Source organism: Colias philodice, chromosome 21 (genome assembly GCF_061535455.1).
Source record: "Colias philodice isolate Cphi_HAF_F1 chromosome 21, ilColPhil1 Martin Lab GWU primary, whole genome shotgun sequence".
NCBI lineage: Eukaryota > Metazoa > Arthropoda > Insecta > Lepidoptera > Pieridae > Colias > Colias philodice.
Genome location: NC_143106.1, coordinates 7,458,710 through 7,602,888, shown reverse-complemented (window position 1 = coordinate 7,602,888; position 144,179 = coordinate 7,458,710). Strand labels below are relative to the sequence as shown.

Sequence of the window (144,179 nt, the reverse complement as noted above, 5' to 3'; positions counted from 1 at the left end):
GTTATTCATGCACCAATACCGCTAAAAAATATTACACACAGTATAGGTTTAGGCACGTCCTTATAGTTAAATTATTCTCAAGCTAACTAGTTTAATAAACATCAATGTATCAAAAACGAAACATCATGACTCCCCTAGACATGCATCCAGAATTTCAGAGTACCGTGGCGATAGCTAGCTACCATAAGTCATGCTATTTGCCTATTTATAGGTATCTAAATGAAAGGCAAATTACTCTTATCTATAATTCATACAAGCGCATACAAGAACATAATGATCGTTTTAGAATAATTGTATGTTGAATCCCAGATGCAAGCCATGAAGTTACAAGTGGGTCGCATCGCCACAACGGACTACGTAACCGACTCCATTCCAGTGCCACTTGAAATGCTCTACGACGAGTTATCCACTATGGAGATGGCGTTTTCTCCGCTCGGCGTCTTCACTTTGAATCGGTTTTTATTGGCTAAGGTAATTTACTACAGTCCATGAGGCTTAAGCTGTGCGTTTGTGTGAGAGAACATAGATATTAGATAGTGTAGATGACTGACGGCTTTAATCGTGGAGCATTCTTTGCTTGACTTTGTTGTTAGCCTGAATAGTGGTGCAAAAATTCAGTGGTTTCTGGCTGTACTTATGGCGGAAAAATATAACACTGCAATACTCAACAATTGGTCCCGAGAAATGTGTGTATATTTTTAATATATCAATAAGAATATAATCTTTTTTTAAATTGTTTCAGACCCTTGGCGCTGTCCTTGCTAATCTCATTATTGTTGTTCAATTTGTGTCCACAAAGTGAACTAATGGACAAATTCAATAGACGAAATTAAAATATATTTCGTTCTGGCTGCATCTATATTTTTTTCTTGCTAATAAATTTTCTGATGAATTTGAAATTTCAAGCTTGGAAAAATGAATAAACGAATGCAAGAAATAAATGGAAAAATTAATAAACATGCGATCATTGTTTCCCCGTTTAATAGAGTTCAATAAGATGTGGCTTTTGATCTTATAGAAATTTTTTGTGCCATTGATTAAAAATGTTTCCTATCTCAACAGACAACAAGTAAATTAGAAGACGGTAAGAAAGGCGCCATATAAACGTTCTGATCATTTTTATGAAATGATTACCTATTGTACCTTTTACAAGTTTTATTTTATTTTGTCAAGTAGTTTTATAAAAAAAAAAATAAACGTTTGTACCCTTCTTCTATTGTTTTAATTTATGAACATAAAAATATTGCAAAATTATAGCGAAATGAGAGTAATTTATTGCTTACCTAAAATTTGTAAAGTAAACTGTTAAATTCGACGCTACGTATTCATATCCATAAACAAATGATTTCCAAACAATCCAAGAACATTATAGTATGTCCTATGATTTGTTTTGGCGTTTGCCTGTCTGTGAATAGTTCACGGAAAATAAATTCTTTTTCACATGTAATGTGGACAAGTCACATTTTTATACGTACATTTTAAGGAGCTGGAAAAGAAAATCATATTTTCGTCAATACATTCACATTTTTGAAGTGAAAACTTCTTTAGCGGCGTTGGGTACCTATAAAATCTTAAAATCGCGTCAGGACACGTGACCTGATCGAAAAAGCGTAAGACGGATGGATATCAAACATGCTCAACGTTAATAATCAAGTTTTCACTTCTGCCAGCACTCCCGGAGTGCAACCCGTCTTTTTTTTTCTGATGCAGAATATACAATATACATAAACATAATTGACTTTACGTTAAGATATATAAAAATAAGAAATTGATTTATTACGTAGTAGTCGCGGCACGTAAGTCTATCGGTGAAATGTTTTACGGCAAGTTCGCCTTTATTTCGTTCAAATAGATCCCCTCCGCTTCAAGGTGAGCGCTAAACTTACGTGCCGTGAGTTTTACGTAATAATCATGACGCATCTATTTCTTGAACGCTAAGATTATATTATTACCTAACATGAATCTCTGTCTATGGGTTTATCTCTAGATTTATACAAATAGTGAATAAAAACTCGAAAAAATAACGAACGAAATTCTCGTGCGGTGCATTTGTACATAATTATACGAAGAAGTAAGTAATGCTGAATAGATAGACATCACATATTTATACTAATGTGATGTTAATGATTTACCTTCATGTGACGTACCTCTATATTTTCTGTTGATAAGAATTAGTTTAGAGAGATACCTACGACAGTAATTACTATTTCTAAAATATATTAGTAATGCTTTTACTGTTTTGGTTTACATTGTCATATTATGTTATTAAACATCAACAAAGACTACACTAATCAACAACATCAACTTTACTGTTGATAATAATATTAAGGTATGATTGTACACTCCTCTCGCTATACATATTACTTACGTTATTTTAATAACTTAATCAATATATAAATCCTAAATCTGACTTAAACATGCCAATATACGCAGGCCTATATATAAACATTATATAATTAGCAAATATTACAGAGATCATGCGTCCCCAAAGCTGCACAGTGGGCGAGCCGCTAGCGCTAGTGCTGCGCATCATGCGAGTGCTCTCACTAGCGCCGCTTACCATCGCACGGGAGCGCGCCGGGTACCGCATTCGAGTCTGCACACTTTATGCGTATGTGGGATACTTTTGCGTTATTTTATTGAGTAAGTGTCGTTAAAGCTTTAAATATCGCAAATAGCCTAACAAGGATTACATTTTGGACCTCTTTATTTGTTTTATCAATGTCGTGCTACTTAAACATTTATTTGTATACCTACTTCTAATTTAGTTGTAATAAATGTACTATTCTTTCAGATTTTTTGCGTGGTCTCTTCATTTGGATTGATATGTATTCAAATATAAAAAATTGGAGTGCAATTTTTACAAAAAGTCCTTTATTCTTATTTGTGGACCTTTTAAATACGTCACTTGTGACAATCATCACCTTGCACGGTTCATTGTTTAGTGTATCAAGAATGAACAATGTGATTGAACAAGTTTTCTATACAGAAAAGGTTAAAATTTTAATTTTAATTTCACTTTTTGCTAATGTATCCAAACAAATATACGTAGAAATTACATTATCAGCATTTTACAGACTATTTCTGCGAACGAGAAAAAAGATATTGATATTAAAGACAGAAAAATAATCATATTTATGATTATTTCTAGAGTTTTTCAAGATGTAGTAAGTTTTATACGCTACATTTACATTGTAGGATATTCTGGTAAGTTATCTTAGTTATCTAACCAGTCTTATTACGAGCGAATGAAACTTTTTTCATTTGCCTAGCCCAAAACGTCTCAATTTTACGAATATTGTGAAACTACTTACTTATGTAAAATTAGTACTTATGTTACGTTAAATATTATGATCCAAGTAAGCAGAGCCTGCAACATTTCTATACAATCACAAATATGGTGCTTTCAATATCTGTTCAATGGTAGTACGCTTTTAATATAAAATCCCTCATAAGATTTATTACGTAGTTATGAAATTTTAAATTCAATTTTTGAGTTTAAAAGTATTCCTTTAGAGTCTAAATAAATAAAAGATGTTTCACAGCATTCACAGGAATAGTCTTATATAACATTATTATACGACAAATGAACTATATACTAGTGTGTTCAGTGCAGTGTGTTCTCAACTTATTTTATGACATGTATTTTTGGAAATTATTTTACTTGATCTATGAATTGTGCTAATTAATGTAATTTTTAATAATTTTTTTTCCCTCAACTATGCTGTGTGCATACAATTAATTGGTTGGCATTTCACCGCAACATGTAATTAAATTTGTGTTTATCGAGGCAAAATTGTCAGCTGTGGTGTGCACCTTATTAAATAAATAAAAAAAATAAAGACGTATGTATTCATTGTATACGAGGAAATTATGTCCAAAATACGTATCGTTCGAGAAGAGCTACAGGACACGGCTGACTTGCTGGAATTCGGTATGGAACTTCTTTACATTATGATATCAAGCAATTTTAAATTTGTCTGAAGAAAGTAAAATACCATTCATTTTAATATTTGACTGATTAATGAAAAGGAATATTTAAATATCTACCTATTAGTTTCCAGGGGGTTTACGATGATGTTTTAAATCAGTAACAATTCCAATGTGGAAAAAGGACAGAGCTATAGATCATCTAGTGCCATCACTTTCCCACACTGGAAATAATACTGTTTTATGAAATCATGGTAACTCCTCTGATCTCCAAAACTGGCAGGTCTATTAATGATAGTAGGTACCTAATACCATATGTTCCTATTTTAGAATATATCCCATCATTGGCCGCGGCGTTTACTCAATCAGCCAATAAGAGGCTACAAGATATTGAGCAAAAATTGTTTTTTTTACGAAAAATGTTTACGACGATGAACCGACGCAACGAATATACAGTTTTCTTTATATACATATGCCTTACAGCTCGCATAACAGAAATTGCATTCGAATTTGTTTCGCGTAAGTATGTAGGTACCTTTACCCGACTACGGCAAAGGAAAAGGAGGGTTATTATTTTGACAGGCTATGTAATTATGTATGTATGTATGTTCATCTGTTCCCTCGTAACTTCTAAACTCATCAGAATTCGACAAATGTATATACATATATATATATATATATATATATATATATTATAGACTACAAGCCGGTATAGGAAAAAAATATGGGTCAATTGAACCACCAGGGGACATATCAAGAACGATAGAAGAGCAACTATTATGACTTTTTTTGGTTTTGGTGTGCAAAGTAACAAATGCCACTATTTATGTGTAGTACCCATAGAAATCTAAATAACAAGACACTAGAAGTCGTAAGCCTGCGTGACCTTGTCGCCACTCAGGTGATTTTCATATCACCAGTGCATTCGTCACTGTTCAGTTGCTCTGGAGACGTATGAGTGTATACATGGTGTGTTTCAGCAATTCCCATTGCGGAAATTCTTCCACAAGTTGTAATTATACTTATAAAGGAATAATATTTCATCGGAAAATATTTTTTTTTAGAAATATGACCGTTTTTCCTTAAAATTATAGAATATTTACAAGTATTACGAGTGTCACCAGTAATCGAAATAACAATGAATGACACAGTCGACCATTCTTATTATCACGTTTGTTCGTATTGGAGCAAAAAGTCTCATATACTTAGGGATGTTATTCTAAAATAAACCGTAAATTCGTGCGTTAGGATACATATTCAAAAGCTTAATTTAATAGTTAAGTTAGTTTTCACTAAAATCAAGCTGTCCAATAAAAGGCATAGTTTACTTGTGTGTACTGTTTAGCTTTCGGTTTGAATGTGTTGATTTTGGCGACAGCGGTTTTCATACGAATTATGACATTATAGCACTTCTATGTGTCTTGTTATTTAGATTTCTATGGGCGTATTCAGAAAGAAAGCTTGAAACTTATAAGAGCTTATCGGCGCTTGTCATGTTCATATATTTTCCTGCGCGGGTTACCAGCACTGACAGGAAAATATATGAACATGACAAGCGCCGATAAGCGCTTATAAGTTTCAAGCTTTCTTTCTGAATACGCCCTATGGTAGTACCTGGTTTCAGTTCTATTCAAATTATTTAAATACATCAATTTATTTAAATAGATATTAAATCTAAGCAACACCTAATTTTTACTTAATATTACAGTTGAGCGTGAAGATTTTTGAAGTAAAACTTCTTTAGGCGCGACTAGGGAGTAACTCAGATTTTTTTTCTGACGGAAGTAACGCTGTGTAGTTTCCGCCATTTAAAAATAATAATTCTGATTGGTTGTAAGTATATTATGTCATATACTACACGCTTCTTGACTTATACGCCAGCTAGTGGCAAATATCATAATCAATTAGGATTATTTATTTTCAAATTTTCAAACGGATCAATTGTGAATAGCAAAGTGAATGAAAAATTCAACAGTTTTAAAAACATTATTTTAAATTGCAAAATTTTTTGAAAATCTCTAAATATACTTGTATATTTATTACTTTTAAAATAAGTAAATTAAAAATAAATTTTCTGACAATTGCGACATTTTATAATATTCAATAACAAGGTTATATTGACATGTGCGTTTTACTTCAATCGCGCGTAAAGGTTACACGCACACACTTTTTTTTGTGAATATTTTGTATATCACAAGTTTGTCGTACTATACTCTTGTCCTTATAGTAATTATAGAACCTTTCCGAGGTATAGATCTTGAGGTAAGTTTCAAATAAGCAAGCAAATAGTTTTTATTTATGCACTAAAATTGATTCGGGAAACATCATTACACGTCATAGTATTAGGTTTAGGCTTGGGTTTAGGCAAGAAGCTTATGGTTTAGGTCCCGTCTTTAATAAAATTATTCTCGAGATAAACAGTTTATTAATAAAGCTTCTTGCTGGGTGGTTACCATGATGTCTGAAATAAGTATTATTTCCATTGTGGGAGAGTGATGGTGCTTGCTGCCTGGAAGAGCGTCCAATGATACATTTACAGTCATTTTATGTTGAATTCCAGATGCAAGCTATTAAGTTGCAAGTGGGTCGTATCGCCACAACGGACTACGTAACCGACTCCATTCCAGTTCCACTTGAAATGCTCTACGACGAGTTATCCACTATGGAGATGGCGTTTTCTCCGCTCGGCGTCTTCACTATGAATCGGTTTTTATTAGCTAAGGTAATTTACTACACTTCATGAGGCATAAGCTGAGCTTTGCCGATATGAGAGTACGTAGATAGTGTAGATAAGATGACGGCGTAGATAGATAGAGCGCGGAGGATTCTTTGCTTGGCTTATAACAGTTTATACTCTTTTCTGTCTAAGAAAAGTCACCAGTTTCTTGCTGTACTTTTGACGGTTAGTGGTCACTCACTCATATGCAAAGCTCAGCACGTGTTGCGGATTGTATTTAAATATCACTGCAATACTCAACAAATGGTTCCGAGAACTATGTTTTCAAAAGGTATATGATATATCAATAATAATATGAACTTTTGAAATTGTTTCAGACCCTTGGTGCCGTCCTTGCTCATCTCATTATTGTTGTCCAGTTCAAAGTGAACTAATGGATCAATAGATTAAATATAAAATATTTGGCTGTATCACACTGTTTTCTTGATAATTTGAAATTTTAAGAATTTATTTCGTTCTTTTTAATTTATGGATAAATGAATACTGTTTTATATGTGGTTAAAGCTGTGGTAAAGGTACCTACCTATAGTAGTAAGATACGAAATATAAATAAATATTGGTAAACAAAAACATTTTCCAAGTATCTAAACTATAAAATTCCTTGCATGCATGTAGCATTAGTATCCATGTAAGTTTATCCAAAAAAAATATGTCATACTTTTCTAAAATAGAAAATTCTATACTACGTTTTACATCGGGAAACTCATGGTTCATTTGTAATGACCTGAAATCCGTCTGAACAAAGTAGTTACTGAGTATTTTTGAAAGATAAAAAATAATATCAATATTTGTATGCCAATTTGTTGGCGAATCGTGCGGATGTGAAATTTATCATAAAAACTTTGTAACCACAATTCTGACAAATAAATTATCATTTAATTTCAATAAATGGATTTCTGTGTGGCGGAGTGTATTATTTCAGTAGGAAAAATAAAGTCTAAAGTCCCATACAAACATAATAACCTTTACATTAAGCTGAAGCAAATAAAGTTTGTTTGATCGATAACGTAACAATCATGAAGATTGCGGTCTTATAATGCTTGTCAATGGGATTATCTATACTAATATTATAAAGCTGGAGAGTTTGTTTGTTTGAACGGGCTAATCTCAGGCACTACTGGTCCGATTTGAAAAATTATTTCAGCGTTAGAAAGCCCATTGATCGAGGAAGGCTACAGGCTATAATATATCATGACGCTAAGACCAACAGGAGCGGAGACACGCGGGTGAAACCGCGGGGCGCATCTTATTCTTTAGATAATATAATGAATAATAACTCTAAAAAATAAGGAACGAAATTCTCCTGTGGTGCATTTGTACATAATTATACAAATACGTAAGTAATGCTGAATAGATAGTCATCACATACTAATGTGAATATATGTATATATATGTATATAGAATACTAATGTGATGGTAATGATTTACCTTCATGTGACGTAGGTACCTCTATATTTTATGTTCATAGGAATTAGTTTACAGAGACATGAAAGTGTAAGATATTAGTAATTCTTTTACTGTTTTGGTTTACATCGCCATTGCATCAACATAGACGTGAGTTGAGTAGTTATTAACATTCTGTAGTGTTGATTAGGTATGATTATATACATATACATTTATTATATTTATAAATTCTTCATTATAATATAAAGAATCCTGAATTTGAATCAGAATACGCTAGTGCTTATAAACATTTTTCAACTAACTTACGAACCACTTGGTGTGTACTAAAAAAATATGTTTATTAGCATGTACCATTAACAACTAAAACATACACTACCAAGATATAAATATAATACAGGGTGTCCCAAAAAGTAGTGATATACTGAAGCTGGGAGGTAGAGGACCTAGAGGACTATCCGAATCACCCCCATGTATGTTATGCGATTTTTCGTATTTTCGGAGTTATGACGTTTTTTTCAATTTTTCACCTATCGCCGAGTACGATGAGATTTTCACTCATGGTGACGTCAATTATTGCGGAAGATACTTGATTTTTTTTGTGTGCTAAGCTGAAAGATAGGCCAATTTAGTATGGTAACATTTACTATCGTTAGATCTTTGAATGGAATAAAAAAAAGAATTAAATGCCATGAAAGATAAAATTACCCAGTATGTTGACCACTTCAAGGGCCCGTAAAAAAATAAAATCACCAAAAAAAAGTTTTCAGTTTGGCTTTTAAAAACTTGCTCTATTTATCAGGTAGCTACCCTGAAAATTTCATTTTAATATTCAGAAGGCTTCAATCGAAAAATTTAAATCTCAATTTGGTAAGTGCAAAAATTTAATTAACATGATGATTAATAAAAACAAATTAAAACCAATAACAAGGTGTTTAATTACCAGAAATTTTTAAAATGACCCCGCTGTTGCTCTGTGCAAGTGCGACATCACCGTAAAAAGTTGTCTTTTAAATGTCTGAATGCCCTTTTATCATTTTTAATGATGTCTTCTGCTACTATGAATTTCCGGGTTATTTCGTCAAAATTGTGGCAGTTTTATTTTATTTTATTTTTTTACGGGCCCTTGAAGTGGTCAACATTCTGGGTAATTTTATCTTTCTTGGCATTTAATTCTTTTTTTTTATTACATTCAAAGATCTAACGATAGTAAATGTTACCATACTGAATTGGCCTATCTTTCAGCTTAGCACACAAAAAAAAATCAAGCATCTTCCGCAATAATTGACGTCACCATGAGTGAAAATCTCATCGTACTCGGCGATAGGTGAAAAATTGAAAAAATACGTCATAACTCCGAAAATACGAAAAATCGCATAACATACATGGGGGTGATTCGGATAGTCCTCTAGGTCCTCTACCTCCCAGCTTCCGTTCATCACTACTTTTTGGGACACCCTGTATAATAAGCAAATATTACAGAGATCATGCGTCCCCAAAGCTGCACAGTCGGCGAGCCGCTGGCGCTAGTGCTGCGCATCATGCGAGTGCTCTCACTAGCGCCGCTCACCATCGCACGGGAGCGCGCTGGGTACCGCATTCGAGTCTCCAAACTTTATGCTATTATCGGATACGTCGGCGTTATTATGCTTAGTATGTGTTGTAAAAAGGCCTCATTATGATAGGGTTGCACAAGGTTCACATTTGGGACCTCTTCTTTATGTCCTATTATAAATTTTTATATAACTAAATTTTTATTTTTATTTTTGCTCCTTTCAGATGGCTTGCATGGTCTGTGCGTTTGGTTTGAATTAAATGTAATCAATGGATACTATAGTGAACTTCGCACACAGATACCTTTATTGCTTTTTGTTATAATGTTGAGTATGTTCGCAGTAACAATCATCACCTTTTATGGATCATTTTTTAGTGTATCCAGAATGAATAATGTAATAGAGCAGGTGTTCTGTATGGAAAAGGTTGAAATACTATTTAAAATTTTTAGCATTCTTCTGTCCAAACCTATAGAAAGCATGACATTTTTAATATTTCACAGGCAGTTCCTGGGAATAATAAGAAAGAAGTTGATAATAAAAACAAAAGAGTAATCATACTTCTGATCTTTTGTAGAATTTTCATGGATGTGACAAATATTATACGTTTTGGTTATATTGTAGGATTTGCTAGTAAGTTGTTACTATTTTACTAAGCTACTAGCTGAAAATTTTTGTGCCAGTAGAAAATACACAGCTTGTTTATGCCCGACTGATAGACACACATTTAAGTTTTATAAAGATTAAATTTAGAGAGAAACGAGACGAACGATTAGTTCACTACTAATCGTTCGTAAATCGAGCTTAACTCATTCTAATATTTTGAAGAATGAATTATTAACACAATGAACTATTACAAATTTATAATTATTATTTTTTTGACAGAATTTAGAATGATCGACTACATTATACGCCGCATTAAATATCACTTGATGTGTTCAGTGCAAATATATGTATTCATTATGTACGAAGAAGTTTTGTGCAAAATTCGTATCGTTCGAGAAGAACTTCAGGGTCTGGCTGACTTGCTGGAATTTAGTATGAAACTGCTTTATATTGTTTTGTCAATATACAGGGTGCCCACCGTCGGTATACTAAGCTCAAAGGAAGTTCTAGTTTTACATAATCTGAGTACGTAAAAAATACTTATAAAATTCCGGCCGCATTTTTTTTTTCAAATAGATTAATTCTTAAAACACTATGTATATACCCCTAACAAGCAACCCGCCTAACTTTGCCTACCGCACGTGAAATATCGTTTAAGATTATGTTTTCTAGACAAAATGCTCACATTAGCGAAGCGGTATATGCCGGCTGCGCGAAGCTAGAGAAGATAACATGGATTTCAAGGAAAAATTTTTAGCAAAAAGTTGTTGACGTAATGTTGTTGCTTAAGTATTTTATACGTGATCAGTGTATGCAAAACTAAGAGCCCCTTCGCGCTTAGTATACCGATAGTGAGACACCCTGTATATTATTTTTTACTTGTGATTTATTAAAGTCTTAAGAAAAAAAGAATAATAATACTTTTTTTTATTTAAGGATACGATCCATTACCAGAGTTTACCCAATCGGCCGATACAAGGCTACAAAAGATTGGAGAAAAGTTGGAGTTTTTAATAGATATATTTAAGCGGGTGAACCAAAGCAACGAATATGCAGTTGTTTTTGTTTACATAGGCATTATTTCCCGCATAATAAATACGTTATTCGAATTTATTTCATGTAAGTGTATCCTTTCTCATATGTTGTACCTCTTATTCATGTTATCCGATGAGTACCTAATAGTTTAACAAAGATTAAAACTAATATTATATTGTTGAAGTGAACCTCAAAGAGCCCTCTGCGATCGTGAATATTATGTCCATCTTAGTTGTTGTGTCATATACGCTTCTCCTCATAATATTAATTGATCCGTTCCAAGAAATAGAGATTGAGGTAAGAGTTGTTTGTATAAGTAAGTAGAAGAACAGGATGATTATAAATTCACCAAATTAACTCGTACCACGTAATAAGATACTCGACATGTACTAAGAGACCACCTCTTAGGTAGAAGTTGACGCGTGAGCGTAGAACCGAGTGGTCCTGGGTTCGATTCCCGGTGGAGACGAAGAAAAACAAACAGATGTATGCATTTATGCATCCGCCTCTTACCCCACTTGGGGACACGGGACTTCACTTTAATCGTTATAAGATACTGCTTTTTATGCTCTATACGCGACTTTAAGATAACACTAATATATGTGACTCAAAGACGATAGCTCGCTCTGCTTGTTATTTTCTGGTGCTAACGTAGCTGTAGCATATACCAAAATGTCAATTATATTGTGAAATAAGCATTAAGCAAGTACGATATAAAAAAATGTGCTTCTCCCGTGCAACGTTTCATATTTTATCAGGGAGCATATTATATTATAATTTTATGTTGAATTTCAGATGCAGACTATGAAGTTGCAGGTGGGCCGCATCGCCACAACGGACTACGTAGCCGACTCCATTCCAGCGCCACTTGAAATCCTCTACGACGTGTTATCCGCTATAGATTTGTCGTTTTCTCCCCTCGGTGTCTTCACTGTGAATCGTTCTTTATTGGCTAAGGTAGTTTAGTATATGATTTTTTCGTGACTGCTTTTATTATTTTTTTTTAATTACATCTTTACAAATCATCTCTTTTTGTTTCAGACACTAGGTGTTACGGTGTCCTATCTCACTATTGTTATCCAATTCAACGATAACTAATGGAATAAATGAATAGATATACCTTTTCTGTATAAGCGTGGTATAAGCTTAGTGTATAAGTATAAAAAAATATTTCCTTCCTTATTTTTTCTTATCAAAAATTAATAAATGTCTTAAGATCTGTCAATTTTGTTTTATTCACTGAATAGAAAAATTAAAGAAATATGTAAATTAAAGTTTTCTATGACATCCCTTTTAGTCAGAGAGCCTTTAGCCTTATGCATATTCTCTATATTAACCATTTGTTGTTTGGTAAACCTAAAACTAAAGGTGATGAAAACAAAATTTATTTATACCTAGTATAAAATTAATTTAATTAAAAACGACCATAAAACCTATTCGATAGGCAAGTAATCACAGGCATATTTTAATCAAAGCTATTTAAAAAAATGGGTGTGACTCAAGGTCTCCTGCACCAATATATTTTAAATGGTTGTACCATAACCAAGTATACAAAAAAAAAAAAAAAAAAAATTGTCAAAATCATGCCAAATTATTTCCTTTCTTTTCTATATTAGTTCATTCAAATATCACAGTCTAATTAGAAATTTATTCACTTATCTAAATCCTTGAAAAAGGGTTCTTCGATAATAAATATAAATGCCTCTCTAAGATTCTAGTATCGATTCTTTTTTATTATTGTATAGTAATTTGTAACTGGTGATAAAAAAACATTCAAAGGATTTTCTTTCATATACAAAAACATATTTAAGTTTACTTGGTTTACATTAAGTACTGATTTATATCAAGTTTACCTAATGCATACGAAATTTGATTGATTATGTGCCGTGATGAGGATATTAGTCTATTAATGCTTTTATGCATTATGTATTACATGTTGGGTAATAATAGCATTAATATATTTTTGTGTTTCAATAGGATTTTGGATTGCACCCTAAGTCATTTCAGTAATTATATTCAATGCAATAAGCAGCGTAATCCCCAAATAAATTTATTAAAAAATTACTCGGAATACAAATAACGTAGGTATGTTTAAGGACACAAAACAAGTCTAGAAATTTATTAACCAAGTGGCAAGTATAATTGAATAGATACTCATATGCATTTGCATAATGTGACAGTAATTATTTACTTTCATGTGATGGCTTACTTCTAAATTTTCTGTTGATAAGAATTAAGTACTTTTTAGATAGATATGAAACGTGACTATTATTGCACGCCTCATAAGCGAAGCGTTGAGGTGGGTAAGTACTACTGTCACTTCGCGCAAAACATCTGTTATTGCACGCCTCATAAGCGAAGCGTTGAGGTGGGTACTACTGTCACTTCGCGCAAAACATCTGATTTTTCAAACTTAAAATGTCTTTATGTATCATACATTGCACTTGTAAGATAATACATACACACACATATTAAGAAAAAACACTATTTTTAACGTTCATGATATTTTTGATGTCATTTTTGTTATTTAAACTAGTTAAAAAACAGTTTAAAAAAGTTCTGTCTTGGACGTCCGTGTGTCTGTATGTGCGGATCCTTTTTCTTGTTAACACGATAGCGACCGAAATACTTTACTAATCGAGTCTTTTTTTAGGGTTCCGTAGCCAAAATGGCAAAAACGGAACCCTTATAGTTTCGTCATGTCCGTCTGTCCGTCTGTCCGTCTGTCCGTCTGTCACAGCCGATTTACTCGGAAACTATAAGTACTACAGTGATGAAATTTGATGGGAATATGTGTTGTATGAACCGCTACAAAAATATGACACTAAATAGTAAAAAAAAGAATTGGGGGTGGGGCCCCCCATACATGTAACTGAGGGATGAAATTTTTTTTTTCGATGTACATACCCGTGTGGGGTATCAATGGAAAGGTCTTTTAAAATGATATAAAGTTTTCTAAAAAACATTTTTCTTAAAGTGAACGGTTTTTGAGATATCAGCTCTCAAAGTCGTAAAAAGTATGTCCCCCCCCCTCTATTTTTATAACTACGGGGTATAAAATTCTAAAAAAAATAGAGGTGATGCATGCTAATTAACTCTTTCAACGATTTTTGGTTTGATCAAAGTATCTCTTATAGTTTTTGAGATAGGTTGATTTAACTGTAATTTATTATATTTGCTGCTACGGAACCCTTTGTGCGCGAGCCCGACTCGCACTTGGCCGGTTTTTTTTCTCTTACGCTTGAGTATGCTCAGGAATAGAACCCTTTCATTTTTCAGGGTCTGATTCGATGTGGTTTAATTGTTATTAAATAAACAAAAATAATAATTAATAAATATTTATTAAAAAAAAAATTATGAGGCGTGCACTTTTGGATTTTCCAAATTATTTTTTTCTCTTACGCTTGAGTATGCTCAGGAATAGAACCCTTTCATTTTTCAGGGTCTGATTCGATGTAGTTTAATTGTTATTAAAAATAAACAAAAATAATAATTAATAAATATTTATTAAAAAAAAAATTATGAGGCGTGCACTTTTGGATTTTCCAAATTATTTATACTTTATAGTCAATACACAAATTGTGATATTTATAATTATAACAATTTCTCCTTAAAAAAAAGGGAATTTTCAGAGTGCATTTAGACTTTACAAAATTACGAATGATTTGTAGTTATAAAAAAATACATGTTTGATTAATAACTAAAACCTAAAAAAATATACGAGAGCAGTGGTGGCTCAGTGGTGAGACCTCGGACTTCGAATCGATAAGTCCGGGGTTCGAGACCGGGCGAGCGCGCAGGAAATAAATTGATTTTTCAATTTATCTGCGCATGTTGTAACATCACCACTGCTCGAACGGTGAAGGAAAACATCGTGAGGAAACCGACATGTCGAAGAATCAAAAGTTCGACGATATGTGTCATCCGCCAACCCGCACTTGGCCAGCGTGGTGGATTATGGCCTGCACCCTCATAGGAGGCCCGTGTCCCAGCAGTGGGAACATATATGGGCTGATGATGATGATGATGATGATGAAAAAAATATGCTACTCACTTCCTTTAGATCATTCTTGGTATAACAAAGACAAGAAGGAAACGAAGATATGTATAATAAACATAATATTATAGCAGATCATGCGACCCCAAAGCTGCACAGTGGGCGAGCCGCTGGCGCTAGTGCTGCGCATCATGCGAGTGCTCTCACTAGCGCCGCTCACCATCGCACGGGAGCGCGTCGGGTACCGCATTCGAGTGTACAAACGTTATGCCTACGCGGGATATTTCTTTATGATTTTAATAAGTAAGTATCGTTAAAAAAAAGTATCTCATTATAATCGGGTTACACAAGGTTCGTATTTGGGGCCCATTCATTTTGTCTTATATAACAATCACTTCGAATTCATTACTTCGTAATATTATGTGGTAGGTACATTTATCGAGCTACATCTAATAGTGTTTATAATTTCTTTCAGATGTTTTTCACAGTATGTGCATGTGGTTTGAATTGAATTTAAACAAAAAATATTATACAGAAATTTCCACACAGATACCTTTATTGATTTTTGTTATGCTGTTGAATATATCGGTAGTGGCAATCATCACCTTGCAAGGATCATTGTTTAGTGTATCAAGGATGAAGAATGTTATAGAACAGGTGTACTATATGGAAAAGGTAAACTGAAATGTTATTTTCACCCTTTGAATATTTTCAACGTCATTTTGTAGGACGTACGGAACTATGCAAAACTATAAGTTCCGTTGAGCCTAGTACACCGTTGTAAGGACACCCTATAATTAACAAAAAAAAAAAACACAGACCATATTCAAAGAAATAACATTTTATCATTTTACAGGTAATCCCTGCAAACAAAGACAGAGAAAGGTCTAATAAATCCAAAAAAAGGATCATATTTATCTTTACTTGTAAATTTGTAATAGATGGAATAAATTTTTTTCACTACGTATTTAATATGCAGTATCCTGGTATGTTTCTCCATATTAATACTATTATTTACTACCTGTAAAAAGCACGGTGCTTAAGGAGGCTTGATAAAATATGTATATTTGTTAATTATTAAAAGATTTTTTTAATAATTAACTAAAAATATCCTGTCCAGGATTTTTTCAGTCAACCCATCTTTAATAGATTTTTTAATAGACTACATTTATTATAAAATTGGTCTCATTCTATTATCACGCCGGTGAAGGTCTAAAGGAAAAGGAAATAAAAATACACAATTTTTAACACAACAGGCGGTCTTATCGCAAATACTGATTTTTGGGAACCTATTATACATACTCTGTGTTTACTCACGGAAATTTTTGCACATAGTCTTCAATTCATATGAATCATAGAAAATATACCAATGAAGCAATTACATAATACATAGTATATCATAAACAATTAATATAGCAGACAATGCGTCCCCAAAGCTGCACAGTGGGCGAGCCGCTGGCGCTAGTGCTGCGCATCATGCGAGTGCTCTCACTAGCGCCGCTCACCATCGCACGGGAGCGCGCCGGGTACCGCATTCGAGTCTGCACACTTTATGCGTATGTAGGATACTTCTGCGCTATTTTATTGGGTAAGTATCGTCAAATTCCATTTTTAACCGACTTCAAAAAAAGGAGGAGGTTATCAAATCGGCCGGTATATTTTTTTTATGTATGTACACCGATAACTCCGAGGTTTCTCAACCGATTTACGTGATTCTTTTTTTGTTTGATGCGGGATGGTGTCGAATTGGTCCCATAAAAATTTTATTCGGATAGGCCCGCGAGTTTTTATTTTACGAGCATTTTCGTCTGTACTCGATGACTTAATTGAAATGTAGCAAGTAACTTTGATTCACTTCCCGGGAACCGATTGAGCTGAAATTTTGTATACGTATGTAAATTGGATAGCGATGAAACATTATCATGACATGAAGCTGATTTGATGATGGAATCGGAATGTGGCCATAGGAACTCAGTAATATCGCACGCTGAGAACGAAAGTGACCTAATACGAAATTCGTGTTTTTTGGGAATCATCAAAAAAGTGTTCGTAATTTACAGAACTATTTACAAATCATGTCATAATTTGTTCGCATGCAAAGTTATATAAGATATTAAAGTCTGATATCATTTTAGAGGATATTGTCCACCCATACAATCCATAAAAAATAAATTAAATTAAATTTAAATATTTTTTATCTTTTTTTAAAAATTACCATTAGATATTGCGTCACTTTAGTACTGAAAACTTGTATATCATCTTTGACTAGTTTGGGAATGAGTCACTTTAGTATTTTTGTTCTATGCATGCATTTGGACGTAACCTGAATTATGTCAACTTAGTATTAAAATATTAATGGGAAGTAGTCTAATGAAACCAAATGTTAACTAAGAAATTATATTTATTGTTTGTTTCAAGACTCATTTTTACTATTTACTTAATACCTATGGGCCATCAACTCTAATATTGGTATTATTAATCAACAAAAAATTATACTTCAGTATAATTAATTAAAAAAAGTAATACAAAAGCACAGAATACATAATAGTAGCTAAACGCTACAGAACGGACACTCTCCGCCTCCCGCCAAAATTAAACTTACCTCACCCCCGCGCGATCAGACATAAAATGGGCCATATTTTTCTGCAAGGACGATACGCAACGAAAATTGACAACATTAATCAAATTGACTTAAAGTAATTTTATTATTTTGGATTTGTGATTATCGTTTTTCGTAGAAAATGGTTAGATATTGTGCTGTTTACGGATGTATTTCATCAGAAAAACGCGAATTTTTTTTTACGCTAGTCACAAATGTGCCAACCATAAAGCGTTAACACACACATTTGCAGTCTCTACAGTGTGACTGTCAAAACGATCATTTTGTATGGAGTGTCCGGGGTGTGACAAAAGTGCAGTTTTAGTTAGGAACTAGCGGTCCGCCTCGGCTCCGCCCGTAGTACATATTTCGCATTAAAAGGTAGTCTATATTCTTTCTCAATGTCTAAAGATTATCTGTGCCAAATTTCATCAAAATCGGTTCAGTAGTTTATGCGTGAAAACCATACATACATATAAACCTTTCCTCTTTATAATATTACTAGCTTACCGCCCGCGGCTTCGCCTACTTTGTTTCAAACCTAATAAATTATGCACTAAAACCTTCCTATTTAATCACTCTATGTATTAAAAAAAACCGCATCAAAATCCGTTCCGTAGTTTTAAAGATTTAAGCATACAAAGGGACATAGGAACAGAAAAAGCGACTTTGTTTTATACTATGTAGTATAGATTTATTTCGCACCTATTAAAGTGAAAGTTTATTTAAAAATTTTGGCTCAGAGCAGATAGATAAATAGCGAACAAAACGCAAGTAAGATCCTGGGAAGTACTAAGTAAAATTCTACTAACAGCTGCGAGTGAAAATCTAGGTAATGAGATACGATGCAGAAACAAGTGGCCGAATGCCAAAAGGTTACTAACGAAAAAAATGAAGCATACCTATCGTTACAGCAGACCTACACTTGCAGACGAGAGAGAGCATAAAGCGCGACGAAGGAAAAAAAATAACTACACAAGAGAAAGAAGAAGAAATGTGTTGATGTCAACTAACTTGAAGAGATTGCTAAAAGTTTCTCAACGAAGGACTCGAGAAACTTTTACAGCCAAACTAATAGAGTAGAGGTAGGAAAGATTTCAAACCTAGAACCTCAGCTTGTAAAAGTAAAGATAGTGAGCTACTAAATAGTAAGAACGATATTATTAACAGATGGAATTAGTACTTCCAAGAACTGCTAAATAGCACAGAAACTGCTGAAACACCTTCTGCCATACAAAATTATACTAACATCCCAGATATCTCGCTGCCTACAAATAGACGAAGTTAGATTGGCCATTAGGAAACTCAAAAATCATAAGCCACCAGGAACTGATTACATCTCTGTGGAATTGCTTAAATATGCTGAAACTAGCTTTAAGGAGAAATTTTATGGGCTGATAGTCCAGGTGTGGTAGTCTGAAACGACGCCCTGTTAACTTTTCTTTATTCTTTCTAAAAGCACATTGCCTTACACATTGCATAGGTACATGAACCACAGACTAAGTACAGGGTTGCCAGTGTTGCCACAACAATGACACAAGAAAAATTATAGTTAACTTTTTCTAATATAATCTAATACGCCCGATGAGTGGAACATCGCAGTAACATAGGGTACATTACAGCGGTGGGTATATTACAGCGGTGTGTACAGCACAAGAAAGGTGACATATTTGATTGCCAGAATTATCACGGTATATCTCTTTTAAATACGGCATATAAAATCTTCGCCTATGTCCTTTTCAATAGAATATCTCCATACACAGAAGACAAACTAGGCGACTACCAGTACGCTTGGGGCCCTAACCGTTCGACTACTGATCAGATTTTGAAACACTTGAGTTCAATGTCATAACACACCATATTATTTTCGTGAATTTTAAGGCTGCATACGACAATGTTCACCGAAATTTCTTGTACCAAGCGTTGACTGAGATCGGCATTCCACCACAATTGGTGTCACTTACAGCAATGACGTTAAAAAAATAAAAAAGCGTCGTTCGGATCCATTCAGTATCTTGCAACCTTTTAGGGCAATGGAAGGCCTTAGGCAGGGTGATGCACTCTCCAGCCTTCTGATTAACATAGCCTTAGAAAAATGCATCCGAGATTCCAGAAATTGAGACATCGGGCACTTTATTTTTCGAATAGATACAAATACTGAGATACGCGGATGATATAGACCTGGATCGGGAGGACGCTACCAGCAGTGATCCTCTACTGCTGTTAACGCATATCTTGCTATAGACCAAACTGCCCAAAAGCTCGGTCTACAAGTCAAGTTCGTGGCTGTACGTGACTTTGTGTACCTGGCATAATTAATAACAAACCAGAACGAAATATCTGCAGAAATATGTAAACGAATTATGGCTGATTCGGCCTTCTAAGATATTTTTGATCGAAACTGCTATGCCGAAACATAAAGGTACTGCTATAAAAGACCCTACTAAGACCAGTACTAACATACGGGTCCGAAAGTTGGGTCCTGAGCAAAAAATGAGGATTGCTTGCTGGTGTTCTAGCGAAAAATCCTTAGACGGATTTTCGGTGCTGTGCTGGAAAATAGACATTGGAGAACGCGGTATAACCATGAGCTTTATGAAATGTACGAGGAGCCGAATGTCTTATAGACCATAAAACTAGGCCGTGTACGCTGGGCCGGATACGAGGCACATATGGACGACAAGAAGGCACCTCTGCGTCTTCTCTATGGAAAACCAGATGGGCTGAAGCTCCGATGGTTGGATGGCATCTAATGATTGCTGTGAAAATCTGGGATTCTGAGATAATGAGATCTGGAAGAAAATACTGGACCAGGCCAAGGCCCACAAGCAGCTGTAGAGCCTCAGATGATGATGATCACTCAGCGAGGAAACTCTTGTATTTCATGATAACTTTTTGGGTATGAATTTTTCGTTTTCTTTTTCATTTTCTTGAACCATTTGTAATATAAAATCATCTTTAATCTCTTCATATAATGAGCTAAACATAAATATTTAAACAAATTATTATTGAAACAACGACATAAACTTTAATACGCCATAAAATTAACTTATCAAAATATTATTATTATAAAACGGCCTATATATACATAATACACTTAAACAAAGAAAGCATTTAATAAAGTACAGGCATAACGAGAAATATGTCGTTACCTTTAGAATAGTTGATAATACAAAAATGACTTAATATGATTTAAGTCACAATTCAAAAACTGCATTTTAGTACAAAAGTGACCTAATACGAATAACGGTCTTGTTAGGATTAGAACATTGACAAAATATTTACTTACCTTTCGGTAAATAAACGCCGCAATCAGGATTAAATCACTTTAAAACTAAGAAATGTAATCACCGTGCCGACATAATACTAAAACGGTCACTATTTTAGCGGAGGGACGTTTAAAATACGCAAATTATAAAGAGACGCAACATACGTGTTTTTCGGTTTCTAGGTGACATAGGATAGTTTTTGATTTTTTAAATGATAGAATACCTTATTCTGAGTCATTTTATGAGTATTTAACTCATTTTTGCAAAATTTTGAGTTAGGTCACTTTCGTTCTCAGCGTGCGATATATTGACTCAACTTTATAGAGTTTGGGCTCGTTTGATTCGTGTTGAAAAATACACTAAAAAAGTATTAAATAAAAATAACTACGTTAAAAATAATCGACTTCAAAAACGGAAAAGTAAAAAATAAAAAAGATTTGATATTATTAGTTACTTCATATTATTTAGATGTGCTATTTATTAAATAGGTTTGAAGTCGGTGCCAAACACTAAGCACTTAGTATTAAACCCGTGCACCGACATCAAACCTTTTTAGTAAATAACACATCTAAATAATATGTAGTAATTAATAATATCAAATCTTTTTTATTTTTTACTTTTCCGTTTTTGAAGTCGGTTGTTTTTAACGTAGTTATTTTTATATTTTATAATATAACGTTCATATTTGGAAACATTTAATTATGTCGTATATTTCAATCTCTTGTTATTGAAATATTTCACTCCTATCTCTTAGGACTTCATTGTCTTCATTGCATGCATTATTTTATTCTAAACCAAATTTTATTTACTGTATTTAATCATGTTTTTTTAGATATATTGTTTGTCTACTGCAAATGGATGAATATAAATTATGGGCAAATATATTTCCCAATAAGCGGTCGAATACCTTTAGTGTTGTGGTTGTGGCTACTAAAGACATCGCTTGTGACGATCATCTCCACGCATGGATCATTGTTTAGTGTATCAAGAATGAACAATGTAATAGAAAAGGTGTTCTGTATGGAAAATGTAAAGTATTTATTTTAACTTGAGTATTTTCAATGTCATTCTCATCAAATTACTTACTGTTTTCTTCCTAGCTAACAAATCATTAATAAATAAGATATTAGAATATTTTTCAGGTGATTCCGGTGAATATTAGTAAAGAAGTAGGTAAAAAAACCAGAAAGCTAATCATATTTATGATGGTTTGCAGATTTATTCTGGACACGTTTTTTGTTATGTACGGATTAATTTTAAAACTACCTGGTAAGATAACATCAATCCTAAATCAAATAATGAGCTAATATTAAAAAATAGCAATAGCAAAAATTTCAATAATCAATAACAATATAATTATATTCTAGTCCATTAAAATGTTACATTTTAAAGGTCTTAGCGTGTGTTTCTCAGAGGACGCAATTTTATTAAATCTTTATGTAGGGGGAGGTCTCAAGTTTCTGGGGTCGGCATTCTTATCCCACGACCGGCATCTTGAAACAAGGTTTTCATGCTTTATCTCCTACATCCATCTATAAATATAAAAAGTAATAAGTAGCAACAAAGTTGCACACAACTCAGTTACGGATAACGTTTTTTCCTTATAATATAACTTTAAATAAATATATAAAAAGTAATAAGTAGCAACAAAGTTGCACACAACTCAGTTACGGATAACGTTTTTTCCTTATAACTTTAAATAAATATATAATGAAATAGGTTAAGATTAAAATAATTTATTGACAGACGCAATCATTTATATGTTCGTTATAAGCAACATAAAATGCACAATGGTGTATTCAGTTGAAATGTTTGTATTCATACTATACGATGAAATGTTGTCCAAAATACGTATCGTTCGAGAAGAGATACAAGATCTGGCTGACTTGCTGGAATTTGGTATGAAACATCTTTTTTAATCAATATGTTATTTATTAATATTTTACTTATAAAAATTTCAATTTCTATTGTCCTCTAATTCTTGGGAGAATAATGAGATCAATAAATAAAAAGATTAGAATAATAAAATGTTATGATTGTAGAATATATTCCATCATCTGCGTTTTATCAATCGGCCAATACTAGACTGGAGAAGGTTGGAGAAACTTTGAATTTTTTAAGAGAAATATATACAAAGATGAACCAATACAATGAATATACAGTTTTTTTTAATTACATGTGCATTGTTAGTTGGATAATAGAAGCCGCATTCCACTTTCTTGCGCGTGAGTCCTTTTCTTTAATTAAATTATTATCAGCTGCTTGTGCGTGGCCTACATATTCCATCACACCGCGTGTAAACTAGGCGTAATAGCTAATATTCCTAACTTAATAAATTATAATGACCGGGTCAAAACGTAGTCTGTGTTATTTTTGCTCCCTTTGATATTCCATTTAATTTTGTAATAAGTTGGCTAAATTGGTTCATAAGCCGGGTCCCCAGAGAGCAAACACCATCGCGAAGCAATTGCTGCACGAAGCAGCTCGTTCAGCGTGGACTTGGCTCGGCCGAGGAAATCGCATGTGCTACCATTCGGAAAAGCAGTTCACACTGTGGAGACCGGGCTATTCAATAAAGTTAGCGTAAATGTATGAAACAGCAGTATCATTTCGTTTTCTTAAAATTATTGCTTTTTAAGGTCTTTAATATGATTATTTTATTTTATTTCTATGTTTGGTGGACACAATTCTACTGTTCTTTTTCTTTTAGTTGCAACCGGGACTCAATCTGTAGTCGATATTGCAGTCACTGGTGTGATAATTCTATTTCTGATGCATAATATGGTTACCTTGGTATTGTTAATTGAGCCTTTCCGGGGAATAGAGCTTGAGGTGAGTCTCATGCATAACACATAATTTAGTACAGAACTATTGACTACTTTCTCGTTGTCTTAATAACACTACTATTAATCAAATTACTAACACCTGTAATATTTATTTAGATAGATAGTTTAAGGATAGTTTATATATATACTATCTTAGTCTGATAAAACCTACTAAACCAAAAATATAATATTTCCATTGAAAATGCGTCGAATATTTTGGATCGGACAGATTTTGCAAATAATAATTGAAGTGAAAACTTCTTCTGTCGATAGGAAAATATGATTTTTTTGTTTTTTATAGGCAAATATACTTGTAAAATAATGTTATATTGGTTTTCAGATGCAAACAATAAAATTGCAAGTGGGCCGCATCGCCACAACGGACTACGTAACCGACTCCATTCCAGCGCCACTTGAAATGCTCTACGACGAGTTGTCCACTATGGATATGACATTTTCTCCTCTCGGCGTCATCACTATGAATCGGTCTTTGTTAGTCAAGGTACCTATATTAAAACCATCAAATTTTGAAGACCACTAAGTGTCTTCAGGAGATGAGCTTTATTTCACCCTCCCAGGCATATTTGAATTATTAACAACCATTTTCGAATTGTTTCAGACCCTGAGTGCTGCGCTATCCTATCTCGTTATTGTTGTTCAGTTCAAACTTGACTAACGAAAGGACTTCATATTTATATATATCTAATTCTAGCTGTAACCTTTTATCTACCTTTATCTACGTGCTGGGTTGTGTAAAATCGTATAATATTTAGTCTAACGAAGCACTGTTTCATTATTTTGTCTGTAGTATTGTTATGAAAGTAGGTAACCACACAGCCTAAAATTAATAATTCCCAATTTTAGGTCACTGAAGAGTGAAGATATTATGCTTGCTGTATCCATAAGGATATTAGTTTTCATATTATGCTTTTGTTAATAAAAAAAAACTCTATATTTGTTATGTAAATTGTGATGCTGATACTTGTATTAAATGCACTTATCCAACGAACATTAAAAGTTTTAGAATTATTCACAAATATTCTTGCGTGTTGGAGATTAAAAAGGATTAGGAGTGAACTGATGAAGGCGACTAACAAAAGAGAATTGTGGAGGAAGGAAGGTGGAATTCCTCCATCGAAAAAGGGAGGATCCTCGACCAGTCTACTCGACTGGCCGGCCGTGAAGGCCCCGATGGATGATGTCGGAAAGTTGTATATATAACTCTGTAGCGAAAACATTTCGCTTGCGCGATTCAGAGCGAGGTGTCGCTACAGAATAATATATTATTTAGTGTTTCAAAATACAGGGTGTCCCAAAAAGTAGTGATGAACGGAAGCTGGGAGGTAGAGGACCTAGAGGGCTATCCGAATCACCCCCATGTATGTTATGCGATTTTTCGTATTTTCAGAGTTATGACGTTTTTTTCAATTTTTCACCTATCGCCGAGTACGATGATATTTTCACTCACGGTGACGTCAATTATTGCGCTAGATGCTTGATTTTTTTTTTGCTAAGCTGAAAGATAGGCCAATTCAGTATAGTAACATTTACTATCGTTAGATCTTTGAATGGAATAAAAAAAAAGAATTAAATGCCAAGAAAGTTAAATCTACCCAGTATGTTCACAACTTCAAGGGCCCATAAAAAAATAAAATCACATAAAAAAAGTTTTCCGTTTGGCTTTTAAAAACTTGCTCTATCTATCAGGGAGCTACCCTGAAAATTTCATTTTATTATTCAGAAGGCTTTAATTGAAAAATTGAAATCTAAATGTGGTAAGTGCAAAAATTGAATTAACATGATGATTAATAAAAACAAATTTAAACCAATAACAAGGTGTTTAATTACCAGAAATTTTTAAAATGACCCCGCTGTTGCTCAGTGCAAGTGCAACATCACCGTAAAAAGTTGTCTGAATGCTCTTTTATCATTTTTAATGGTTTCTTTTGCTACTATGAATTTCCGGGTTATTTCGTCCAAATTGTGGCAGTCTCAGCTTAGCACACAAAAAAAATTAAGCATCTAGCGCAATAATTCACGTCACCATAAATAAAAATCTCATCGTACTCAGCGATAGATGAAAAATTGAAAAAAATGTCATAACTCCGAAAATACGAAAAATCGTATTACATATATGGGGGTGATTCGGATAGCCCTCTAGGTCCTCTACCTTCCAGCTTCCGTTCATCACTACTTTTTGGGACACCCTGTATATTGTTATGAAGAATAAATTGATGTTTCAACCATTCCTACACTGTTTTCATTTTTGTGAATAAAAAGTTTAAAGTCATGTAAATACATTTTTTGACCCATGTTTTTAAAACTGCAAAGAATATTGAGAATTGCAAAAATTGATCCCTTTTACCGAAAATTAAATACTACGTAGCATTTAAATACGACATTACGAAGATTTTATTGGATTAAATTACATTAGAAAAATACCTTAATTTACTTAAAGTATGCCAAATTTCATAATCCTCCGTCACCGCAATTTTCGTAAACTGTGTACCTTTTTGTGACAATGTATTGGTCATTATTTACTTTAATGAAAGCTAAAAGTATATTATATTGATGGGAATTCGTTTTAGACAGATATGACAATAATTACTATTTAAACAGGTTAAATAGTAGATTCAGCGTAGATATTGACATATTTCTAGAAGCATTACTGTCTGTGTATTGTAATACGTGATTATTATTTGATTCAGTGAAGTTGAACAAGAACAGGTGACTTTTAATTTACATAAAATAATAAATTTTGGGATAAAAATAAAATAAAATAAAGAATTTTTAAATCCGTTCAGTACTTTTTGAGTTACACCGTTGCAAACAAACAACTAAATCTCTCCTTTTATTGTGATTTTATTGACGACTAGCTGCGCTCCGCGGTTTCACTTGCGTGGCCCCCTTCCTGTTGGTCTTAGCGTGATGATATATAGCCTTCCTCGATGCATGGGCTATCTAACACCGAAAGAATTTTTCAAATCGGACCTAAGTAGTTCCTAAGATTAGCGCGTTCAAACAAACAAACAAACAAACTCTTCAGCTTTATAATATTAGTAAAGATTCCTTTGAGGTAGAAACGATTTCTAATACGGTAGATTACAAATTGTTCTAGTCAATCTATCGCACATTTAAACAATTGTAATATAAAGCTAATATTACAGATAATATAATAAAAAAAATGCGTCCCCAAAGCTGCATAGTGAGCGGGTCGCTGGCGCTAGTGCTGCGCATCATGCGAGTGCTCTCACTAGCGCCGCTCACCATCGCACGGGAGCGCGCTGGGTACCGCATTCGAGTCTCCAAACGTTATGCATACGCGGGATACATCTGCATTATTTTATTGAGTAATTTCCGTATTTGGTTCATTATTATTATAGGGTTACACAAGGTTCACATTTAGGGCCTCTTCATTTTGTCCTTCTTATAATTCACTTGTTAGTAAAAAAGTCATATTTACTTAATTTTTCAAACTTATGAAAAAGTTATGAATTTTCATCTGATATTTGATCTATAAAATTAATCGTGTATGTTGCTAATGTGATCTTCCAGATATTTCGCATGCTATATACTTCTGGTTGGAGGTAAATTTAAAAAGCAAATATACCAGAATTACCGAACCCTTACCGTTATTATGGCTTTTGAAACTGTTAGATGTGTCGTTGGGGGCAATAATCTCCGGACTTGGAGCATTGTTCAGTATATCAAGAATGAACAATGTAATAGAACAGGTCTATTATATGGAACAGGTAATGTTGGTTATTGCAATTGATCTTTCCATTTTATCATCGTCGCGTCTTCAAGATCTTAATTGTGGTGTAAAATTAAGCATGATGGTTTTCTAAAATTATCGAAATTCATAGTAAATACAGTTCCTTTGTATTCATAACAATTGGACATATTACAGGAAATACCTGCGCACAGACGAAAAGAAATGGACAGTAAAAACAAAGCAATTATATTATTTATGATTATCTTCAGATTGTTGTTAGATGTGTTCAATTTTATACGTAATCTATTAAGCATCCAATTAGGTCAGAATAAAGACATTTATGTTATTTATGAGTAATCTGCCTTAAAAACATCTTAATTGCTTCCAATGCCTTAATTTTCTTATGGAGAAAATGGATTTTGACCTACCTTCTTTGAGGCAAACATTGAATTCCAATCATTTAAACAAGAAATTAAATTTTCAATAAGAAAAGTAGTACTTTTAAAATCATTCACGGATGAACTCTTCACGCGGCAATATAACCATTTAAATAATTTTCCCAGATATAGGCATTTATGGCTTCTTATTTAGTCGGACAAAATATGTACTAATATGTGCGGTGCTAACATATGTATTTGCAATATACGAAGAAATTTTGTCAAAAATACGTATCGTTCGAGAAGAGTTACAGGATCTGGCAGACCTATTGCAATTTGGTAAGGGAATTCTTTATTTATATCTCCGGTAGGCAAATCTTATTTTTCAATCAAAACGTTATGAAAAATAAAAGGCGGATATAGTAATAAAATAATCTGATTCTAGAAAACATTTCAACATCGACAGCATTTACGGATTCAGCAAATATAAGGATACGAAAAATTGGAGAAAAAATGGTATTTTTACATAAAATGTTCGGGAAGATGAATACGTGCAATCAGTTTACTGCGTTTTTTATTTATGTCAGCATTGTTACCCGTTCAATACAATCTGCGTACGATGTTTCTCGGAGTAAGTGTTTGGCTTGAAATCTAGTATGGCGAAACCTACGTAAAATTGCCTTTAAATGTACCATATGTGTATCCTTTACCACATGTATTATGTACCGCGGATATAGCGACAGCAAAGTAATCATATAAGGGTCATTGTTTCCTTTTGAGCTACGGAACCCTAAACACGTCCGTATTTAAAATGTAATCTAAAAATTAGGTACTTAGGTTATTAACAGATAGCGCTGATTTACACTGCTCTAATCAAGAGAAGTAAAAGTTTTCTTATTTGGGTTAGAAATATTTTTATCCTTAGTTGCATATATTCTTAATTATATTACAAAGAGTGTAATTTTATTCATGTTACAGTTGGTAACGAAGGTTTAACTGCAGCGATTATTTTTCGCTTATTTTTCGTCTTGCATCATGTACTTTCCCTATTGCTGTTTATTCAGCCTTTCCATGGAATAGAACTCGAGGTGAGTATCTTCTATGATAATATTAATAATAATTGCTATAATTATTAAACAAACTAAAGTCTGCATACTCATTTTGTCCGCTGACTTCTTCCTGTTGCCTTAATCGTAACATTTTAAGGACCACTTCTGAATAGCGTAGCTTTCTGTTAGTGAAAGATTTTTCATGGAAGTATCAGTACTTAAAAGATTTCAACAAACATACAAAAACAGAAACTTGACATGTTTTTAATATATTTTATGGAAAAGTATTTTTTTTTCCAGATGCAAATAATAAAGTTGCAAGTGGGCCGCATCGCCACAACGGACTACGTAACCGACTCCATTCCGGCGCCCCTTGAAATGCTCTACGAGTTATCCACTATGGATATGACATTATCTCCGCTCGGCGTCTTCATTATACGCCGATCTCTATTAGACAAGGTTTCCTTTACGTACTATCTAAATAAGTACTAAATTAAATAATTCTTTAATGATAATATTTATATATTTTTTAGTCCCTAGCCTGTTTTTACATAAGTATCAAATGCTATCTAAACCGTGGGGAACAGCTAGAATGTGTCTATAATGCTGTCTCATATGAAAGTGCAGTCCATGAAAACATACTCTTTGTGATTGCTCATCGTTAATTCTTACACATTGCAATGATCTCTTTTTTGCACGCCTCATAAGCGAAGCGTTGAGGTGGGTACTACTGTCACTTCGCGCAAAACATCTGATTTTTCAAACTTAAAATGTCTTTATGTATCATACATTGCACTTGTAAGATAATACATACACACACATATTAAGAAAAAATACTATTTTTAACGTTCATGATATTTTTGATGTCATTTTTGTTATTTAAACTATATAAAAAACAGTTTAAAAAAGTTCTGTCTTGGACGTCCGTGTGTCTGTATGTGCGGATCCTTTTTCTTGTTAACACGATAGCGACCGAAATACTTTACTAATCGAGTCTTTTTTTTTCTCTTACGCTTGAGTATGCTCTGGAATAGAACCCTTTCATTTTTCAGGGTCTGATTCGATGTGGTTTAATTGTTATTAAATAAACAAAAATAATAATTAATAAATATTTATTAAAAAAAAATTATGAGGCGTGCACTTTTGGATTTTCCAAATATTTTTGAACTATAGTAGTAAAAAAAAAATCAATTTAAAATACGAATTATTACATAGATTTCATTTTTTTCAGACTCTGGGTGCAGCACTTTCCTATCTCGCTATTGTTCTTCAATTTAAAATACCTAATTTACTACCTGGAAAAAAAGGACCTATGTAGTTTTATGTGCTGAAAGTAAATAAGCCTTCAATGATGATCAACAAAAGTTGTCCCTACAGGAATAAATAAATATTTGATCTCTTTTATATCGTTTTAATTTTTGCCATGTCGAGACGTGGTTGAGACTCAAATTCTATGACTTAAAATATAAAATTTATTTCAATCTGTGAAGACAAAAACTAAGACTAATTTCTTCAAAACTATCGTGAAGACAAAAGATGTCAAAGAAGTAATTAAACAGTGTTAATATGAATAATATTATCGAATATTATGAATAATATTATTCATGATATTCGATAATCTGCCATGATTATCGAATATCATGAATAATATTATTTCAACCATAGTACATATTTTCTCTATGATTTCAACACCATTTTTAAAAGTTGAGAAAGAATGTGAACTTTATAATTGGTATTCATAGTACAACATTTCAATTGTTGCACTTTCTTTGATATCATTTAATTTTTCAGACGTGTAAAAAATTAGTGTTTATATTATTTATTCATTCTTCGAAACTACTTATACAAACATTTAAAAGACGATAAGAATATGGAATTATTTTCTTGTTTCGTTTCCTTTTATCTTCCCACTAATTTCCTTGTGGTTTCTTCCTCTTTGTGTACCTATAATTCCTTCAAAAGAAATGACATCAAGAAATACGTGTGGCACTCGGGGACTGCCGCGGTAAAGCTATAATGCATGCTATGCCTTCAAGCCACACCTACGTGCCCGTCGGAGTGGGGAGCGTGAGGTTTTTTCGTTACGGAATTTCTGGATTCGGTCCCGCGATAGAAGCTATGCAATAGCTTAAAAACAAGTCACCTTTAGGAAATGTACTCGTATTTTAATAACAATATTACATGAGACTTTAATATACCTTACAGAACTTACAGAACTAAAATTCATCTAGTTAGGTAGGTATATAAAAGATTACACAAAGCCAGAATGAAAAGTTGTATTTTGTTATTTTATTAAGTAACTTTGAATTGAACAATAATAATAAGATAAGTAACAACAGCTCCAAAAGTCTGAAACAATGGGAAATTGTTTATTTATAAAATTATTAAAAAATGGTTCTTTACAGTATTCCTTTGCAGAATTAGGAATTTGATGGTATTCAAATAAACCTACCTTAGTTAACAAAGATCGATTCATAGAGAAGACACCAAGCGGCGAAAACGTCATATCCATAGTAGATAACTCGTCGTAGAGCATTTCAAGTGGCGCTGGAATGGAGTCGGTTACGTAGTCCGTTGTGGCGATGCGACCCACTTGCAACTTTATGGCTTGCATCTGAAATTCAACATATTATAAACATATTAATAATAATTAACACGTACAGTAAAAAACATATTTAATTTTTCTTCATAGTAATGCAATTATTACTTACTAGATTTCCGCACGCGGCTTCGCCCGCGTTTTCAAAGGAAAACCCGCATAGTTCCTGTTCCCGTGGGATTTCCGGGATAAAACTTATCCTATGTGTTAATCCAAGTTACCCTCTATATGTGTGCTAAATTTCATTGTAATCGGTTCAGTAGTTTTTACGTGAAAGAGTAACAAACATCCATACATCCATACTTACAAACTTTCGCCTTTATAATAGTATTAAGTTAAGATTATTACTTATCTACCATAAAGAAAAAAAATCAGAATGTTATTAAGCACTCTAGAATCTTCGGAACAACTACATTACTAACCTCTAGTTCAATTCCTCGGAAGGGCTCAATTAATACTACTAGGGTAAACGAAATATGCATAACAACTAAGACGTCCAAAGAACTGCTTGCAGATGCATATCCCGGTTCAACTAGAACGTGAAGTTATGGATTATTGATTTTTTAATCTGAAGTTAATGGATGATTAATGCCTGACAAGGCCAGATAAACCTTTCATAGCGTTAAAAGTTCTGTGTGGTCAATAATATGCTATTCTGGATATGCAAATACCACCTAAAAGCTAAGATGGAGGCCCCAATAATATTATGCTGACCATATTTTCATACAACTATGTAAGGAAAATATAGGGAGAAAAAAGGTTAAAACTACATTTGGTCGCGCCAATGAAATTTTTATAGTTGTAGTTGAAAATATTATAATATACAGATACTAGCGGTCCGCCCCGGCTTCGCCCGTGGTACCTACATGTTTAAACTAACCTATCTCTCAAGTTGGATCGAACTGCGCATGGTGTGCGAATTTTATTATAATCGGTTAAGTGGTTTAGGAGTCCATTGAGGACAAACATTGTGACACGAGATTTATATATTATACATATATTAAGATATCGCAATTGTAGTAATTTAGTATCTATTAAGTTGATGAATGGTTAAAGAGGCAGAACTTACTCGAAACTAAACCAAATGCCGTTTGAATTATCCAGGAAACAATGCATATGTAAACGAAAAAAGCTGTATGTTCATTGCATTGGTTCATTTTTTTAAACATTTCACTTACAAAATCCAATTTTTCTCCGATCTTTCGAAGACTCACATCGACTGATTGAGTAAATGCCGATGTTGGGACAAATTCTACAATCATAATTATAATAATTATTTTGCTGGTCTTATTATCTGACACCTTATTCTAAGTAATATATTCACTCAGAGAGTAATACCACAGTATTACCATTATTTCCTACAGTAGTGCGACGAATGTACTTGTGCAGAGAAACGGAGGGGAACTGGCGGGGGTCGGGCGACGCGGGCCGCGTAAAGCAAACACGCTTAGTTTGCTTTACCTAGCGCGAAAGGATGACGCAGTCGTATTTTTTGTGTAATAATTTTATTATACATAGGTACTTACATATTCTATTATGGCGCGCACAAACTGTTCGGTTTACGGATGTAAATCTACATTGAAATCCCAGAAGGAAACAATATTTCAGAAAGATTGTATTAATTGTATCTGTTGAATTAAAATCAAAGCTATGTATATATGTTGTCCTCATTATTTTCTAATCAGATTGTACATCCCAATGCGAATGCATTACTTAGTTAAATGTTATAATATATAATTAAGAACATCCAAAAATAAAGTGTCCACGTAAATAATATTTAGCAGTGCAATATCTGTAATTATATATTTATGAACAAATAATTACATCAGATTGAATAATCGCAATTATTTTGAATGTACATATGAATAAAGATTTCATCATAATATTAATAATCACAATTGTTTTATTTCCCATTTGTTGCAACCCTAGCGTATTTTCGTGTGGCAGCGTCATTACCTACGCTGGCGGCGGCATCGCGCGACATCAAAGGCGATTCCTTACTGTAGGAAATAATGGTAATACTGTGGTAATACGTTTAATTTTTTTATACAGGGTTACTTGTAAAACACCAGCAACCTCGCAGGACAAGATAGCTTACATCATAAGTAACAACATTAATAATTGTTCTACGACTTTTGGCATAACGCAATAAATTATTTTTAAATATTTTTTTTAAGCTTTTATTGTACTCTCCTAACATTTGTAAGTCTATGTTCTATTCATTATCGAAAGGACGACGCGACGCCCCCTTCCCCCTCTCGTTCGCTTCTTGTTTACATAATTTTTGGGATGCGCGTAGAGTTTATAATATTCAAACGGAAAATTAAATGAATATTTATTTTTGTATGAAAATAAAATCTAACAAATTATCAAAAGTCAAGTTTTGAAATAACCTATTGTACATAATGTAAAGGTTGTTTCATACCAAATTCCAGCAAGTCAGCCAAATCCTGTATCTCTTCTCGAACGATACGTATTTTGGACAACATTTCTTCGTATATTATAAATACATACACTTGTATCAAACGCACGATTGTGTATTTTATGCGGGTTAAAACTAAGCGGTAAATGATTATGTCTGGCAAGAAATTATTTCAGTTATTATTTCGCTAGTGAATGGATACCTACACTGCTGCGGGTTTGTGCCCGAGTTGAACCATTTTAAAGATTAAAATAATTTGGAAAATCCAAAAGTGCACGCCTCATAATTTTTTTTTAATAAATATTTATTAATTATTATTTTTGTTTATTTAATAACAATTAAACCACATCGAATCAGACCCTGAAAAATGAAAGGATTCTATTCCTGAGCATACTCAAGCGTAAGAGAAAAAAAAAGACTCGATTAGTAAAGTATTTCGGTCGCTATCGTGTTAACAAGAAAAAGGATCCGCACATACAGACACACGGACGTCCAAGACAGAACTTTTTTAAACTGTTTTTTAACTAGTTTAAATAACAAAAATGACATCAAAAATATCATGAACGTTAAAAATAGTGTTTTTTCTTAATATGTGTGTGTATGTATTATCTTACAAGTGCAATGAATGATACATAAAGACATTTTAAGTTTGAAAAATCAGATGTTTTGCGCGAAGTGACAGTAGTACCCACCTCAACGCTTCGCTTATGAGGCGTGCAATACATTCTAGAATTTTAAGATACATTTTTTTTAATCTTAGCTCATAATGTAGTATTGAAATGAATAAACATACCAGAATATCTTATAATATAAACATAATAGATATAATTTGCTACATCTATTAACACTGTGGGAAAGATCATAAACAAAAATACGATTAGCTTTTTGGATTTATTTGTGTCTTCGTTTGATTTCTTTGCAGGAATTACCTGTAAATTGTTGAAAATGATAATAAAATTACTGTGATAAATCAATAAATAAGGTATGTAAATATTTTCACCTTTTCCATATAGAACACCTGTTCTATTAGTTTGTTCATTCTTGATACACTAAACAATGATCCATATAAGGTGGATAGTGCAACTACGGATGCATTTACTAGAACTACAAATAAGAATAAAGGTATCTGTGCAGTCTTTTCGATGTAATATTTTCTATGTATATTCGTTTCAATCCACATGCACACAACGTGTAAAACATCTGGAATAAAAATAACTGCGTTAAAAACAACCGACTTCATAAACAGAAAAGTAAAAAATAAAAAAGATTTGATATTATTAATTACTACATATTATTTACATGTGCTATTTACTAAAAAGGTTTGATGTCGGTGCACGGGCTTAACGCCCGTAGCACACCTCCGCTGCAGAACTGTAACAGCGGAACCGCAGTAGTTTCGCTCTGTCTTGTCCCGTGTACGAGAAGCGGAACAGTAGCGAAACTGCCTGTTCTAACACATACATCTAACTATTTTTTATCTCTTTCTTCGCGCGGTTTCGCCGATCTCTTCTAACGCCAGCCACACTACCGCGCTCACGCCGCTATTTGTTTGCGGTGCCGCAATGTTTTCACGCGTGTTTGTCAAAACCGACAAAAATAAAACGCGGAACTACATTGTTTTTGTAAAAGAGTATGTAAATCATCAAAACTCTGAGGGGTCATTCTAAAAATACATATGTATATGTATAGAAACGATCTTCATGGGACTCGAGTTCTTTACATAGTAGGTTTTCTCCTGATTTCTTTCTTTTTTTATTAATCTCATGCACCCAAATTCTACGAGTTTTATGTCTTTTCAAAGTTAAAGTCCACAATAATATTTCTTCTTCCTCTGACTCCGATAACGACGACATTTCGCTTCGATCGTTGCTTCTTGACTGACTCGCATGAGGTTTCGCCGATGCCGGTTCCACTAATCAAACTACACTTGATCACAGCGGAATTCATCTAGCGGTTCCGCGGTCATGGTATCGCAGCGGAGGTGTGCTACGGGCGTACTAGTGTTTGGCACCGACTTCAAACCTATTTAATAAATAGCACATCTAAATAATATGTAGTAATTAATAATATCAAATCTTTTTTATTTTTTACTTTTCTGTTTATGAAGTCGGTTGTTTTTAACGCAGTTATTTTTATTTAATACTTTTTAGTGTATTTATCAACACGAATCAAACGAGCCCAATCTCGATATAATTGAGTCAATATATTACTGAGTTCCTAAGGCCACCTTCCGATTCCATCATCAAATCAGCTCTATGTCATGATAATGTTTCATCGCTATCCAATTTACATAAGTATACAAAATTTCAGCTCAATCGGTTACCGGGAAGTGAATCAAAGTTACTTGCTACATTTCAATGAAGTCATCGAGTACAGACAAAAATGCTCATAAAATGAAAACTACTGGGTTTATCCGAATAAAATTTTTATGGGACCAATTCGACACCATCCCGCATCGAACAAAAAAAGAATCACGTAAATCGGTTAAGAAACCTAGGAGTAATCGGTGTACATACATCCAAAAAAAAAAAAAAAAATTATACCGGCCGAATTGATAACCTCCTCGTTTTTTTGGAAGTCGGTTAAAAATTAAGAAATACTATGTTTAACATTCATTCAAATCATATTTTATATATATTAAGAAGAAAAGAATTAAATATCATCGATATATAGGAGAAAGTGTAGGGGTCCCAAGTGTGAACCTTGTGTAACCCTTTTATAATAATCAAATTTTACGAAACTTACTCAACAATATAATGCAGAAATATCCCACGTATGCATAACGTTTGGAGACCCGAATGCGGTATCCGGCGCGCTCCCGTGCGATGGTGAGCGGCGCTAGTGAGAGCACTCGCATGATGCGCAGCACTAGCGCCAGCGGCCCGCCCACTGTGCAGTTTTGGGGACGCATGATCTCTGTAATACCGCCCGCAGCTTCGCCAGCTTTGTCTAAAACCTAATAATTTATATACTAAAACCTTCCTTTATAATCACTCGTTCTATTAAAAAAAGACGGGTTGCACTCCGGGAGTGCCGACAGAAGTGAAAACTTGATTATTAACGTTGTTTGATATCCATCCGTCTTACGCTTTTGCGATCAGGTCACGTGTCCTGACGCGAGTTTAAGATTTTATACCCAACGCCGCTAAAGAAGTTTTCACTTCAAAAACCGCATCAAAATCCGTTGCGTAGTTTTAAAGATTTAAGCATACATAGGGACAAAGGGACAGAGAAAGTGACTTTGTTTTATACTATGTAGTGATAAAATAACGTTATAATCAAGCTATTCCTCTTGTAAAACAAGGTCACAAACTTTAAGCAGTAAGGACATTAGTCATACCTTTGGAAATCGTAATTATAGTCATATCTATCTAAACATAATTTCCATCGGCTGATAATTTGTAAGTAGGTACGTCACATGCAAGTAAATAATTACCATAGCATTAGTAGAACTTATTGATGAGTATTTTTTTCATATTATAACGTATTTCTTGAAACAAGTAATTATTATATTATGTAAAAATAGTAAGAATATAATAATTATATCAACGCATCAATCTATTTTGGTCTATATTTTTAACATAACTTATCAATCTACAAATTAAAACAAAGATTCATGGTTTTCAGGAATTTATTTATCTTTGATAACAATTTGTGACAATTAATACTAACGATATTTATTTATCCCTTAAATAAAGACAATACAATGTTTTTCGACTAAAAAGGAAGCTCGATGCTATAACTCTTTTTACGTCGGTTAAATATACCACATTTCATTTGAAGGTAAAGCGGTAAGAAAGAATATATTTTAACACTTATAAATAAATAATTACTGATTATAAATTTATCACCGTATTCAAGTTCTGAATTGAAAAATAATAGTGATATAGGATATCGCCGCACCAAAGGTCTGTAACAATTGAAATGTTTTTGTTAAATGGACGTACCTTATAAAAAAGAGTGTGTGTGCCGAGCACACGTAAAAAGTGAAACTTCTTTGACAAGATTGAAAGATACCAAAATCGTCGTGTCTCCATTACATGACGGTACTGCCATGACGCGACCTTGAAATTTTACTACGCACCTAAAGAAGTTTTCTTTCGGCTGCTTTTTAAACTTATTTACATATTACAAAACTACAATCAGGTTCGGTCGGTAGATAACCGGAAAAAGGTTATTTAAAGGTTATTAGGGATATTATCGATAAGTATTTTTTTATCCGGAATCATGTAGGAAGATTATCTATGGTCATAGACCATAGTAATTAGCGTTACGTTACGTCTGCATGCACATAGTAATTAGTAAGCTACCTTGGCTAATAAAGACCGATTTAAAGTGAAGACGCCAAGTGGAGAAAACGTCATATCCATATTGGATATCTCGTCGTAGATCATTTCAAGTGGCGCTGGAATGGAGTCGGTTAAATAGTCCGTTGTGGCGATGCGACCCACATGCAACTGCATAGCTTGCATCTGGAATCCAACATAAAATCAAACCCTCCCATACGTTTAGTACGAGATATGACTATCCCAAACATGAAATATGATTAGAAACTGTAAATAGAGCTTGATATGCAATACAATGGTATCCCAAAACGAGGACGTCACTTCGAACATTTGCTTAGAATACAAAATATTTGGGAAGTGGAAGGAGTGTTTAACGTATTTTTTTTTTTATATATCCCGTTTTATTTTTAAAGTTTATTATTGTCATTTTACTCATTCGGTAATGTACTTTCGATATCAGTTTAAAGTTTTTTGATATCTGTAATAGTTACGAAATAATCGCCTTTTCACACTTAACGATTACACCCGGTATACGACACTTACCTCAAGCTCTATACCTCTGAAGGGCTCAATTAATATTATCAGGAGAAATATATAGTACGTAATTATAAATAAGTACATAATCGTATTCAGCGCTGATGATTTATGAAGAACTGCAACATTAATTATTACAATTAAGGTTTGAATTTTTGTAATATATCATTAAATAAAACATGACTCATTGGAACTAAACTAAACATACTCATTGGATAAAATGTACAGTAACTATTTAGTGCTATTTAGTAAGTAAGTATAAGTGAAGTTCCCAGCAGTGGGAACATAATTAAATAACTGATGATTTCTGTAATAAAAATTCTTTCAACTCGGGAATCGAGTCTGGGATCTCTTGTTCTGCAGTCGAATATGCAAACATATAGACACTATTTTCCGCTGGGTCTGGGCGGCAGTTGATATGAAGGGATACTCTTACAGGAAACAAATTCGAATGTCATTTCTATCAAGCGGGAAACAAGGCATATGTAAAGGAAGAAAACAATATATTCGTTGCATTGGTTCATCTTCGTAAATATTTTTCTCATGAAATCCAATTTCTCTCCAATCTTTTGTAGTTTTGTATCGGCCGATTGTGTAAACGCTGGCGATGGGACGTATTCTAAAAAATATTTTTTACGTTTACATTACCTAAGAGTTATTTAAATTAATAAGAAAAAGCTTATTTTGGAAGACTAGAGAAACACCATTAAATAAATATAGTTTTAAAAATAAAACACTTGTGCTTTTGGAATTATTGTATTATCACCGATCAATATATGTAAACGATACATGTATTTATTTTGAATTAAATCGGTCTGTTTTGAGTGGCTCAATATTGACTCTAGTGACTCTACAAACATATACACACTTGTATAATGTAATAAGCGTGTTAAAAATAACCTATTTATATGTACAATATGAAGAAGTTACATACCAAATTCTAAGAAGTTTGCTAGATCCTGTAACTCTTCTCGAACTACACGAATTTTGAACAAAATTTCTTCGTATATAATGAATACATACATTTGCATCGAACATACTAATAAATATTTTATGCGGCGTAAAATGTAGTTATAATTTTTAAATTCTGTCAAAATACAAATTTATGTCTCAATTCTAGGTATATCTATTTAATTCTAACTATTAACTAACACTTAACTTGATAAACTTACCAGGTAATCCCCGTATATGAAATATGCGTATATAATTGACTGTGTCTATAAAAACTCTAAAAATTATCATAAATATTAATAGTCTTTTGTGTTTATTAGACACTTCTTTTGTATTCGTAGGGATTGCCTGTAAAATTAGAAAATAACTTTCTTTGATTGATTTTTATAATAATTGGTTAGTTAGTACACACACAATACATATTATATTGTCTCTATGAGATGAGAAAAATGCCGTTGAAAATAATCAAGAAATTAAAACTAATATTTCAAACTTTACCTTTTCCATATAGATCACATGTTCTATTAGTTTGTTCATTCTTGATACACTAAACAATGATCCTTGCAAAGTTATGAGTGCCACTACCAACATGTGACCAACATATTTGATAGCACTAAAAACAACAATAAAGGTATATGTGCATGCAGTGCGCTATAATAGTCTGAATATATATTCATATCAACGAAAACCCATACACCATGGAAAACATCTGAAAAAATATAACTACAATTAAAATTTAGTTTGGAATAAACGTACCTTATATTATTAGAAGGTAAGAGTAAGTGATCGATATCACTATTTTGATGTGGTTTTTAATAGATAGATTAATAAAATTCAAGAGGAAGGTTTTGGCACGTTATAGTAGGTATATAATTTATTAGGTTATAGACCGAGCGAGAGAGAATTTTACGACACTTACTCAATAATATGATGCAGAAATATCCCACGTACGCATAACGTTTGCAGACCCGAATGCGGTATCCGGCGCGCTCCCTTGCGATGGTGAGCGGCGCTAGTGAGAGCACTCGCATGATGAGCAGCACTAGCGCCAGCGACCCGCCCACTGTGCAGCTTTGGGGACGCATGATCTCTGCAAAATATAACTGACTTTTGTCTTAGGTATCTACACTCATGAAGGGAAACAATAAAACGGAATAAACCCAAATACATTTATTTTGGTACCTATATGAGGAATGCTTTGAATCTTTTATTAAACAATAACAAACATTATTCTACCATCACCCTATTATAGATTATTTATAGAAATATTATTATTGATTATTTATTTAATACGAATATGATGGAAAGTAATTCAGTGATATTTTAACAGTATGGAATCCAAAATTAAAGTATCAGCAGTAATAATATTCAACATTACCGACATACTACACTAAACCTATTATTCAACCTGTGTAAATAGTAATTACCGCCATATCTCTGTAAAAGGAATTCACATCAATGGAAAACGTTGAATTACTTCACGTAATCATTGACCTCCAATTTATATCCATACGTCAGTTATTAATGATTTATAAAGTAACTTTTAAATACGGCTTGAGTCCATAAATTATGCGAATACATCACTAAAAAAAAACAGGCGTAGTAAAGCACAGAATAATAACTAGTATGCGTAAAGTAAAAAATTAAAGCAAGCATGAATAGAGCAATATCATACCTCTCATAATAATTAGGTACTAAAGCCTTCTCATTGTATTCCAAAGAATGTACTTATCGAATTACTAAAATAATAATTTTTATTAAAGCAACATTCTAATACTTTAATAATTTTCGGTAATTAAGTCTTTAAAAATTTAAAAACCATACAATCCATACTAATATTATAAATGCGAAAGTAACTCTGTCTGTCTGTCTGTTACTCAATCACGCCTAAACTACTGAACCAATTTGCATGAAATTTGGTATAGAGATATTTTGATACCCGAGAAAGGACATAGGATAGGTTTTATCCCGGAAATCCTACGGGAACGGGTTTTTCTCTAAAAACGCGGGCGAAGCCGCGGGCGGAAAGCTAGTTCAAAATAAATTAACTTGTTGTTGTTACTCCTACCCTACATAATATCATTCTAGCTTATTTACTTTTTTATCTCCATCATACCGTACTATGACGTTCAATCACTAACCCTTTGGGATCTGACGCACAACCACGTAGGCTTCATAGATTGGAACATGGCTCTAGACTCCAATGGAGGTCCCAATTGGAACATCAATGACGTGGACTTCACAATTATTCTCAACACCACCAGTGGGAAGTTCTACAAGCAGCTAGGGTTGCCAACTATACTGTTTTAAACAGTATTCTACTGTTTTTCACTAAATTATACTTTTTACTGTTTAACAAAAAAAAAAGTATACAAAATACTGTTTTCAGCATCAAAGTGCAGACACATTATTATGTGTTATATTTAGACGCTCACAAATTTTTTAAAGTGAAACTTTTATTACATCGTCTCAAACTTTTTGGTCTGTGTAGCGCATGCATAGATGTAAAGCCGGTTATTAACTATTTTAACCGTGCGGTTAAAAACGCATTTTTCGTTATTAACGGTTAATTAACCGTTTTTTTTTGCTTTTTACGGTTAATAAGCTCCATTAGATGGCGCTAGTGGCTTGAAATGCGCGTTGCATGTTACGCGGTGATGCCAATTGCCAGCTAGCCGATTTCAATCTATAGTGATTAAAAGTTAACTCAAAAATGGAGCATTTTCGTAAATTTTCTAAAAAATTTTAGAGAAAGTGTAAGAAATGTTATAGTATGCTATATATTCGTGATCTACTCAATAAGATCTTTCATTTGATATCCCACACGGCATGTTTTGGAAATTTTTATTTTTTTATTTGTATGCCATATTTACCTAATTACCGGGGTGGGGGGATGGGGACCACAAAACTGGTTGGCAACATCTGTCTATAGGATGTCTGGGATCTATACAATATATATCAGAAGTCAGATTTAGGTCCGCTATTTTTGCAAACGAAACTCCACTGAGTCCGGTCTATTATTATAGGTATAGGTTTGTAGTATGAATATTTTTGATACTTAAATTGTGTTTAGTTTACGTTAAGTGACTTACAAAAAAACAAAACACAGTACCATTTTTATAGGTCGCAGTCGGATAACTAACCGTTATTTACCGCACTTTATTGGTAGCTAACCAAAAATTTAGTTAAATAACGGTAGCTAATGGGTTTTTTACAACTATAACTGCGCATGTCGCGTGTATCGCGGCTGCCGAGTAGGTATACCTACTCGGCAGCCGACCGACACTCGACATGCGCTACACAAAGCAGTGTTCGGAACCGTTCGAACAGTTTCACTTTTACCGTGGTTTCATAAAACCACACAACATTTTTTTATTTAGTCAGAGGGCGCACACTACAATAAATACTGTTTGTTTTGCTAAAATACTGTTTAATAATAATCTTCATAGACCTGAATAATGAATATACTTTATTTCTTGTAAAAAAAGTTGGCAACCCTACAAGCAGCCCATGTACTGTGTGATGAGACACTTCCCCAAACTCGTACCTCGTGGGTCCAGGAGAATCAGTAGTTTCAGACCGTATATCGTAGAGAGGGGTATTAAAAAAGATGTTAATAATATGTGGGTAGATTGATAAAATAGTCAATGAGTTGGATGAGATGGTCTGTTCATTGGTTGGATGGATGGTCTTTTCAATATAAACTTTGATGATGATTTTATTTTTTTTATTTATTTATTTATTAAGGCTCATTAGCAGCTGTACATCGATGAAATTACATAAAAAATACACAAAAAATAAAGAACATGATGGACAACCAATAAAAAATGAGCACTGCATGCACTATAAAAAATACGTTACAACACATTCAATACATTCCAAAATTATTAGTTAATAAATTATAAACAAGTACATACTTAAAAATTAATTCAATTCAAATTATCCACAATCTTAATTCATAAAAAATAATAATCAACTTAGATAATAATTATAATTTAAAATAAGTAAAAAGCGAAACGTTACTTTAAAATACATCATAAAACAGTCAAGTAAATTCATTTAAAACACAGAATTAATTCATTTTTTTAAACTTAGATAAACTTAAAATTATGCGGTAGTATTAATTAAACACTGACATGGTTGATCGTAAGTAAGGTTTTTTTAAATTTCCCAAATTTGTCAAAATGTATATCCAGTGTGTGATTTATTATTATTCGATTGTAATTTCTACATATTCGCGGTAAGGGAGAGAAGGAACCCAACTTGGTCCTCATGACGGGCACCGATAACAGAGGGATCGGTTTCCGTGGGAATTTACTAGGCGTTCGGAAGCCAATCAAGGAAAGCAGTTGAGGGCAGTCAATATTATTTCTAAGTAATTTGTATAAAAATAAAATATCAAAATTATCGCGCCTTCTCTCTAAAGATACCAATTTAAAATAATCCAGACGCTTCGAGTACGAAATTAGACTTTTACTTAATTTTTGACTATAGGCAAGGTGCCATATAAACCTTTTTTGAACCCGTTCTAATCTAAGTGAATGTGTAGCAAAGTGAGGGCGCCACACTACTGAGCAGTATTCTAAGACATTACGTACAAAGGTATTATAAAGAATAATTTTAGTCTTAGGACATTTGAATAATCTTGCGTTTCTGATTACGAACCCAAGCATTTGGTTGGCCTTTTTTACAACATTTTCAATGTGGATTTTAGTTATAAACATTTTTTAAATTTATAAAAAAAAAACTATTTTTCGATTTGGCTTATGGATTGTAGTTAATGTTTGAATATGTTTACACTAACACTTTGTGACTAACACTTTGTGATCTTAAAGGAATTACAAATCTTTGAAAAAGTTGTGAATACAAAATCGGTACAAAAACAGATTCCACTTGACACATCTGCGATCTGCGACTAAAACTCCGTATTTTCCGTATACTTTTTCATAACATTCTAATTTATGTTCAAATTTCTTCACAGATATCCAAATGACAAAGAGGCCTACGACCATGTGGTACTTATTTATAACTCTCAGAGACACAATAGTAGCCATCATAGTTAACTAATACATAACAATTTAATTCAACTTGTTAAATAATACTTTGGTATTTTAAATGGTACCGAATTAACTGTTAAAATCTCGCCTACATCGTGAAAGAATTGTTTCTTTTAAATAGATACGCAACTTTGCGTATAATCATATGTGTGTAGAAAGGGTTATTATAGAGAAATACTTGGATGGCTTCATTACAATTTGTTATCAGATTTTAATGAAGGAATATTGTGTTACTTCATTCATCTGTTTCATTGCTCTATACATTTATGATTTAAGGTTTTCGTTTTTAAGTTTTATAAGATGTTAAATAAAAATCTGTTTCTTATGTGCCACTCTTTTATTCAAAGAATTCCTTTAATAATAATTAAAAACTATAGCTACAATTCAATTTTTTAAAATATTTTTTTGCTAAAAAGCAGCAAGATTTTTGATATGATTGTATCATATTGATAAGTATGTTTTTATTTATTTTATTGAAGAAAAATTACGTTTTATTTGGAAAAGATTAATGATTCAACAAACTAAAACAATACATATACTTGCTTCATTATTGATCTTTTTCCATAGTTTCTTCAGAACATTAAAATGTTCTGTTTTCACCAATCCTTATTTCCTGCACGAAATTGAACAAGGATTACTAAATAAGTCGTCACAGCACCTAAAATCTGTAAACAAATAAAAATGTAAATTGTTATTTTCGAGAAATTAAAAAAAATGCACATTAAGTTAATTATTTTTATTTATTTATTTTTATTTATTTATAACACTACTATGCTAGTTATACAAATTACTTAAAACTAAAAATTATAGCTAAACTAGCACAGAGGGCGGCCTTATCACTAAAGAGTGATCTCTTAGCATATTAATTACTGAAAGACTTATTATATTCCTAACTAGCTATGCCGCGCGGTTTCACCCGCATTGCTCCGCTCCCGTTGGTCTTAGCGTGATGATATAATATAGCCTATAGCCTTCCTCGATAAATAGGCTATCTAACACCGAATGAATTTTTCAATTCGGACTAGTAGTTCCTGAGATTAGCGCGTTCAAACAAACAAATTCTTTAGCTTTATAATATTAGCACACCCCGGACACTCCATACAAAATGATCGTTTTGACAGTCACCCTGTAGAGACTGCAAATGTGTGTGTTAACGCTTTATGGTTGGCACATTTGTGACTAGCGTAAAAAAAATTCGCGTTTTTCTGATGAAATACATCCATAAACAGCACAATATCTAACCATTTTCTACGAAAAACGATAATCACAAATTCAAAATAATAAAATTACTTTAAGTCAATTTGATTAATGTTGTCAATCTTCGTCGCGTATCGTCCTTGCAGAAAAATATGGCCCATTTTATGTCTGATCGCGCGGGGGTGAGGTAAGTTTAATTTTGGCGGGAGGCGGAGAGTGTCCGTTCTGTAGCGTTTATCTACTATTATGTATTCTGTGATATTAGTATAGATGTTTGAAAGATGACTTACCTTAGTAATAAGTGGTCGCTCAAGAACGCACATGCCAATAGGGGCATAATTAAATTTATTTATTAACAAAACCTGGCTAAAAACACGAAGATCTTCATAAAGACTGTCACTAAAGAAACATGATCGATGCAGTAGTTTGCTCACTATAACACGAGTCCTGTATACCTAAAAATATTAGTTAACTTATTAAAAATTAATATTACTTAAGTATATTTATTCTTCTCTAGTTTAAATTAAGTTAGATATTTTCAACCCATTTTGACGATTCTTCTTTATTCGGAAGTAGGTAGGCTCCGGTAGGTTTCTTTTAAAAATTGTGTCCAACTCTGACTATTTGTTGGTTTAGTTACTTGTTAAAAAAACAATTAATAAATCCTATTTAAACCAATTATCTAATTTCAGTAGAATTCAATAATATTATTAATTAATTATTTATAATTATATATTATACAAGTCTACATTCCTTACCAATCAGGGTTGCCTGGAAGAGATGACTTTTGAGGCCGCCTTTTTGTACGTATTTGTAGTGTGTTTTGATTTTATCTAATTATAGTTTAGTATATCTCCGATTCGTTTTATGTACAGTAAAGAATCTATATTTATAAAAACTCAAAGGTGACTGATATAGTGATCTATCAACGCACAGCCCAAACCACTGGAGGTATCGGGCTGAAATTTGGCATGCAGGTAGATGTTAGGACGTAGGCATCCGCTAAGAAAGGATTTCCCGAAATTCTTGCGGGAAAGGGGGAAAACGGGGATGCACGTACAAAGTCGTGGGCGGAAGCTAGTAAATAAATAAAACTTCAATATTAACTCACCTCTAATTGCATGAAGTGACACGGTTCTGTTATTAGCAGTAAATTAAATGCATGGAAGGAAAGCCATGCTGTTTGGAATAAAATAGTCGCTGCTTGATCTATTGAGTAATCTAGTAAAAATAAACATTTAATAAGTTAGATTTAGCTTTAAATTTAAATTTATTACATTAATTTTATTTTGTCTATTTTCCTAACGATAACAGCAAAAGCCGAAAACCTCAATTAATTTCATGAAAGAGAAACTGGCTTAAAGTATTTGAAAAAGACCAGGTGGTTTTTTTGAAGTGAAAACTTCTTTAGCGGCGTTGGGTATAAAATCTTAAACTCGCGTCAGATTACAAGCGCGGATCCAGGGGGGGGGGGTCACGGGGTCATGACCCCCCCCTGGGCTAGGACCACGACCTAAGTGGACCACTAATTTAATATTAACTTTTTTAAACTAACAAATAAATACTGTTCAATATGATGTTTTTATTGAATTTTGAGACATAAAAGTAATAAAGAACAATGAAATCAATAATTACAAACGGTAACGGAAGAGAATATAACAAAAATTATAGAAAAAGTTTATTAGGGTCGACCTGTGGTCGTAATTTAAGGACAAATAACAGGTTTTTCGATTTAAAAAAAAACCATAACTGCGGAATAAAGTGTAATGGTAGTTTTATGTAATTAATTTTTTTTCTACAACTTTTGCTGTTACACTTTTCACACAAAACCTCAAATATCGAAATATCCCAGTTCGTGGATAAGACATAAAAAAAGCAAAATTTTTTTTCAAATGAACACTATAAAATACAGTCGAATTACAACTAAAAATCGGCCAAGTGCGCGTCGGACTCGCGCACCGAGGACTCCGAGCAAACATATTTTTTCATTATGTTGAGTCTTACAATTTTGATTAAAGGATTTTTTTCTTTATCTGTGCTTGTAAGTGCTTAAGTCGTTGCTTTTAACCAAATTTCAAGACTGTGTTCACGGGAAGTACCTTGTAGGTTTTGACTGATGATTCCCTTGCAAGTAGTTGCGAATTACAGAATATGCGGGCTCTAATTGCTTTTTATTCAGATTGCGTTGACATCGAATTTGAATTAAATAACAGATTTAAGTTATTATGGATCTGAATTCTGATGTGAATATCAATTAAATACATGTAGACGTTCATGAGTAAAGGGATTGTAAGTTTAAAATTATTTATTTATTATTTTATTCATTTATTTATTTATTTAATTAAATAATTAGGGTTTTCGCAGTTATTACTACATCTGTGCTATAACACGATACTTTTTACTCAATTTCAAGACTGTGTTTACGGGACAGGGTGCTCCCTGCAGGTATTGATTCCCTTGCTAATGTCGAATCCTACGGTCTACGGTTCCTTGATGCTGTGAAAAATTCAAACGTTTTAGCCAACGCAATCAAAAGATGCAGCTGTAATTGCTGAAATTTTTCGACACTCCCTAAGAAATCAAAACCTACAGGGTAGTTCCCGAGTACACAGAGTCATGAAATTTAGTACAATCAAACGTCTTATAACGCAGACTAGCTTACCTTATAAATTATATATCTACTAGGCACAGAGACAACTTTGTTTACTAATTGCGAAAAGCATGAATTTTTCCTTAGATTATAATATAAAAAAATATTAAAAAAAAATTTTAACTTACAACTCATGAACGCTGACATGTATTAACTTGTTATTCGTACCAAAAACTCGAGTCTAAAATACCTTTACGCTATAATAAAATCAAATTTCTATGTCAACGAATCAGAAGATACAGCCGTAAATGCCGAAAAATTTCACAAATTTCGACATTCGCAAGGGAATCAAAACTCAAAACCTACAGGGTACGGTTCCTTATAGCTGTGAATCAAAAGATACAGCCATTTATGCCGTAAATTATCGCAAATTTCGACATTATCGCAAGGGAATCAAAATCTATAGGTATTGTACTACTTCCTGTGAATACAGAGTTCTGAAATTTGGTTAAAAGCAATGTCAGCACAGATGGAGGAAAAATTGCTAAAACATACATTTCATGCTTAATATCAACATTCGCAAGTGTTGCCAGGAATCAAAACCTACAGGGTTCCCGTGAACACAGAATCTTGATATTTAATCTTTATTTAATAGAAACTTACGTCTTATAGCACAGATAAAGTAAAAATCGCAAAAAGCATAAATTTAATATTAAAACATATAAAAATGTTTGTACGGAACTCTTGGTTCGCCAATCCGACTCGCACTTGACCATTTTTTTTTAAATCTACGTATCAATTAAATTACCAAAATATAGCTTTTGAAAATTGACCATGTCTATGTGACCCCCCCTGGCACTAAAGCTGGATCCGCCCTTGCGTCAGAACACGTGACCTGATCGAAAAAGCGTAAGACGGATGGATATCAAACATGCTCAACGTTAATAATCAAGTTTTCACTTCTGCCGGCACTCCCGGAGTGCAACCCGTCTTTTTTTTCTTTAGATACTTACAGGAAATACCTAACATTAGGAACGAAATAAAACTGACTCCAGAAATTATCATCTATACTAAAAATTATAGTCTTTATCCAAGGGACCATATTTAGTAATAATCTATATTACTCATATTTTAGTATCCCTTAAAAACTTACGTAAATAAGTGATTATATAATAAGGAGTGATGATCAAGTACAACAATAAAGAAAAAAGTACAACAATGAGGAGGCTTCCAAAAACTCTGTTGAGATCTTGTTCGTCTTTACAAATATCCTCATATATTTGTGCTATAGCACGTATTGTTTTCTTGTGATCTTCTGTATCTGTAACAGATAATTTATTCATTATGGTATAATATTTTACAGTTTTTTTTTATCTATACTTTAATATTATAAAGCTGAAGAGTTTGTTTGTTTGAACGCGCTAATCTCCTGAGATTCAATTCGGACTAGTAGTTCCTGTGAAAAATATTTTCGGTGTTAGCATATTTATCGAGGATGGCTATAAATAGGCTAATTATCATCACGATAAGACCAACAGGAGCGGAGCAATGCGGATGAAACCGCGGAGCATAGCTAGTATATTATGAATATATATATCTTATTTTTCTTCATTAGTATTCAAACAAAAATTTCAAACCAGAAATAAATATTATTTAGCGCTATTTGGAAAAAGTATTAGAGTTCTAATTGAAATTGTTTTATTTTTATATCCACAAGTATTTAATAACGAATGATATAAGTAAAAATTTTAGATTCACCTGATTTTTTAAAATTTGCGTATAAGGTATCGATAGCCTTGTTAATATGTCTCACAGGTAGCTTTTTGTTTGCGTTATTTATTTTTTCATTCCGTTCTGCCTTTGAAGCTGAAACAGAATAACACTCAAGTAACTTGTGATAATGATAAATCTCCATAGAGACTTACAAATCATAGTAAATTGAACAGTATTTGAGAAAATCTTGAAATATATTATCATATCATAGCAACATAAATTGTAAATACCTACCTACTTTTTTAAATTCATAATCCTTTAAATTGATATATAATTATCTGATCAAGGCAATGGAACTGTTGTACAATCAGAAAATGTAATTTTAAAAAACATCTTGCGTGAAATTAAGAGTATTGTAGAGACTTGTACATACTTATCTTATATAATATGTTTTCCAACTCGTCATTACATGTTTTTAACATATTTCTCAATTGCATCGCTGTTAATGCAAACTGGAGCTCCAGAAGTACTTGTATAAGGAATAACACATAAAACAGGGAATACATATAATATGTTTTTACTGAAACATATGAGATTTCACATTAATTTGCTGTTGACTGACCGATTGGCTTGGTTGGTAGTGGCCCTGCCTTCCAAGCCAGAGGTCGTGGGTGTCGTGGGTTCGATTCCCACCCGGGGCAAATATTTGTGTGATGAACATAGATGTTTACTCTGTGACTGGGTGTTACATAATATCTATATAAGTATTTATTTAAAGTTATAGGTATATGTATGTTTATTTATCAGCCATCTGGTTTCCATAACACAAGAGAAAGCTTAGTAGGTATGGGATCAGATCGTGCCGTGTGTGAAAATTGTCCTGAAAAATATTTATATTTTTAATTATGATCAACAGTTTTCCTTTAAAATCTGATCCTCATCCGAAGCTCTATAATTATAATATTATTTCGCTAATGAAAATAATTAAATATAATATATATTCTTCTTGTGAGCAATATAGATAAAATGAAAATTAAAAGTAAAGTAATACTATCTAATCAGTATAAGACGTTATTGCCTTGTTATTTTAAATGGCCTTAAATTAACTAATTTAAGGCGCTGTCTTACGTCAAACATGACTGGTTAATACCAGCCCTGTTTCGCATAATAAATAATGGGAAATCATATAAAAGATATACGATATACATATCCCACTTATGTATAGGCACATATACATATGTCGTGAAAGTAGAACCGAGTGGACATGGGTTCGATTCCCGGTGGAGACGAAGAAAAAAAATATCTCGATCTGGCAGGACACAGAAGGCTGATCACCTACTTGTCCCTAAAGATAATGGATCAGTGAAACAGGTGTATGCATAATGCATCTGCCCCTTACCCCACTTCGGGACACGGGACTTATTTATTTATTTAATTTATTTAATTATTTATTGCACACACAAAGGAAATAGAGACACATAAAGTACAGGTAAGAGGAAAACAAAGTGTACAAACGGTGGCCTTATCGCTAGGTAGCCATCTCTTCCAGGCCACCGTAAGTAATATGTAAGGAGAGACGTTGAAAGGAGGTGGGTGAGCAAAAAAATAAGGCGTTAAGGAGAAAGAAAGAATAATTATAAATATTCAATATATATAATATATATCACATACAACAAATACATAGAAGTATATAATAAGAGAAAATATAACTTCACATATACATATGTACCTATTCGACATAAGATTTTTTTTTGTATCTACATATATCTGAGAAAACTATATTACTGTCCTGAAGTAGGGCTTTGCTTTATTACTTTGGGAATAACAATTATGTTTTTAGCAGGATTAATTCCATTATATGGAACTGGAACCACTGGAATTAATACTGCTTTAAGACGTCATGGTATCCCCCTGATAATATAATAATGCATGGACAATGAAAACCATCCTACTAATATTATAAATGCGAAAGTTTGTGAGTACGGATGACTGTTATTCTTTCACGCAAAAGCAGAATCGATTACAATGAAATTCGGTATGTAGTAGGCTGCATGTAGCTGAAAGCCGAGAATACGACATAGGTGATAGGCTACTTTTATCCCAGAAATCCCACAGGAACTTTTTTTTTTATGAGAGAGGAGGCAACAGAGCAGACGCGACGCCTGATGGTAAGCGGTCAGCGTCGCCCATGAGCACCCACAACGCCGGGGACATTGTGAGTGTGTTGCCGGCCTTTTAGATAGGAATACGCTCTCTTCTTAAAGGTCCCCAGATTGTAACCATTCGGGAACACCACACAAGGAAGCTGGTTCCATATGACTGTTGTGCGCGGAAAGAAGAGCGCAGTTGTCGACCGCCAGCAGTCAAGGTGGTGAGGGTGGTATTTCTGTTTGTGGCGGGCTGTACGGGCTGTACTATACGGGTTTTTCTTGGAAATCGCGAGTGAAGACCCGAGCGGAAATCTAGTACAATATAAATGTTACTTACTATTAAGATTATGACGATAAGCCTCATCAATATAGGAGTTATAATCGATCACTTCTAAAGTTACTAAGACAGTAATAAAAGAGAAAATCATAGCATATTGAATATGTATAGTGGTGTCCTTTTTTTTAATTACACCCATTTTGTATTTTATCTGCAAAGTAAAGACATTTGTTAAAGTTAATTAGCAATATTTAAAAATTGTTAAGTTGTACTAATTATCTGTAATGTTTCAACATTATCAATTTTATTACCAAACGACATTACTATTAGACCGGGAGATACTGACACAAAATTTCGAGTCATTTGTAACAGGATGGCGGTTCTACAGGGGTCTTAGTACGCAATGACAAAAAGAAAAACGATGGTGTGAACGCTGGTACCGGCGGCTTAGTCGCGTGGGCGTTAGTCGAACTCGTTGGAAAAATAGCGAAGTCAAACGATTTGTAACACAAAAATTTTAGAATTTACCGATAGCCCATAAAAAAGAAGTAGGCGGTAGTGTCATGCCATACTTTTCCGGTGTGACTTACAGCCCACCATACCGACGCGAATGTGTTGATTTAAAAAAAAACAATTCAACCATTTGTACCAGGCTAACTTTTGCACAGGTAACCATCGTCGTGCAGCCATTTACGAAAATCGCCATGCCATACTTTTCGGACGATTCCAAATGGTCGCCATACCGCCGAAAATCTGCAATTTTTTTTTCGCCGAACCATTTGTAACACCCTAAATTTTTTTTTCAACAACTCCTGAATTATTATAAATAGAAGTGTGATAATGCCATACCTGTGGGAGGTGGCGAATGTGTATAAGATTTTTTTTTTATTGTATGAGTTTATTCGTATTTTTTACGATTTGTAACAGTATGGCATTAATCTTTCCTATAAGTTTGAGGTTCAACAAATATAAATACAAAATTTCAAAGATCTAGGTGGTAGAAATCTTCACTTCTATAAATTAATAATAAATTTATTTATGAAGTATGGCAGCACTTTTTCCCCCTACTAGAAGTATGGCAAATATAATAATGGTCACATTTTATCAAATACTCTCCAAAAATCCAAATGCAATACTGGTACAAAAAGTTTGGCGAAAAAAAAATTTTTTGCAGATTTTCGGCGGTATGGCGACCATTTGGAATCGTCCGAAAAGTATGGTATGGTGATTTTCGTAAATGGCTACACGACGATGGTTACCTGTGCAAAAGTTAGCCTGGTACAAATGGTTGAATTGTTTTTTTTTAAATCAACACATTTGCGTCGGTATGGCGGGCTGTAAGTCACACCGGAAAAGTATGGCATGACACTACCGCCTACTTCTTTTTTATGGGCTATCGGTAAATTCTAAAACTTTTGTGTTACAAATCGTTAGACTTTCACTATTTTTCCGACGAGTTTGACTAACGCCCACGCGACTAAGCCGCCGGTACCAGTGTTCACACCATCGTTTTTCTTTTTGTCATTGCGTACTAAGACCCCTGTAGAACCGCCATCCTGTTACAAATGACTCGAAATTTTGTGTCAGTATCTCCCGGTCTATATGACGACTTTATAGCGTGACAGACGTACTTTAATTCCGTCACATATTCTTACTATATATTTGTATCAAGTTTAGTTTCTTTAGAAAAATTGGATTCATGCTCTCCTATGGAGAGCTATATCAGGATAAACGTATAAACAATATAATGTTTTGATTACTACTTTATTATTAATTACTAGAAGTATTGTTGAAAATGGAGCAGGAACAGGATGAACAGTTTACCCCCCTCTTTCCTCTTATATTGCTCTTTATATAATAGAAATAGATAAATCAATCTATAATATGTATATTAAAGCATATTACATACGTCTATATCTACAATATAATATAGTTACACGTCTGTAGATATAACAGTATTTGGTCAAAGATTAGAAGACTACCATAGAGATAATATGTGTACGTACATATATAAACTACTTCGTTGTATGACACATACCCACAGCAATAGCTACATGGGGCTGTATGAGCTCCATTCATTGCATGCATTTATTAGATTCATCCATAAAACAGATTATTTCCTAAGAATAGAAAAAAAAATCCGCATTTATCCCGTCTCCGTCATCGATTTCTTTCTATTCTAAATGATTGCTTTTGAAAAATTTGTCTGACCTGATATTTCTTCTTTAATTAACATAGATCCTACAATATCTTACCTTTTCTATACGATTTAACACATTAATAATGCATGTTAACCGTTCTTTCCCTCTAAAGCATCCTATTCCAGTAGTTGTCATTAGCATTGACAGATTGCCAATCCAAGTGAGAGCGGTAGACGGAGTATTTGCACGGAGAGATACACTTGAATATACGAAATCTATACTAAAGCCAGTTAAAATGATAGCAACTGCAAAAATAAGAATGTAAAGAACAAAACATATATGTAGATAGCTTTTAAAGAATTAAACGTGGAAATGTTATCTAAAGAGGCTTACATAAGACTTAACCTTATAAACTTTTATTCAACCCAGTAATCGAATTCAAAGCCCCAAGTGGAATGTGTTTCATAGTTCTAATTGATTTATTATAATATGCTGTAGCAATTAATTACAATATATTTAAAATTGATTCTCATTGATATACAAATCAAATTAACCTACCTAGGTGTGGTTGGCACGCACCCTCCGTTTTTCAAAAGAAAAAATAAATAAAACATTACGTAATTAGATGGCTTAAATGCCATAGGCAAGAATTTGTCTTTGATTAAAATTTATTTTTATTTTAACCAGGGACTTTAGGACTAACAAGTAAATTCTTCTGATTGAGTAAAGCCTATGTCTGCTTCATTAAGTTCTAGTAGTCCCTTCCTCGTAGGAATTAGTGTATTTCAATCTCCATAGCCGTTATTTCTTCTGATTTTGATTTAATCCCTTACAAAATAATGAATAAAATACTTACATAGAATAAATATCACAACTCTACTATATAATATGTAAGATCTGGAAATCTTCAGACCTCTTGCAGTGAATTCAACGGGAGCTACTCCTAAAGTCCTAGATATTTTAAACAGCAATGTTAACGGACCATTCATTTTATTTTCATATTTTTCCGGATACACTTTGTTAGCCATTTTTTTGGCTATTAAATAAAAAATGACGTTATCAACCGCGGTCGGGGCGGCTTACGCTATATTTTTGAATGGCATTTATATGAGATTTCTTAACTATCATAAATATTAATGATTTCTGGTACCTAATGTTTCGGTACACAAATTAAAGAAATGTTTAACCAGACTTGATTTATTTATTTTTCTTGATGAAAAATGGAGCGCGAGGGCTAACCATAATTAATTTTGTTACGTGTGACATACCATTTCCATGTTTGCTTATTAATATTAGGTACTAGCGGTCCGCCCCGGCTTCGCCCGTGGTACATGTTTACGTTTTCTCTCCATAAGAACCATCCTCGTACTTCAAGGAATATAATAAAAAAAGAATTATCGAAATCGGTTCAGCCGTTCTCGAGTTATGCGCTTACCAACACATTTTGCGATTCATTTTTATATTATAAGATAAGCGTGTAAATATAGCGTGAAAATATTCATGAATAAATTACATCATATTTCAAGTTTCTTTATAACAGATAATTATTCTAAAGATATAAATAGAAATACAAATTAAACATTTTAAATATGTAAAGAGATGGTAGAGTTAGATAGCCCATTTTATTGAGGACAGTTATAGGCCAATATTCCATCACGCTAAGATTTTAATAAGACCTACAAACAAATAAACACAGAATATAATTAAGAATAATATTCCTAAGTAAATGTAAAAAATAATATTAGGTATGTGTACCTATGTGTCTTTTCAGTACAAGTTTTTAATCTTTCTGTATAAAGACAATATTAATCAATTTGAATGTGCATAATACGAGTTTTATTTATTATTAAGGGTCAGCTCACACCGAGACGCGACGCGGCGCGACGCTGCGCGCACTTTTTTCATAGAGCGACTCAGAATATACTTTATTCACTACACGAAAAGATACACATTACATTGTGAGAATTCAGATTACGTTGCACCACGCAGCGCTGCACCTCGAGGCGCAGCAATGTGTATCTTTTCGTGTAGTGAATAAAGTATATTCTGAGTCGCTCTATGAAAAATGTGCGCGCAGCGTCGCGCCGCGTCGCGTCTCGGTGTGAGCTGACCCTTAAGTAAATCTTTACTAATATTATAAAGCTGAAGAGTTTGTTTGTTTGTTTGAACGCGCTCATCTCAGGAACTACTGGTCCGATTTGAAAAAATTTTTCGGTGTAAGATAGCCCCATTCATCAAGGAAGGCTATAGGCTATATATCATCACGCTAAGACCAACAGGAGCGGAGCCACGAGGGTGAAACCGCGCGGCGCAGCTATAGTATAGTATATTCTTATTTCTATGTATTATATTCTGTTTATTAACGCATTTTTTGCTGTAACAAAATTTAATTACAAAAAGTTTTTACTGCGTTGCATTGTAACCAAATAAAAGGTTACTGTAGCATTTATATTTAAAGTTATTAAAATTACTTATTTTTTATTCATTGATATAAGTAATTTAAATTAATAGATATTTTAACCGCATAATTTCTTGAAGAACGAACACACCATTTGAATTTATTTTTAATGGCATTTTTACACTTTTAATTAGTGTTGATAAAAAGAACGTCAATGAACTACAACGTACACGGGAAAAAAATTAAATAGACAAATTACAGAATAATTTATTTTTTTATGAATGCGCGATTGCTGATGAAAAACTGAAATTAATCTGAATCAATAACACATTATTTGATATTTAATTTTTGCTATAAAAATTCAGATAAATGATAATATTTTTTGAGATTATAAAAATTCGATTCAGTTAAAGCGAAATCCTTAAATCTACAAATTACTTGAAAATATCATTAACATAATATCATCTGAGATTTGTTTAATGCCGGCGCCAGACATGGGGATCAAAGTTTGAGCACACATTTTCAAAACTTCGATCAAACTTTATATGCACAAATGTATCCGGCTAGACTTGTATTTCAAATGATTTACGGGCACAGTTACCGCAAAGATGGCTCACAGAATAGACGACGATTTTGATGACTCCGTCAGACTGTTTTATTTGAGTGCCTTTAATTTTTTTGTTTGAAGTAGCTCAATAAATAATTCTATTACTGCGTCATTACCCCACTCCATTATTGACGCTCAAAATACCACTCACAGATTAACTATTGCATACAACTGCTCCGTTCAGTGGCGCACACGCAACAAGTGTGGCAGGGCGCACAAACTTTGAAGCAACTTTGAAGTTTGATTACTTTGATGTTCGCAGAAAAACCGACTCTACTCGGCAAACTTCAAATATGTGTTCAAACTTTGAACAAATAGGCAAATGTCAGTGCCACACTTCGCGACTTTGTAGGTATTTGCGTATTTGATCACATGTCTAGCGCCTGCATTAGACATGTACCTATAGCATAAACAATGGAAGCTATAAAAATGAATATTTTTTCCCGCTGGTGCCAAATGTTTCATTGCTGATCCACTCCTAATACATGTTATGTATTATATACTATTTAACAGAAAAAAAAATGAATTGAATTGAGAACCTCCTCCTTTTTAGAAGTTGGTTAAAAAATAATGTTTCAATTCGAACCAGTTGTTCCTAAGATTAGCGCGATCAACCGCACAAAATTACACTACACTTTATACGTAGAAATATGAAGTAAATAAATAAAATTGGCGTGAAATATTATTCAATTTCAAAACTAAGAACAAAATATTTTCTTTTATTGTTAGATCTATCGTAAACGTATCTATATAATACATATGTAGATACGTTTAAAAGTTCACAAGTAATCCAACTGTTCAAATAAGTATCGTTTGAATATTAAATAGTTCATTTGAAATACCTTTAAAGTAGAATTTGATATTTTTGGTTTTACGGCATTCAACATTTATATTTATAAATTTATACCTCTTATTGTATGTAGTTATGTATGTATTATATTTTGTAATTATTAATATATTCTATACACAATAATATCCTAGATGTATGCTTATTACTTTCGAAGGTAACCAAAACCATCAATGGTGCTAACATTCATCACCATCACCAGCCCATATACAGCATTATTTGAATGTGGTAAATGTTAAAACTATGTTTAAATGACGATTCAGTTCTTGGAATATGTTTAATTGAATAAATAAATGTTTGTGTTTTAGCTTGAAGGCTATGAGAATTTATAAAATATCTGTTCTCGTTTTAACCTTATAATCATTATAAATTATAATGCAAATGCAAAAAAAAAATAATTTTTATACTTTGCTTTATAGTTTAAATTATAAAATATATACACATTTTTATCTGCATTTATAAAAAAAAAACTTAATTAGGAGTCATGATAATATAATGAACGAAAAGCAGATAATATCGCAGGATGCATATAGTGTTTTATATCAAGTTTTTCCGTATCACTATTGCATTTTTGTTTATCATTTACATGCACTTATTTCCATATTGCAAGATATGCCAAAAGTTATAAAAAGGATTATTTTAAATTAAAGGGTCGTGTCCTTTTTTTACTCCGGTTCAAACATCACAGGTATTTTCATTTAATTATTTATTAAGTAGGCTCTTATGGATTTTTGTTTAAAATTATTTTTTTGCTAAAAACCAAGTTGATCTTGTTCAAAATAACTTAATACATTTTATTAATTCCATTTTTGTCTCAATACTATAAGAACAACACAAACAACAATATACAATATTGAATATTGTCTTCTACTTCACATATTTTAACAAACCTTAACTGATTAGATCATTTTACGGAAAAATAATTAAATATAGTGGATGTTCCAACTTCCATCTAATAACAAACCTATTCATATTTTATATTAACCTATTTCTATTTCCATCTCTGAGAAACCTTTTTTTTTCAGATTTATTGCAACCAGACATCATGTTTAATATTCTAACGTTTGCGGTCACCTTGTTCGCTATAACTGAAATAAATGCAAATAGCTGCTGTAAAATAAACCCCATCAGACCAAAGAAGAATTTAAATGTTGCAGAAGCGTTCAAGGAATACAAAATTGTAGGCGATTACATAAAAGAGCCGCCTACTGATTTATTGAAGGTAATAAAACTGTAAATTGTTGAAATAAGACGAAGCAGATCATAAGGTATATTTTTTTTCCCGATAAAGAAGTTTCACTTCAAAAATATCCGTCTTCATAATATTCTGTAAAATTTTCGACATGGAGCAGTAACGTCTTCAGTCACTCTTTTTTTTATTATAAATAAAATAAAAATAAAAAAGAGTTTATTTTCTCACATCAGTTACATAAATAAGTTTACACATTTTCAATACATATAAATAAGTGTGAGACTGGTGCCTAAACTAGGTAATAAAAATTACCTGTATTTTAGGTCACCAGGCCCCCACTGGCCACTCCTCACTTCGTTGGAACACATTTTCAATATATAATTTGTCGAGAGAAAACAAAATAACACTAGAAATAAGAAAAGAAAATTACAAAGAATATACCACTATTATACCACAGTTGTAACCACAAGGCCAGAAAGCAAATGTTTTGTTTATTTTAAGAATAAAAAAATCAATACAATTATGATTATGTATTTTAACTAAAATTACTTTCCCATCACACTCACACTTAGCCCTACGACCAACGACGAGTCTTGGGATCGAATGACTGGATCATTAAAACAATTATTCGCCTATTAATGTTAAATTATTTCAGAAATAAAGCCTAATTCTTCACTTATTTATCAACAGGCTGGATTTTCAACAGTGGAGGTGACCCCAGGTACCATACTATCTCCGCTGCACACTATGGACTATCCTTACATATACTACCCTAATGCGTGTGAAGGGGAACTGTATACAATAATGCTACTTGGTAGGTATTTATTCAATAATATTTCTGACTTTTCAATATTCTTATTTAGATTTTGCACGCCTCATAAGCGAAGCGTTGAGGTGGGTACTACTGTCACTTCGCGCAAAACATCTGATTTTTCAAACTTAAAATGTCTATATGTATCATACATTGCACTTGTAAGATAATACATACACACACATATTAAGAAAAGACACAATTTTTAACATTCATGATATTTTTGATGTCATTTTTGTTATTTAAACTAGTTAAAAAACAGTTTAAAAAAGTTCTGTCTTGGACGTCCGTGTGTCTGTATGTGCGGAGGATTTTCTTGTTAACACGATAGCGACCAAAATACTTTACTAATCGAGTCTTTTTTTTTCTCTTACGCTTGAGTATGCTCAGGAATAGAACCCTTTCATTTTTCAGGGTCTGATTCGATGTGGTTTAATTGTTATTAAATAAACAAAAATAATAATTAATAAATAATTATTACAAAAAAAATTATGAGGCGTGCACTTTTGGATTTTCCAAACTATTTTTTTATTTTACACCAAATTTAAATGGACACGACACGCACAACCTTATGAATAAAAAAAAGAATTATTAAAATAGATTCATCTGGTCGAAAGTTCTGAAAAACCCAAAAAACGGTGGAATTGGGAAGCTCCTCCTTTTTTTATGTCTGTCTGAAATCATGCGATGTTCCTAAGTTTCTAAAGATTTTAGTACCTAAATAGGCTTACTTTATTTTTTTCAGATATCGATTCACCATCTCCTTCAAAGCCAAGTGGTAGAGCATATATAAATGGTATTATAGTGAATTGTCCTGCTGAAAACCTATTTAAAGGAGATGTTATAGTCCCATTAACTCCCGCGAATCCTGCCTTACGTACTGGCCTGCATCGATACGTTGCTTTGATGTATCGACAAAATGCATATATGGACATTTTTGGTGCTGAAATTTTATTGTAAGTGCTGTGTATACTGTAAAATTTAAAAACGATCTTGAATTTACAATTTGAAATTGCACCCTTAATTGGCTCCTTAATTGTGATGTGTATAGGCAAGCAGGGGCAATTTAGAGAACAGATCCGACTGCCGCAGGTGAGCAGTCGGTGTAAAGTAACAATTGAATTTGTTGGAGGTGACAGACAATTCATATAGACAATAAAAAAAATATTGGTACAATTAAAAAGTGAACCGATAACAAACTGAACATTGACGAATATTAATTAGGGGAACTATATTTTCTATCACCAAAATTTATATTTGTCATCAAGTTGTATCACCTAATAAATAGATCTATCACCACGAAATATTTTCGTTCTCAGATAAACAAAAATAGTTCCCAGGTTTGAATTATCAAATTAATGTTAATATATGTGTAAAATAAGAGATCGAAAACCAATAAAATTATATTGCATTACATGAATATAAACTTCGTTCTTATAATAACAGTTTTGTTACTTAAATAATAGCTCTGTGCTCAGAATGGTAGATCTGTCACCAAATAAATCGATTATCGATCCCTGACTGCGACTCCTTTTTATTTGATATTTTGTCACCAATAGAGTAGTAACATTTTATTTCGTTCAGATATTAAATTAATAGTATTCGTTACCAATTTAATACATCAATTTATAATTTTAATGAAAAAATGATCAAAGGGGGCGCCCTTCGAAATCCAAACCAGCACTGATTATTCAGTGGTTATTATTTTTAAGAATAAATATTGATTATTTTAACTTTAATTAAGTGTTTTATCTACTATTCTGCTAGCCATAAGCCAGCTATTTTAAACCAGCGCTGATTGTTCATTGGTAATTATTTTAAACGATAAATATTGATTATTTTGACTTTAATTGTTTTATTTACTACTCTGCTAAAAAAATATTTAAATATAATTTATACTACCAGTGGAAATTTAGAACCTTGGGAGTCTTAACTAGACTAGTAGCAGAATCTTTTGGTTGAAACGATGATGACAACTCTAATTTTTTATTTGAACTCAATGCAAATTTTCTAGTAACATATTATTATTTATTGGTGATCTCTTTAAATTAGTTTGCTTAAATACTTATTAAGACACACCTATTATAATACATACAAAAACATTTATTTGGTACTAGACCTTATATCTCAGGATTTTAGGTGATTTATTGTGGAACTGATTTTGCATTGTTTGGTGACTACATTTTGGTGACAGATCTACTATTTTGAGGACAAACCCTATTATTTAAGAAACACAAAACTAATTAAATTGGTGATAGCTTAAATGATACCCATTAATTAGTACCTAAATATCATTACTTAGATACATATTCTTGTTAATTAACTTCAGGAAATGACGATAACTTCATAAAATACTGTTTCAGGTTGGCTCGTGATCGACAAGGATTTTCTGTAGAAGATTTTGCTTGTAAATACAATCTTGATGGGCCGATAGCTGGCAATTTCTTCCTAGCAGAAAACTCTCTGTGTGAAGAATCTCAATATTATGATAAATAAATAATATTAACTATTAGAACAAGTTGTGTAGTCTGTATCATACAACAGTTTATAGTAATTTTGTTATAATCTAGGTTGATTTCACTAAAATCTGTGTTGCTCTAATATTTCTGTCATATTTCATTCACAGACCAACTTGTTATATTGTGTTAAGAGTGTTATATTAATAAATTCAAAACATTATTCTGTTTTTTTTACTAAAATCCCTTCAACCTCAAGTTTATTTCAATTGAATATTTTTTTCGTTCGAGGTTAATAAATTACTGAAGTCTGTTAAACGTTGATATTTCCGAACTCTATCTCGATTTCTAGTGGGAATTTTGACAAAATAATTCGATTTTATTTTTCCGGTTGAATACCTAAAGACAAATTTTTCATTTACTGAAAAATACTTATATTATAATTAATAAAGAATATACAATGTACATGTTCTAAAAAACTGTATTTATTACATAGAAAATTAGTTCGCTAATAATTTTGATGGGTTTATTTAATGTTTACTCACTGATAACACGTATATAAGCCGTGAAAATAATGAGTCGTATATATTTTATTAGATTGAGTCGTTTATACAACAACTACGTATTGTAATATTTCTTATTCGACTTAAGTATGTAAGTTAAATTTAAATAATACTTTGCCTGAATTTTACGCTTTTGGTATATTTTTTGTACGTTATAGCTTCTATACTTATAATATTAGAAAACTGAATACTTTGTCTGTTTTTTTTTAACGCGCTAATCTCAAGAACAACTGGTCCGATTTGAAAAATTACTTCGGTGTTAGATAGCCCATTTATCGAGGAAGGCTATAGGCTTTATATCATCACGCTAAGCCAACAGATGCGGAGCATTGCGGGTGAAACCGCAGGGCACAGCTAATAGCCTATACAGACCAAGCAAGTTCGTTCGGAACACTAAAATTTCCGTCATATTTAATTTCAAAATTAACATTTACGTTTTTTCCTAAGTTAGTTATGTTTTTTTTTCAGTTATGTTCAAGAATATCTGGTCCATGCTGATTACCTATACAAACGTACTTAAAAATACATATTTAAATATGTTTTTTATAAAAAAAAATTGTTAAAAAAATTGTTTTAAAAATTGTATTAAAAAAAAGTATGTATGTATATACAACTTTTATTTACAGATTTACAACAACATGATTACCGTCATAGCTGTTTTTTGCATATTTATTAGCTCAGTATACACATTTGACGGCTGCTATGATATAGGCGATGTGATACAACCAGAAGGAAATTTAAGTGTTTCAGAAGCTTTCAGGGTGTATAAAATAGTGCCTGAATATATATTTGACCCTCCAGATGATCTATTGGTGGTAATGTATTTAATACAGTAAATGCTAAAAATAAAAACACAGCATTTCTAACAATTCGTAAAACAGTTTCTAACTAAAGTTACTTCCATAGAAATGTAATCCCAGAAGAATTTTCTGACATTTTTTTATTTGTAATAATTTTATAGCTAACTAGTGGTCCGCCCCGGCTTCGCACGTGGTACATATTTCGAAATAAAAGATAGCCTATGTTCTTTCTTAGGGTCTAAAGATTATCTGTGCCAAATTTCATCAAAATCGGTCCAGTAGTTTATGAGCCTATTCATTACAATCAAACAAACAAACAAACAAAGCTTTTCTCTTTATAATATTAGTGTAGATGAAAAATATTATAATAATAATTGTGGTATTTAGTAGTGACAAATGTCGTGCCACAGGTTGAACGTACATGTGGTACCTTGGTAGATGCCTCAAGGATACTTGCTGTTCAATTAATTAGTATCTGTGTTAGTATTCTATTGTTTATAGACGATATTATATTAATTTACTGACAGTTTATATTCAGATATCACACAATTAAAATATATTCATATAAAAATAATATTTAAACAAAATTACTAAGTATTGATAAGCAAGTCGTTTCCGTGATCATTATTAAAGTATGTTACCGACATAAAACTTACTATACAAAATAAATATCACACAACATCTACTCTTAAATACTGCATTTATTCTTATTGGAGTTACTAAAACCGACTACTCAAGTACCTGCAGCGGGGGCAATATTGGAATAGCACCCTTAATTGGCTCCTTAATTGCTTCTTAATTGTAATGTGTATAGTCAAGCAGAGGCAATTTAGAGAACAGCTGAAATTGCTCCGACCGCCATGCAACCGAGATGGTTCCAATATTGCCCCTGCGGCAGGTATGTGAATAGCTGGCTTAAATTGATATTATATTAATTTGTATTTCCCAGGCTGGTTACCCAGATGTGGAGATACGCCTTGGCACCAAATTCTCTCCTGTAAGAACCATTAACTCTGTTTATCTTAATTATCCAAATGGAGCTGAGAATGAAATGTATACGGTTATGCTGTTAGGTAAGATACTTAACCAATATTCGCTGCTATATCTGACTCCACCACTAATTAATTACTTTTTCAAATTGGTAGTACCTAACTGAGTATATCATACAAGATAATCCAGTCAAGAGGAAGATCTCTATATCTATTATCCATTGACTATTTGTTCAGTAATGAAAAATTGTATGATTAATCATGAATTAATCGTTCAAACGCGCCAAAACATCTGGAAATGTTTAAACTAGTTCGGGAGCCGAAGGATTCATTATTTTTACCTGTATAATTATGTCAATAAATAATTTTTATTTATTTATTTTATTTATTTATTGTTTTCCAGGTATTTATCATTTATCCTATTAAAATTTATTCACGCTTTCCAGACATTGATGCAAGAACGAGATATGATCCTGAATTTACAGCATACATTCATGGTATGTTCCTCAACAGTCCTGCGAGTAACTTGCTACTAGGGGACCAGATTGTGCCCTATGTGCCTGCTCAGCCTATGCCAGGAACTGGATACCATCGATATGTCGGCTTGTTATACCAACAATCAGAATATCTGAATCCTAACCAGACGATGTACTATCAGTAAGTTGAATATTTAAAGCTAAACATATAGGTACATAACATATGCAGTTTGTTGCCGCTTCTTCTCAGTAGATACTGATTTTCCGAATCGATAGTAAATGTTAAAAATATGTAATGACGTTTCAAAAGTGCTTCTCGAAGAAGTCTAATTGATTAAATAAATGTTTGAGTTTGAAAATCAAACAAAGATATGTATGATTGTGGTATGATTTTTGAACATACGAAATCTCTACAATAAAGTAACTTAAGTAGCTGTTTAACTGGTAATAAAATTCTTGAAACTGTTACAGATTATGTTAATAAAATGAATCATTGAAATATAATGTTATTGAATAACTGACCGGTTGGCTTGGTTGGTAGTGACTAGTGACGCTGCCTTCCAAGCCAGAGTTCGTGGGTTCGATTCCCACTCGGGGCAAATATTCTGTGATGAACATAGATGTTTGCTCTGTGTCTGGGTGTTAAATATCTATATAAGTATCTATTTAAAATTACATATATGTATGTTTATCAGCCATCTGGTTTCCATACCTAACACAATCGAAAACTTAGTATGGTATCAGATCGTGCCGTGTGTGAAAATTGTCCTGAAATATTTATTTATTTATTTATTATTCGTCACAAAGTAATTGTTTGGATAATTATTATTATTTCAACAAATATATTATGAATCGAACCGACCTATAAAAGTAATTCTAATTATTATGTCAAAGATATTTCTCTCAGTGCCGGCGTTAGGGTTGCCTCTCCTGGTGTAAACCTTCAGAATACCTCAAGTGGGCGCCACAATATTTTCGCCCGGGTTGTCAGTGGCCGGCACTGATTTCTCTTAATGCTGGTCATATTGCTACAATTACCATAAAAATCAGCCTGCCTTTTGAAAGCCTTGTTCTCTATAAAAAATATTGTATTAATTAATTTATATTTTATTATTACAGGCTGGCTCGTCAGCGGACTCGCTTTTCAGCAATGGATTTTGCTCAAGTAAACAATTTGGAGGGACCAAAAGCTGGCAACTTCTTCCTTGCCGAATACACTATGTGTGAAAATTGTTAATGGAAGAATATAAATTAATTCAAGATTGAAAACGTATCCTTAAATGCAGCATGAAATTGTTAAAACAGTACCAAAACTTTGTAAAAAATTACTAAGATCCTACCATAATGCAGTATTATTTCCAATCTGGAAAAAAGACTATAAAAGTCTTCTAGCGCCATCACATACTGGAATTAATACCGCTTTAAGCCTGCCCTCTGTTCAACATTTATTAAGTATATAAGCTTCCATAGTATAAAAGTATAAAAATACATATCTATAAATTGAACAATAGAATAAAAGATTTAAGAAAACAGAAATAAAATTTTACAGAATTTTCACTACCTTGAATAAGAAGAGCTTACTTTTTTTGTTATTATTTGTTTATGTTTCAAATTAAATTTTACTGCGCTGTATGAAGTTTTTTTTATTTACTAGCTTTCCGCCCATTTTGTCTAAAACATAATAAATTATATACTAAAACCTTCCTCTTGAAAGGACACTATGTATATGTATATTAAAAAAACCGCATCAAAATCCGTTGCGTAGTTTTAAAGATTTAAGCATACAATATAGGGACATAGGGACAGAGAAAGCGACTTTGTTTTATACTATGTAGTGATTATAAGTATGTTTATATTTAGGTATGTATATATTCCCTGATAAGTTCAAAATATGAATCAAAATAATCTAAGTATACGATAATTATTAAAAAAGTGTCTTTTAATTGAATATCCTTTTTAAAAGAGAAGAATCAGCAAAAAACTTAGGGATGCTTTAACAATAGTGTTATTGATAACAAAACACTCCACATGACTATTAAATAAAGTCATATTACAATAACATTGATTTGATTGGATGATTAATGTACAGTAATAATGATGGACCAAGTACACTTCCCTATGTTTCTCCATAGGTAACAGCGTAGGATCTGAATAAATTTGTTAACTTCCTCGCTTTAATACTTTGAGAAGATAATATGTATTTAAATGGTATGTTGCCTTATAATTATTTTACTTAACTTTTTCCCAATGTGAGAATTTTATTATAACATAATCTATATATATAAAACTCAAAGGTGACTGATATAGTGATCTATCAACGCACAGTCCAAACCACTGGACGTATCGGGCTGAAATTCGGCATGCAGGTAGATGTTAGGACGTAGGCATCCGCTAAGAAAGGATTTCCCGAAATTCTTGCGGGAACGGGGAAAAACGGGCCGCCCACGACTTTGTACGTGCATCACATTAACGTACAAAGTCGTGGGCGGCCCGTTAACGTTAGCGGAAGCTAGTTAAATATAAATCCATAAGCGATTTTTCGTTGTTTGGAAGTTATGATATTTTTTATGATTATACCTACTCTTATACTCCTATAATAGGCTATAGAGGCTCCCCTCAAGACAGATATTTAAATTAAGAATTTTTCAAGTGAAACTGCTTTAGGCGCGTTGAGAGTAAAATTTGAAGGTCGCGTCATGGCAATATCGTCACGTCATGGATTAAGGAGACAATTTTGGTAACTTTGAATCTGGCCAAAAGAAGAGAAAGAATGTTCTGTATGTTTGTTTGATGTAAATGCACCGTAGTATATCGACGATGACAGATTTGTCCATGGATGGGTACGGCTTGGCTCAGTGTGTGTGAATGCTAGGCAGTCTACTATAAATCTTCATGGGGCTGCTATTTCTAGATGCACATTTAGAAATTAACCGATTCTATTGTATCCGACTAATTCTTTAAAATGTCTTATTTTTCATTAACACACCTTTTCTAAATGTATAAATGCGTTCCCAATTTATTTTGATAATGAATGGGATAATAATAGAGACGATGGTCTACAATAGCACAAGCGCTTTGGGGAGGCCTTTGTTCAGCATTGGGACACAACAGACAACAACAATAATTAATATGAATGGTAGGAATGGTAATGAGAAATTGTAAGTCTTGTATCGCATAGTAAAAATAAAAGCGAGTTCGTGGTGCCAATGTTTCAGGGATCTTAAAGATTACTTTTCCGACCCAAATATCGACCAATAGAATTGCACCATTCGACGTCACGTGGTACAACCTACATGGTATTATACTGATAATTTTTTGAAAATTTTCTCTGGTCGTTGACGTCAAACTGACAGGTTCAATTCAATTGTGAAATTATTGGCCGACATTTGGAACGGAAAAATAATCTCCCGAATACCACACGAGCTTCAAAATTATCTGACATTTCCCTCAAGGTTCCCTGCAAACAAATAAAGTCGTCAAGTTTTTCAGGAAAAATCACTCGCGCTTCGCGCTCGTGATTTTTTAACCTTGACTAAAAACTTGACTCCTTCATTTGTTTGCAACGAACCTATCGGAAATACCCGATAATTTTGAAGCTCTTGTGGTATTATAAGTGAGTATTTTTCTTGACAATATTCATAATGGTGGTATAATTTCCTTTTAGTATAGTTATGCCAAATATCTTTAAAGATATGACGAAATATTATGGCAGATATAATATTATTTAATATTTAAAATTGAATAACTGCGAGTCGGTCTGGCGACACTAGTTTTCAATGCAAATATTTTTTAATGACCTCTTTTAATTTCTTAATAGATATTATGGTATTAATAATAATTTTAAAATAAAATACATCTTGTTTTATACTTCTGATAGATTCCGTAGATATCTGCGGTATTTTTGCACCCTTAAATATTTACTACCTCTATATTCTGTTTTCAGTTATTGTTCTTATAGCGGCAATATCATCACTGATTTTTTAAAATGTTTTACTATCTCGTTTCGTGTGATACAACCTGTTGTCAGACGGACAGATAGACAAACAGAAAAGTTTAAAGCCAGCCAGGCTCAGTAATAAAGTTCCGTTTTACCCTTTCGATACGTAACCCTAAAAAGTAAGGGCGTATTTTACCCTCCAACTTCAAAGTCTCCTTCGATTGAAATTACTCTAAAAAAACTCAAAGACTATCGCTCAATTACTTTATAATAAATGTATTTATTATCTAATTTAATAAATTAATTATATCTATGTGTAAAAATACATAGTTATTGCTTCTGCATTCGCTATTTGTCTATTTTAAAATTAGTTCTGTATTAGATTGTATAATTGGTTCTTTTTTAATGAATACTATTATGATAACACGTATAAAAGCCATAAAAAATTGTTTCATATATTATTGTTTAAGAGAGAGCCGATCATACAACTTCTTCCCATTATATTATTTTCTGCTTGACAAGGTAAGTCAATGGCTTTTTATCTTTAACCCCTTGACCATGACTGTACTGCCAGTTTGACGAGGGTCGCCCTAGTAGTCATGCCCTTCGCACTTCCCATCCATGTCAGCTTACTATAAAGATACGCTGGGGCTTTGGTACTATTCACATCGAAGAGAAGAGATGCAAGATGTAAACGCCTACGGTGGTCCATGTTGAGGATATTAATTTTAGGATTAGATAATACCTACATAAACTTGAGATTTGAAGTCGTAGGTAGCATGCAATTTATTAGTTAATTTTTTTAAGGTTATAGGAAACATTTGCATTACGAAAATTAGTGTTTCATTAAGATTAATGCCTCAGCCCCCGGAATATAAAACCCTGATATATTCCTGAAAATGCTCTCCCTTTTCTTAAACAGATTTTTTAAGTCTACTATAATTAATAATTATCAAGACTAAAAGTATTCTAGTTATATTATGTAACTCCATGCATGTTTAACACAAGCTTTCTCGAAAACAGTTTAAAAAACAACATGCATATGAAAGAGCTTTCCATGGATACTTAGAGAGAAATTACATCTGAAAAAATAGCACCTAACCTATTTTTTATACAATAGGAAAAGAGCCACCGAAGCATCTCACTTCGTTGAGATAAAATCGAGTAAATCCTTCATTGTTTATCAAAAGACTTTAAAAATAATTATTTATTTAACTTCCTTGCAATACAAACGAAAATGATTTGGTTTTGTTAATTTCTGCTCTCTAAATTAAAATTTTAAAATGCGTCTGTGTAGTCAATTTTTCATCTTACTATTTCCTGTAAGCACAAGATTATAAGCATGAATACAGCCCTTTAATAGTGTTTTGATTGTTTTTTATTAATTATATTTTAATCTTTTACAGCCTCCTCAACATGTTATTATTGTTAACAGTTATTTCAATAGCATTAAGCTCTGTGTACGCTTCCGATGGGTGCTATAAAATAGGAGATGCAGTACAACCATCATATAATTTAAGCGTTCCTATGGCTTTCATCAAGTATAAAATAGTAAAAGATTATCTACCCGTCCCTCCGCAGGATTTATTGGAGGTAAATATACAATTCAGTTACTCCATGTCCAAATTTCACACAATTCCAGTTTTTACTCTTCTATAAGTGGTATCTATTTAAACATTTATTTCAACAGAATATAAATCACCGATAACAATAATATGTTAAATTAATTTACAACCCAATAATTTATGTACATTACCGATAAAAATGTTGTAAACTAATTAATGTATTAAAACGAAATATTAAATTTTATCGCCTACCATTAAAATAGAGCAACGATTGAGATTGACGTAATTTGATATTTTTTTCCAGGCTGGTTATTCTTCAGTGAACATACAACTTGGAACAAAGTTTTCTCCTCCAAGGACCTTCAACCCCACAGGGAGAGAACAAACATATGTTAGGTATCCGAAAGCAGTTCAAGGTCAACGATATGCTTTAATCCTACTGGGTGAGATAAAATATTGATTTATCCTAACTATATTGATACATGTATTAACACATACATAATATCTTGTTTTCATTGGAATACGTACTTAGCTTACTGCTATGATTTTTTCAATACTACATTAAAAACACTTTCTGTGCACATTTTTCATCATTATATTGAACCTATTGATGAATAATAATAAATAATAATAATAATAAAACTCTTTATTAGCAGGTAGGCAATATTAAAAATTAATATTAATGATGAATCGAAGTATCAATAGATTTTTTTATTTCTATAGAAACATTTCATGATATTTTATGCCTAATCCAAATGATCTTTTTTTTAGACATTGATGCGCCTTCGCCTTCAAATCCTAAAAGGGCGTATATACAAGGGCTATTCCTGAATTGTCCTTTTGACGATTTTCTGGGCGGGAACATAGTTGTTCCCTACGTCGCTTCTCAGCCAACGCCGGGCAGCGGGTACCATAGATACGTTAGCTTGGTGTATAGACAATCGGGAAATATTAATCCTAACACAACAAGTCTGTTTATGTAAGTACCTAGTTAGCATGTTATTTTAGTTTTAGTTTTATATATAGTTGAAAATACTGGGCTACATTGAAAAACTGTTATTACTAACCAGATACCATTCAGTATTCAATAAAATGTATTATAAATTAGGGCGAAATATTCTTTAAAATAAAGCATAGATATTTATTACTACAAAGTACTGAAATATACGGAACATTGAATTTCTTCAATAAACGGCAACAGAAATAATAAAATTAATTTTAATTTCATTTTGCAGGTTAGCCAAAAATCGTGAAAGATTTTCCGTCGTCAATTTTGCCAAAGAATATAACTTAACAGGACCCATGGCCGGAAATTTCTTCCTCGCTCAATATACGATGTGTGAAAGTCGCCAAGAAAATTTGTTTAGTAACAGAATTAATCTACGTGACGTAATTAATAGAATAAGATCCATTCTTTAAACTATTAACAATCATTGAGGTATTTTGAACTTATCACTATTATTTCCTACTGTAAAGGCGAAAGTCTGCAGTCTCTTTTCTTCTAAACCACTGAAACAAATTGGATGAAATTGATTGGAACATTTTAGTTTTTATATTTCGTTTACATACGCAATTAAGTAGTTACTAGTTGTTGAAAAATAAAATTCTTTCAGAAAGCAGAATGCATTTTCCTTCTATTCTTATTTGTCACTGCTTCCAGAGTAGCATGTGATTAATTAATGAAACAATCTTAATAAAATCGATCACGAATTAAAGGGGTACGGTTTAAAAAAAACACAACCATATTACAAATTAATAAATATTTAAATAAATTCAATAAATACATAGAAAATTACGAGTATTTACATGACGTTAGATTGTAAAAAAATATACATTGAGATTATCTAACCACAATACATACAATAAATATGATATAATTTCTTCAATCTTTTCTTAGTAGATATCTAAATTTATGCTCCCAAGCTCTTATACAGAAGAGGCACGTAGTCGTCAAACTGAGCACGGTAGAAATTGCCAGCTACTGGGGTTCCCAGGTTGTACTTCTCTGCGAATTTCTTGGTCGAGAACGCAGCTCTGCCATCTATGGATCTGTGAACGTTGAAGGTTTATTAGGTACTCTGTTACCTATTGTATAATAAGAATGAAATGTATTATCTTATATATAAAAATGAATCGCAAAATGTGTTGGTAAGCGCATAACTCGAGAACGGCTGAACCGATTTCGATAATTCTTTTTTTATTATATTCCTTGAAGTACGAGGATGGTTTTTATGTAGAGAAAACGTAAATATGTACCACGGGCGAAGCCGGGGCGGACCGCTAGTAAATTATAAATATTAGCGGAAATTTATACCACATAAATGGATTTTTTGACAAACAGTTTATCCGCGCGAAGTAAACTTTTACTGATGATATTGTAATAGATTTATATGTACAATTTAAAGAAAGAGGACATATTTGTTGATAATATAATTGCCAGGTGCATATTGTTCATTTATAACAGTACTAATGCTCCTTCTATACCAAATACGATAATATAATGGTCATAGTATCCACCAACAAGTAAAAAAAATACGTGTGGCACTCGAGGACTGCCGCGGTAAAGCTAAATGCATAGCATCGCATCACTGTGCGGTGTGCCCATGCCGGTTGAATTTTTACATTCGGTCGCCGCGCTCAAGGCCCGCGATAGAAGCTATGCAATAGCTTAAAACTTACTTGTTACTAAGTCTCTTCTCATCGAAGACCAATTTCTTCGGCTGCTTATACAAAATGTAGACATATCGGTGGATACCGGTGCCCTCTGGCGGTCCAGAACCGATGTAACCAGAGAGGACCTCCCCAGAGGCTACGTCACTGCCGGGAATGTTCACTACTAACCAATGGTGCCATTCACGGTATACTAGTTCAGGGCCATCGTAGTTATCTGGGTCTGGAAGTGAATAGACGTTGGTTTGTCTTTATATTGATGAGGTTTCACGCAGTTACGTGTGTGTGAGTTACATTATTGAAGTGTCCGTGTAAAATACGAAATTAGACAGCTATTTTTATGGAATTCAAAAGAATAGGGGATATCAAATATGCTAAGATGTTTTAAAGTTAGATACGTCGTTGGGAATACGTGTGAATTAGGTACATAAAATCAAAAATTACGAAGGAATTACTAATATATTATGTAATATACCTATGTATTATTTTCTATTTGCATCTTATAATATTGCCTATTATTAGCAAAGAAAAAGAGCGTCTGTTTGTCCGTCTTTGCCTTAACATATAGGTATAGCATAGCTCTACATTTCCACCGCCTCCTCGATACAGTGGTTGATGCGTGAGCGTAATACCGAGGGGTCCTGGGTTCGATTCCCGGTGGAGACAAAGAAAAAAAATGTCTTGGTCTGGTAGGACACAGAAGGCTGATCATCTACTTGTCCCTAAAGAAAATCGATCAGTGAAACAGATGTATAATGCATCTGCCCCTAACCCCAAGAGGGGACAAGGGACTTCACTTTTATAGCTCTGCATTTCACAACCAACATTTACTATTTTTCATCCAGTTACAATCAAAAGGAATGTTAGAACTGCATAGATAAATCGATTTTCACCTTACATTACGGGATGCAAGTATGCTGTGAGGAGATAATTGTTATTACCTGTAAATACAAGGGTGTAGTACGCATTTGGGTCTGCTTCGTACGAGACTGTAGGCTGATTCTTCACTTGGGTTGGAGTCAGCTCGTTACCAAGTTGCGCCTCTGCACCACTCTGGTACTTCAGCTGAAATGTTTATTTGTTTGAATAACAAAGATTAGGTAATACTTTATCATACAATCCCAGATTGTGAATACCATTAATTTATTATTAAAATTAGCGAAATACATGACTAATTTTAATAAATAATATTTAATGCTATTCACAATGATAGAAAAATCTATATATATAAAACTCAAAGGTGACTGATACCTATAGTGATCTATCAACACACAGCCCAATCCACTGGACGTATCGGGCTTAAATTTGGCATGCAGGTAGATGTTAGGACGTAGGGCATCCGCTAAGAAAGGATTTCCCGAAATTCTTGCGGAAATGGGGAAAAACGGGGATGCACATACAAAGTCGTGGGTGGAAGCTAGTTATAAATATAGAAGAAGCTCTCTATTTCGGTATTTCCATAGTAAAAGAGCGGGATAATTTTAAATTGATTTTTAGTAACTACTTACCAAAAATTATTTGTATGTAAATGCGATTGCTCTATAAATGAAAGGTTGGAGCAAAAACTTATATATAACTATTATTTATCATATAAAAATAATAAAAAACCGGTTATATATCCACTTAACTAGAGATTACAATTTACGAGCCTACGCTGATTATGATTATTTTTTTTATAATTTTCAGACATTCGAATCATTGTTTTTGCAATTCAAACGATAAGATATATTATATCGTAATAGTAAATATATAACTGCCATGTCATCAGTCTGCTATAAATTTAAGATCAAACACTCAATCGATATAATTTTTATGAATTACGTAACTCAATGTACGATAAGACAAAGCATTTTAATATCTTGTTCTATTATCACAATTAGTATAAATATATTGAAAAACGGAACAAATCAATCATATCCTGACACATTTTTTATCATTAGAATCTTAATAGTGCTCAAAATTCCCATTTGTAAAAAAACATTTTATTTAACAATCAATTTTTACGCGTTTTCTATTGCAATTGCGCGTTTTATTTTCAATTGTTTCTAGTTTTAAAGCTATACTGCCTTTTTCAGTTGCCCTTACGTTTTATTTATATTAATTAATTTGACGACGCGGTTGGCGCAGTGGTAAAGTAACTGCCTACTGAGCCGACGGTCCCGGGTTCGATCCCCGGTCAGGGCAAATATTTGTGTGATGAACTCAATTATTTGTTCTTGGGTCTGGGTGTTATTATCTATATATGTATTTATAAAATATTATATTTATCGTCGCCTAGTACCCACAACACAAGCCTTAATTGAGCTTACTGTGGGACTAGGTTGATTTGTGTAATAATGTCCTATAATATTTATATTTATTTATATTTATTTAATTAATTATTATCAAACGACATTTCACGTATACTATACCTATATAGATTTATTTTCTCAATCCTACAGGCTACACTAATATTATAAATGCGACAGTTTGTGAGGATGTGTATGTGTGTGTTTGTAACTCTTTCACGCAGATACTACTGAACCGATTACAATGAAATTTAGCACACATATAGAGGGTAACTTGGATTAACACATAGGATAGGTTTTATCCCGGAAATCCCACGGGAACGGGAACTATGCGGGATTTTCTTTGAAAACGCGGGCGAAGCCGCGGGCGGAAAGTATATGCCTAATATAAAAATTAAAAATGAATCCCTACTTCCATTTGTCGATTATGCGTGAACAAATGGACCGATTTCGATTATTCTTTTTTTATGTATTGTACGTTATTACCAGAAGATCGATCGTATGAAAGAAATCTGAAGAATTTACGTTAAAAATAAGAAAAATAAAATGAGAAAACTCATAGAAATATTCATAGTTTCATTTTAAGCATTCTTGCTATCGATTAAATTATTAAAAATAGGAGTAAAATAAAATATGTGAACTTACCGTGATAGTTTTTGCTGGTGGTGATGGGATAACATCTGGTACAATTTTGCTGGACTGAAATGCGCTAGAAGCCATGATTGCTAGAATAAAATAAATAAATTTATAAAGAATAGAAAAAATTCGATCACGAGGCGGGACACGAACCCGCATCCTTTCACGCCAATACGGGGCGGACGCTTGACAAACTCAGCCACCCTTGACCCGCCAGAGCGATCGAATTTATTCTATTCTTTCAGTTTGTCTAAGGGACAAAATAATATTACTAAAATAACGAACCAAACCAAAGTAGTAACTAGTAGGTAGGTGCATGAGCCTTTCAATTTGAAATTTTATATATTATGAAGAAAATATTTTTCTTACGGGACTAAATGCTTTTCGTAGAGATAAAAGAAGAATTTGAAGAAGTTATATAATTTAACTTAGTTTGGGACCCACTGTCGTATAATTGTAAAACATAAATGGACAAATAAATTTATTTCAATTACTTCATTTCATTTATAGAGATTGATGATTAGGTGTCGGACGAAATTGTAGAATATCGTCATGCAAGTATAATTTCTATACCTTTCATTGACAATAAAAGTGCAAACTTAATATGAGCACCAATTTTCCGAACTTCCTTTTAGGTAAGTACAGTAATGAATAATTATTTTCCTTTAAGATAGTAAAGTTTTAAATTCTATGATATAAAATCCTAATCCTAAATTATAAATAACATTTATGATTGTATTTCCACTCTCGAGGATACATGGATAAAATAATTTTTAGATTTAATTGTCAAGAAGAAAAATAAGAAATGTAGGTATCTAAAAAATTACTAAAATTTTACTTGTAAAAAAATCGCTCGCTAATCCGGCGAATTTTTTTAAATTCATTAATATTTATTGCGCTATTATTTTTTGCGACAATTTTTAATATACCAAATTTCTTGTCAATTAAATATTTCAAGAATACCTACCTATTGTAATTAAAAAAACAAAAGCTCGTATTTAATTCTTCAAGATATTTGATATTTAAAAACAAAATTGAGATCCTATTCTAGCAAATTCTAGACTTATTTAAATCCTAATTTATTAAAGTGCAAAAAAATATACCTTATGTGCTCGAAGCCAAACCGCAAGTGACGAGAATGAAATATCTATAAAATTTAACGCATGCGATAAAAATCTACTCAAACAATGGATATTGTATATTGTGCGATAAATGTTCACCTTGTTCTTGAACTTCGCGGTTTTGATAATGTTTTAAGTTGAAAAAAAAGTGAAAAAAATCTAAATATTTATTTGAACACGTGTGAGATTAGAATTTATGGGACGGGTTTCCTCGTTTATTCCCAATGTTTATAAAAACTATACTATAGTTGAAAAGGACCAATATGACGTCGTTGGTTTGAACGCACTAATCTCAGGAACAACGGAGTCTGGACAGATTCCAGTACACTATCCCTGCTAAAGGGTATATGTACGTGTATGTAATTTATATCGACAAGGATTATCTTGTATGAGAAAGACTGTTAAAAAAAATTGGTTGTCTGTAAAGTCGGTTCTGTCGATAGTTGAACGTGACAACGTCCGATTGTGCTTCTTTGTCGCTCGTTCCGCGCTCTCGCTTGCACTTCAAGCCTTACATGGAACGCCTCAGAGCGAGGTAACGCCGTAAAATGGTGGATTGTGTTATAAATTACAAGACATCATAAACAATTCATTATTTATTTTTGAAACAAATTCACTAAACAGCTTACATTAGTGACAATGGTTTTCTTAGTGAATACAAATTCTAGTGAATAATATAATATTAAATTCACAGATAATTAATTTGATCTATCTACACTTTATACAATATGATAGTACAATAAACGTAGAAATTATATAATTAATCTAAAACTAAACATATCGCTTTCATAATTTAAACATAAAGTATCTATATGTATATAATGCAAGTATTATTTATATGAATATATTATTATTGTAAATATATACAATTATTATATTAATATAGGAAGGAAACTATTTATAATAAAAAAATCAATTTAAATTATTTATAATACCAAAATAAAAGAAATAGTCACTAATTAAATAAAAACAAATCTAACATAAAATGAATAGGATTAAAATACATTTTAACGAAAAATATTAAAGGAAAATCGAATAAAAAAATATGGGAATTCCTTTATTTTTAAAAGATTTTGTCGACTAGTAATCACAAGTGTGACCAATTTCGAACCTTAAGAGTAAAAACATAAAGGTCGATTTTGTATGTAACTACATGTTTTATATTTTGTGTTCACTTTAATTGATAATTCCGTTAGAACTATCTGAATTAACTGTCTCAGTTCTTCTAGGTAGGTATGTACTAATGTCGTAAATGTTTTTTTTTTATTTCGATAAAATATGTAATCTTTTAGAAACAAACGTGTATTTTAATTAGTATTTGTGCTAACATAATTCAACCTTAAAAATCTTCATAACTGTTAACAGAATCATCAATATTCGTAAATCGTAAACATTTAAACATTATAAATCAACTAGGAATTCAAAAAAAATTAAGAATACAAATATTTTTACGTAAAACATCGATTATTCAACTTATCAGTAAGTACACAGACTACTGCTTATAATAATTATTCTTTAAGAATAAATAAATAACAATATTTCAGATTTCCATAGGTACATCTGAAACTGACCTACAACAATCTCTCTCAGAAAGATTGGTGGCATTTCATTACTACAAAATATTTGGTAAAGCCATGACACTAACACTTTAGGAGCCTACCACGACTAAATTCTATGGCGAAAACATTTCGTGCAAACTTAATACGACTCTACAAATATCTCTTTCCAACAATATTGACTTAACTTGAAGAAAACAAAATTTAAAGTATAAATTTTCATAAATCATCAAGAATGTGTACAAGCTTGAATGAAACACGATTCATACTATTTATCTTTTACTTCAATACGAATCACATTATATTTCCAATAACTATAATTCTAATAATTATACACTTGTATAAAATATTACAGTTCTTGCAATAACACTTAATCGACCATAACGATATTAAACCAATGTTTTATTGCGTTACAATTAATAAGTACGAGCAAAAACATCCTTTTATTTATATTTACACAACATCCCGACCTGCTTTCATATTATGCTTATCTAAATTACATTTAAGTACCACCATGCATACCGTATCGATAAATATGAGCTCTTTAAATACGGTAGCGCTTTAGGTATTCATAATTTTAATTCCTCAAACTACTTGAACAGTCGCAAATGCACTGAAAGTGACTTTCTTTGGTGGTTCCGCACTGCAAGTCCTAACAACTGATCGTTTTGCTCCATCGTGTCCATTTGTCTTTAATACTGGCTTCAAATTAGCAACGTCACCGTGAGATTGAGCTTTAAATCTTCCTATTGTATTACCATTCCCTAAATCTCTAAGCTTATTTGTGAGACCGGTAATCTTATTTGATATATTGGTGTAATTCATCTTCCTTACATCGTTCTTTTTGGGCTCACTCATTTTTTTCGGAATTTCCAAACTCTGCAGGGACGTATACATCCGATGGTCTGTGGTTAGGTTTCTTTTTATTTCAGGATTCGGCCGCGGTAGTCTCGGTTGCCTCGGGAGGAAATTGTTAGGTCGGAAAGGTAGGGGTGTTAATTTTGTTTTACTTTCATTGCTGAGTCGATAATATTGTGGGACGGGTTCTAATCGTTGAGGTTTTCTTAGAGTGAGTGCCATCGCTGTTTTGGTCGGCCTGGCCAGGCTATCAAAAGCCGTCGTCGAAAACTGAGACCGGCTCCTCCATTCTTCTCGATCAGAGTCGTATCCGGTGTTCGCTGAAATACAAACATTAATAGATTAGACATTGAGTTATTATACAACGCAATTAGTTTCCTGATCCTTCAAATCGACCTTAATAGAGGCTGTATTATTTTCAGTTTATAGTTTTCCGGTCACCTTTATATTGTCGTATACAGTCATATCGAACCTTATATAGAAAAATGTAACCATTAAGTTATAATTGTAGTAAACAACATAAAATTGCGTTTACAAATTTCTAAAATAATGATGCCTCTAACGAAGGGCTAACGTTTAAACGTATTGTTTGTTAACATACCAATCAAATTGTATGTTTGTGAATTTATCAGATTATATTAAAATAACGTTTTATTCCAAGCACGTAAAAACTTCCGTGGTGCGTCGCATACAAATTTTGAATTAAGCAAATGCTTTGTTGACCTAGTCAGTGACGCAAGGATTGATCAATCTTTAAGGTAAAAATACGAAAAAACGTAATTTATTGCTCTGTCCTTATTGACAACCTTTTTGAAGAATTGAATATTAATTTTTAAGTCAATAGCTTTCCCTTTTGAAGCGCAGTGAAAATATTAATAAGGATAAATTATCTCAAGGCAAAGAAATTAATTAGTCTTAAATGAAACTTAATAATGAATCCCATCGTTACAAAGAGTAAAAATTCAATAATAATATTAAAATATAACTTCATAAGCGATTGTTTGCAGTTGCATACCTTCCCATTATCGATATTTAAAAGGTTATCGAACAAGATTCATCTTTTGACCTACTTGACTTAAATGCTGTCGAATTCGTCAAAAATCTTTTGCATTCACCGATCGTGAATTCTTACTGACAACACATTTTCGCAAGTGTATATTGAATAAATTGATTAAAGTGGATGTTCGTTGCTCAATTTACATGAAATATGTAGAGGTTTATGTAGCTATAATGAATAGATAGAAAGCATTGTTCTTGGCATTCTACAGGGTTCCGTTTTGGGTCCGTAAGAATTGCAATATTATAACGTTGCTTTATTACTTCATATTATACTCATCATATAAGCATTATTCTGTTATTATAAATGTATTGCAGAATGCAGATACAGAAAGAAACAGGACAAATTCATACATTTTAATATCATAAATTAGTAGAAATTTAAATATATATTTTATTGAATAGTTGCAATGAATTTTAATTTAAAATTAATGATTGTTATCAAGCTTGTTTTATAGACGATCATAAAAGATCGATCTTTTGAACCACTATGATTTAAAACTGACCTTTAATAAAATATTTCGAGAACAATAAAGATAGCTGATTGTTTATTAGCATTTAATGTTCTTTTTATGCAATGTTTCTTTTATTATTTTTGTCTTTAGAGAGATTCTACCTACTATTAGTCAATATGTATTTAAAATCATGCATGTTTTTGCATATAAAAGGCAAAATTGTAAATTACAGTAGCCTGATCATCTACTTGCAACTAAACAAAGACTCATGATACAGACACGAATATCAAGTACTAATACTAGTGTACCTTTACACAACAAGCAAGTTTAAAATTCCTTCTTAAAAACTTTATTAGGTATATAATAGTCTTAAACAATAATATAACTGACACAAACAAGGAAACACATTTCCCCAGTCACAGTTCATCAATTAACTAGATATGTGATATAATTCAAGCATGAAAGATTAAGTTCCCGCGATTCTCAGTTCGCTATCTTCCTGTAATAAAATACTGCGCAATGACGCATTACGTCATGCGAAAAAAAGTTTTGAAAGGCTAAAGTCCACAATAATTATGAATAATGATGTTAAAGATATGTTCTATGGTAATTTACTCCAGCGATTAAGGAGAATAGATTTATAAATTAAGCGATAATAATGAAAGTAAATGAGAATATCTATAATCTTCAACCTTATAAAAAAGTTTAAATGATAGAAGGAAAACTATTAAACTCAAAGTGTTCTGGCATAATACATCTTTATTTATTCTAGCAAATGTTTACTAAACCATACATCACAAGTCCTTAAATGATTAATTTTTTGAACATTATAGCGAGACAGTTAATTTTATGTAAACCAATATGTAGGTACCGCAACAATCATTGACTTCTAAATCTAACAAAATCGCTACTAATGCGGTTAAAACATCAAACAACTAAACGGTTCACACAGAACACAGTTTACCGTGTTCCAATCGTAAAACAAGGTTCAGCAAATGCAATTTCTTTACATTCTGTGGTACAGGATCGTAAAGTTAATAGTCTTTTGTGTACGAATGTGATGAGCGTATCTGTGTCAACGTATGCCTCCTTGAATAAGCTGTGGTAATTGTTAAGGTAGTTTGGATTACTATGAGCTTCATAAGCCCTTCGGTAAATTTTCTAAACGGTGACTTATTGCTTAGAGAGGTTTTGCAATGATGATAGTTGAAGTCAAAACCAAGATGAAACCACTATTTGAAAATGCTTATAACTGTTTTGACGCAATCCTACTAATATTATAAATGCGAAAGTAGTAAAGTAAGGATGGATGGATGTTTTTTCCTCGTTCACGCAAATACTACTGAACCGATTACAATGAAATTTGGTATGTAGCTGAAGACCCAGAAGACGACATATTATGCTACTTATCTCGGAAATCCCACAGGAACGGGAACTATGCGGATTTTTCTTTGAAAACGCCGACGGAAATCTAGTATTTAATAATATATTAGAATTATAATTTATAAAAGATAAACAGCTTTGCCGTACACGCGCCTTCATTGAGTTTGATTTACACTCATTAGGCAATTAATATGTTTATCGACAAATTACTTGATCAAATATTTACCTTTAATTTTGGTCAAGTGATGATATTTAAGATGGAAAACATTTGAGACGTAGAATATTATTTATTTGAAAGTCACATCCGGGTATTGAACAAAACATATCAAGTTATATTTTTATAGTACTTTTGAAGAACATCACTATTTTGACGATGTGTTAATTATTTTTTAGCCAACGTCGATGTTTAATGTTTATGTTAAAATGTTTTACTTTATGGATTTATTTATTAGTATTATACTTTTTGATGAGGTAATGAAGACATCAAAAGAAAAGTATTATTTACCCACCTATAAATTGGCCTTGTGTCGATTCAATTATGTAGATATCAAAGTTTAAATGGTATATTTGCATACCAATAGTTCAATCAACAACCCTTCACAAAGGAAATGGCAAAAAGGGAAACCAATTTCCTAGAACCTAAAGCCTTATTTCGCAACAAGTATGTCGGTTATTCGCAATAGTCATTTGTAACAGCCAACAGGCCAACAAGACAAGACGCAATACAAACATGTGATTTTATAACAGCTTGTTAGTCCAAGACTTCTTGGTGACATCTTACTTCTGTTATGCAAGTGATTGTACATGATGTATACGACAATCATAACGAATCATATTTTCGTCTATTTAGAGAGTGAACCGTGAAGTGGAACAGAGTTACGAAGAATTCGTAATACATGTCGGAAGTAAAGGGAACTATATTATTGTCATAAGTCGATTGAAAGATCTATTAGGAAGGAAAGAATTAATTAAGAAAAAGAGAAAGAAATTTGAAGGGAAGGAATTATCATCTACCTTAGGAAAAGCCTGCTGATCGTATCTCCGAATCACATATTCAACTTAGGTTGATATCAAAGTTAATTACGTTACATTATAGTTCTTTGATGTAATAGAACACTTATAGAACTGCTTTTTTTATAAAAATAACTAGTGTTAATACTGCGTAGATAGTAAATTGCATAATCTAGTATATTTTGTAGTTCGTCATTATTTGTTTGTTGCGTTTAAAAACAAATAAGGATACACAAATTTGTTACATCTGTAACAAAATTGACCCAAACGACGCCATCACATCGCATTAAGGATTTTGTAAATAACATTCAGCCTAATTTATAAATTGCACATCAAATTTAAGATGAACCAAACCGAGCAAATGAGCATTGCGCAAAGTTGACGGTCACCAGCGACCTTGGGCACGCCAATGGTCGTTAAATCGATTAGAAGTGTCGGCATCCAGACAATTTACAAAGGCAAAGCGCATCTAAACGTTGAACTGGAGAAATATATCTTTACAAATACATTAAGCTAGTTCGAATTCAGATGATTTAGATGTCGAAATTCAAGGCGACATTTTGTCGCAATTGTCTCACAAATAAATCAAGAAAGTGAGAACAAAACGAATCGTGATTTGAACAACATTCCATTCTAGACGTTATGTCTGTTAAATTCGTACAATATGTATTAAATATGTAAATATGTTTTTCTGATAAATGAGGCAAATCAATATAGACTCGAGCTGTATAAATGTTCTAGAAGCATTCTCTATGTAATTAATTTCCTATCCAAGACATAGAATATTAAAACTCTCACTTCGCTCAGTTTAATGGCTTATAGGAACACGTTCCTTCGAACGTCATCAAAGTGGGCGATAGAACATTTATAAACAACATATTTAGATTCGCAGAAATTGTAAAATAAGGCAAATAATATATCCATACTAATATTATAAATGCGAAAGTAACTCTGTCTGTCTGTCTGTTACTCAATCACGCCTAAACTACTGAACCAATTTTCATGAAATTTAGTATGGAGATATTTTGATACCCAAGAAAGGACATAGGCAACTTTTTATCCCGGGAAAATGACGCAATCCCGGAAATCCCACGGGAACGGGAACTATGCGGGTTTTTCTTTGACTGCGCGGGAGAAGCCGCGGGCAGAAACCTAGTATCAAAATAAATGCTTTGAGCACCGTTGATGTTTGGCATTTAATAGTAAATCAAAATATTTAAATTAGGCGTTCTGCTTGTCCTTAGACATCTATTTTTTTTATATTTCAAGCCCATAAAGGGTCAATTCTTGTCCTGCCATCTCGTACCTACACCAAAGCATTAGATGTATAAAATGCATCAAAAACTATGTATAAAGTTAAAATTTTCACCCATCTAACGTTAGGTTGATTTTAAACTACTGTTTTAAAAGCATTTATAGAATACATAGTTCAATTATTGGAATTCCAATCACAATGCGCGAGCATTATGCAACGAATCGAATTGTCCAAAGGTCAAAATGCCTTATTATTTGTGAAATCAGAAGTAATGGGTGTAGTAAATTGCTCATCTTGATTAATGTTTTACTTTCACGTAACTACTATAGGGCTAAGTATTTCCGTACTACAGGCAATGTTTTATACAATTGCGTAATCTTAATGCTACTTTTATCTGATCTTACGAAGACTAAGTGAAATTTCTTTCAACATTTAAATCATGCCGGTTTTGAAGGCTCTTCGACTGGTCAAAAGCCTTGTTATTTAAATTGTTCGAACCGACTTAAAACCATTCATTTTCGATAATTTTAATAAATAGGTAAACCTGTTGACATGATATTATTGTTTTTATGCTATATCTTTTAATTTTTTTTCCAGTATTGTAATTGATATATGAAGACACACTATATTAAATCTTTCTTATTTACAACGAAAGCGATTTATTTAGTAAAAGTTTTTACCATTAGTAAAAAATTATTAGAAATAAAATTATACGGACTTGGAAAAAATCTCACTTTCGATTAAGAAACTGGAATAAAACAATAAAACTATGGCATAAATAAGATTTTTGTTATCTACGAGTAATGGTGGTTTTTATCAAATGAAAGCTTTGCTATTTTTAAGTTTCATCTCGACATAAGAAACTTTGTTAATAAATTGTTTGAATCTGAATACTTGCATCTTAATTTTAGAAATAAATAATGGCACGCTTAACTCCTTCCCCTTGCTGGGACACAGGCATAATACACATTATAATCAAATAAATATTATCGACTTTACTAACCTTTATTATTCGTCCATATGCTGTTTGGAGGACTGCTCCTTTTCGATTTATCTCGAAACATCAATATATCTGGCATTTTATTTTGCTTATTATCTTTTGGTATAACATCGGGAGATCTATCAACGTTCACCCTAACGAATTCACCTTTTAATACCTTTGGCGTTTCTTTACTCGTGGGAAGTAGCGGCGGCGAGGGAGCCTTTGATTTCTTATTGAATAACTTCTTTTTCTGAGGCTTCGCAGGAATTTCTATATCTGTGTATATTATACTGTCTATTTCACCGACATCCGTCATATCGTTTCTTATCCCAATGAGACTTAAAGGCTGATCATATCTTAAATTTAAATTCTTTTGCTGCACTGATATATGCGTTACACCGTCGTTATCAGTCGTTTGCATTAAATCATATTCAGATTTCTTATCAAAATTACTATAATCGTCTACGCTATTCTTTCTATTCTTGAAATCGCTTGATTTCTTTTTAGAAAATAAACTATCACTACTCGAATAGTTCGACGAGTTCTTTGTTAACCTGTTTCGCATTTTGAAATATTTATACGTGAAATATATCCTTTTGAAGTCCTGCTCATTTTCAAATTTGAGCGCTACGGCTTCGGTGCCAAGGTTTTTAGCTACGTAAAAGACTAGAGTGTTTTCGCAATTGGGAAAATTTTCGATATTGACGCAAGTAATAATGTCGTCGATGGCAATGTTTTCGTATTTGTTGAATTTTGAATTGTAATCTTTGACAAGTTTTTGTTTGTCGTCTTCATTTGTATCTTCCTTCGTATGTAACTGTAGCTGATCCTTTTCATTGAAACTAACTATAACGTTGTAATCTTGTTGTGTTGTATGTTTGTTTATGCTCATAATATCCATTTGTTGGTTAGCATTATGTAACTTCTGTCGTGCTACGATCGCCGCCCAGCCTCCGCACCGATTTGACTTTTTCACCGTCATTATAGATCTGAAATAAGAAAAATATAATATTAGCATATTGTCATAAAATATCAATATGAGTTGTTCTGACTTTTGTTGAGGGGAAAGGAGAAATAGAACCAAATAATACATAACATAGATTATATTTTTAGTATCTCACATAATTGAAGAGGGTCAATGTTTAAAGGATATCTCAAATTCTAAATAGTGTTACGGGGCTTTCCTAATTTGGTTATCATAATGTTTATAATTCAATTTTTTACGCATACATTTGAACATAAAAGTGAGAGGACCATATCTAAAATATTCCAAATTGTACACAATCATATTTTGTCATAGCTTTAAAATCCTACGATATGGTTAACAGTATATTTAAAAAAATCATAATTTCACACGTCATTAGTGTAGAAAAATCATATTTGTGTAATCAATTAAATATGCAATTTTACTTGTTTCTTAAATTATTAATTGAATATTCAGATTTCTGATTAATACACTTTCAAAGACCTCAGAATGAAAACCTGTAAAATATAAAAATTATTGCTATTGCCGCATCAAATCTGATAGCAATTAAAACTTTTTTAATGAAGGCTCGTAAAGTTTAATGACCTAGGTATAATATAATTTTATAGACAAAGCAAGATACTCTGGCTAGTGCACTTTCACTAACTTTCGTTTCAAATGTCAAGTTTATTTTAAATATTGACATTGAATTTGATGTAAAATGCAAATAACATTGGACCAGTTAGATATGAGATGCAAATTGGTGTAGATTGTATATGGTAGCAATAGCATTTTATCTTTTTTTTAAGAATATGTGGCAATGGTTCTTTATTGCTTTGATTCCAAAAAGTTTTTGTATAATTTTAATGCGCGTTTTTTGACTTCATTTATTGTAATACGGAAATATTTAAGTCCATTTTCGAAACGTGTAACTTGTAAGTCTGCACTTAAATTATGTTAATTAATTTACATCTTACAAAATTGTATGTTTTCATATCTAAGACTAAAGATAAGATACTAATTTATTAATAGTTATAATCTATGAATAAATAATCGATGTATCTATTCACAGTTACATATTTGTCATAATATTTGAACATTTAAAAATAAACCCAATTAAGTGATGTTCACATATTATAATCGATTCACTTCTGTTGTAAGAGCGATGTTATTAAGATTATCTAATAAATTACATTATTAATTTTGTAACGTAATGGCTTGTTACTACACTGATGTTTTTCACACACCTGGGTGTTATAATGTTATTTTAATATTATAGAGAAAGTGTTAATAAATGATAAATTGTGCTTCAAGCTATTTACGTAATACATAATTGATTAGTACTGCGTACAAAATATTATACGATTAAAATTCCTGTGGTAAAGTTGATGTTTGAATTGTAATTAGTAAAAGAATCGTTAAATTGGTCTAAATTTAATATCACCCAAAAATAGATGTGTCATGGTAAATTTGCGTTGAAAATTTCGCAGGTTACATCATTTTTGTTTTTAAAATGTATTTCACTGACATAATATTTTCTGTTTAGAGTTATTCGAAACGGTTTAATATACGTTTTATTTTTACTGTTTTCCTGCAAAATACGTAATAAAAATATACACAAACGAGGGTAGAAAAATAAATGTGTGCTAGAGAAAGCAGAAACATCGGATATAAGCACAATAGCGGATTGAGCGTGAGACTTGTAAAAAACCTTCCTGTATGTAAGCATTATTAGGTAATATACAATTACGTTGTGTTTGTATGTTCCGATTAATAAATATCATTTATTGATCAAATTATAATGTACTTCATACGAGTACTAATTATTATTAATGCGAACGTTTGTGAGTATATTTGTCCCTCTTTCACGCAAATACTACTGAACCGTTTACAATGAAATTCAGCACACACCTAGAGTGTAACTTGGATATACACATAGGATTGGTTTTATTCCGGAAATCCCACGTTTCTTTAAAATCGCTGGCGGAAGCAAGTATATCTATACTAATATTATAAAGAGGAAAGGTTTGTATGTATGTATGGTTTTCACGCATAAACTACTGGACCGATTTTGATGAAATTTGGCACAGATAATCTTTAGACCCCGAGAAAGAACATAGGCTACCTTTTATTGCGAAATATGTACCTACCACGGGCGAAGCCGGGGTGGACCGCTAGTTATATATAAACGAAAAGATTTTTGTCCCTTTTTTATCTGAGAAACTACAAGACTGAATTTAAACATTAACGATATTATTCCTGAAAGCAATAAGCTATTTTTGATCCCAGGCTCAACCGGGATGACCCTGGAGCTATAGTTGCATGCTATAACGAGCGATAAATTCGTGCTAGCATCGGATAATGTGGGTCCCAAACAAATTATACCACATTTCTCATACCATTGTACCACGTTTTCACTGCCACAATGCATTTTCTCATTATTGTACATCCGTATAAACGATTTTGTCTCCAAATAGAAAGGTTTACGCGAAATTATTATAATTGGTGACTTCAAGTTTCTAGTGCTTAGTAATTGCTGAAATGTGTGTTATGTCATTTTGTTTGGGCAGATTAAATTGGGGGAATGCATTTAAGTACAATTTTATTAAGTTTGATTTGCTCTTCTGTTATTCAACTTTCTAATATCAAATTTTTAACACAGAAAAAATGTAAGTACCTATCGTAAAAGATTATTTTCCAATTATAATTTTAATTTGATTTAATTTGCTTGTACTTTTTTGCTTATGTTTTTATTAAACCAGTTACAGCATTAATAGAATGCATGATTTAAGAAAATAATAATCTTCATACATATTGTATCTACAATTTGTAATTTTAATTCAACCATGTTTAAAAAGCCTCCATTTTCTTTTATGGCTATAATTATATCGTCCCTTCACTAGGTCAATGTTAATATGAAAGTATAAATGGTGTTGGCCTCCGAATTTCTTCCGACTTGTGACATATTCCATGTATTACGGGAAAAATGTATTCTTGGTAATTAGTTACACTGGTATGATAATTAGATAACTCCTTAAATACTCTATATGGAGTATATCATGACTCATGTCTCACAAAGCAAGTTTATCCAATACCTCATCTCAGACGCAAAGCTCGAACATCCAGCTTCTGTTTCTTTGATTGGCATACAAAATGCCTGTACGGAAGTATAAACTCTGAATAGAAACAAAACTCTAGTCGTAGACAAAGTATATAATATATTAAAAGTTTAACATTTTTGAAAAAAAAAAACAAGCTATTTTTTCCTTTTTCAAAGACACATACCGCCTATGACTGTTATTTGGTAAGATTATGCAGAATGATAACTCAATACAGTTGCATTGTAGTTCATCACATCTCCTTTTTAGATCTAGGAAATGCCGGTTTCAAATGTTCCTGTGATTATTAAATTTGCCGTTATATATAAAATTTGAAAAGACGTGAATCTTCCGTAAGTACGTACCTCAAGTCTAAACATTGATAAGGTTAGTAAATTCGTATATGAAGATATACGAATTATACTACACACCTACATTTTACATTGACAAGCTCCTTTTCTAAAGTCGGTTGATTATAAATAAAGGTTAATTCACAACATGACATAGCACAAGCTCGCTTTAAGGAGTTCAGAAAAAGCTCCAAGGTAAGGTCACCGACATCCCTTTAAAGTATTATACTTATTATACACAATTAAGTGTGATTTAAGACTATTTTTATGAACTCATTTTATACGTCGTATTATTTATGGGTATAATGAAAAAGTTCTGGTGTTTTTAATCATCCTTTTGGTAAACTTTTAATTTATTTGGGAATGCTCTAAAGGCAGCTATAAAAATAACTACCTTAATAAATTATTTCGGTTCTAAGTTTTTTATAAGTAGTTGGACCCATTTAGATATTTTGTACAAATATTAATGTTTATTACCACAACACCGGGGACAACGCCGCAAACCCACAAACTTGATGAGGTTAAGCTTCTATTAGTATTGGTATTCATATTCCAAAAATTGGATCTTCTAAAAAATTCAATATTCGGTTAAATTGTAACATTTCAATGGAGTTATTAAAATAAATAAACCACAAAAAAGGTAGCTTAACTAAAACTTTTTTAAAGGAGTGGTTGTCCCATTGGTGGGTGACCATATTACGTTTACTCATTCTCTGATCAAATTAACAGGAAAACACATGACCCAATTAGTACAAAGCTCCTGTAACACAATCTACATTCACATGATGTAATTACGGCAATTAATTGTTCATGATCCCATCTGCTTTCTATCTCTCGATGAGATATCTTGAGAACACACAACAATGTGGAATGTGTACCGTTGTACCTTTACTGCAGGGACATTACATTGTTGAGGTAAGGTGTTTAATTGTTATGTATAGGTGTTAACGGTCAGAGTGTACGCTAGTTGTATGCTATTTGATAGACATACATAATACATTCATACAAAATTGTAGCCGCTATGATCTATATACATAAATATACAGATTTAATAAGGACATTAAAGAAAAATCTTTGAGAGTGTCAAGGGACACCCGGTCCACCCGGATGGAACGAAGTTTTAAGTTAGAGACAGACAGACATAGAAAGACGCGCACGCCGCACGGCTTACAACTACAGCTTTTGCTGTACATTACAACTGTGTCATTACATATAAAGATTCTGTATTAGATAGTTCATAAAATAGACCGGGAGATACTGACACAAAATTTCGAGTCATTTGTAACAGGATGGCGGTTCTACAGGGTTCTTAGTACGCAATGACAAAAAGAAAAATGATGGTGTGAACGCTGGTACCGGCGGCTTAGTCACGTGGGCGTTAGTCGAACTCGTCGGAAAATAGCGAAAGTCAAACGATTTGTAACAGTATGGCACTTATTTTTCCTGGAAGTTTGAGGATCAAAGAATATAAATACAAAATTTCAAAGATCTAGGTGTTGGAAATCTTCACTTATATAAATTAATACTAAATTAATTTTTCAAGTATGACAGCACTTTTTCCCCCTACTAGAAGTATGGCAAATATAATAATGGTCACATTTTATCAAATACTCTCCAAAAATCCAAATGCAATACTGGTACAAAAAGTTTGGCGAAATAAATTTTTTTTGCAGATTTTCGGCGGTATGGCGACCATTTGGAATCGTCCGAAAAGTATGGCATGGCGATTTTCGTAAATGGCTGCACGACGATGGTTACCTGTGCAAAAGTTAGCCTGGTACAAATGGTTGAATAATTGTTGTATTTAAATCAACATATTCGCGTCGGTATGGCGGGCTGTAAGTCACACCGGAAAAGTATGGCATGACACTACCGCCTACTTCTTTTTTATGGGCTATCGGTAAATACTAAAATTTTTGTGTTACAAATCGTTTGACTTTCGCTATTTTTCCGACGAGTTCGGCTAACGCCCACGCGACTAAACCACCGATACCAGCGATCACACCATCATTTTTCTTTTTATCATTGCGTACTAAGACCCCTGTAGAACCGCCATCCTGTTACAAATGACTCGAAATTTTGTGTCAGTATCTCCCGGTCTAAAAAAATAAAACAAATAAATTAAATACGTCCGCCCGAGTTCCGGACTAATATCAGACAGAACGGTCACTTTTACTTTTTACAGGATATGTAATAATCTATTTGTTCTTAATTATACTTTTGGTGTTAAATAAAAATTGTACCAAATATGAAATAGATAAGTGCATTATTATTTTAAAAATTACACCTAATTAATTACATAATATACTTCCATTTCATTTTATTTCGTAGGATAAATAAAAAATGTTTTTTTTGACGTGACAACGTCTTTAATTCGATAGCCGGCTGCACGCACAAAAAAACATGACTCATGCGGCGTTACCTCGCTCTGAGGCGTTCCATGTAAGGCTTGAAGTGCAAGCGAGAGCGCGGAACGAGCGACAAAGAAGCACAATCGGCCGTTGTCACGTTCAACTATCGTCAGTAAACCGACTTTACAGACAACCAATTTTTTTTTGTATAGGTAGGTGTAGGTACCTAGTGTATTAATTTGTGGAGACAGTTAAATTAAATAAATTTAAAATACAGAAGTGAAATGATAAACCTCAAAGAATATAATCATTTCATTTCAATTCCTAGAAGTGCTTAGCGAAACTAAACATATTAGTTATTATCATCTCAATCAGAAAGTATCTAACGAACAAGACAAATTCATGATGCGCAAAAAGGCGAATCAAATAATGATTTGCTTGTTTCATTTTGACAGAATGATAAGTGCTTATCAAAAGTATCGTGTTAAGTGTAAATGATAATACTGATCATTATATTTGAATTATAAAGATTTAACGAGACACAATTTCTAGAAACTTGAGTTATGTCCGCTAAGAGACAGTCGGAATTGTTTTAGACATTTCTTAAAATTGTCTCTACCTACTTAATAATTATACTTGCATACCGAATATATTAAATCTATGTTAGAATTAGACAGGTAATCCGATTTTGTAGTAGGTTAATTGTTTTATTTTAAAGAGTAGGTATATTAATAAAGTATTTGATTGGTAAGTAAATATTTGTATATCAAAGATCAATCCGCATTTCTTAAATAAAAAGATTCAAAAATGCGATACAATTGGAATTCGGTAATTGCAAAATCATAATTAAATTCCACTAAATCTCAATAAATTTCACCACCAAGTACCAGGGTATTAGGAATGCGTGGGAGCGCGCCTATCCCACGGCACGTAGGCTTCTGTTACCATTATTTACGAGGTCCTGTAGTGAAGACCGCACATAAATTATAGTGAAATGTATACCGCAATACATTTGCACGTAATTAAGTGCAACGGTGTATTGATGGGGTTGGTAATTAACGATTTACGGTGTATAGCTTACGCTCATTAGATATCTTAAAAATTTGCCTCATTAGTCTAGTCATTTTTATCTAAAATGTTTTAATTATTTACCAATCAATTAATTAATACAATATATCATGTAACATTTATCGTTTCCTAGTTTGTTATTCCATTGTTTTAAATTATTCAGTAGCTTGGGTATAAGTTTTATAATGGTTGAACAAATACCTTAAATTCTAAAACATAAAGTTTAGATAAAAGCAGACATTAATTAACCAAGAGTTCAGTGATGATAAGCAATCTATTCATAAATACCTCGTGCTTTGCTTACATACCTTATTTAATGTAAGGAACATGAAAGCAGCGCAGATAATAAACGAAATATGTGGGCATAAACAACCGTTCACTGAACGTTCTATGATCTATGGACGATACAGGAAATGTCACCTGTCAAAGTGTAAGCAAATTCCCGCCAACTGTGTGGTCTGTACCGAGTTCCCACAAGCACAGATAGTAATGTTTTAAGGCATTACGTAATGCAGTTTTGATATTTTACGCATTATGCAACAGGGATGGCCGGCTGATGGTTCGTGAGATCCTATTACAAGTGAACGTTATTCAGGAAGCAATATATAATGGGTATTGAATGAGCATTTGTTTAGGAAACCGTGGGAAGTAATTGGTGCAAATAAACTTGCTTTATATGCATGCCGACATGATAATGTCGTTTTTAGGGTTCCGTACCTCAAAAGGAAAAAACGGAACCCTTATAGGATCACTTTGTTGTCCGTCTGTCCGTCCGTCCGTCCGTCCGTCCGTCCGTCCGTCCGTCCGTCTGTCAAGACCCTTTTTCTCAGGAACGCGTGGAGGTATGAAGCTGAAATTTATATCAATTACTCAGGTCTACTGTCCCTTGAAGCTGTGAAAAAATCAAACTTCTAAGCCAACGCAATCAAAAGATACAGCCGTTTATGCCGCAAATTTTCGACACTTGCAAGGGAATCAAAACCTACAGGGTGCTTCCCGTGAACTCAGAATCTTGAAATTTGGTACGAAGCAACGTCTTATAGCATAGATAAAGGAAAAATTACGAAAACCATAAATTTTTAGTTACATCACATAGTATATTTTTTTTAATAATTTTAAACTTACTACACATTTCCTCATAAACGCGTAGAGGTATAATTTGAAATTCATACCAAATACTCAGGTTTATAATACCTTTAAGCTGTAACAAAATCAAACTTCTATGTCAACGCAATCAAAAGAAACAGCAATGTACGGAACCCTCAGTGCGCGAGTCCGACTCGCACTTGGCCGGTTTTTTTAGATAATGTTTCCTTTAAAAAATCATCTATGTACGTATGAATTACCATTGGGAAAGAAAAATTTGACGTTTACATTATACACAGGTATATCGGATTTTGAAACGGAATCGTGTAAACTTTCATTTTCTATGAACTGAATAATATTTACAGATAATCAAGATTCATGTAAAATTATTATACCATAAGGCATTTGCATTAATGCAGCGTTTTCAAATGAAATATAATTAAGACTTACAATACGAGCTTCATCTAACGACGAACATTATCTAATTAAAATTATGCAATATTAAATTAACAATTCATTAAGACAATACTCATTAGTTTGGCTTTTTAATTTTAGAAAGTTTACCCACATTCACTTTTATTTTAGTTTTACGGTTTTAGCTACCTTAATTTTATGGACGCACAATTTTTTACGATTCTGTTAAAATCCCTTTAATATAATTCTTGTATATAATTATAATTTTAAATTAGCATAATTGTAATTTTAAATCTATAAAAGTAAGCTTTTACATTCGATGAACCGGGATATAATGTACCTATCTGGCTTTATCTATGATTTTTATTTGATTGAATAAAACGTGGATCTTAGTTTACCTTGATTGTTTTATTTGTTTCACAATGAACAAAATAGGCTAAATACAAATGTATAGATTATATTTTTGAAGTGAAACTTCTTTATCGGGGTTGGAAAAAAATTTAGTGTAACATTTTTCCGTTACGCGCCATCTTTTTCATATCCCTACCACGCGTGATTCGACATATTTCTGTAAAGTTGCATATATAGGTAGTAAATTATTTTTTGAAAAATAATGTCATAAAGAAGTTTCACTTCTTACGTGAGTACACTAGTACAAGCACACATTTTTTTATTTACATAGACCCATAACAACGCACGTAGAAGCCACATCTGCTAAATGTCTTGGATAATAACAATATAAAAATTACGCAAAGATTCACACATTCGCAATGAACACATTAAAACAAAAGTTGTTACGTAGGTATTACGTATAAACAAAGGCTTATTACATATTTACAAAGACATTTGCGTCAATTGTCATCAAATTATAGTTAATTTTAAAAACTTCCTTCAAATGATCAGAACTGGACAACAAGGGACCAACCGGAAAGGTTTAAAATAAAAAATAATCAACAAAATCGGTTATCCCAGTCGAAAGGTCTGATGTAACAAACAAAAAAAAACATTTTTTTTTCTGAAGTCGGTTGAATAATTCCGAATACATAAAACCATAGATAACCATAAGCAGGAAAACAATTGCATTCGTTATTGGCAATCATTAATAAATGATTCATATTGTATTGTGCATCTTACAAGGTCGAGATGACAACATAACTAAGAGTTTTTGCGCATCCTTTTGTTACCAAGTAATAAAAAATCACTTAAAAATAGTATAAACAAAAGCAGCGAGGTAAAAATAAGAAGTTAAATACATAATTAGTTTGAAATGAGTAAAACAAAGAGAATGGAAGTGGTTGAAGGAGTTTTTAAAACGAAGGAAGAAGAAAAGAGCATTCATTACATTACAGATCATTTGAAATATTTTGAATAAAATTGTGTCATTATAATCCCATAACAAAAATTTCGATTTAAATACACGACTTGATAATATCAATGACCGTATCTTGCTCCGCTTTTGAAATACACAATACACATTTTTAGCAATATCAGAAAACATCGCGGTCATAAACAAAAGTTTGAACTTAGAAATCTGATAAACTAGAAAACACACTTTATTGTTTATATAATGAAAGTGTGAGACAGTTTTAGAAAAAGACTGATTTCATCTCTAACAATTAAGTTACTTGGCGTCAAAGCGTGCGAACCAGCCTTTTGTTTAGTTAGCATAATCTGTGCGTCATTGTGGATCTGTGGCTATTTGATTTGAATATGGAACGTTCGAATGAATTATTAAACATTTTTCTCTATTGTTTTGTAACGTACTAAATTTTTGCTTTTGTAATAAAAACAATAATTGTAACCTGGAATGCTTGATTACCTAATGCCGATGTGATTTTTTTTTTATATTATTTTACGTTTGGTAATAAATTACAATTAATAAATAGTTTCACATTCTTCGCACTGTTTATATCGTAATTTGAAATAGTTGCTTTAAATCCGGCATAGTTTTTTTTTTCCAGAAGAAAATGCAATGAGGTACCCATAATTTGATAATAAATTGCGATAGAAGCAAATCCCTATTAATATGGAATGAACACAAATTATTTTAATAGATGGCTAATTCTCATTCTACAGGAAAACTAAGATATGCTCCAAATACCAGGCCAGGAGAACAACTTACAGCCAAATCCAAAAATTTCGACACGTCTTTTTCATCACACTGGCACAATTTCAAATTTCACACTGAAACAGTCACGAAAAGAATTCCGCGGGTTTTGAAAGAGAACCATAGACTATTGAAAAACGAGTTGGCGACGTGCGTTCGGAAATCTCCAATCGTAATTGTATCGATTTTCATAATCGCAACGGAACGTGACGATAAGCGGCGAAAGAATAATCACGCACGAATGGGGTGGAATCGATTATCGTAACGATTATTTCATAAGATCTGTTATTGTGTTATTGGAGATATTACTTATGATTGGAGTGGAACATTGTCTAATATTGTTTACATAGACTATAGACTCGGATATTGACTGAACTATTTGTCAATTTCAGAAACAAATCGCAGGGAATAAAGAACTAAGTAAATACTAGAGTGAATAGTCATATTCGACATTTGTATACATACATTAATCTGTCTATTCACCCTCCAGACACCCTGTATATAAACAAGACATACTAGAAGTTCAAAATATCCATATAGCACAAGATCCAGAACTTACATGGTCTAATAACGGCGCCCAGAGGGGTGACCGCAACCGTCCAGTGACCTGTAACAAAGACATGTAATATTATAACTCATATCGCTTTCAAGGCAGGTGCTGAAGGTAGTGGATTGTGTTCTAGGACAACACTTTTCCTTGTCGAATTATTTTTTACAACGATTTTAGTTATTTTATGTTTGGATTTGATTTGGGAAAAGAAATGAGATTATTCAGAATCATAGTATCAAAAAGTTTTAATAATGTGTGTCAAAGGTTATGTTATCATTAATTATTATACTTGATAACATTTACACATGGAATTTAATCGAATGATAGGTGACTTACTTCATCTCGCTAAGAGGGTGAAAGCAAATTGTAGGATTTCAATGACCGTATAATAAAGACCTATGCCATCAAATAAACACCATACATTTAAGCACGTTTCTCTCATATTATTTTGCTCTACATAAATATTCTGTAGCGCAAAATAATAACCTATCTGCTATCAATTAAAAATGAATTTATTATCATCAAACCTAAATTAAAACGAACCTTTACGTACTAGTCAAACCGTAACAGTGAAATTATGATGATTAACCATTATTTATTCATTCTGTGGCACAGTTTATACTTTTTGTTGTACATACACATTGAGTAAGGTATAATTATCATGGTCACCCGAGCGAAAATCTGATTATTTAACAAATTGATTTGATGGACGCCTAGTAATGATCTATCATCTAATGCAGCCTTTCCCAACTTGAGGTCCGCGAGCATATCACAGGGGGTATCATATCGCAGACAAATCAAAAAAATTAGGTAACCAGACTATTCTGACGGCAGGACTTTGTATTTTTCAGTCTTCAGTTTTAAGATTTCTATCTGTCAAGTGATGGGTGGCTAATCTATTTCATACAAAAACATTACATAAGAATAAGTTCAATAATTTTTTTAAATTGACTTAAATTGACCTAGGTGAGTACTGCGAATAAGGTTTTAGGAGTTCGCGGATCATGGTAACCTAGCGTGGACCTGCCTTTGGAAAAGATTGGGAAAGGCTGATCTAATGTGTTCGATAATTTGTCAGAAATTAGACTTTACAAAGAAAACCAATTTGCTGGATGGATTGTTGTTATGTATAATGTAATTATGGTCTTTTCCTTGTTAATTAAAAAGTAATTGGTCGATGAAGCATTGACTCAACAATGTTACAGTTTAGCGTTTATACTTAGATAGGTACTTAAATAATGTCCATAAAATTTGCTTATCTGATGATGGTAATGAAAAAAATACGATCTGAGAGTGAATTTCTGTTAAATTTCTAAGGATTACTGGGGGCAATGAATCATCTCATCATTCATCTCTCTTATTCAAATTAGCGGAAATAAATTTGCCTTTATTTCACCTTTCATACAAATATGTACTGTACCTAGGTGATTGATATAAAATAGAACACAAAAACGGAATAATCTGTGAATAATAATTTCAGTTTATCGAATTATCGCGTAATCGCGTAGTATTTATTGAACTTTCCTTTTCGAATTCCTACTCCTAAACTTGAAATTTAAACAATTCTAACCGCCCTTAAAGCCTGTCCTAATTCTAAAGTGTTCTATATTCCTATTCCAACACGTTCCACAGTTCCGTGTGTAGCGGAAGCCGGCGCGGGCGATACATCGGCTTTCATTTCTTCGAAGCGCCTCGGGCTGCGGCAAAAACTTACGGAACTCGCACGAGCGGGTCAATCGTATTGAGCGCGTTTCCATTGAGAGATAAAGGACGATTTCTTTAATGCTTATGGTGTGATTATTGGTGATTAAGTGTCAGTTTAGTATAGTTTACCTATATAACATTAAGGTTTTGAGGTATATTACCTAATTATTAAAGTGAAACTTTTATTACATCGTCTCAAACTTTTTGGTCTGTGTAGCGCATGTCGCGTGACGGTCGGCTGCCGAGTAGGTATAAAGCAGTGTTCGGAAAGTTTCACTTTTACCGTGGTTTCATAAAACCACACAACATTTTTTTTTTAGCCTTTCGCACATTTTTTTCAATCTTCTACAAAAAATAAGGTTTTTTTTATAAAAAAAATAAGGTTTTTGTATATGAATAGGTTTTGCCATGTGAGGCTTACCAACACAATAATTTACACTTCATCTACTTCTACGACTTCACCATGATAATTTACACAATCGTTATAGAAATAAATAGCTTTTAATAAAATATCTTCGTAGGTCCATGGAACCAAACCCCATGAAAGTGAAAGGGCTCACGGGAGGCTGCGGAGGCCTTTGATCGAGAGTTATTTAACCACCTTCGATGCGCTGTCACGAGCTTTGAGTCTGGGGTTTGGGCCATTCATACTTTTGGCTTTTTGGGGACAAATAATTGTTTGCCCAAATATGAATGAATGCGAACTCAACATTGACAAATGGTAAATAACTATTTTTTTGTATTTTGTCTATTCAAAAGCGCTTCTAAAGTCTTGTTGAATAAAATAATGTTTGAATTTTAGTTATCTAGCTGCTCTGTGTTCAATTGTTGCTCTTATGTTTTTAATTACATTATAGACTGTACGTAAAAAGAAAGACAAGCATACAAACATTTTGATAGAGTTTAAAAACTATTAGTTTCATTAATTTATTGGCAGTGAATGTTTATCGAATAAACAAACCGATGAATAAACAAATCATTCTATGACATTGACCACTCTCTTAATTTGACATTGATTCCATGTGACATCCGTTTTAAATAATAATAAAATAGTTGTGTATACTGTCTATGCGAAAGTGAAAGGGGTTAAGGCGATTCACAAAACGGCGGCAACCTTTGATCTCAAGTGCAGTCTCTGAGGTCATTAACCGGCAATACCTACTATTATAAATGAATTTGGATTGATTGGCTCTTAACGACCCTGTATTGTTAGTTTTGTATTGAAAATATTGTGCATAAATCGGCAAACTAAAGAGCTTGTTAATTTTGCAATGACTTTTCTAAACGTTTTTTTATATATACAGTTTGTAAGTTGTATAAAGAGTAAAAAGAGAGGCTTAAACAAATCTAAATACTATACAGAAAATAAATTTTAAAATAACGTGATAGTAATCGACACAATTATTTGCAATTATGTGCATTTTATCGATACAATATAGGTATTTTTTGTTTAAAATTTAAATTCGGTTCACCATACCACGTCCGGTAGCAAGGTCACTCAATAATCTATTATTCAAATATGTATAAATATTTCTATAAGAAAGTATAGAAAAGAAAGAATAGATCTCAAAATATTCGCACACTTTCAAACACTTTAAACTGGTTTCAAAATTAATTGTTAATAAAAATGTAAATTTTAACGAATTTCCATAACAAATGACGTAGAATGAAATATAATTCGATAATAATCAATAATAATGCATTTTCAACTTCACCTTTAGTGATTTATTAGAAATTAGCGATTCTCTTCTCTTGACATTGGCATTTTAAAATGTCGCTATTAATTAAGAAAAAGTTCCGCGTGCGACTAATTGGATCATATAAATTTCTATTTAATAATTCTCGTTTTTACATGACCTACTTAAAAATTGTTTATAATTTGAAAAGTACGTAAAAGTAATACCTATATAAATAGGTTTTATGAAAGTCTCGGGAAAGACCAATTCGATTTATTTATTTTATAGGTTTGTTTGCGTAAATGATGACTTAGAACATAATTTTTTACATAGGAAATTTAATAGTGTTAAGGTATACATACTCCTCTCGGCTCTAAACACAAACCATTTGAAGATATTGACTAAACATTGTACCATATACCTATTTCTAAATATACTAATCAACATTAATTAGAATTATTTTCAACATATAAATCTATAGCTGACAATTTAGTAATTTAATTATTTCAACACAATTATTAATTGTAATACGAAACAAAACAAAACCAATGAATAACTCAATTTAAATTCAGTAACTTTAAACCGGGTTTAATTTTTAATTGCCGTAATTACATGTAGGTATTGTTAGCTCAAACTAAACCTACATTCGAGCTCCAAGAATCGCGTGTGAAACACTTATTGGCAATTTCGATTTACGGAACAGTGGAAAATGTATGCGGAACTTTATTCGGGTTACAGTTCAATTAGTTTTGCAAAATGTTACTAGCTGTGTCCCGCGGTTTTCCCCGCATTGCTCCTCTCCTATTGGTCTTCGTGATATTTATAGCCTGTCTTAATAAATGGGCTATCTAATACTGAAATAATTTTACAATCGGACCAGTAGTTTCTTAGATTGACGCGTTTAAACAAGCAAACAAACAAACTTCAGCTTTATTTTATTAGTATACATTTGTAGGTTGTGTAGGGCAAGTGGGTTGCCTATTCTGCATTTTTAAATTAATTTGATAATTGGGAAATAAGTTTTCAATTATATCTATTAAATTCTAAGAGTGTTCGACCAAATACATGTATTGTTTAATAATAACTATCTTCCACATTTCAAATATACTTCCTCTGATTGGCATTTATTTATCTATAGTCTAGATCGAATAAAAATCATTAAACATGACACAGGTATGCATCCATTAACGCATGCAAACTTACAGCATTACTTACTTACTTTTATCTGACAGCGTGTCACATAATGTAGCCATGACAGTCCACCCACCTCTATTATCGATGACAAAAAAGCTCTTTAGCTTTTGTTTATTACCCCCATGTAAGCTTGGTAAAAAAAATCATTTGATACTTGCTTGCTTGTATATTTATTGTGTGCATGTTGTGAAAATGGGTTCCTAATTCGTAGCCTTATTTCTATTTGTAAGTGAAACTTCTTTAGGCGCGTTGGGAGTAAAATTTAGTTATAAAGTTTCACTTCTGACACGTGTGCTCGGCACACGCTCTTTTGTGCGAGAACCTCTTCGTATAAGTGGTAAGTGTAGTGGTAAGTCGTATTACATTGTCTATAGTTTGGATTTTATTCATTATCAATTTATTATACCACACTAATAAAATTATTTACAATCATACAAAATGGATTAACACGGTAGTCGGTAGGTACATAAGGCGGCCTTATCTCTTTCAGACTTTCTTTCTTATTATGTGTAGTAGCGACAAAAAAGTGATGATCTACTCATGCAAAGAGTATAGTATAAGGACAACGAACTTCAATAATATGAACTGAAAATTTTAACATTTGTTGTTAAATGTCGATGAAAGCATAATAGTACTTATAATCGTAAATCAAACACCAAATCTATTCATATAGTGTAAGCCTGACAATTTCAGTAACATATACATCATATATCTATAATACATTGATTATGCAACACTTTTCACGCCAAAACCGGGGCTCACATGAGTTTATCGATCCCAAACACGCAAGCTAACGTGAAACTTCCATAGTAGAAGTGCTAAAACGTCTGAAACTAAAGGTCGAGGGTTCACGATACTAAATTTAGTCATAGTGACGTGTTTTCATAAGTGTCGATTATCATGCTTCTAAGCTTGAATAGCTTCTATAAGTCATAGTACTGTGAAGATGGGTAGATTTGAGTGGTGTCAATTTGATAATTTCCACTTATTAAACGGTTTCTAAGTTCACTGTGCCTTTGCAAATCAATCTATATTATATAAAACTCAAAGGTGACTGATATAGTGATCTATCAACGCACAGCCCAAACCACTGGACGTATCGTTCTGAAATTTGGCATGCAGGTAGGATGTTAGGACGTAGGCATCCGCTGAGAAAGGATTTCCCAAAATTCTTGCGGGAGCGGGGAAAAACGGGGATGCACGTACAAAGTCGTGGGCGGAAGCTAGTTTATTCATATGAATACGCTACATTCAACACAAATGAGGCACGAACTTTAATAAAAGAAGATTAATAATTCTTTACGCAAAACTATTAACCCAGTAGGTTTAGGCTGATATTTGGTTTTCAAACCCAATAAAAAAACTTTAATAAAAAAATGTTGTGTGGTTTTATGAAACCACGGTAAAAGTGAAACTGTTCGAACGGTTCCGAACATTGCTTTGTGTAGCGCATGTCGCGTGACGGTCCAAACACAGACCAAAAAGTTTGAGACGATGTAATAAAAGTTTCACTTTAATAATAATTATATACGGGGTTATTGGAACATTATTTAAATATATTTACACTATTTATATGCAACACCTTTACACTCAATCCATTTTACGCATTAATTTTCATATGTTACAATTTGTTTACTTCTGGCGTACTATTTAAAAGAATCTTTAAATAGAAAATCTGAACTTAAACTAACTTAATATACATAAATATGTCCGATTATTTGTTCGCCCAGCTTTTCTTTTACATAAAAAAAAATGTTCACGACCATCACTTCAATAATTATCCATACTAATATTATAAATGCGAAAGTAACTCTGTCTGTCTGTCTGTTACTCAATCACGCCTTGACTACTGAACCAATTTGCATGAAATTCGGTATTGAGATATTTTGATACCCGAGAAAGGTAGGATAGGTTTCATTCCGGAAATCCTACGGGAACGGGTTTTTCTTTGAAAACGCGGGCGAAGCTAGTATCTAATAATTAATATAAAGTGCAGGTACTATTTAACATAGGCATTAACTGGTTAAAACAACCGTTCCGGATCAAAATCACACCAATGTGAAACGCACTAGAAGCTTCTTACTAATTACATAATGATAAAAATAATGAAACTATTTTATCACAAACTTTCTAGCGGATATCACGTAATATTTATATCAAACCTAATTTTATTACTACTTGAGTTCCGGATCATCTTCCTGTATCGTTTTTACACGTTTTTATCTAGTTTTCTGTCATTAAATATTTCAAAATCGATTCAAAACACCATTTTTAGTCATTAAAGACTTAAAACACCATTATGTTATAGAACCTGATATTACGAAAATATTACGCATTTGCTAAATTATACATTAGTAAATAAGTAATTAACAGAGATATATAAGAGAGAGAAACATTTTTTTTAATTCTAAGACTATACATATAATATTTAATTTAATTTAATTCGCCCGAAGCTTCGCTCACGTGGACTACAAAGTTTTGTACGAGTAGCTTTTCGAAGAAGAGACAGTATGATATTTTAACGACATAAGATGCGTGTATCTCGTCAATTAAGTAATTAATTAAGCAAGAAGAAAAACTATTTTAACTCTGTATTTTTTTTCCATCTCATTTAATTACATATTCGTGTATTTATTTTTTATTAATTATTTAATGAATCAATTCAACAATCAAAACCAAATCTAGTTTAAATCTTAAATATAGATATTAGACATATTATGCAAATATCTAAATATCATGGCCCTCAACATCCTGAGGTCAAACGGAAATAAAACTTGTTTTAATAACATAAACATTATTTATTTAGCAGTGTTCAATACTCAAACTTCAATACTCTCTTACGAAACATTATGTCGATTTAAAACAATATTGAATCATCTTTGCTAACAGCTCTTTCTGATTTGAACATGTCTTTTTTTCGAGACTTTCTGATCATTTTTCATAACTAACTTTATATCAATCTCATCTTTAGCCTGTATACACAGATAACATTAAAAAAAATGTCACGGGAACAGATAAAATTACATAGGTAATAAAAGTAGGTACCAAACAAACAAGACCGCCTCCTTGGTAGAGTGGTTGACGCGTGAGCGCAGAACCGAGGAGTCCTGGGTTCGATTCCCGGTGGAGACGAAGAAAAAAAAAATGTCTCGGTCTGGTAGGATACAGAAGGCTGTCGCGGAAGAATTCCAACAAATACCCGCGGCCCCATCATTAAAGCGGCTCGACGGAACACAGTGGGGTTTTAGTCGGTAAGAATCCGAGGATACAGAAGGCTGATCACCTACTTGTCCCTAAAGAAAATCGATCAGTGAAACAGATGTATGCATAATGCATCTGCCCCTTACCCCACTACGGGGACACGGGACTTCACTTTCACACCAAACAAACAAAATAGTTGATGCAGAAGCCTGTGAAAATAACATAACAATTAGGACAATTCCCCTTAAAAAATACAATTTAACTGAACTATTTCAGAAAGTACCTACCAAACATTTATAACAAAAGAACACAAAAGTTAATCATTTTCCTCGTACGAAACAAACTTAACCAGTAACATGAAGTTGCATTCTAATATCTAATCTCATAACAAGAATATAATGAGGCAAAAACTAAAAACTAACTACAAAAAATTCGCACTTACAACAGTATGAAACTACACCTGTGTGACTATAATCAGTCGACGTTTAACACACTTGAAACAATACTTCGTCAAATATAATGATTAAGTTCTTTATGGCTACTCTACCGACTAAGCTACTCGCACCGGCTTCGTACAGGTAGGTATGCAAGTTATGTAAGCTTTTAATTTTTTAATAGGTAGATAGTATCCAAATACAAATCCAAAAAGATAAAAATCACTAAAATTCATTTGTATCGAGTTTCTTGCCAGTACTTCTCGTAAGAGCGACCTTCCGGTTTTACTTTTAATAAAATAACAATTCGTAAACACTTTTTACAGTTTACATCAATAAAAAATGTAAAGATTGAAAGGATATAAACTGATTGATTATAGCTTAATCAAAAAAAGTTAATTTAGCCGCATGGCTGCGCTCCTATTGGTCTCAGCGTGATGATATATAGCCTACATCCTTCCTCTATTCCCCTCCGATGAACGAGCTATCTAACACTTAACGAATTTTTAAAAGACCCCATCGTCAGCGCATTCAACCAAACAAAAACTTCTGCTTTGTTATATGGGTGATTATACAAAAATGGGGTAACTCGATGTCATCAGCCAATTTAAACAAAGTCTTATTATATTTTATTCAAATAACAATCTATTTTAAAACAATGAAGCGTCCTTTATTTGGTCACTCAATTTCACTTCTTTATTTAAAATACAAATGAATAAAAAAAAATAATTAATACCTCAAATGTCAGTACTTTGGCATGTCACAACTCCGAAAACCAACAATCAAGTGACTATCGTTTAAACATTATCATCGATTTAAGAAAACTTACAAAAACACTACAATCTTTGATGTACATAGTATTATATACTACAAATTTCATAACGCAATGTTTTCCATTTTATTTAAAAAATAAAATTAAACTTTGTCATCGTTTTCACTAGTCAGTCCGTTGTGTGTTTTTTAAATTCGAAATTCTCGCTAAATATCACCAAGTCGAGGTCAAATCCCTGTCTAAGTATTAAGACGATACACAAAAAAAAATCCACTGCTTGGCGGGCGGAGTCTAATAGCTCGCTATCGCGAACGCGGGTGTGCGCGAAGTCATTCTTGCAAACTCGCCGCGCTGCCGCTGGCCGACTCGGGACAAACATGTATGGAGTCGTCATACAGTTATAATATTGTTATACATTTATTTAATTGTTGATTTATTGGTTTTATTTTCTTGCTTATAAACAAATAATCTTCTTTTTAACAACTACTTAGACATTATTAATAATTATTATTATTTCGTAATGTTTACTTTATTACAAAATAATACAGGTTATAAATAATCTTTAAAATAACAAAAAATATTGTTACTCTGAAAAAATGAAATGGTAGGTACTCAATAACGCGGACTACTGAATTCATTTAGATAGAATTTGATGCTGACGTAGATATTACATCATGCCCAGAAATGAAAGGTACTATTTCTGAAAGAAGTTATAAACCCTAATTCTTCTCAGTCAAAGTCAAGAGTGGAAGATATCACTAATACAGTAAAACTGATGCGAAACTTTGGATGTTAATTTGTATATTTTTTTGTTAGTTGTTACTTAATCACGTCAAGACTACATTACCAATTTTGATAAAATATAGCTAATTGCCTGGATTTACACATAGGATACTTTTTATCCGAACTGAACACTTCTGTGGGAAAAAACAGGATTCACGATATAACCTAATTCCACGCGGGCAAAGCCGCGGTCGGAATGATATTTTTTTAAATAAAAAAATTGTTTTAAAAAAAACACAAAATATATTGACGCATGTATTTATTTTTTGCACTCTATTATAATTGTAATTATTCATTACAAATAATCAAAATAAAATAGCCAGAACAAAGTTAGGCCCTGGTAGGGTAGGTAGGCAGGTACAGCAATGTGAGACGAACACTGGCTTATTTATACCAATAATAATGTATTATAAACATTAAATTAAGTTTACAACAAAAATACATAATATTAGCTAATGTGAAAACGAATCAACCAATCATCCCACAACAATGAAATGTGCACACAAATATTCATCCAAATCGGTTCATGTGATTAGGAGGAGTGACTGCAGCGCCATCTTCCGGGCCCAATTGTGTTTCCAGATCACCCAGGAACTCAATTTAATATACTTACACAAAATTATTCGAAATGAAAACTCACATTACTATGTAAATATGAATATAAACCTGTTTTAGTACTAAGCAATTTCCCGCACAGGTGTAGTAAGTATAAATGAAATAAATATCAACATCAAATTCTTTATACAACATACTTATCTACCACCTACTAAGAAATGTAATTCTTGAAATTTTTTCGTATTTTTTTTAAATATAATACTACTCCAATGAGCTCCTGTTCCATATTATGTCCACCGTACTTCCACTAAGTTCACCATGATTTTTTATTTCTTTGAACTGTGTTGCTTTTTGCTAAAAATGGAATCATGCGATAAAACCAGTAGAGCGTTGATAACATACATTTTTGACTGAATAAAGGTACTTACGAAGGAGTGGGTTCACATTGTGAACAATCAGTGGGTTTATTTTCCTTCTGGATTCCGGATTTCTGAAAAGATTATCTATGCTATAAATGAAAAAATCTTACACGTTCGTTATGTACTTAAAACAGGGGTAAATATCAAACATCATCTATAATACAATTATCATCAAATTTAAAATAAAACCAACTTACTTCATTAATTTGTTCCAATTGTAAGCATTCTTTTTCCTCCAACCTTTATGTTTCTTCTTCTTATTTTCTTTATTGTCCCCATTTGTCTTATCGTGTTGTCACCCTTTGTTACGATTGCGCGAGCGACACAAGTTCCCCGTGTGACGGCCGTAGCGGGAATGACTCGTGCAGCGATCGGGGTAGGAAGGTACAGGGCGGCTCTCGCTATATTGGCTGGTCGCGCGCTAATTTCAAGTATGTATTTCTTGTTTATTTCAAAACCATCGCATATTTCAAAATTCTAAATCGGTAGACGTATAGGTTGTATATTTTATAGTTAATATCCAAAAAGTCGTAACTTTACGTTTGTTATTTTGAAGATGCCAGAGATTAAAAAAAAAAAAAAATAAAAAAAAAATAAAAATAAAAATTGTTTATTTCTTTTAAACAAGTTTTCATCTTGGGTTGGAGGTAAGTGCCTTCATTTAAGTGATAAATTTCACTTGTGTTAGAAGGCGCTTCTCTTCCATAACAATTACTAGGCATTAACAATTAAAAGAAAGCTTAAAAAATAAGGTAATGTTATCATAAAAATACTCTAAAATTGGTAGAATGGATGTATGTGTGTGTTTGTGTGTGTATGTGTGTGTGTGTGTGTGTGTGTGTGTATGTGTGTTGGAATATTTTTGTTTGTGTAGGTAATGTACAAGAATTTAAAAACGGTGATTTTTTATTTTATTTTACATTTTCATTTTACTCCCTACTAATTACATGTTTTTAATATGTCTTCTGCTTCTGTATAACTAATTTCTTTAAGCCATTTTAAGGTATGTTTTTTACATTCGTTGTAACGATTTCCATATATATTTATAATTTTATTTACATTTTTGTATAAAATTTCTGACTGTCTATTGTACTGACGCTTACTAAATGATGTGTTCGTTTAAAAAAAAATAACAATGAGAACTTTGTATTTTTTTTCTATCGAGAAAATATTATGGAATCATGTTTCTAAAACGGTAGACGTATTGTGTTACTATTGAACTTTCTTGTCAAGAATTTTCATCACGACAACTTTAATAATATAAAAATTACGAAGGTTTAAAAAGGGCCGTAAATGTTAGAAAAATTAATTCATCACCTTAATGTTGGTAATGAAGTTACTTGTGCACCGCATATTTTGACGGCCGTCATAACTGTACCAGCGTTAGGGTTGTGTAATGTGTTTGTCCTCTAAAATCTTACTGCGCCAGTCAACATTTCAGTCCTATGGTGAGTCGTTATTTTATTGTTAATCCGATTTTTATTTTCATTTATAAATGGTTAACTATGATTTGTAAAAATATAGTTTGTTGATATTAGAAATTAGGCAAAAAAACATAATTTGTGATTATAACCTCATATTAAGTCCCTTTTCATCAATCCGCTGGCATCAGTCCTTTGTCAGATATCGTGCCAGAGGACTGACGCGACCCCATAGTACTGATGATTCTGTCGTTTTTGAGAACTTTTATCTTGATTGCTATTGGTATAAGCATTTCTATTTTATATTTCAGTTTAAAACATCATGCGCCACGCTAAAAGAACCTGAATTTGACTAGGGAAGAAACATTTAAGAAAGAGTAGCAAAGAAAAGAGCTATTGAAACAAACTACTAATAATTTTATTAAAAAAGATCTTATTTTATTTTAATTATTGATTTTGATGCTTTCAGGGCATAGCTTTTTATATTTATCAGATAAATACGTATACGTATATTACTGTGAAGTAAAATTACCTCAAAATAACATAAAAGTTAATTAATATACTTAATAACATTATAAAAATGTCAAGGGGCTCTTATGAAAACTCAGATGAGACTTTCATTCGAGACTTTGGTTTTTAATTTTACTATAATTAGTACTTTTAACATAAATATTGGTAGATTTTTAGGGCTCCGAACCTCAAAAGGAAAAAACAGAACCCTTATAGGATCACTTTGTTGCCCGTTTGTCTGTTAAGACGTTTTTTTTGGAACGCGTGGAGGTATCAATCTGAAATTTATATTGGATACTCAAGATTAAGAACCCTTGGGGCTGTAAAAAAATCAAACTTATAACGCAACGCAATCAAAAGATACCTACATCCGTTAATACTGCAAATTTCCGCAAAATTAAATATTCGCAAGGGAATAAAAAAACACACAGGATGCTTGCAGTGTATACAGTCTACTATAAACTGCTATATAGTTTACTTCTACTTGGTAAATAGCAACGTCTTTATAACACAGATAAGGAAAAATTGCTAAAAGTGTAAATTTTTAGTTACAAACATAATAAAAAATAGGTTTTTTAGGACTCCAACTCGCACTTGGCCGTTTTTTTGTTTCTATTGTTTGTGAATTACTTGAAATATCAAGTAAAACTAAGTCAAAGTATAAAAAGTTAAGTAAGAGAGTAAGAATATTCACGTAGCGTTAAATGTCAGAAGGCTGTTTTGAAACTTGAGACATTGTTTTTTCCCAGTATCACATATTATTAATTATCATTTTTAAACGTAACTAAGTGATTTTAATACTTAAAAGACATGTGCCATTATTAAAACTGAGAGATTTGTAGTAATTTTCATTCAATTTCTTTAAGAATATTACAAAATTGTGTTTTTTATCAGTACCATGTTAGCCTCGTCAGTCCCCTGGAGGCCAATTTCAGAAAATTTAAAATATCTCACAATCTACTTAAAAAACTGGCTGGCCCGATTTGGAACAATATATTCATTAGATTAGCTATCATATACACCCTAATTTGTAACAATCTGATATAAAAAAATATAGTAAACAAAATATCCTCAAAAGTTACCCCATTTTTGTATAATCACCCATATGTATTAGTATAGATAATAAATAATAATGTAATTGTCTTTACCACAGTGGTGTTAAACCCCGTCATCCATACTAAACAAACAAATCAATTATACATTTAGCACGACCCGTTCTCTCATTAAGCGAGTCCGGTCTAGAGGAAATCAGCGCACTCACACAAACCAATGCCTCTCTATAACTTTCTTATGTAAAGTGAGCTTATTCATTGACAATATTACGTATTAATTTTAGACTTTTCAACTCAACTTCATATTGGTATAACTCAAATGTGTTGGACTTTCGAGTTATACCAATATGAAGTTGAGTAAGATACCCGGATAGAAAGGACGTATGTCACAAGAGGATATATAATCATCTTTAAAGCATTTTTGCAATATACGCATGATAAATAAATAATAGATAAGGTTATAAGCAGACACAGTTGTCACCCATCTTACGATTTAAAATTAGTTACATTTATTGTAAAAAATAACTTCACTGAAACACTACAGAATGATTAACCATATTAAAACACCTATATCAAAATAAACGGGATAAACACCTAATTCCTGAACAAGAATCAAATCAATTAATCAAAATCGTGAAGGAAATCAAATGATAACGATAAAACCGTCGTGCACAAGTATTTGGAACCTAGTATTATTACATTAACATATTATACGCATGAGCCCTAAAGCACAGACCTGTTAATAGTAGCTAATGCTCCTAAAGTCTAAATCGTTACTTCCTTTTTGCCAGTCGTAAACAATCTTACGACCCTTAGCGATAAAATGACAGTGTTTGAAACTCGTAAAGATTTGTGAAACGTCTGCAAGTCGTGTTTTCTATTGCCATATGTGACGGGAAAGTATCTCTATGATATTGTGATCAATCATGTATTTATATTTCAATGAAGAATGACTATTGACAAATGATATACGGAAGAACAATTTATATGCTTTTACCATTGTTTTTCGTTTGTTTATTGATTATGAGTCAGTTAAAATTTAGAAATTCCGGCACAATGCTGAATGCGTTTGTTCTTTTAACTATTCTATTAACTGACTTAGGCTAATAACTGAGAAAAGTTAAAAGATTAACGTTTGAAAAATAATAATATGGAATCAGAGTGCAGTGAAAAACTAAACCGACACTTTTTGATGTGTTCGTAGAAAATAAATCAGCTCTTGCATACATTTTCCAAAAAATAAGAGGTAAATGTTATGCCTTCTAAATATAAAGGTGCCAACTACAAGCACAATAGCACTACTACTGCAGATATAGACAATCATCCAATTATAAGATGAAATGTATGAAAAATGTCACTAGGAAATGACAACAAAAAGGTCATTACCACGACTATTCAATAATGATGACAATTGGAAAGAAAATCGGGTCAAAAATGACTTGTTACTTCTCGACCCAGATATGGTACAATCGTGTGGTTTAATGATTTATAAAATAATATAATTATGTGTGATATCGAATCATCGTGAATAAGTTTTTGTAGAATCACTACGTATCTATTGACGTATGTTTTTCTATATTTTATTTTAGATACTAAAACAATAGCATAATTTGTTAATATTTGTCCGTAAACGTGTGTATATGTAGATGACGTAGATTATAAGATAAATAGGTATTATTCACAGTTCAATAAATATTTTTAAATTACGAACTTGGATAGTATTTTTTTAATCGTTTCGATGAGGAAAAATAAAAAAAAAAGTGGTACTGGCTGTAAACAAAAAGAACTTCAAACAACATGCTCAGGCTGCGTTTAAAAATGGAAAATTAAAAAAAAATAGAATGACCTGTCAAATATGCACAATTATAGAGTTTGCATTTGGACACAATATTATTGTTTATGATTTTTGGCGTATATTGTGATATACAATGAAACACTTAAAGGGCTATTGGCAAGATAGAAGGGAGTGTTTCCTGCGGACATTTCGCTGGAATGCGGTCAGCGGCCAAGCTTCTAGATAGTGTAAACAGCGATACGTAGGCTTCTATGTACAGGCTGATTAAAGTAGGCGAGGATTTGTATTTGTATACAATTACATTGTTGTTTGTAATACTTCATTATATACCTATATATTCGACTGTAATTTGTAGAATTAGCCGCTATGTTATTGAGTCATTTGATTCGTCTTTTCATAATCTATACTAATATTATAAAGAGGAAAGGTTTGTATGTATGTATGTATGTATGGTTTTCACGCATAAACTACTGGATCGATTTTGATGAAATTTGGTACAGATAATCATTAGACCCTGAGAAAGAACATAGGCTACCTTTAATTGCGAAATATGTACCACGGGCGAAGCTAGGGCGGACGGCGGACCGCTAGTTAATACTAAAATTACTTTGGTGTGCAGGTTGTTTTTAAAATAGAATTAATACAAAGATAGTTTTAAATGGCACATCACAATATATGTATACATTTGTATCGATACTTGCATAGAGCAAATTATTATTCATTATGGATGTGAATTATGATTAAAATATTAATATAATGCGTCTGCAGTTTTAAAATAATTTGGAAAATCCAAAAGTGCACGCCTCATAATTTTTTTTTAATAAATATTTATTAATTATTATTTTTGTTTATTTAATAACAATTAAACCACATCGAATCAGACCCTGAAAAATGAAAGGGTTCTATTCCTGAGCATACTCAAGCGTAAGAGAAAAAAAAGACTCGATTAGTAAAGTATTTCGGTCGCTATCGTGTTAACAAGAAAAAGGATCCGCACATACAGACACACGGACGTCCAAGACAGAACTTTTTTAAACTGTTTTTTAACTAGTTTAAATAACAAAAATGACATCAAAAATATCATGAACGTTAAAAATAGTGTTTTTTCTTAATATGTGTGTGTATGTATTATCTTACAAGTGCAATGTATGATACATAAAGACATTTTAAGTTTGAAAAATCAGATGTTTTGCGCGAAGTGACAGTAGTACCCACCTCAACGCTTCGCTTATGAGGCGTGCAAAAGTTTTTGTTTTGAGTATCTTGTTTTTTTTGGTATTTTTAATACGGATCCAACTCTATAGATACTTATTAGGTATAAAATTTAGTGCATAAAATTATTAGAATATACATATTCTTACAAAAAAATAAAGATATGGACATTCCTCATGCTGAAGTTAAATTAGATGCTAAAGTTATTTTTTTGAAGTGAAAACTTCTTTAGCGGCGTTGAGCACTTTTTCTGTAATGGGTATAAAATCTTAAACTCGCGTCAGGACACGTGACCTGTCGAAAAAGCGTAAGACGGATGGATATCAAACAAGCTCAACGTTAATAATCAAGTTTTCACTTCTGCCGGCACACCCGGAGTGCAACCCGTCCTTTTTTTTTGTTAATTTTTTCCAAAAATACTGAACTAATTTGAAAATACTTCTTGCAGTCGAAACCTTATTCTCCTTAGGAGTTTTTTTCCGTTGTATTTACAATGCAGAAAAAGCCGGGGTTTGAAATAAAAATAGGTAAATATAAATCAAAACGAATTTTCGGAGTTGAGCAATTGATTAATACAATAATTTCACAAACTAAAGAAATCCAATACGTAGATAAATAAAAAAGCCATACTGACCAGAATACATGATCTTACATCACAAAGAGATTTAAAAATATCTATGACAGTATCCGTGTGAATTATGCGATAAATGTTAATTCGTAGATCTTCAAGGCTGCTCAAAAGACATACTAAATAGTAAATTATTGACTTTGACGTGCGTTTGTTTAAACAAATGTAATATTCGAACAATTGAGAATATGTACTGTGAAACAATGTAATCTTTAGAGTTCAAACAACTTTGTTTTAAATGTTTCATGGTGGTTATGTTTCCGCGGTTTTCTGTCGTAAAATTCAGTTATAGCGGAAAATTAAGCGTAAAATATTCATTACTACAATTTCCTAAGAAACGACAGTTCTTAAAAATTGTTAGTTTTTGTTTTGTTCGATGTTTTTTGTCAAAATTATTTGTAATTATTAACTCTAATGCTTCATAGAAGTAATAACTAATTTCCAAATCACACTTTAATAAAGGATTAACTACATCCGCCATATTGATTACAACAAATTATTTTCTCGACTTATCTGTAGACTAGGTACATACGTACATAGTATATAGTTAACTAAGTACCAATACAAAACAGGTAACTAATGCAGAGTAATCAAATTTCACTTTCAATATAAAATTACGCAACACAATCGATTCTACAATGCCTTTGTTACATGTTATTGATTCGATAGGAACGCCTTTCTTTTGTAAACCTAACTAATTGGTACATGTATGTCGCAATGGTATTACTGACTTGTTTATGTTTCAATGTATTAAGGAATGTTCCCACAATCAAAAGAGGTGCATTTTACAACCGATTCAAAGAAAGGGAGGAGGATCTCATAGCGATTTTTTTTGGGTTTGAACTTTCGACTGGATCAACCAAATAATGATTATTGTTTTATTTGAAACCTGGTTGCTTCCGTGTGGTCCCATTTAAATTTGTTTAATTTCTGACAATTTGAAGGCGGTTTAGTTTTTTGTTAAATATAATAATTAATGCCCTTTAAACTATAGAAGATAGCTGATGTTTCATGATTTACTCAAACTATAACGTTTATATTCCTATGTGTGGTAAGGGCACAAAATACATAATAGTAGCTAAAATCTACAGAACGGACACTCTCTCTCTCCGCCTCCCGCCTCCCGCCAAAATTAAACACTTAGAGCTAGCGCGCACCACGACTTTCTGCAGCGTGATTATTTTATCGCAGAAATACAACGTATGAGTTACTATGACAATGCGCGCACATGCGATTAAATAATCACAGCGATTTTAAAATTGTGATTTGTCACATTTTGCTGCGACTGCTCGCGACGCGATTGTCGCGAAAATCAAATGCAGAATATGAAATTGTATGGTACCGCGCGCACTGCGATCATAAAATCGCACACTCGGGCTCGGCCGGCACTTCACTTGTGTTTCACAACACATCGTAGTTATACAGGGTGTCCCAAAAAGTAGTGATGAACGGAAGCTGGGAGGTAGAGGACCTAGAGGGCTATCCGAATAACCCCCATGTGTGTTATGCAATTTTTCGTATTTTCGGAGTTATGACTCTTTTTTCAATTTTTCACCTATCGCCGAGTAAGACGATATTTTCACTCATGGTGACATCAATTATTGCGGAAGATGCTTGATTTTTTTTTGTGTGCTACGCTGAAAGATAGGCCAATTCAGGATGGTAATATTTACTATCGTTAGATCTTTGAATGGAATAAAAAAAGGATGAAATGCCAAGAAAGGTAAAATTTCCCGGTATGTTCACCACTTCAAGGGCCCGTAAAAAAATAAAATCACATAAAAAATGTTGTCCGTTTGGCTTTTAAAAACTTGCTCTATCTATCAGGTAGCTACCCTGAAAATTTCATTTTATTATTCAGAAGGCTTCAATCGAAAAATTGAAATCTAAATGTGGTAAGTGCAAAAATTTTATTAACATGATGATCATTAAAACCAATAAATAGGTGTTTAATTACCAGAATTTTTTAAAATGACCCCGCTGTTGCTCAGTGCAAGTGCGACATCACCGTAAAAAGTTGTCTTTTAAATGTCTGAATGCCCTTTTATCATTTTTAATGGTTTCTTCTGCTACTATGAATTTCCGGGTTATTTCGTCCAAATTGTAGCAGTCTCTCGTCTTTGTAGTATCCCCACGGAAAAAAATCAATATGGTTTATGTCCGGAGACCGTTCAGGCCAGGCTAAAGGGTAAAGATACCCTGAAAGATGGATTGGTCGTTGCAGCCTGCGCATGCGCCGGTGACGCTTGCCTTAAAACCTGGCCTCCACGGTCCCTCGACCTAAACCCAATTGATTTGTTTCAATGGGGATACTAAATAGACCTCGGCTACTTGAGAGAATGCCACAATTTGGACGAAATAGCCCGGAAATTCATAGTAGCAGAAGAAACCATTTAAAATTATAAAAGGGCATAAAGACATTTAATAGACAACTTTTTACGGTGATGTCGCACTTGCATTGAGCAACAGCGGGGTTATTTAAAAAAAAATTCTGGTAACTAAACACCTATTTATTGGTTTTAATGATCATCATGTTAATAAAATTTTTGCACTTACCACATTTAGATTTCAATTTTTCGATTGAAGCCTTCTGAATAATAAAATGAAATTTTCAGGGTAGCTACCTGATAGATAGAGCAAGTTTTTAAAAGCCAAACGGAAAACTTTTCTTATGTGATTTTATTTTTTATGGGCCCTTGAAGTTGTGAACATACTGGGTAATTTTATCTTTCTTGGCATTTAATTCTTTTTTTTATTCCATTCGAAGATCTAACGATAGTAAGTGTTACCATACTGAATTGGCCTATCTTTCAGCTTAGCACACAAAAAAAATCAAGCATCTAGCGCAATAGTTGACGTCACCATGAGTGAAAATATCATCGTACTTGGCGATAGGTGAAAAATTGAAAAAAGAGTCATAACTCCGAAACTACGAAAAATCGCATAACACACATGGGGGTGATTCGGATAGCCCTCTAGGTCCTCTACCTCCTGGCTTCAGTTCATCCATACTTCTTGGGACACCCTGTATATAGGTAGGTACTGTTTGGTAAACATGAACTCAGTAATCTGTCAAAAGTTTGAATTTATTTATTTAACACTTTATTGTGCAAGAAACAAAATATAACTAAGTACATAAAGGTTACAATAATAAAAAAAAAAGCGCAATGGGCGGCCTTTTGGCGGAATTTTCATTCTATAATAGCCAAAGAATTTTTTGGGATACATCCGAAGTTCATTGTATTTCTGATAAAAGAAACCATTGACAATTCTATCTGCTGTAAAAGGATGAGTCCAATATTGACGAATTTTCTTTTTTTTTTTTTCTTATCCTCCGAAGTAGTAAATAATTTGGAAAATCCAAAAGTGCACGCCTCATAATTTTTTTTTAATAAATATTTATTAATTATTATTTTTGTTTATTTAATAACAATTAAACCACATCGAATCAGACCCTGAAAAATGAAAGGGTTCTATTCCTGAGCATACTCAAGCGTAAGAGAAAAAAAAAGACTCGATTAGTAAAGTATTTCGGTCGCTATCGTGTTAACAAGAAAAAGGATCCGCACATACAGACACACGGACGTCCAAGACAGAACTTTTTTAAACTGTTTTTTAACTAGTTTAAATAACAAAAATGACATCAAAAATATCATGAACGTTAAAAATAGTGTTTTTTCTTAATATGTGTGTGTATGTATTATCTTACAAGTGCAATGTATGATACATAAAGACATTTTAAGTTTGAAAAATCAGATGTTTTGCGCGAAGTGACAGTAGTACCCACCTCAACGCTTCGCTTATGAGGCGTGCAATAAAGACAAGCAACTTGTACGAAATCAATGATGAAGTGAGTAATAATCACTATTAAATTATCGCTGTGCGCGCACCGTACTCTCTGCGATTTTCTACAGCGCGATTTTGAAATCGTGTCGCAAAAATTAAAATCGCGGTGCGCGCTTGGCCTTACCTCACCCCGCACGATCACGCTATAGATGGCCCGCATATTTCCGTAAGGACGATACTTAACTTAAAGTACATACTTTTATTATTTTGGATTTGTGATTATCGTTTTTCGTAGAAAATCTGTACTAATATTATAAAGCTGAAGAGTTTGTTTGTTTGTTTGAACGCGCTAATCTCGGGAACTACTGGTCCGATTTAAAAAATTCTTTCGGTGTTAGTAAGCTCATTTATCGAGGAAGGTTATAGGCTATAATATATCATCTCGCTACGACCAACAGGAGCGAAGCCACGGGGGTGAAACCGCGGGGAGCAGCTAGTGGTTAAATATTGTGCTGTTTACGGATGTATTTCATCAGAAAAACGCGAATTTCTTTACGCTAGTCACAAATGTGCCAACCCTAAAGCGTTAACACACACATTTGCACTCTCTACAGTGTGACTGTCAAAACGATAATTTTGTATGGAGTGTCCGGGGTGTGGGTAAGGGGCTAAGATATCCGTTACAATGATCGATTTTCTTTAGATAGGGTCAAGTAGGTAGGTGAGATGCTGTGTCCCTTAACTTTTTTCCTTCGTCTGCAGTAGGACAGTACATGCGTTATTGGGCTGATGGCTTTCTTTTATTCTAAATTTTACTTAATTTGTTCATGCATGTAGCCGAGAAAATTTCCTTCGCCAAATTCCTTGAATCAACTTTGTTGCTAAAGCACAAGCTCGCTCAAGTGACGACCAGGATTTGGATTGATTCTTATTTATATGAAATTTTAGTAAATACATATACATATTTTAAATACCATGACCAGTATCCTAAAAGGAGACTATTTTTTGTGGGCCCACCAAGACTCGGTAACGTATAGTCATCAAAAAAAACGTGTAAAAATATAAAATTATATTATGAATTTTGTAACTTCGTTGTTTTACAAACGAAACCGGAATCATGAAATCGAATTAAAAAGCCTTATTTTGATATCATCCCTGCTGTAGTGTGCTGTCTACAAACCAAGAACAATGGCCAACATTAAAAAAAACTGGAACGAAACGTTTTTATCGATAGAATGAAAATAAAACCAAAAAGCGAAAAAAATTGCCTTCAATAAACCACTTTAGAAACTGTTTTTATTGTTATTTATATGTAAGAATATGATTGATAGCGATTTTAAATCCTGTCATTTATCAAATAAAACAATTTGTTTCTACTCAGCTAAAAAAATCCGTGTAACGAAATGTTATATCTATTGGCTGCTTTGACGGAATATGTCAGATTCCTCCTGTCGTAGCCCCCTGCGTCAATGTTTGCAATGAATGTAAACAATGTTTTTTTTACCTATTTAAAAATGATATTGCTACAACATAAGAGCGTTTAATATTACAATTGAACATGAATAATAAAATAGCTGTGCAAATGGATACCTATCCTAATATTATGTACCTACTCCTAGTCATAAAATATCATCTACCTAAATACCTACTTAACTAATAATTTCTTATTGAATCAGTTTTCTCAATCGCATCAAGGTCCAGAAACTTGAGGTACACCCACTTATATCTATTTATAACCAAATCGGGTCTCTGTGTTTGTGCTACCTTCGTTGTGTCTGATTTCCGAGCTTTAAAGCGTGACAATGTATATGATGTTTTCTAATATTTATTTATTCATTTATTAAAATATATTGTACCCAATGATTCGGATGGGTCACACAAGACAAATCGCTCATTATCAGTTAGTTTTTATGTAGTAATGAGGTGAAAGTTTGCACACGTATTTCTAAAGATTCCGGTTAAAACATGTAAAAGTAATGTCACCACTGTAATCTGGGGACTTCAAGGAACAAATTAACACACATTTCATTAATATACGCTAAGAAATTGAGGTGGGCCTATTCTCCAAACAAAAAAAATCGTCTCCTTTTGAAATAAATATAAAAATGTACGAACTACGACATAACGCTTGTCGACGTCTACACGAGCGACTCTACTAACAAAGTTTTTTTGATAGTCTGACAGACACAATATAGATAGCCTATAGATTCTATATTTCGCGTTTATAACATCAGAATGTATAATAAAATCTTATGTAGGTATATTCATTATTCATTTATATTGTAAAATACATTGTAATAAGCATCCTAGTTTCGTATATAACTTACGTTTCAAACGATATATTTATGTCACGTAACAACAATTAGTGGTAATTTATGCATTTCTGTTGTCTTATTCGCATTCCACAACCATTACATAGTACAAGGTCATTACTCTTGAAAATACATCCTGAAATTAACGGGTTTAAAACGGTTTTATTATTGCGAAACTAATTAAAATTTAAAAGCTCTATGAAGTGTTTTATTAATTACTTATTAGTAGAAACAATTCAAATTCACACTTAATTATATTCGACAAAAATAATGAAAAATCCAAGTGATAAAGTCGAATAAACACTTAAAATTATTTCAAGATAAAATCGCAAACACGATAAGCAATACACCGCTCATTAAATTTAAATACAACTTTAACTGACTTGTCTGTTTGTAATTGATAATTCATCATTATATGAAAGAAAGAATGTTTCGTACTCGATAACGTAAAAATGGCTGAATGGATTTTAAGGAACTCTTAAAATTTATAAGTAAATAAGGTGTTAAAGAATCTATAATTAATCTTTGTAAAAACGGGAGATATGACCCTGGTAATAATTAAACATAATTAGTACATTTTCTTATACTTTGTACTAAATAGCCCATTTATTGAGGAAGGCTTTTTTTATTAAGTGGGGAAATATTGCATAGATACCCACGGCTTCCGGGGAAAGGGCCGTGGGTTATGTCGGATTCCTACCGACCAAAACCCCACTGTATTCCGTCAAGCCGCATCAACGACGGGGCCACGGGTATAGGTAGAATTCGTCCGTGACCCCATCAGCAGCTGCCCGTCTCCAGGCCAACACAAACTATGAGCCCGCCAGCTCTGACCTCATGGGGCGGCAAGCTATAGGTACAGTATACTTATATAAGGAAGGATATCACGCTAAGACAAATGGAAGTTGAGCAATGCGGGTGAAACCGCAGGGCACAGCTAGTTTAGAATACAATTTCAAGGTAAATTTTACATTTACTACGTCTTCAAGTGTATATTTATGAACCTACTTTCGTATCGTGCCAAGACAATTCCTTACAAAAACTAATAAATATCGCACACGAAATAACTTCGCTAATAACCGTACCATCTGCGCACGCGACGATCGTTAAATGTCAATGTGGCACAAATTATTGTCTTAATGAGAATATAGTTTAATTGGAATAATTATTATAAGAAGAATCTTCCTTTTGATGCAAGAAATTTTAGCAATAATTATATTTTTCATTGTTGTTAATTTTAAAGGTTGGAGCGAAAGACAGAGGGCAGGCATATTAGTAAAATATGTATTTTTTTAAAAGCTAAGAAATGTATGAAGAATAGAAAAAGGCGTAAATTAAAAAAAAATCTTATTTAAAAAGCATTTGAATTATATAAAACAAATAACAAACACGTATGTATGTACAAGATAGTAAAAATAAAATGGTCTGTTCATCTGCTGCTATTTTTTGTACCTACATACGCTTACAAGTTATATAACTTTCACTTAAACTCGTAACTTACATAAAATCAACATCTTCTGTACATCCAAACTGGTTTATTGGTCAATCGAGCACTCTATAATATTTATGTTTAACAACTATGACTGTGCATTCGATCACTATGATGACCAGAAAATTTAAACCTGTGGTCATGAATCATGATACTCCTTTGGTTGTAGTAAGGCTCATTAGTGTTCTACTGCACGTACATTATACATACACTCTAAAAATCAGCACTATTATCACTTTAAATGCTTAAATTTATCGGAGAATCCCAATAATTAGATGCTAATCTAAAGAGTGTATACTTAACTATAGAATGGCAAATTAAGGTTTTTTAACTAAAATAACTTGGAAATTAATAAAAAATTGGTTGTCTGTAAAGTCGGTTTACTGACGATAGTTGAACGTGACAACGTCCGATTGTGCTTCTTTGTCGCTCGTTCCGCGCTCTCGCTTGAACTTCAAGCCTTACATGGAACGCCTCAGAGCGAGGTAACGCCGCATGAGTCATGTTTTTTCGTGCGTGCAGCCGGCTCTATCGAATTATAAGACGTTGTCACGTCAAAAAAACTGCATAGTCCCATCAGTAGAGACGCGACTGTTTTCATGTTAATTAAATTACAAGTCGCACAAAAACATTGCATTCATAAAAGCTGCATCACGCTTAATTAAATCTTCACTTACAGTGGCTACAATTTAATAATTCATAATTCAATTACGTTCACGCAACTACCGCTGTTAAGTCTATATCTATAAGATCGATAGTAGGATGTAAGAATAATACATACACATGGGAACTTATTCAAATGAGTGATTACGAGATACAATCGATGCTTATTCATGTATTTCAAACGAATAGGCAATCTTTGGCCAATTATTCGATCGGCCGGCGATGTTTTGCGTGCCGCTGATTTTGTAATTTCTTTCGACGTGCTTGCTCTTTTATATTGGTTACTAATAACTATAGACTAGCTATGCTGGTTTCCGTTTGCTTTGTAGTGGTTAGCAAATGTTACGACCAAGAAATTTTAAGTGAGATCTGATAGGTAAATGATCGCATTCGCAATCTGGAAAACTCTTCGTCTATTCATCCATGATAACATCAATGAAATAGATATGAAATGTATTTTTCCCCACAATCGTTAGAGTACCTATATAATATTCTATGCCACAATGGGGCAACGAGCTCGAATATTGTTTTCTTCGTAAAGACGCACGCGGTAGTAGATATCACCATAATTTATTAACTGTAATTTAAAAAAAATCTCTCTCGAAATAACAACTAACAAAGTTGCCATAATAAACTTAAATGCGAACTAAATATTCCAAACGATTTTTAAATTCACCGCAACAATTACATCAACAAAACAAGTGAATACAATACCATTGAACCGGAACGTTTGATCAACTTACAGATACTATAGCCGTCACTAATATCGATTATTTACTCGATACATCCGATTATCGATTCTAAATGTAAATTCAAGGGCGTGCCCGTTATTTCCCATGAAATTGCGTCACATAATTCGGTTTAGGATCGGCTGAATAAAGCCTTTGAATGAATACAATAAATGAATTATTTGTTATGGGTTCATGAAAAAACAAGTACGCTTGGACGCAAGTAGAAGTATTACAATGCTTTATAAATTAAACGATAAAACTTAAATATAGCAAATGATACAGTATGTTTTCATGCCGATTTCGTAATTTTTTCAATTGAGATTTGACAATATCGGAGTTACTTAGGCTATTAATTTTTTCAAACAGAAAAAGTCGAACACGGTTGTGAAGCTTTCGTGCGAGCAAATCCGCGTCCAAACTAAAAGTAGTAACTATTTCGTAATCTGTGCTAATATGTAGTAATTATGAAAAAGACCGAAACATTCTCATCCCAATACATAATATTTAAACCAAATATTTTTACAATTTTTATTACAAGCTTAAAATTCGAGATTAATATAAAAATAATTAAAACCATGCTGTTAAGATTATTTGAAAAAATTGCATTGCCGCGCAAAAATTACATTAAAGGAGAATGGGCATTTTACTATGGAAGTTGGGCCTGAACCCTTGAGTTGGACCAATACACATGAGATATTGTTTTTATAATAGATCATAACACATACATAAAGGGAAAAATATATATAAAAAAATAATCAACCGGGTTTTTGTACAGTCACATCAAGTTTTATTTCTTTGTGTATAATATTTTTTGCAATAAATAACTGTTATAAGACAATGACAATATCTTTATGTTACTCCAATTCACTTTCACTTACAAATACGTACTAATCTTAAGCCTTCTAATAACCGAAATACACTAATATTATGTTTTGTAACATGTACCTATACCGTGTTTATTATAATTCAACGTAGTTAGACGTTTTTTTGTGGTTAAACTCAGTCACTCCAGTGACATTTAGATTTATATTTACTTCACTCGAATTAAAAACACCGTTATTGTGCGCAAAATAAGAGCCAAATAAATAAAACTTTTTGCCTTGACTGTACAAGAACCCGGTTGATTAATTTTTTTATTTTATTTTTTTCGTAAGGTATGTGTGTGTATCTATCACAAAAACAATATTTTGTGTGTATTGGTCTTAGCCCAAGTTTCAGGCCCAATTTGCCCATTCTCCTTTCCAATTAAAAACCAATAAAATAAATATTTTAACAGACTAAATATAAGGTTCGCGATTCATACTGTTATATTATTATATACCACATTAACCCAAATCTTAAACACCAAAACATGAAATAATTATAAATAAAAACTGCCTATTAACCTTCAACAAAAACGAGTTTGTCACATACTCGTATGAAATAATTACGATTAGTATGTACGTTAGCAATTAATATATTTATTACATGTATAATGTAAACATGTCTTAAAACATGATATTACACATTAAGCCAAATTAAAGCGTTTTAAAAATAACCTTTCTCATGACCGTGGAAATTAGGCTTTTTCAAGTTGTTTTTTTTTTTATGATAATCGAATACTTTTTAAATGCAAAATCAAGCAATCGAGCAAAAATAACAAAAATTGCAAAGTAAGATTTTTAATTCTATAAACAGGTGTTGATTTTTCGCAAAATTTCCAATACATTTGTAATAGGTAGGTAATGAAAATATATAATTTTCATATTTTTAATACATATATGTACTTCTTGAAAATATTACTAGGTATTAATTCATCTGCATTTAATTCTGTTCAATAAAGTCGATCAATTATTAATGTGTCCTATTTAACAATAAGCAAACTGCAAAGGGGAAACTAAATCACAACAGAAAACTACTCCGATTACGGCGGCAAAGAAAAATTAATCACCAGGCAACCCTAATAACTCCCGATGAAAATTGGAGCGAAAATCTAGACTTACCATTAAACGCATGCACCGTTACCCACATCATGGATTGTTCTCGAAATTTGTCACGGTAAAGCCACAGACCATGCATACGCACTTTTATCTTTTTAGGATAAATTTTGTTATGTAGGACAAGTTCATAGTGAATACAGTTCTTGTGTTCTTCTGTCTGAAGTTTGAGAGAGTGTGATAGCGCACCAATAGCGAACGTTTAGTCAAACAATGTCTATATATATAAAACTCAAAGGTGACTGATATAGGATATAGTGATCTATCAACGCACAGCCCAAACCACTGGACGTATCGGGCTGAAATTTGGCATGCAGGTAGATGTTAGGACGTAGGCATCCGCTAAGAAAGGATTTCCCGAAATTCTTGCGGGAACGGGGAAAAACGGGGATGCACGTACAAAGTCGTGGGCGGAAGCTAGTTACTAACTAAATATGAAGGGAGAACATTTAAATATTAACACGCCTTTATTAGCTTCACCTGTATCTTTTATATGTAACCGACTCTTTTAGACTCGATTTTGACCCACTTTAAACGAACAGATTGAATTCAAACTTTGTATTAAATGATGTTTCTAAAATAACAATAAAAAATAATTGTGATATAAAAATTACTGGTTTTATTTACCTACCTCGTAGACAGTATATTTCGCTTTAATTTTAATTCAAACTAAATGTACTAAGGGCCGATTTTTCAATGCTTGGATAAAACTTATCCGTCCAATAAAGTATTACCTACACGATAATATTAAAATGTCACGTAAACTGTCAAATACGGGCAATTAGAATACGTTTTTAAAATGGTAGTTTTATGCATTATTCGACGAATAAGTTTTATCCAAGCATTGAAAAATCGGCCCTAAGTCCAATTAAGGTCCAATTAAGTGAAAATATATTAATATGAATTGTTAAATAATTAATTACTGAAAAGTAAGTATGTATCTACAAATATTATATACTTAGTACGAAAACCAAATAAGATAGGTCATTGAAACACCGGTAGGTAAGATCAGCAAATTGCAAAGGTACCTTATAACAAAAATATCAACGAAACAATGATTTTAATTATTTTAAAAGCTTACTCAAGTGAGTTATATTAAATGGCCAATAAATTAAATGCACCATACAATCTATTTAGCCTGTTAGAATTCTCCAGTCGAGTTTGGATTATTTACCGTCGCCTACACACGACCTTGCCATAGCATTTATACATAACTGATAATAATTATAACCGTTAGCGAATTGTTAGCTTTATTGTGTACATTGCAATTCTATATAGAAATCAATATGTTTTTACAAATAACATTAGGTAGCTTTATTTATTTATTTATTTATTTAAATTAAGTACTCTGAATTTTAGTTCAGTTAACTAGACAACCTTTAAATTTATGTTTTCATTTGGAGGTTGAGATTTTTTAAAACGATGATAAAAACGTTACCTATGTCTAGCTACTAGTTATTATTCCGTGCCTACGTTAAGATATTAAAACAATATAATGTAAACAATTAGTTGATTAAATATTATACAAATAAACCATTACTAAAACTCTACATTAAATTTTGAATACTTTTTAACGCAGTATCATAATTATTTGTGTAAATAAATTTAAAATATTAAACAACAAAATATATTTGTATAGTGAAATACCCTTTCACTATACGCGAAGTCTAATTCCAATTTAATTTAATACCGTAAACATGTAAAATTTGTGAGATTACTATCAAAAACCAAGAGAAAGCGACAGCATATACGATACTCTTACCATCTCTAGAAATATATTATATTGCAGAGTAAACCGGCCGTAATTAAGATCTTTACTACGAAATTGGCCACTTAATCCAAATTGCAATCTATACGTATATTAATAAAATTGAAATTCGCATTTTCGAATTAACTGCGATTTTCCTCAATTAATAATACTCGCATTATGCTGTTATAGCATAGAATTATAATTTATATGCATGTCGTTGACTTTAGTGAGCGTGGAATCTTAAACGTCCTTAAGGCCCTTCATTTCACTTATTAACGGACCTCCGGACCTCCGAAATAGGAGATACGCTCGAAACGAGTAACTTAAATTAATGATGTGATATAAACCGACAATTTTTTTGGTATCCGAAATATTTTAACCCGTATGCTACGAAATGACCAACATAATTCCGTCATATAATACCTGTCATTATATTATATGTAACATAGAAATCTAAATTGTTATTTAGATTTCTATGATATGTAATATCCTATTGCGTTTAATTAGAAATATATACATAAAATAAGATTAAATTCGAAATTAATTCATGCTATGTGTGTCGCTAGGCGCTCTTGGGATTTTATTATAATGTGATTTGAAAGAATTAATCTAGTTAGCGTTTTAACCTATTTTACAAAGTTTATATGTATTATGTTTATCCAATTTACTTACAATACATATATACATACGCCCAGTCATGCTTAGTAGTAACTGTGGTAGTAACAAAATATAATTTTAAAACAATTTTCGTATCGTTACCGATCTTTGACAAGTGGACAAAGTTTGAATTGAATCTGTCCGTTTAAATTGGCTCAAAATGTCCAGGAGTGTTGAGTCCAGAGAGTCGGTGGTTACAAAACATATAGGTGAAAATTAGCGTGTTGTAAAGAAAAATGCATTTTGTGCGACATAAAAAAAATAAGATCATAGTCAGGTTATAAATGAGTATCGCATGGTTTGAAAATACACCCTTCCGTGTTGAAAACGATTTGTACATAGTTTAAAAGGTGCTTCCAAAGTGATATCGAACCTTCAAACTTCTGGTGGACTAATAAATACTGCCTTATCACGACAAATGCTGTTGGCAGCGGAACTTATAAACAATTTATTTGAAGCGTATTTTAGGAATACCTACAATTTAAAAAAAAAAAATTGGTTGTTTGTAAAGTAGGTTTACGATTTGGTGGCAGCGCTCGAGATGAGACGGGAGATCGGTCCGTCTCTCTCTCGTTATACCTGCGATCGCGCTCGTGAGGTTTTGGTGTGACACAAGTTTCTGAACATGTCACCCGACTAAAACGATTTTAAAAACGTTATCACGTCAATAAAAAGAAAAAATTATGATTCGATCCGCGCATTGGCGACCCTGACTTTTGTGTCAAAATTATTAAATTATTACGTGATGATCATTTTGTTTTTTTATACGATGTATGTGTACGTAAAGAATGATTAATCTTTTTTTTTATATTACACAAAAATATAATATTATGCTTTAGTTTGAGTAAAAAAAAATATTTATTATGATTCTTATGAATTTGTAAGCATTATAATAATTATAATATTCATTTGAGGCACTTTCACCGTGGAATATAGAATTTAATAAATGTAGATAGAGACAATGTTAATAATTGGATGTAATATAAATATAAATAAAGATAATAATTGGTTTCATCTAATATTATTAATAATTATTAAATAGAATGTAGAATATATCAACGTCCCACGGCCATACCACACCATACATAATTATTATCTACGGTCTTTCCGGCGCCATCGACCGCTCGACCTGTATTACCAAAAACCAAACTAAAATCCCAATAATGTGAAATTTGTCACAGAAGAATTTCGCAATATTTAATTAAACATGTTGATTTATCTAAATTGCTAAACCTGTGTTTGCGCGTCGTCCGAATAAGTAAACAGTTGAGCAATTTGGTCGGCTTTTGGAATCGATGTCAGTCATGTATAGATAGCATTTTGCAAGTACCACCCCGATTGAATTATTTAATTTTTAACGTAGGTATGGAAAACTAATTTGGCGAAAAATCTCGTGGGAATATACGGAGCAGAAAATTCATATCAAAAACATGGATTAATTCCAGTTATTCTGTATCCTATAATGCTAATAATTTCATATTATGAAGTAAACACAAAATATAATTTATTAAGCTTATCTATAATACCTATTTAATACGATTGTATCCGTTACAAGTTGGTCATTTTATTAAAAAGCAAAATATCAGAGATCACTTAGGAAACATAATATGTGTATTTAAAATATGTTTATTATCAGACATATCGACATAAATATGTTAAACACCGAGCCTCCTATTTAAATAATTTTATTGTTGACAAAAAATACAAATAGACGTTCAAATTAAAAGAGGATTCCCGCCCATCGCAGATACGTAAATGTCAAGGTGAGACAAAACGGTTGGTAAATAAAATAACGTTAAAAACGCACTTAATGAGCCTCGGAGGAGTTTTTACTAGAAATATTTAATTAAATATGGTACTTGTGGTACTATACCACCGGCTCATTATATTTTGACCTTTATTCTAGAATCTAGATATTGAATAATTCTGAAATGTAATATGACCCAAAAGCTGTATTACTCTATCTTATTTATCCCTAATCATTTCTTCTATAAACTTAAAATTTTATAAAACTATTCGTACCTAAATTGAGTATTGTTTTAATAATGGAACCTGGTGACAATTATCCAAATTACTGACAAGCTAAAGGATGTCTATTATCAGTAGGTAAATGAGAAAATTATTTCGTTAAATGTTTCGTTCAAAAAAAAACGAGTATGTACACTTATACTCAACACAAATAAGCCCCAGTTATACGGGTGTCCCACTTTCGGTATACTAAGCGCAAAGGGACTTGTAGTTTTGCTTACGCTGAGTACGTAAAAAATAATTATAAAATTCCAGACGCATTTTTTTTTTTTAAATAGAGGAATTCTTAAAATTCCATGTGTACACCCCCAACAAGCAAACCGCCCAACTTTGCCACCCGCATGTGAGCTATCGTTTAAGATTATGTTTTCATAGACAAAATACTCACATTAGCGAAGCGGTATATGCCGGCTGCGCGAAGCTAGAGACGAATACATGGATTTTAAGGAAAAATTTAGCAAAAAATTTTTCGCGTAATTTTGTTATTTAAGTATTTTTTATGTGATCAGTGTATGCAAAACTACAAGTCCCTTCGCGCTTAGTATACCGAAAGCGGGACACCCGGGGTATAATATTTATTTGAATCTTAATATTATGTATTTAGCTTGTTCTCATTAATCACTCATTAATCGCTTACTATTCAAATAAACTGTGAAGTCAGAACCTTACAGAATGTCATATCTTTACTAATACCTATGTATTATAAAGCTGAAGAGTTTGTTTGTTTGTTTGTTTGAACGCGCTAATCTCAGGAACTACTGGTCCGATTTGAAAAATTATTTCCGTGTTAGATAGCCCATTTATCGAGGAAGGCTATAGGCTGTATATCATCACGCTAAGACCAACAGGAGTGGTGCACTGCGGGTAAAACCGCAGGTCACAGCTAGTTATACTAATATTGTAAAACTTGTTCAGCTTCCATCATTCTGGTACACGTAAAACAACCTTAGATGACCTCCGAACTATTTCAACGATTCATTTACATGCTCCGAAACGAAGGTCCAATATTAACATTAAAATAAGTATAATAAACACGTTAAATAGCTTTATTCTTATGTTAATTTTATGTTTTGGGTTTGTTATTTCAATATTGGGCAAATATCGCACACACGTGCCAGAAAATGTTATTATTTGCTCATAGAAATACTTAAGTACTTAAATTAGTATACAATTTTTTGTCTTTGGTATACTAGAGGAAAAATACAGGTGTGAAAAATGGATTTTGAACCCGATAAAAAACTAAAACTGTATTTATAATCTATTTTGTTTTGCCATATTAAATATTCATTGCCTTACTGAGTATTTATAATGCGAATATATTTGTCATTGATATTCAATGGATGCACAGTTGCATACAAATTTAATTTTCTTGAGTATCCTTGAATGATATAGGGAAAACAATAATCGCTAATATAGACAATCGGTATTTCCCAGTACTTTTAAGGTGTCGTGGCTAAAGACAAGGACGGAATTAGCATTTTTATTTGTAGAAATAATAAAGAGAAAGAAGGCTAATAATGGTTCAATGAATAATATGGTGAATTCGTTCAAAATCTTGTTTTTGCCTTATTTGCTTATTGAAGTGAAACTTCTTTATCGGGGTTGGAAAAAAATTTAGTGTAACATTTTTTCGTTACGCGCCATCTTTTTCTTATCCCTACCACGCGTGATTCGATGTGTTTCTGTAAAGTTGCATATAGTAAATTATTTAAAAAAAATAAAGTTATAAAGAAGTTTCACTTCTTACGTGTGTACACTAGTACACGCACACATTTTTTCTGCTTACTTTTCGGTCTTTCGTCCTTCGATGTCAAAACAACGGAGGTTGTTCATTCCATTTTTTTTTTCATTGTATATTTAACACAAGCTATACTTTTCTATATTTATAGAAAGGAAAAGTGAATTAATGACTGACTGACATATAAACACACAGCCTATATAGGTAATACTAGTTACTGGAATTAAAAACTTGAAATTTTTCATGTTTCCTTTTATAATACTGTACCAACTAAGAAACGACTTGGAAATTCGCCTCATAAGGAAAAAAAGAAAAGGAAAAGAGAGGTACTTATAACATTAAATGAAACTCCGATATTACTTATTATTTAAAATAAAGTTTCATATCTGAAATGCTTAATAATTACCGTTAGATACATAACGAATTAATCTGAATTATTAGTCTCATATAACCATTTAGCGTTTATTTTTTGTCACCGTAGTGTAATAATTGATTTTTTTATATTTCTGAAAAAAACTACGTACATAATTCAACACGACATCCTCAATAATGTTATGATTATAAGTTCAAAATTATAAATGCAGATTGCGGAAAATCTTCATATACTTAGTTCTTTAGGATATTTTTCCGTGTATGTATTTATTTTTTAAATGTTTTATCATAATTAAAATAAAGAAATTATATTAAGGTACTATATTTTGGTAAAATTATGACCATTAAAAAAACATAATACCTATACAGGAAATAAATTAATAAACAACTTTTTTATTTCGTTTATTTTATATATTATGTTCCTATCTGTTTATAAATTTTTTTAAATATATTATACAGCACGCTATCATAGGTATAAGGTCGGTACTCCCACAGACATGTAATGTCTGTGGGTACTCCATTTACACGTGTTAACAATATTTTATTCTAATTCTATTGATATCATAAGCCTAATATTATTAAACAGTTACAAGTATACCAACATTCATCATCATCATCAGCCCATATACGTTCCCACTGCTGGGACACGGGCCTCCTGTGAGGGTACAGGCCATAATCCACCACGCTGGCCAAGTGCGGGTTATACCAACATTAAAATACCAAAATTTGTCCAAAAACTAAACGGATAACAGTAAAACATTAATAACATTTCGAGTTTCGCAAATACGCAAATTATTATCGGTTCTGTATTGAAGCTACATCAGCCGAGAGCCGGTTTCGTGAGGTCAACACTTTCACGTTTCAACCGAGATGATTTTTTACCTATTTCTCTTATACATAATAATTTTTGTGTGGATAATTTTTGAGGAACAAATTTTTTTTTTGTTTTTTTATTTTTTTTACTGACGTCTGCTCAGGCATTTGAGGGCGATCTCGCCTGATGGCTAGTACCTATGTGTGTACAATTTTTCAACAAAAAAGAGAAGAATAAATTTTGCATTTTTTACGAAAAATTACAATAATTGCGTTAATAACAATACTTGTATGAGGAGCCTAGGTTATACTTGATGTAAATCTCAAATGAATATGTATAGATATTTTTTTATAATTTGTATTCAAGGACATAATATTATGCTATTCAAATCACACTTGGTAACGCTATTCGGTAGATAATAATTATGACATGTATTTATATACAGGGTGTAATCGTTAAGTGTGCACAGGCGATTTTTCCGTAAGTATTACAGATAACAAAAAACTTTAAACTGATATCGAAAGTACTTAACCTAATGAGTAAAATGGCGGTAGTAAATTTTTAAAAATAAATCGAGAAATATCAAAAACTTTATCTTTAAACCCTCCCATACATTAAGTATGAAATATGAATATCCCATATACATTTAATATGAAAGATTTTAGCTTTCTTTATCTTTTTTTGGTTTTCTGCTTAATTACTTCGCAAATTTGAAGTGACATTTTCCACGTTTTTACGGACATTTTCACGCATTTTCCGGATATTTTCCGAGAATTTTCCGGACATTTCCCGGACATTTCCCAGGCATTCACCGGGGATTTTCCAGGCATTTCCACGCATTTTCCGTACATTTTCACGCATTTTCCGGGTATATCTGGAAAATGCCTGGAAATCCCCGGAAAATGCCTGAGAAATGTCCGGAAAATATCTGGGAAATGCGTGGAAAATCCCCGGAAAATGCCAGGGAAATGCTCGGAAAATCCCCGGAAAATATCCGGAAAATGCGTGAAAATGTGCGGAAAAAGCGTGGAAAATGCCACTTCAAATTTGCGAAGTAATTAAAGCAGAAAACCAAAAAGAAAAAGGAAGCTAAAATCTTTCATATTAAATGTATATGGGATATTCATATTTCATACTTAATGTATGGGAGGGTTTAAAGATATTTTTTTTTATATTTCTCGATTTATTTTTAAAAATTTATTACCGCCATTTTACTCATTAGGTTAAGTACTTTCGATATCAGTTTAAAGTTTTTTGTAATCTCAAATACTTACGGAAAAATCGCCTGTGCACACTTAACGATTACATCCTGTATATTCAATTTCGATTTCATATTAAAGATCAGAAATCATGATTTCAATAAAACACAAGAACTTAGGTAGTTCCAAATAAAAATAGTTGAAAATAAATAAAAGGTCTCTTTTATTCCAGGTAATGATAGTTAGATACAAAGTTAAAAATTGTTGTGTTAGTTGTTACCTAGTCAATGTTAGTCTGTTCTTGACTAGGTACGTTACTTTAAATAAACCCGACTTCAAAAACTGAAAATTTAAAAAATAGTAAAGATTTGATCGTTGGATTTGATATTCATTAATTAAATATAGTAAATTAAATACTAGCTATTATTTAGATAATATGCTATTTACTAAATAGTCGGTTAAAAATTACCACAGATACTGTACATTATGAGTTCTGTATATCTGTAATTTATCTGCTACGCTACGTTCATATTAACGAAAATAATTACATCATCTTTTCGATGTTGATTAACTAAACACATGTTAACTTATGTATAATTATAGGTGATAAAGCTTTGTATGTGGAAACGATTAATCATTTTTTCAATTCCTTGTTTTTATTCTTAAATATGGATTGTAAGTGTTACATCAAATACAAGAAACAAAAAAAATTAGGGATTCAGCTTGTTTTGTGTGTGTTTTTTTAAGTAGATACTTAAAAAAAAAGCCCAGCGGTTTTACCCGCATTGCTGCGCTCCGGTTGATCTTGATAATATGTAGCGGGTAGCCTTATAGCCTTCCTCGATAAATGGGCTATGTATCTAACACCTAAAGAATTTTTCAAATCAGACCGGTAGTTCCTGAGATATCCGTTATTTATTTGTATACAAATTTTCAGGGGACTGGTTAAAAACTTTTATTGCAATAGAAGATATTTTTTCTTCGTTATAGGAAAAAAATAACATAAGTATGTACTAGAACAATAGCTTCATTTACAGATATATATGGCTTTGGCAAAACACAATAATTTGATTGTTGTATATATTTCGCCTATTACACAAGAAACAATAATAATGACTACCCGAACGCACTTACTAATTTGTCATTATGCTATAAAATAGAAGCCATTTAAATAGAAAATACCACAGAAAAATACACATAACATGATACACTACAATATAATCATACTCGTAGTTTTATATAATTTGCTATACATAGACCGTTCGTGGCTTGATATCGTGAGTTACGAATTCACAAGCAGGCGCAAATTGACTTTCAGTTTGACCGATGCGTGACGACAACGATATAAAAACATGTTTAAAGTAGCTTCTTTGAAACTAAACGCGTTTCACCACGTGTCAATACTGCTATGTGCATATATGCATGTAATCAAGGGGAGCCGTGCATCGGCACGCATATCCCTAAGGGGGAGTTCAAAAGTTTTTATACCGGCATTTTCCCGTACTGCTGATCAACTTTCGGCACACGAAATTTTCTTTTGATACCTATAGGTACAATTTACAAACCAAGGTTGCGGGATGTAAAGAAGTTTTAGTGGGTAGTGATAAATTTTTATAATACGTAATTTTCCTCTAAGTATATGTACAAGGTTGCAGAATAATACCTTTTGAATCACAGTTTGAATACATATTTTTCTGTGGTAATAGGTATTTATGTTTGTGTTTTAATTCAAAAGTGAGTTCAACATTGGGGATGGCCTGTTGATTTATTTTGGGATTACTTACTAACAATATAATATTTTCAAAGTTAAGTATAGTAATATGAAATCATTAAAAATATCGGAGAAAAGTATAACTATTGTATCTACGTTAAAACGTAATGCTATACCTACGTAAGAAAGTTGATAGAAGTTATTCGTGTAACAAAGATAATAAAATTAAAACCATAAACAACATAAAGACAGTTTTTTTATTACCCGTGGAATTACAACATACATGGCAGATTGAAGATGTTCGAATAAAATATATAGTTGCTATTTGCTAATAAAATTATATAATATGGTTATTGCGACAAAAATTTGTTTAGAAACCATCGTAAGAAACAAGATTTTTTTCAGTTCATCACATAAACTTTCTTGAACTAGCCGTTTACTTAGACATTTCATAGCGATATGATATAAGCTGAAAAACCATCTTTATTAACTATTATAGATGGATTTATACATATTTTATTATCTCCTTTTGGAAATCATCCATTTGGGGATTTTAGTTTGACCATGTCCTCCCAGGAAATATAATTTCTAACACTACCTAACATAAAATCAAATAAAATAATTATTTTTTTTGAACAATAAAACTAAACGGCTTTCGAATGTCAGAACTATACAAAAGTTAACAGGAACCATCCAAAGGGAACAGTTCTATTCTGTAGTCCGTCCGGCGCGATACCACTATCTCACAAAAACCGGCGTAAAGCGTTGAGCGTTTCACATAGGTGAGTGAGACATTCCGGAGGCCCACTTCCCCCCCCCCTTTTCCCTTTAAAATCATGGCAGCGGAATTAAAAGATTTATTACCCCAGGAGGGTACCAACACGCAAGGTGCTGGAGAATCCCTCCCTGAGCACTTTTGTTCAGGCTGCCCTGTGTATTCTGGGGAGGGCAAAATCCCGCTCAATACTCAAGCACGAGGCAATAAGAGCAACAAGTCCTGTGCACGCCCTTCTACGCTCTGCGTCAACTTTTGCAACATCAGGGGCTTACACTCAAACATCAATGCCGTCCACTACCACCTTGAGACGGCGAAGCCGGCCTTGCTCTTTTTAACCGAAACGCAGATATCATCCCCCTCTAATACAGCTTATCTCAGTTACCCAGGCTACAATCTGGAGCACAACTTTTTACCCCGCGCTGGTGTATGCGCCTTTATCCGGAATGATATCTGCTTTCGACGCCTCAGCTATCTTGAAGGTAGGGATCTTTCTATCATTTGGTTGCGTGTAGACTGCGACGACCACCCTCGCGTCTATGCGTGCCTATACAGATCCCATAGCGGTAATGAGGAAACCGACCGACTCATCGAGCATATACAATCGGCGGCAGATACTATGCTCAATCAGATACCCTGCGCTGAAATTGTAGTCCTTGGGGATTTCAACGCCCATCACTCAGAATGGCTTAAGTCTCGAACAACTGACCACGCGGGTAAATCTGTTTTCGACTTTGCTCTTGCTTATGGTCTTACTCAAATGGTACAATCGCCAACGCGAATCCCTGATGTTGAGGATCATACGCCTTCCCTGTTGGACCTACTGTTGACATCTCACCCGGATGGCTATCAGGTCCATGTTGATGCCCCTTTAGGCTCATCGGACCACTGCCTAGTGCGGAGTGTAGTGCCAATCTTGCGCTCTTCACGGCCGGAGCGTGTTGGCCGTCGACGCGTTTGGCACTACAAGTCAGCAGATTGGGATGAGATGCGTACATTCTTTTCGTCCTATCCCTGGGGCCGTGCTTGCTTCTCGGCAGACGATCCTAGCACCTGCGCAGACTCTGTTGCCGATGTGATACTTCAGGGCATGGAACTTTTTATTCCGAACTCTGTTGTACCCATTGGTGGCAAGTCCCAACCCTGGTTTGGTCTCTCTTGTAAAACGGCATCACGCCGAAAACAAGACTGTTACCAGGCCTGGGCTAATGCACTCGTGTCTAGTGATCCAAACGCCCATACACTTAAGAGAGAACTAAACTCGGCCTCTAGGTCCTTCAAAAGAGCAATTGCAAAAGCAAAGTCAGAGCATATTGCTAAGCTTGGCGAGAAACTTGCCCGACTTCCTTCGGGAACGCGCGCCTTTTGGGCACTCGCCAAAGCTGTGCAAGGAAACTTCTGCAAGCCTGCACTACCATCTCTGCGCATGGAGAATGACTTGTTGGCCCACACGGCAAAGGAGAAGGCCGATCTTCTTGGCTCCCTTTTCGCCGCAAACTCGACTTTGGATGACATGGGAAACTCGCCACCTACCATCCCGCAGTATGAGGGCTCTATGCCGGACATCCGGTTTACCCAGAGCGCTGTGCGGAAAGCACTTTTTGCCCTAGATGTCCACAAGTCGAGTGGCCCCGACAGTATTCCTCCAATTGTGCTGAAGATGTGTGCACCTGAGCTAGCACCGGTCCTCACGCGACTCTTCCGGTACTCCTACTCCACAGGCGTTGTCCCGAACTCATGGAAGACAGCGTTAGTGCACCCAATCCCGAAAAAAGGCGATCGCTCTGATCCGTCCAATTATCGACCTATAGCAATCACCTCCTTGCTCTCCAAGATAATGGAATCCCTTATTAATCGCCAACTACTGAAATATCTGGAGGATCACCAGCTGATTAGTGACCGACAGTACGGTTTCCGTCGCGGTCGATCAGCTGGTGATCTTCTTTTATATTTAACTCACAGATGGGCTGCAGCGATTGAGAGCAAAGGTGAAGGCTTGGCGGTCAGTTTGGACATAGCGAAAGCCTTTGATCGGGTTTGGCACAAAGCGCTCTTAGCAAAACTTCCATGCTATGGGCTTCCCGAGAGACTTTGCCAGTGGGTAGCCAGTTTTCTCACAGAGCGTAGCATGAGTGTCGTTATCGACGGTTCTTGCTCCGACCCTAAGCCTGTGAATGCTGGTGTCCCACAAGGTTGCGTTCTGTCTCCCACTCTGTTCCTTCTGCATATCAATGATATGCTGCTCAACAGCAGCATTCATTGTTATGCAGACGACAGCACTGGTGATGCAGTTTACACCGGCCGTAGCAATGTCTCTCAGGATTGCGTCATTGAGTACCGGAACAACCTCGTGTCTGAAATTGAGGCTTCTTTAGACGAAGTTTCTAATTGGGGTCGACTAAACTTAGTCGAATTCAACCCGAAGAAGACACAGGTTTGCGCGTTTACCGCTAAAAAGCTTCCCTTCGATGTAACCCCTATTTTTCAGGGCACTCCTCTATCAGCCACAGCTAGTATTGGTATTCTCGGTCTCGAAATCTCGAGTAACGTGCAGTTTTCCTGTCATTTGGAAGGCAAAGCCAAGTTGGCTTCTCAGAAACTTGGTGTGCTCTGTAGAGCGGGACAGTATTTCACGTCGCGCCATCGCCTCAATCTTTATAAGGCGCAAGTCAGGCCGCACATGGAATACTGTTCCCATCTCTGGGCCGGGGCACCCCAACAATACCTCCTTCCATTTGACCGCATTCAAAGGAGAGCTGTACGACTCGTTGGCGAACCGAGTCTCACCGATCGGCTTGATACTCTGGCATTGCGAAGAGATATCGCTTCCTTATGCGTTCTCTACCGCATTTACTATGGGGAGTGCTCTGAGGAATTGTTTGGAACATTACCCACCGCTGAGTTCCATTACCGCACAGCCCGCCATAAACAGAAATACCACCCTCACCACCTTGACTGCTGGCGGTCGACAACTGTGCGCTTTAAACGAAGCTTCTTTCCGCGCACAACCGTCTTATGGAACCAGCTTCCTAGTACGGTATTCCCGAATGGTTACAATCTGGGGACCTTTAAGAAGAGAGCGTATTCTTTCCTAAAAGGCCGGCAACACACTTCCAATGTCCCTGGCGTTGTGGGTGCTTATGGGCGACGCTGAACGCTTACCATCAGGCGTCGCGTCTGCTCTGTTGCCTCCTCTCTCATAAAAAAAAAAAAAAAAAAAAAAAAAAGGGAACAGTTTTCAAAACAAAAATAATCATAAAAATCGATTTACCCAGTCGAAAGTTCTGAGGTAACAAACCCAAAAAAATCCAGCTGAATTTTGAACCTCCTATTTTTGAAGTTTGTTGAAAACAACATGATAGCAATAAATACAAATTAAAATGTACGAAGCGCTCTATATCGATTCACCAATCCATGCATGGCGCTAAGTCTGTGGCTAAGTGCAATACCTAAGGTTGTCAACTTCATTTGCGTTAGGGCTCGTGGAGAAAAATCACTTGAAATATTTTTAAAACTTTCTAATTGAAAAGATATCAAGATATATAACTAGGTAATAGATAGACATTGCATTAAATAACACTTCCTATGAAATGAAAAATGCTTAAACATAGAAATTAAAATGTCAGTAGTTTTTCTCATTATATCTGTAGTTACTAGGTACCTATATCGTGGAAAAAGTCATCTTGTGGCTAAACAAAACACCTCTGCTTTCCTTTCTGAACGAAAAAATGTGTTTTTTAATAGAAGCAGTTGGATCAACGTTTATCAAAGTAAGCAAATGCCTTTCTCTAAATATTTTCTTGCGACGTTCTGTGTTTCTAATAATATCTGGATCCACAATCTGGAATGTAAGCTTTTTAAATGATTCTTTTTTAAATTAGGCAAGATTTAGATAATATTATTATGAAGAAATATTTTCGTTTTTTTTTCTCTGGAATAGCCAATTTTCGAAAATAACAAATCTGTTTCCTGTGGTTAAGTTGCCATATTCTTATTTAACGCGAACGAATTCGCAGGTGTAAATTACTAGTCTTAAAAAAGCTGGCAGCATTGTCCAAAAAAATTTGGAAAATCCAAAAGTGCACGCCTCATAATTTTTTTTAATAAATATTTATTAATTATTATTTTTGTTTATTTAATAACAATTAAACCACATCGAATCAGACCCTGAAAAATGAAAGGGTTCTATTCCTGAGCATACTCAAGCGTAAGAGAAAAAAAAAGACTCGATTAGTAAAGTATTTCGGTCGCTATCGTGTTAACAAGAAAAAGGATCCGCACATACAGACACACGGACGTCCAAGACAGAACTTTTTTAAACTGTTTTTTAACTAGTTTAAATAACAAAAATGACATCAAAAATATCATGAACGTTAAAAATAGTGTTTTTTCTTAATATGTGTGTGTATGTATTAACTTACAAGTGCAATGTATGATACATAAAGACATTTTAAGTTTGAAAAATCAGAAGTTTTGCGCGAAGTGACAGTAGTACCCACCTCAACGCTTCGCTTATGAGGCGTGCAATAATAGCTGTACATATGAATGAAAAGTTCAATTCATCAATGGTAGGTATAAACCTATTAAACTCTCAATAATATGTCGATCCAAGTGTCGAACACCACTCAAACTGACAAGTTGACAAGGCCATTAATACAATAATTATTAGATACCTACCTACTGCAAATATGACGAACTGATAACATTCTCATTGACCGCATTTAAAACGCATTAATATTCGCCATTTCGAATTAAGTAACGCATTATAAATTGCCTCTAATTGCTATGGAATGGCACATAGAATTAGTTGATAATAATCTAAAAATATTTTTCTAGAATTTGATAATTATTTATATTTTTGACGCAATATTTATTATGTATTCGCATTATGTACCTATTCCTAATCCAGAATCAAACGTCTAGGTATTTCTGTGTATTGTTTAAATTCCCCTGTAAATATTAATGTCACGTTTAGAATTTAGATCGTTGTCAATTGTCATTTTCTTCAATAAAGCAGACGAGGGCTTAGTGCAATCCAGTCTTGTAACTTTAAAATAAAAAATCTAAAACACTAAATTAAAAACATACCTGTTAGGGAAACGCGAAGTGAGATTCGACCCGTTTCGGGCCGCGTCCACTTTTCACACTCACTACTTCTCTCAACTTGTAAAAGCTCCAAAGTATAAAAGTTCTATTTACTAACAGTCACTTTACACCGAATCCAAAACATAATTCACAAAAAAAATCGAACGACGCGTCCAATCAACGCGCGTATTTATGCAACGATTAAAAATCGAATTTTCGAACGTCGTAAAGGCGCGTATATGAAAGCGTGTTTCACGTGCGCGCGGCAAAGAGGTTGTTTATCAACTAAATACAGGTGTGAACTGTGAGTGAAGTGACTGCAGAAGCTGGGTGTGCCGCGTGAATGTTTGCGGTTTTCGATATACTGTGACAGCCGGTTTTCCGGACGACTCGTTGAGATGCAGGTGAATCGTTTTGCAATGTTTACAGTACCTACTTCAACATCTCCGGGACGAAAGCGGGTGAGAAAAACCAAAACAAATAATTTTTTTTCGGTTTTCCCTGTGTAAAAATGCGAAAAATATTGAACGTTATCCCGTTAAAGGGATAGATCATAGGATAGATAGTGGTTTATAGTAAAATACTACTAAAGTGTTTTCCGATAAAAACGGGAACTATTAAGTAGGTAGGTACCTTCCTTTCTATTAACAATCAAAGTTTTGGAATAACCGAGAAGATTGTTATTTCTTAGCCAAACAAATGAATATTGTTGATATTATCATAATTTAAGGACCGCTGATTGTCGCTAAAGCATTCGTCGTATTCTTTAATAAATTATTTCCGAAAACAAACTTAAATAAACGAAATAAAATTCAATTACTTACAGT

The 144,179-nt window shown here is 32.8% G+C and overlaps 10 protein-coding genes, 2 long non-coding RNA genes and 1 pseudogene across 15 annotated transcripts in view; 6 read left to right on the top strand and 7 right to left on the bottom strand.

The window, feature by feature from the left end:
- LOC149479057 (uncharacterized) overlaps positions 1-7,395 on the top strand; it is an 11,038-nt gene extending 3,643 nt beyond the window's left edge. Inside the window, exons 7-8 of the mRNA XM_089708866.1 lie at positions 6,491-6,652; positions 6,985-7,395. Coding sequence (XP_089564992.1) covers positions 6,491-6,652; positions 6,985-7,041 — 219 coding nt within the window. The 3' untranslated portion in view covers positions 7,042-7,395. The remainder of the gene's footprint in view (positions 1-6,490; positions 6,653-6,984) is intronic.
- A 2,677-nt stretch (positions 7,396-10,072) lies between these two features.
- LOC149479056 (uncharacterized) lies at positions 10,073-12,381 on the top strand. The gene is made up of 6 exons (XM_089708394.1): positions 10,073-10,254; positions 10,507-10,659; positions 11,164-11,346; positions 11,447-11,559; positions 12,058-12,219; positions 12,304-12,381. The coding sequence occupies exons 1-6, from the start codon at positions 10,206-10,208 to the stop codon at positions 12,358-12,360; spliced, it is 717 nt and encodes a 238-aa protein (XP_089564520.1). The 5' UTR covers positions 10,073-10,205; the 3' UTR covers positions 12,361-12,381.
- A 3,069-nt stretch (positions 12,382-15,450) lies between these two features.
- On the top strand, positions 15,451-24,628 carry LOC149479055 (uncharacterized). Its single transcript, XM_089709096.1, has 10 exons — positions 15,451-15,562; positions 15,735-15,934; positions 16,679-16,847; positions 20,486-20,757; positions 22,270-22,396; positions 22,874-23,026; positions 23,170-23,391; positions 23,874-23,959; positions 24,293-24,454; positions 24,572-24,628. The coding sequence occupies exons 1-10, from the start codon at positions 15,451-15,453 to the stop codon at positions 24,626-24,628; spliced, it is 1,560 nt and encodes a 519-aa protein (XP_089565222.1).
- A 2,562-nt stretch (positions 24,629-27,190) lies between these two features.
- Positions 27,191-30,411, top strand: LOC149479054 (uncharacterized). The gene is made up of 8 exons (XM_089709095.1): positions 27,191-27,302; positions 27,508-27,704; positions 27,863-27,989; positions 28,231-28,383; positions 28,490-28,675; positions 29,023-29,132; positions 29,394-29,552; positions 30,325-30,411. The coding sequence occupies exons 1-8, from the start codon at positions 27,191-27,193 to the stop codon at positions 30,409-30,411; spliced, it is 1,131 nt and encodes a 376-aa protein (XP_089565221.1).
- A 974-nt stretch (positions 30,412-31,385) lies between these two features.
- LOC149479053 (uncharacterized) lies at positions 31,386-35,577 on the bottom strand. The gene is made up of 8 exons (XM_089709094.1): positions 35,460-35,577; positions 35,115-35,218; positions 34,908-35,043; positions 34,118-34,270; positions 32,762-32,944; positions 32,115-32,224; positions 31,546-31,707; positions 31,386-31,442 (listed from the first exon to the last, which is right to left on the bottom strand). Exons 1-8 carry the CDS (start codon positions 35,575-35,577, stop codon positions 31,386-31,388), a joined length of 1,023 nt encoding a protein of 340 aa, XP_089565220.1.
- Positions 35,578-37,787: 2,210 nt separating this feature from the next.
- LOC149479052 (uncharacterized) lies at positions 37,788-40,879 on the bottom strand (annotated as a pseudogene). Its single transcript, XR_016317306.1, has 8 exons — positions 40,805-40,879; positions 40,384-40,594; positions 40,147-40,233; positions 39,869-40,043; positions 39,371-39,553; positions 38,944-39,053; positions 38,425-38,586; positions 37,788-38,024 (listed from the first exon to the last, which is right to left on the bottom strand). The product of XR_016317306.1 is annotated as an uncharacterized LOC149479052 (transcript).
- Positions 40,880-45,484: 4,605 nt separating this feature from the next.
- On the bottom strand, positions 45,485-47,353 carry LOC149479051 (gustatory receptor for sugar taste 43a-like). Its single transcript, XM_089708395.1, has 3 exons — positions 47,251-47,353; positions 46,430-46,594; positions 45,485-45,607 (listed from the first exon to the last, which is right to left on the bottom strand). The coding sequence occupies exons 1-3, from the start codon at positions 47,260-47,262 to the stop codon at positions 45,539-45,541; spliced, it is 246 nt and encodes an 81-aa protein (XP_089564521.1). The 5' UTR covers positions 47,263-47,353; the 3' UTR covers positions 45,485-45,538.
- Positions 47,354-63,890: 16,537 nt separating this feature from the next.
- LOC149479050 (protein D2-like) lies at positions 63,891-67,781 on the top strand. 2 transcript variants are annotated; one of them, XM_089708785.1, is made up of 6 exons: positions 63,949-63,975; positions 64,353-64,396; positions 64,511-64,699; positions 65,634-65,757; positions 66,120-66,330; positions 67,269-67,781. In XM_089708785.1, exons 2-6 carry the CDS (start codon positions 64,355-64,357, stop codon positions 67,384-67,386), a joined length of 684 nt encoding a protein of 227 aa, XP_089564911.1. In that variant the 5' UTR covers positions 63,949-63,975; positions 64,353-64,354; the 3' UTR covers positions 67,387-67,781. The 2 variants fall into 2 exon arrangements, with proteins under 2 accessions (XP_089564912.1, XP_089564911.1); XM_089708786.1 differs by lacking the exon at positions 64,353-64,396 and having other exon boundaries at positions 63,891-63,975.
- A 2,789-nt stretch (positions 67,782-70,570) lies between these two features.
- Positions 70,571-73,234, top strand: LOC149479049 (protein D1-like). The gene is made up of 5 exons (XM_089709074.1): positions 70,571-70,608; positions 71,493-71,679; positions 71,956-72,094; positions 72,423-72,630; positions 72,887-73,234. Exons 2-5 carry the CDS (start codon positions 71,503-71,505, stop codon positions 73,068-73,070), a joined length of 708 nt encoding a protein of 235 aa, XP_089565200.1. The 5' UTR covers positions 70,571-70,608; positions 71,493-71,502; the 3' UTR covers positions 73,071-73,234.
- A 160-nt stretch (positions 73,235-73,394) lies between these two features.
- LOC149479048 (phosphatidylethanolamine-binding protein homolog F40A3.3-like) lies at positions 73,395-78,364 on the bottom strand. The gene is made up of 5 exons (XM_089708892.1): positions 78,349-78,364; positions 77,255-77,334; positions 75,263-75,386; positions 74,331-74,544; positions 73,395-73,700 (listed from the first exon to the last, which is right to left on the bottom strand). The coding sequence occupies exons 2-5, from the start codon at positions 77,327-77,329 to the stop codon at positions 73,562-73,564; spliced, it is 552 nt and encodes a 183-aa protein (XP_089565018.1). The 5' UTR covers positions 77,330-77,334; positions 78,349-78,364; the 3' UTR covers positions 73,395-73,561.
- Positions 78,365-79,832: 1,468 nt separating this feature from the next.
- On the bottom strand, positions 79,833-143,495 carry LOC149479045 (uncharacterized). Of its 2 annotated transcripts, XM_089708843.1 has the most exons (4): positions 143,356-143,495; positions 98,920-98,967; positions 86,944-87,911; positions 79,833-81,100 (listed from the first exon to the last, which is right to left on the bottom strand). In XM_089708843.1, the coding sequence occupies exons 3-4, from the start codon at positions 87,902-87,904 to the stop codon at positions 80,508-80,510; spliced, it is 1,554 nt and encodes a 517-aa protein (XP_089564969.1). In that variant the 5' UTR covers positions 87,905-87,911; positions 98,920-98,967; positions 143,356-143,495; the 3' UTR covers positions 79,833-80,507. The 2 variants fall into 2 exon arrangements, with proteins under 2 accessions (XP_089564969.1, XP_089564968.1); XM_089708842.1 differs by lacking the exons at positions 98,920-98,967; positions 143,356-143,495 and adding an exon at positions 98,376-98,544.
- On the bottom strand, positions 108,161-110,065 carry LOC149479047 (uncharacterized). The gene is made up of 3 exons (XR_016317352.1): positions 109,846-110,065; positions 109,658-109,719; positions 108,161-109,583 (listed from the first exon to the last, which is right to left on the bottom strand). It is a non-coding gene; the product is annotated as an uncharacterized LOC149479047 (long non-coding RNA).
- On the bottom strand, positions 123,818-125,542 carry LOC149479046 (uncharacterized). The gene is made up of 2 exons (XR_016317380.1): positions 125,064-125,542; positions 123,818-125,032 (listed from the first exon to the last, which is right to left on the bottom strand). It is a non-coding gene; the product is annotated as an uncharacterized LOC149479046 (long non-coding RNA).
- Positions 143,496-144,179: the final 684 nt, after the last annotated feature.

Excerpts from the sequence above, each read along its gene's own strand:
- LOC149479056 (XM_089708394.1), top strand. The coding sequence starts at position 10,206 with ATGGATGTGACAAATATTATACGTTTTGGTTATATTGTAGGATTTGCT. Across the intron at positions 11,560-12,057 it reads TCCAAGAAATAGAGATTGAG|ATGCAGACTATGAAGTTGCA; the intron begins GTAAGAGTTGTT and ends GTTGAATTTCAG. Across the intron at positions 12,220-12,303 it reads ATCGTTCTTTATTGGCTAAG|ACACTAGGTGTTACGGTGTC; the intron begins GTAGTTTAGTAT and ends TTTTTGTTTCAG.
- LOC149479055 (XM_089709096.1), top strand. The coding sequence starts at position 15,451 with ATGCGAGTGCTCTCACTAGCGCCGCTCACCATCGCACGGGAGCGCGTC. Across the intron at positions 22,397-22,873 it reads ATTAATTTTAAAACTACCTG|ACGCAATCATTTATATGTTC; the intron begins GTAAGATAACAT and ends ATTTATTGACAG. Across the intron at positions 23,392-23,873 it reads TAAATTATTATCAGCTGCTT|TCACTGGTGTGATAATTCTA; the intron begins GTGCGTGGCCTA and ends TCGATATTGCAG.
- LOC149479054 (XM_089709095.1), top strand. The coding sequence starts at position 27,191 with ATGCGAGTGCTCTCACTAGCGCCGCTCACCATCGCACGGGAGCGCGCT. Across the intron at positions 28,384-28,489 it reads GGCAGACCTATTGCAATTTG|AAAACATTTCAACATCGACA; the intron begins GTAAGGGAATTC and ends ATCTGATTCTAG. Across the intron at positions 28,676-29,022 it reads TGCGTACGATGTTTCTCGGA|TTGGTAACGAAGGTTTAACT; the intron begins GTAAGTGTTTGG and ends TTCATGTTACAG.
- LOC149479053 (XM_089709094.1), bottom strand. The coding sequence starts at position 35,577 with ATGTATGTGTTAGAACAGGCAGTTTCGCTACTGTTCCGCTTCTCGTAC. Across the intron at positions 35,044-35,114 it reads AGGTGTTCTATATGGAAAAG|GTAATTCCTGCAAAGAAATC; the intron begins GTGAAAATATTT and ends AACAATTTACAG. Across the intron at positions 32,225-32,761 it reads GGCATTTGGTTTAGTTTCGA|TTGAACCGGGATATGCATCT; the intron begins GTAAGTTCTGCC and ends TTCACGTTCTAG.
- LOC149479051 (XM_089708395.1), bottom strand. Across the intron at positions 45,608-46,429 it reads AGCGACCACTTATTACTAAG|ATTTTAGGTGCTGTGACGAC; the intron begins GTAAGTCATCTT and ends ATTTGTTTACAG.
- LOC149479050 (XM_089708785.1), top strand. The coding sequence starts at position 64,355 with ATGTTCAAGAATATCTGGTCCATGCTGATTACCTATACAAAC. Across the intron at positions 64,397-64,510 it reads TGCTGATTACCTATACAAAC|ATTTACAACAACATGATTAC; the intron begins GTACTTAAAAAT and ends TTTTATTTACAG. Across the intron at positions 64,700-65,633 it reads CTCCAGATGATCTATTGGTG|GCTGGTTACCCAGATGTGGA; the intron begins GTAATGTATTTA and ends TGTATTTCCCAG.
- LOC149479049 (XM_089709074.1), top strand. The coding sequence starts at position 71,503 with ATGTTATTATTGTTAACAGTTATTTCAATAGCATTAAGCTCTGTGTAC. Across the intron at positions 71,680-71,955 it reads CTCCGCAGGATTTATTGGAG|GCTGGTTATTCTTCAGTGAA; the intron begins GTAAATATACAA and ends ATTTTTTTCCAG. Across the intron at positions 72,631-72,886 it reads AACACAACAAGTCTGTTTAT|GTTAGCCAAAAATCGTGAAA; the intron begins GTAAGTACCTAG and ends TTCATTTTGCAG.
- LOC149479048 (XM_089708892.1), bottom strand. The coding sequence starts at position 77,329 with ATGGCTTCTAGCGCATTTCAGTCCAGCAAAATTGTACCAGATGTTATC. Across the intron at positions 75,387-77,254 it reads CACCAGCAAAAACTATCACG|CTGAAGTACCAGAGTGGTGC; the intron begins GTAAGTTCACAT and ends TAAACATTTCAG. Across the intron at positions 74,545-75,262 it reads CTACACCCTTGTATTTACAG|ACCCAGATAACTACGATGGC; the intron begins GTAATAACAATT and ends ATTCACTTCCAG.
- LOC149479045 (XM_089708842.1), bottom strand. The coding sequence starts at position 98,410 with ATGAAAAAGACGTGTCGAAATTTTTGGATTTGGCT. Across the intron at positions 87,912-98,375 it reads CGAAATTTTTGGATTTGGCT|ATCTATAATGACGGTGAAAA; the intron begins GTAAGTTGTTCT and ends TTCTTATTTCAG. Across the intron at positions 81,101-86,943 it reads CATATGGACGAATAATAAAG|CGAACACCGGATACGACTCT; the intron begins GTTAGTAAAGTC and ends TTTGTATTTCAG.